The sequence below is a fragment of the Conger conger genome, chromosome 7, assembly GCF_963514075.1.
Source record: "Conger conger chromosome 7, fConCon1.1, whole genome shotgun sequence".
Taxonomy (NCBI): Eukaryota; Metazoa; Chordata; class Actinopteri; order Anguilliformes; family Congridae; genus Conger; species Conger conger.
Genome location: NC_083766.1, coordinates 54333195 through 54477373, shown reverse-complemented (window position 1 = coordinate 54477373; position 144179 = coordinate 54333195). Strand labels below are relative to the sequence as shown.

At 43.4% G+C, this 144179-nt stretch overlaps 3 protein-coding genes across 4 annotated transcripts; 2 read left to right on the top strand and 1 right to left on the bottom strand.

Moving 5' to 3' along the window:
• Positions 1–15039: 15039 nt before the first annotated feature.
• Positions 15040–26075, bottom strand: LOC133133960 (homeobox protein BarH-like 2). Its single transcript, XM_061250283.1, has 4 exons — positions 25891–26075; positions 18609–18909; positions 16517–16601; positions 15040–16257 (listed from the first exon to the last, which is right to left on the bottom strand). Exons 1-4 carry the CDS (start codon positions 26072–26074, stop codon positions 16045–16047), a joined length of 783 nt encoding a protein of 260 aa, XP_061106267.1. The 5' UTR covers position 26075; the 3' UTR covers positions 15040–16044.
• A 4230-nt stretch (positions 26076–30305) lies between these two features.
• On the top strand, positions 30306–36026 carry smfn (small fragment nuclease). Its single transcript, XM_061248659.1, has 7 exons — positions 30306–30648; positions 31685–31768; positions 31954–32031; positions 32297–32408; positions 34135–34243; positions 35164–35217; positions 35544–36026. Exons 1-7 carry the CDS (start codon positions 30340–30342, stop codon positions 35671–35673), a joined length of 876 nt encoding a protein of 291 aa, XP_061104643.1. The 5' UTR covers positions 30306–30339; the 3' UTR covers positions 35674–36026.
• A 48464-nt stretch (positions 36027–84490) lies between these two features.
• LOC133134036 (CXADR-like membrane protein) lies at positions 84491–143938 on the top strand. Of its 2 annotated transcripts, none has more exons than XM_061250400.1 (7): positions 84491–84778; positions 133657–133814; positions 136232–136430; positions 138589–138756; positions 140889–141011; positions 142316–142457; positions 143605–143938. In XM_061250400.1, exons 1-7 carry the CDS (start codon positions 84679–84681, stop codon positions 143936–143938), a joined length of 1224 nt encoding a protein of 407 aa, XP_061106384.1. In that variant the 5' UTR covers positions 84491–84678. The 2 variants fall into 2 exon arrangements, with proteins under 2 accessions (XP_061106384.1, XP_061106385.1); XM_061250401.1 differs by lacking the exon at positions 84491–84778 and adding an exon at positions 90252–90383.
• Positions 143939–144179: the final 241 nt, after the last annotated feature.

Sequence of the window (144179 nt, the reverse complement as noted above, 5' to 3'; positions counted from 1 at the left end):
AACATAATACATATTCATTTATTCATTTATTTATATTAAAACATTTTTGGGTTTGTTTTGGGGTTTTTCTTTTTGGGCGGGGGGGGGGGCGGGTGAGTTTCCTGATGCCTAAAGGGTTAATGTTTAGTTTAGTCATTTTGGCCTGGTCTGGCTGACAGAAGGAGTGATTGACAATGCTGATTAAGCCCATTTCTTCAGAAGATTAACATCTGACTTTGTGGGGCTTTTACAGGTATTTACACATCTCCCACTTCATTCCCTTGGAAAATTCTCAACCCATTAACTCAAATCAATACGGCCATTGTTCCCTCTTAGGTTTTTCAGAACCTGGTGAACTCTTTACTGTATATCAATGACTCCGTTGTCTGCTGACCACGCCTTTGTGCGATTACATACTGCCCAGGTAATGCAGTTATGGCTGTCAGTTGAACTGTTTATTTAAGGTATATTCTGAGTCACTCCACAGGGAGTCATGCGCTGTCAGGTTTTAGTGGAGACAACAGTGAAATGGAATCAGACATAGGGGCGTCAAGACGTGCTTTTAACGTTCTTTGGTTACAATGGACAGGAGTTAGGCATGAAATTTCAGTGGAGCTGTGACTGACTTAATCTGCAGTCACTGACTGTAATTAAGAAAGTGCGTTAGAGAATATATATGCATTTTAACGTGAGAGCATTAGACAACTGATAAAGCCACAACAGAAGCCCAAAGGCATGTAGAGACCACACAGTTTGAGATAGACATGAATTGGCAAGTTGGTTTTGATTCAGCTCTGTGTAACAGTGTTGTCACAGCTGATTAAATATCCAGAGTAACTTCATGATAGATAGTAACTGTATAGAGTGAGTTTATTTTCCTTCTGTGATGTTCTTCTGTGCATGTGTGCGTGTGTGTGTGTGTGTGTGTGTGCAATTGTGCATCTGCAAGCGTGTGTGTGTGTGTGTGTGTGTGTGTATTTATGTTTTATGTTCACATACTAAGTTGAACCCAAAGCACAATGTCTGTTTTGAAATTTTACACTTGTCACTTAATAACTTTGTTGATTTATATCTCATCATGAGGAGACAAGATATAATTTTATTTGAACACAATTGCATTTGAGCCTTTTATCGGATAGCATCATGTTTTTCTACTGGTAAAACGTGCATCAGTATCAGTTTAGAAAAAGCTGATTCTTCATGTTCTTTGCAGATGAGAGGATTATTTGAATTGAGTAGCATGAGTTTCAACGCTTTCAAACTGTATATCCTGTTACCGTAGTGATTGAAAATGGCACTGTTAAAAACGGAATGAATGCAAAAAAAAAAATTGGCTGAGTATTGATTGACGGTTGTATTGCATGCGCAGGTACGGTTGCCTACGGGAGACTGGTTTTACAGTGTGAAGAGATCATCAAAAAGCGATGGACTAGCGTTAGTTGGCACAGTTGCGGTGGTTGTCACCACTTGCAGGTGCTCTTGTAATTAGTTGATGAAATATTTCAGTCAAATGGCCAGGCACCTCCCCCCCCCCCCCCCGAAAGATGGAGCCAAAGCATATATTTGTCCTGTCTCTTAGCAACAGTTTTACAAACTTATCCGTGTCTTTCACTAAGTGGTGGTGTAAACATTGTTTAAAATCGTACTTCGTCAACTGGTATTTAGAACGGATTGTATTCCCATTGGTGAGAGGGTAAATAAATAAATTAATACGATGATGGCTTTTCGTAAGAAAAGGGCTGCAGGTCTGTCCTGTACATTTGATATAATAATGTGCGATGACTTTGACATTTGCTTGTGGAAAGAAATGAAGACTTCTAGCGCGTGAAAGGATAAATGCAGCCAATTAAGTGTAAGACGCCCCTCCTTAGGGATGTAGGACGTGTCCATTCATGTACAAAACAGACAACCGAGTTCTCTCGTTGCATCGCAAACACAACTGACAATCCTTTTTTGTTGCCATTGAAAGGTAGTCAATGAGCGTTGCATGGAAGTGGGTAGCTCATGGACTTTGCTTTGATTGTTGGGGGCATTTTCTTGTTGTGACTTCATTTTTGTAATCCTATGCACAGTCGGTATGGCTAGTTGCCTTAGTACTGCAGATGCAAAATGCATATTAATACCATAATAGCTGAAAGCAAACATATCAGAATCGGTCTGTACTGTAAGATCATGACCTAAAATTATGATGTCATATGTTGATGTAACATACAGTACAAGGTTCAGGCATTCCAGGACCCAGACTACAAGCTGCATAGGCTAGGTGGTGTGGAGGAGTGATTATTTTGATATTATAGACCTTTACTGTATAAATAATCTGCATGCCCACCTCACTAAATGGGTACAAGGAAAGTTGGTCATCTTGGGTTACACCCAGACTTTTTGGAGTACTTTGATCCTGCTCTAGTGTTGCATGCAGACTGTACAGGCGCTCTCCAGTGGAGAGGATTTAGAGAGAATGTAGGCCACCTCAGTCTTAGGCAGGATGAGCTCAAGATGGAGATCTGCATTTTGTCAGTAGCCAAAGTCATAGCTCAGTAAATACACTGTTAACAACACATACAGTAGGCATTTAAGAACTATTCATTTTGTTTTCTCAAATAAACTTAACTGTATGTGGCAGTTAGTTTGGTATTGTGGTAAGCAAACTGTTTTCAAGGTTTCGATCTTGCCCTCTAGCAACAACTTCAGCTGAATTATGTTGGTAAATATTTAGCTGTGTGAATTAATAATAATTAATAAAAAAAACGAATGGAATATTTGTCCCTGTGGTTAAGGACATAAGCTTGATTATTCATAAATATTGTGCTAAAAATAATATATTATATTAGCCTATAAACTGTCTGATTATATTGGCTATTTGATGCTGTTTATCAAATATAAGAAAATATCTGCTAAAATCGAGCCCCGGTTGCTTTAAAGTGGATAATGAAACAGACTTGTTTAGTTTTTTGTTAATGGCGCTGAGTCATAAGTTAAATGAGCCAGTGAGTTGCGGCGGCATTAGTGCGGATCGTGCAGCGAATGTTGAAAAAAAAAAACGTTTGAGAAAACAACAGAGGACCTAGTGGCCGGCTTCCAAGCATCTACTTAAAAAAAAAGAAAAAAGGAAAAAAAAATTCAACCTCGCATTAAAAAAAAACAATCGAAACAAAAGTAAATATCGCCCCTCTTCAGCGCTGGGTTATTAATCTAGCCTCTTTTAGGACATGCCTCTGCAAAAGTATGTTTATTTCCGATATGACCCAGACTGCCATTCTGTTACCACTGAGTATGAGATAATGATGAAGTGGTTTATTTTGGCACTCTGAGCAAAATGGAGGTCACGACTGGACATGCAGAGATATTCAGACTACCAAATAACCAAAAAAAACAGCAGTAAATGAGTAAACAAGGTATTTACATACAGAATATTCCAACCCCTCTACTTCATGGTTTGCCCTCACTGCAAATTTTAGATTTATTTGTTTGTAGATATAGCATCACAAGCTGATGGGACATGAATGTATCATTTTTTGGATCATTAGGCTACAATGACATTCAACATTAATCTGCCTTTGTTGACATTGTCTTGTAAATTGCATGATCTATCAAGGTAACTATGCTTCATTATATTTAATTGGCCTGTATATTGATAGCAGCCTTAGGTCAAATACATATATGAAATACTTCATTGTTAACCAATTATTTTAGTGGTAAAGTACTGGAAGAATGATTCTTGCAGCAAATTGCACACTCCAGTTTTAACTGTCAATAGCCAGCCAATTGGCTCACAATTGTCATTTTCTATATAGCGCGTAGGCCTCACTACTGTATGCTAAAGCTGTCTATTGTATTTGCCTCAAAGAAGCCAAATACAATTAGCTCTAACACACCTGCGGTTGGCTTGTGGTGTCAATTCCTAACAATGGTTGCCCATTGGTATCTAAATGTTTTGTTTATGGTTGACTCATTTCTCAAAGAACCCTTAATCCCAAATACAGAGAGCTTCCGTGTCATTCTAAGGCGAAAAGCACCTGATACACCATGTCACCATTCAGAGAGAACAACCAGTCAAGTGTTAACGACATTTATCATGACTGACATGAACTACCAAATGAATGATGCTCTGTAAACACTGGGAAAATATGTTTGTATAAGTAAATACAAACATGCATAAGTTCAAAGCGAATTATATTTAGCCCAAACCGGGTCCTTGGTGCATACCATTTGGACCAACTACAAACAAACATTTTGATGTTCTTTGGAATAAAGAACAGATGGAGACTAAACTGAAACTATTATGTGTTTATGTGAGGCCTATGAAACGCATTGAAGTGAAGATGCTTGTGTTTGAGAGTTTAGACATCTGTTAAGCTCTGTTTAGCAGGATAAACACTGTTGACAGAAACCCCTAACAATCATGATTTAAATATGATCAAAATGTTCTTCCTGGTTTTGCCTGAGCAATTACAATAAAGTACAAAGCCAGATTGAAACTATATAGGATCCCAGAAAGAAAAAGGAAGCTTTGTTATCATGTCGCTGACTAGCTGTATTGAACATCGATGATTAATTCAAAGAATTTAAAACTACCAGAAAATGTATCAAGTCAAAAGTATGTAAGTGTGAAATGATGGATTAATTAACACACACACACATACACACACACACACACACACACATACACACACTGTTGCTACCACACACTCAAAAGCAAAATGCTGAGATTTAAAATGATTAAGTGTGACTAAGGAGTGCCAGACTGGTAGCCTTATTACATTTTTTAGAGGATCAAGGACTGACATTTGCTGGTATACAATTGAGGTGTGTAATTCAAGAAAGGACTGAGTATGTTCTGAGCTCAAATTGCTGATGACAGTGACAGATATTATTAACAATAAGCTGCACTGAAAGGATATTGCACAAATTCTGTTGTTTTCTGTTAAAAGATTGCAGTCATACACACGGACATAAAACTAAAACACTGTGCTCGTTTTTTCTCCCTTTAGTTCTTCAGGGAGATTTTTTTAGTGGATGCGCACATGTTTAATAAGTTATAATCTTGTCTCAGCCAGTGGAAAAAAGAAATAAGATTTTGCTATGCCTAAGAATTCCCTATTATGGAAATTAATGGTTGTTTTTGCTTGACACTAATTATAGTTATCACCATGCAACTCAACAATGCTCAGTTGTTGCTTGGTAGTGTTGGTGGGCCAGTAGTCCAGTAGTCTTCCCTCTGGTCCGGTTTTCATCATCTGCATGCTGGACCCAACTGGAGAAAGGTAGTGTGTTTGTGCGTGTCTATGCATATGTGTTTGTGTGTGCATGTCCATGCTCGTGTATTTATATGTGTGTGCTTATATGTGTGAGTGTACGTGCTTTTGCATGCATGTTTGTGTGGCCATGTGTATGTATATGCATCTGTTTGTATGTGTGCATGCATGTGTGCACGTGTATAATTGTATTTCGGGGCACACGCATACATGGACATGCTTTTGTGAAGAATGTACCCTGTCTGCCCAGAAGAGGAGGAGCAACAGCTCACCGAAACTGCAGGGAGAGGAAGAGTATCACCCAGCCTCAGACCCAGTATCATTCCCTGCCAATGGAGCTGAAAGTTCATTGTCACCAATTGTCATTTCTCACTGCTCAACTTTATCGTTTGTGTGTGTGTGTGTGTGTGTGTGTGTGTGTGTGTACTTGAAAAGGGATGATTACCAAATGTATGGATACAGTTGTACAATCTTCAGTGCAACATATTTTTTGTATAATTATCAAATTTAATAGTCGCTTTTCTGAAGGATTTATCCTCAAAACTAGACCACGAAAAAACATGGTCCATGTAACCAACTGAAAAATAGGCCCTAAGTGATGCTTCACAGTTACTCTTAAACAAGTATAAAAGCACCCCTGTAATCTTTTGATATTTAATACATGTCCTTACTTTTTGCCTCTCCAAATAAGCTTTTTTATCAGGTAAATTCCAGCAAGGGGAAACGCCCCATAACTGTGCCCAGTTAACGAGGCTTCAAGGCGGAAAAAGAAGAAACATACTTCGATTTCACAGCGAGCGATACTTGGCAATGAGCCCTGTGAGACAGGTTGATATGCTCCCATGACAAGCCCCTGGTCCTTTAGGCTAATAAAGACAAACTTGTCTCTTTCGCCACACTATTTGTTTACCGATAGCCTAGCAACCGTAAGTGGTTCTCCTGGCCTGTCACATATTTGATGTGCCTCTGAAAACTTTGGTTAATCCCTTTGTTTCTCTTAAAGCATCTTTCCTTTCTAAAGATAAAGTTACACCTCTACCTGGACAGTGTCTTGATTGTTACTTTCGGAATCATTGTGCTAGGACTAAATTACCAACAAAAAAAAAGATGCGAAAGACTGATAGTGTCTATTTTATTAAATCTATTAAATCTGCACCTACAGACCTTGCAAATCTTGCACAAAGTGGCGAAGTCAGCAAAGTTAGATGGCACAAGCCCAATAGCCTGAACTACCCTGCTGTAAAATCCAGCTTGACCAGCTTAAAAATTTACATAAACTGCTCTAGTTGGGTATGAGTTGGTCAACCAGCTTGGCCAAGCTGGCCGGAAAGCTGGTCTAGCTAGGTATGGGCTGGTCAAGTTTGGTAGCTTTGTCAACTAGCTACCAGCCATTTAAAATCATGACATGAGCTGTTTTCAGCAGAGAAGTGATCTTCATTCCTGGTCCTGGAGAGCTGTTGGTTTTTCTTTTCGTTGCCTTAAGATTAGCAAACAATTCAGGCTCAAGAAAGCAGGTGAGGTGAGTTTTAACGATGCAACTAACTGTTTTAATTGATCAATTAAGTGCTGAGTAACAACACAATCCAGCAGAACCTGTGGCCTGCCAGGATTACTAATGAAGATCACTGGCCTAGACGATGCTAATGAGTTGCTGGTGTTATTATCTTACTATGACTGGTAGCCTACAGTGGCAGGACACCATTTTAAGACAACAACTGCCTTGATCTTGCAATGATAAACCATTTAACAGAGTATCTGAACAGATTTAATGCAGTCTGAGATATTAAAATAACCTCCAAACAACAACTGAAGTATTGCAATAACCTCCAAACCATAGCTGATGACTCACTGTGATGGCCAGTCTCTTACAGTTCAAGACCTTAATGTAGTAGTACAGAAGTAAATCTTGAACAGAAAGAAAGAGTTTGTGTGTGTGTTAGTGTGTGTGTGTGTGTATGTGAGAGAGAGAGAGAGAGAGAGAGAGAGAGAGAGAGAGGGCATGAGAGAATATGTCCATTACTTGTAGAATTTTATTTCTCTTGTATTTTTGTTTGTTTTTTCGTAACCTTGGACACAATCTATTGGCAGAGACTGTGAGAAGAAACCATTTTTTTCTCACCAGTCACAACACAATGCACAACAAATGTATTGTCTGCAGTCAAACATTCTTTAAGCTCCTTTTATGTTTTTTCTTCCCAATCTAGAATGCCTGAACATGCTCACGGTAAGACGCTCATTGCAACCTCCATGGTCACAAGGCAGAGACACACAAGCTGTCCTCAAAAACCTGTGCCACTTGTTATCAAACTGCATTTGTCAACCCCGTTTGACCAAGCTTAAAAACTGAGCTGGTCAAGCTGGTCAGGCTCTGGTCTAGCTGGGTATAAGCTGATCAACCAGCTAGTGCTTCTGCTATGAGCTGTATCAAAACAACTTGGGTTGGTCAAACCAGGTCAAGATGAGAGCTGGTCTGAATTGGTCAACCAGCTAAACTGTGTCGAGCTGGGAGCTGGTCTGAATAGGTCAACCAGCTACAAGCGGTTTCAAAACCAAGCTTGAGCAGATTTTTTCAGATCTGTCTTATATAGACATGCGTTGGAGGAAGATGCTTGATGCACAGCCGAGTTGGCTAAATTTAAGGTGACCTATTCACCAGCAGGGGTCACGGGTGCTCCCGGAAACCCTTCCACCCCAGGGGTGAAAATTGAGCCTGGCCCTTCAAGGATGCTGGCCGCAGTCAGCAGTTAAGATCTCATACCAGACCCATTGATGTAGCAGAACGGTGCCTTAACAGGATTATCCACCCAGCAGTCCCTACATAAAGCATTTTTGGAGAGATCTGTATGTATTTAGCTTGTGATGGATGGCAGTGACAGCCCAAGTATGTTCCTTGTTTGCATGCATTGTACAGTATTTGCTGTTCCCACCTCTCTGTTTTGGCATCTACTGTAAGCCTTTATGAGAACTAAAAGTGCTGAGTACAGAACAACAGCCAACCACTCTCTGAAGTGTAAGTGTAAATTAATAGAGAGCCACTGTGGTGTTCTGCTGCTGACTCACCAATACAGAAAGGGACAGAAAAATATATATAATAATTCCCTGAATTTCATTTACATCGCTACCTTAATATTTTCAACTAAATATCCAAAACAAACCACCCACCACCAGATACACTTTTTTCGAAATAAAAGGCTTTTATTAATTTAGTTCTAAAAGTGTGTAACATCTCCCCCAGTTCACCACTTCTTTAAATTAATAGTTCCTTAATTACTACTATTTAACCATTTAACACATTACATTATGTTGTTTAGACTTGGCTAACACATTGCATAGCATGAAACAATGGGTCTGATTTAACTGTGAATAAGAAGTCGTGTGGTTTTTAGCAGTGGCCAGTGATGTAGGAGAACAGTGAAAAGGGGGACATTTCCAATGTTGCACACTGATGAAAACCACAGGTAAAAGGTACAAATACAGGGGTATCGACTGACTTTTTAAAATCTATTACTTAGTGAGGTTATACGCTGCCATATTTTGTTTTGAACATTGATCTATCGCTGATATTTATATTTTGACTGCAAATCAGCATGCCTAAAATTGCGAAGATCAAAGTAGAGAGTTATGAGAATATTTTGTCTTTAATCCACATGTACACACATACATATATGTGCACACACTCTCACGCACGTATACATGAACACTCACACGTACGCGCACATACACACGTATACATGAACACTCACACACACACACACACACACATACACACTGCAATCTGTTCGCATTTCCCACACTTGAGTCATATTTGACCATCCTGAAAAAGAAATGCAGCCGATTGACTGGTTAAGTAAAGCCACTCTCTCTGTCTATGTGAAAATGTCCCCACGTCCTTACCACTACAACTGCCCGTGTCATTCAGCCTGCAGACTCATGCCTGCTCATTACCGTCCCATCTCTCTCCTCAGCCCCGCACACAATAGACCTGATCGTATAGCATCGCTAAGGAAACACGATACCACAGCACTGCTTACACAGAGAAAATCATTCAAAATGTTTATAGCAACCAGCGCCACAACACAATGTGAATTTCCCTGGAACAATGAGGAAAATTACTCATGGGATTAGTCTGTGGAATGCCGTCTGTGTTGCGGGAATGTGAATTCAGTCTCGAGTGTTTGCTTGCTTTGCTAGGAAAAAAATAGTATATTCACACTGGACTCGGTGTTCTGCATCATACGTAGTGTATCTCCAAGGCTGTGGGTTGACATACACTCACCTTCAGCTTGTTATGTGATCTGGAAGATAGACTAGCGCTATTAAGAGCTGTAATTTGAGGCTTGTGATTCGCTGACGCATCCCTGACCCCTATGTGATCTCGGTAATGAAAACAGCTACTCCACACAGGCGTAGTGAGAAATGTTTTGACATCTGTCTCCATCACAATAGCTCAGGGAAAAGGCTGAAGTATGCGGCAACAATGACTACATTCAAAACATGCCCATCAAAAAGTGCTGCTTTTTTCCCTCCATATTTTCCCCTGCTGAAGTTAGTATACAGTAGAAAACACACTACTTTTAGCCTACACTAATATCACCTTGTTCATTTCGACATTAGACTGATACTGTGCATCATGTGCATATTCATTTTTATCCCTTTGAAGAGTAGGTTTCTTGTTTTGTTTTGTTCAAGAACTCTTGCTTGCAACTAGTCATATTGTTAGATTAGTATTATGCTGTTCAGTTAAGAGCATTCTAATCACATATTTGTGATCTTATGCCTTCCAGGGGGACCCTAGCTCAGCAGGTGTGAGCAGTCATCTGTTAGTTGGAGAGTTGCTACTTCGATCCCCCACTCTAATTGTGTGATGTAATAGGTGTGTCTCAGTGTCCCTGGGCAAGACACCTAAGCCCTGATTGCTCCGGGGAGCTGGCTGGCATCTTGCATGGCATCATTTTGCCGTTGGTGCATGAGTGTGTATCGGCGAATGAGAAGTGTTAATTTTAAAGCACTTTGTGTAGCCCTAGTTGCTGAAAATAGCAGTTTATAAATTTTCCATTTACATTTTTTACAATTGCTAACAAGCGTTTGCCTATACTTGAGATACTTTTTCTAAACTCCTAACACAGCAACACACCTATTACATCACACAATTAGCCAAATAGTTAATTTTCTGCTCAGCCACATTTTGTTCATTAAATACCATTTAATTACAATTTAAAAATGCAAAACAATTTAGTCTACATACACTAACTCTATCAAAACACAGCAAACCTGATTCAATATCAAATCATTCTAACACGACTTTCAAAATGCTAACAGTTGATGGCATTACAAAAACTGCCTTACTTTTCATTCAGTTCTACCTGCATACAATAGACAATATGAAATCCATTGTTTTTTGTAATTCAGTTTCCTTTTACTGTGAACCACTCTACATTGGTTGAGTGTGGAATGTGTGCATTTTTGGCAACATACTATCTAAAAGTGAATGAGTCATCTTTACTTTATAGAATGTAGTGTCGGAAAAAATAGTGACATAAGTGCTGCAGTAAAAGCTTTATTAGCAACATGAAATTGCTGCCAGTGATCAACAAAAAAGTCCAACATACATGGCCTTTGGTTCCAAATGTATAAAAAAAGAAGGTCAATCACAGTAAAAAAGGCACAGAAGGGAAAAAACACAAAAATGCACAGTCCTTTTCTAATCTATGCGGTCTTCAGCATCTGGCTGCATGTTCTCGTCCTCATCACATCGTATGTCGTCTCTCGCTATGCGCCTTGGACAGAAACGCTTGGCGTGCCTTATCCGCCTCTGGCAGTCTGCAGCCAGCATCCATTGCATCCAGGAGGGACATTTGGTCACGTGGCCGATGATCATACACTTTCCACCTCCTGGCAGAAAGAAAATCCTCAATGGGGCTGAGGAAAGGCGAATAGGGGGAGAGGAAAAGGGAAACCATTCTTGGATGGGCTGCAAATCAGTTTGTGATTGCGTGTGAATGGTGGAATGCTGCATTGTCCCATGCAATCACAAATGTCCTCATGTTTCCTCCCACCTGTTCCCTTTCTGCTTCTGGCACCAGTTGTTGGTGGAGGTCATCTAAAAACAAAAGAAGGCGCTCAGTGTTGTAGGGACCGATCTGCCATTTCTGCAGGACCAAACCAGCAGCATTGTGATATTTGCTCCTCTCTGACCGGGCACATCAACGTTGGTCCTTTTCCCAATGAAGTTTCTTCCCCACCGACGTGTTTTTGCCAGGTTAAACCCTGCCACGTCTACATAAATTATTTCAAGTGGAACTGTGTACAACTGTTTCATTCAAACTCTGCGTCTGGTCAGAGTCCGAGCAATGGTAGTCAGACTGATGCTTTCCACATTGTGAAATACCAGCTTGTCCTCTATAATTCTGAATTTCTCTCAGTTTTATTGCATTGTCAGCAATGACAAATCCTACAGTGGCATGCTCTTGGTTTTCACTGAGGAGCTTTCCTCTTCCACCTCTTCCTTTAAAGGAACAAAAATACAACATGTGTATTTGCATTAGGACTGGTGGCCTACAGTCACTGCGGAACATAGCAGCAGTAATGATAGAAGAAGCCCTTGTGAAATGCATTACTTACCTGAAATTCCCGATAAGCCACGGTTGACCGTCCGAGATTAGGCTGGACTCTTTCACCAGCCTCTTTCAGTGATAGACCATGGTTTATCACATGGTCTATGATGGTGGCTCTTATTTCATCAGTGACAACAGCTCTTACTCTCCTTTGAACAGCACCACGCATTCTTACTCCTCTCCCCCTACCTCTCTTTCTCCCTTGTCCTGGTCCAACTACTCCTCTGCCTGGTCCAGCTACTTTTTTCTCTCTCTGCCCCTCTGTGTTGTTTTGTATCCACATTGAACAAAATCAATCCAAAAAGTCCCCTTTTTACTTTAATGTCCATGTAATTGAAAGAACGTCAGCACCTGGCTCTGTCTCCGATTGAGATGGGAATCATGTGTGGTTGGTCTATTTTAACTTTCACTAAATCAGCAATTTCTCAATGTTTCAATGATCTGTTCATTCAAAAATGCTTATCTGCTGTTTCAATATAGCTTTTGAGCTGCTGTTGTTGCAGAAGTAGAGGCTTTATTCTTTATTTAAGGTTTTGAACATTAGGTTTTCATTTCTGGCATGCTGTGTGCAAGCATTTGTAAATAAGACAAGAAAGATCCATAATTCTGGTATTGGGCAAGCTTGTATGTAAAGAAAATGTAAGCATTTTAGAAATATGTTAATAGACTGCATATTCTGTAAAATGTGTTAATGTTATGGTCCACAACAGACGGATGTTGTGCTAATGTGCTAAAATGTGACTACAGATTAGACAAAAGGATATTAGCGATTGTAAAAAACTGTAAAGGGTTAAAGGTCTTTGGCCCAAGCAGCCCCAGAACTGAACTGAGGTCTCTTGTCTTTGAAAAAGAGATCAATAAATCTACCTTTGGTAAGCATGCAAACAATAATCACTTTCATTCCAGAAAACACACACATTCCAGACAGGTTATTCGGAGGTTATTGTGAATACAGTGTTCTTCAGTTTTGTAACGAAATGAACAGACGCTATCTAGATGTATAAGCCGCTTGGTAGAATGGGTTTTCAATTATTAAGTCACTTGGCAGCATATGAAGCCTACTACCTCCTGCAGCATGCAGCATTTTACTGTCATCTCTCCTGTGAGGTATTTACACACAGCTTTGAGGCTCTTTTGTCAGATGTTGAGCATATCTCAACTAATCATTCTTCTTGAAATAACATAACATAATGGCAAGAACAGGCCATTCAGCCCAGCAATGCTTGTCTTTTCCTAGCATGAAAGTGTACCTGCTGCTTAGTTAGCTAAATAGTATCTTCATCAAGGCTGGTGAAATTAGAAAAACCCACTTAAAGAAGGGGGAGCAGGCTTGGGGGGTTTTTAGAATTCAGATTTCTTTCCCCCCCAATATTTTCTCTGTTAAAATTGGTGCAAAGTAGATACCACATTGGCTGCTGCTTTCACAAACATCACCTCAGTCATGTCAACATTAGGCTGACCCTGGGGACTTTCCAAGGGTCCTGGATGAAAAAATATAAAAGAACATTAAAACGGGGGTCTGGTGTGGTCTGGTGTGGTTGGGCCCAATGTGAGATCTTTTCATGGGCCTCAAAATCCCAGTCAGTGCCCCTGCTTAAACGCTCACTGAGCACTTTATTAGGTAGACCTCTACACCAGCTTATTAATGCTAATATTTGATCAGCCAATCATGTGGCAGCAACTAAAAGTATCCAGACATGGTCAAGAGGTTCAGCTGTTTTTCAGACCAAATGTTAGAGTGGGGAAGAAATGTGATCTAAGTGACTTAGACCGATGAATGACCATTGGTGCAAGACATTGAATATCTCAGAAACTGCTGATTTCCTAGGATTTCACACACAACAGTCTCTAGAGTTTGCAGAGAATGGTACGAAAAACAAAAAACATCCAGTGAGCAGCAGTTCTGCGGGCAAATAGGCATTGTTACTGAGAGGTCAGAGGAGAAGGGCCAGACTGTTCAAAGCTGACAGGAAGGTGACAGTAATGTAAATTAACGCAAATAAAACCACACATTACAACAATGGTATGCAGAAGAGCATCTCTGAACACACAACACTACAAACCTCTTAAGTGGATAGGCTAGAGCAGCAGACCAATAAATAAAATCTAAGTCTAATAAATACCAAATAAAATGCTCACTAACTGTATATACATTTTTTTTTTACCCTGGCTACACACTGACCTAGACCTGTGGGAAGATGGCTGCTTCTCCAGGTGCACTGAAGCCTGTTTCCCCACTGGCTGTTTCTGCAAGCCTGTTAATGGTGTGCCAGCTATGAGGTCATCCGTGGGATGTTTGCCCCGGCCTCGAAACTAGAGTAGGTGTCTGTTATTTAGTGGTGTCTCCTGAACGAAACGCTCTTCAGGCGATAGTTTAACTGTAATGTTTCCTCAATCCTTGTCATGAATTTAGCAATAAAAGGGGGGGGGGGGGTTATACTGTATTTATTAATTTAGTTAATTATTTATATAGTATGCGCTAGAGTCAATCGACATTTCAATCAACATCCAGTTTGGCAAGTACAGGTGTTAAAATTTGACTTGCCACACTGTTAACCAAAATAGTAACACCTGGTTTGTTTATTTAAAAGTCGAGAGGACGTGGCATAATTTGACACAAAGCCAGTGCTGATTCAGTTGACGAACTGATTTACTGGCTTTTACCATGCTTTGTGGTAACTGTATTTTCTCACATTAACAAGAAAAGAAACGTAGGATTTCTGTGTTTTACTGGACTGAGTCGGTAATTGTCATTATTTGTCCGTTTCACTTACTCGTCTGGCTATCTCTTGCTGTCTCAATACGATACTTTCACAAAATACTGCTCCATACTCAGGCAATGCTAGAGACTAATGATCTCACTGGCGTTACCAGTAAGCCAGTCAGCTCTAAATTAAACTCTGAATACTGCCTACCCTCGAAAGAAAGGCAAACAGGCACTCTCAAGATCAGTGTAATAAAATATGCGATTACATAAAGCCAGTAAATATTGTGTATTGCCACAAAAACATTACGTATTATGTAAATATTATCATCAGGCCAATTATTGCACAATTATTACTCAAAACACAGAATGCACACTTGAAATCATTTTAAAATGTTTTAATTCATACTTTTCTTAATAAAATGTAAAATAGTAAAAAATGCATTCTAACTGGTGTGAAATATACATAAAATACATTTAGATTCAACATAATGTAGGTAGTATCTGTTCATTCCCAAGGAAAGTACTGTAACAAGTCCACCCATTTGGCATAAAATATACATCATAAAAATATACAAGTTTACGATCTTTACAAATACAAGTATTACAGGAATATGATTTAAAACTTTTGACAGAGAGGTCTCCGCTTTGTGGTGAAAGCCCAAAGGCAGAAAACATCACTAAAACGTTTCCTAATATCTGACAGCTTATGTGCTTTGCAGGCAAAGACTGTGATTTATTCCACTCTGATACTGTAGAAGCCTGTGGGCTTTCCCCCGTGGAAAGCTCTGTCTGCCTCTGGTATTTAAAAAGAACTCTCCGGAAAAAACATTTCATGTAAAATATTGCTGGATATAATGTACCTCAGTGGTTTGCATATCTCGCAAAATGTTTTGACAACATATTTTATTAATCATATTTAAATATTGTGGCCATACTGTAGTTATGAGACATACAGCTTTTTTCAATATAATTGTATTTACATAACATGAATAATATGTAAGTTAAAAGCAAATGCTTTTAAAGGCAGACAATATGAAAAAAGGCACTTATGAATTGCATTTGAGGAAAAATAACCTTTATGACAGTAGTCTGTACAATAGTCGACTTTTGTACTGACGTTGAGTATGAATGCAAGTGTGTATGTATGTTGTTCTGTGTTTGTATTTGTGTGCGGGCATGTGTACGCAACCGTACTGTGTGTGTGTGTGTGTGTGTGTGTAAATAGATGATTTTGTTTATTAAAGAAAAAAATAACTGAAATAACATTTTACAGTCTCTCTCTCATGTCACATATATTTCCCTGCACAAAGTTAGCACTGTTAAAGACAAGACTCAGTATTTTCACAAGTATCCATGTTCCTGAGGCTCTGAGTGCTAATGTCCCAGTCTTTTAATTCTCCAGATATGTATTTTTCTTTAGCTTTTTCATCTATTTTTAATATAACTGGTGTCTTTAGCTTGCCACAAGCATGCCTACTTGATCTGTGGGTTACAGCTCTGGTGTAGAACTCCCTGGCAGTGGGGGATTGTGGGATTTGGAGTTTTTAGCCTGAGGCATGTCCTCTGATGCAGGTTTGTGTGCAGGCTCCCTCTCCTGCCCGGCCAGCCTCTCCTCTTCCTCGATTTCCTCCATGCTGGGGATGGAGTTCTTCTTCGGCCTGCCCTTCGGTTTAGTGGGAGACTTCTGCCCTCTTTTCAGCACCTGCAGGATCACAAGGATGCAAAGCAAACACTCAGCACCGTTTTGAAAATCAGCCACACAGATATGTTGCAATGGGGGGGGGGGGGCAATGACATATAGTAATTACAGGGCAATGTAAGGCTGTCGAGCCACTTCACCAGACCAACACTGTTCTAAAGCTTTCTTAGTCCAGGAATGCCATTTTACTCATCTGTCAAAATCAATCAAGCAAGTCCCCCTCGTTCTAAAATTCCCGTTTCCCCCCCGTCACTGAAGTCACCATTTTCTTCCACTTCATGCGACGGTTCTGGTACCAGGTCTTCACCTGCAGCTGCGTCAGGTCTAGAGACCTGGCCAAGTCTGATCTGTTGGGAGAAAGACACAACGCTCTCAGAACAGATATAACCATAATGTGTAATTTTTTAAACACACCTCCATGTCTAGTTAAGGCATCACATGTTGCGTTACTTTCATCAACGTCTGTAAAAAGTCTCCCTTTGTAACACATGAATTGTACATTTGTAATAGAAAAATATTATTGGAAGTTGTTTTAAGTGCTCCATTGACTTTACAAAGATATTTGACTAACCATAATAAAACAATAATTGAAAAGAAAAACATGAAAATATGTATGGTTACATGTATGGGACTGTCAAACCATCTTTCAGCTGACATATCTATTGCAGTGTATGTTTACAGTCTGTCACCACGCTCCTTAACCTGCCTGACCACACTACATACCCCAGGAAGCCTCAGCCAAGCACCTGTCACTAATGCAACCACCTACACAAAGCACCCGCTGTCTCCCACTCTGCGCCCGGATGTTCTACACTCTTCCAGAAAACACACACACACATCCGCTGTTAATGAGGCCAACTGTCAGTCTGTCGACTGTCACAAGCGCTAGCCTGTTCCTAGCATAGCAACAGGGGAAATATACCGTAGAGGCGTCTGCAAGAAGTCTTTTTAAAATCTTTGAAAAAGCCACACAACTGAAAAATGCACATCTGAGGTAACCTCCAAAATAACCTTTGACTTCCCCAATGAGGTTCTGGTCTTTAATCACTTTCCTTGAAAAGATTGGAACCTTCTAGAAACCCTCTAGAAATTAGCATATGCTCTACTCCAAAGCATGATATCAGCCACTGTTTCTGATCACACCGCAGTTTAGAAGCATATTGATGTATGTGTATATGAGGTAGATGCTTGATGTGCAGCTTAACAAGCAGACTGCAGACACTGCCTGGCCAGTGGGGGTCGCTAGTGAGCCATCCCTGTGAGTCTAGTGGCAATTGCACCTCTGCCTGAAGGGCAAGCAGTCACAGCTGGCCCTGGTATGGTCAGGATTCAGCAAGCGACCACAAATGGCCATTAGTATAGCCTTAGCAGGAAGAGCCACCCAGAAAATCTCTAAAACAAAGGAAAATTTTCCCTTTCAGCAATCAGGCCTGTCACTAACAGGTGCAAGCTTTCAACACTCAAGAAAAATATGTATCCTTTTAGATGTTTTTATTGCATTTGTAATCGAATCAGCTCAATTATGGAGTAAGACTCAAACATGACACTTGGCTTCTTCGGTCAGATGGCTCTTGGTGGCGATCCAACACAAACTGTGAGCTCACTGGCATGTCTTTCTGCCTCTTCAGGAAGCAGGAGCACTGGCTCTTTCTCCACCACTGTGGGAGGTGTTCAGGCCCTGAGACTTTAACTGCCATTCCCAGGCATCAAGAGGCTCATGGAGAAAGAGCACTGGCTCTTTCTCCACCACGGTGGGAGGTGTTCAGGCCCTGAGACTTTAACTGCCATTCCCAGGCATCAAGAGGCTCATGGAGAAAGAGCACTGGCTCTTTCTCCACCACTGTGGGAGGTGTTCAGGCCCTGAGACTTTAACTGCCATTCCCAGGCATCGAGAGGCTCATGGAGACATGTTCTCTCAAGCTGAACGCCATCTTGAGGAGATCAGATTTGGTTCCCCATGAGGAAAAAACAGAATAGTAGGTATCACTGAAGTATAATCTTTCATACTTGAGAATACTTGAAATAAATTAAAGTATTCATAGTTTACATAATTATGATTCACATATGCTGAATAAACTCTTTTTTTCACATGGGTCTGATCAGCATGTTTAGGCATGTTCTATAATAAGCTTCAACAGCAAGGCCAAAAAAATTCAGGCAAGTAATGGAAAATATGACATGTGCATCAAATGACTGGAAAAAGATAAAACAGTCCATTGTACATGATTCGGAAGAGATGTAGAATGTTAACAATCGGTAAATAACACAAATGCCTGAACAGAGTTGAATGAAATCCCCCATGAACTTTATGAAGCTGTATTTGGCAATGGGGTGGGAAGCCATTTTGGGATTACCTGTCGGGCGTGGAGAGGTATTTCTGTCTCTGGAACTTCTTCTCCAGGGCAAAGAGCTGCTGCTCGGAGAATATGGTGCGAACACGCCGGGCCTTCCTCCGGTGGGCGGAGCCCTGCTCCGTCTCCGATTCGCTGGCGCTGCTGGGTGTCTCGCCCGAGGGGCGCTCGGTGTGGGGGTGTGAGTGGGGCGGGAGGGGCAGGAGAGCGGGGGAAGGGGGGGTGGAGAGGCAGGTCAGTCCAGGGCCGCAGTCATGGTGGGCGATGACCGAGATCCGGGGGTAGGACAACAGAGCGGAGGATTCTGGGAATAAAAACGGCAATGGTTATCGATTGATCCCAACCTGGTCCCATTCCTGTGCATCACACTGGTCAGATGTTAACCAATCAATATGAAGGGCATACACAAGGCTGACCAATCAACTCTGAAAGTGCCAAAGCTGACCTCTGCAATTTACTGGTAGGTAGAATATGAATATATTCACACAAAGATCCTTTTTTTTCACACAAAAAATGCAAATAAATCAAGCAAAATGTAACTCTTTCACGATACACCATGGCGTGCACTCTTCAGTCAGTTTTTCGTCACACTTATGGCTAGAAAACATTCAGAGAATGGAATACATTTGAACGTATTGCATGCACAATAATGTGCCTCAGTCAGAAAGAGCCACACTTTTCCGATTCCAGGTATGAGCAGATGTTAGTGTCGTTTTCACAATACCTTTCTGCACAAAGGCCGCAGTAATTCACTAACAGGAATGCCATTAGGCCATAGCCAAACAGCTAGGCAAACCGTTCAATCAGGAAACACATTCAATGCCTCACGCTTTCACAGGGGAAGATCCACCCTCTTACTTAGGCGTCAACAGAGAATTGATCTACGGTGTGAGGAGGCCATACTGGGCCAATCCTGGTTTTGTGCCTCTGTCTGACAGGACCATCCCTTATCATAGCCTCTATAGGGGGAAACGTCAGTTAAAATGTCCCCAACGTGACAGAATGTCACAGCGGAACAGACAGTCCGGTGACTTTTTTCCTCTTTTCTTTTTTTCCGGCAGACACACGTTCACCCTTGTGGTACTTCAGGAGGCTGTAGATTCTGCAGAGGTAATTGGATGTGTCACGGCTTCAGGGGAAATATGTCTGGCATAAGGGAACTTTCAAAACCGAGTTCACCTGCGAGCGTAAGCACTTTTAAACAAAGTTACTTATCAGGTAAGCTTCAGCTTGTTTCAGTCCTGGAAAAACCTGGAAATCTGTTCCTGTTTCACACTGTACCCTTAATGCCATGGGATGCTTTCTGTAAACAGGACATTCTCTAGAAGGCACAGCTACTATAATGAATACAGGCATGTGAACTGTGATGTGTGTTCACTAAAACAACAACTGTTCTCATTATAGGAATAACTAGAGCAACCCCAAATCAACCATTTTCCTGCTGTATCCAGATATGCCAGCTTAACCAGTTCGAAAATGCAACTGGTCAAAAACTGGTCAAGCTGGGTTGTTTCAAAACCTAGATTGAGCAGTTGTTTTCAGCAGGGTCAACAACTGTATTCAAGTGACATGCATATTTACACACTTTCGTTCCAAGTTTTTCACAGTTTTGGGACAGTTCATTGGGACAAGTCTGACCTGAATGCACTGGTTTTTATATATGTATATATATGCATGGGTGTGATTGGGTAAACATACCAGCTTCTCGCTGCCAAATGAACCGTAGCAACCTTCGATGCAATCGTCTCGTGATCTCACTCAGTTTGTTTGTTTTGATTTGCATCGTGGAACTGACAGATTTCATAAATATCTATGTGTGCCTTTCAGTCTTCACCAAATAGACCAAAGTGAATACGCCCTGAGTCTGTGTGTGCGTGTGTGTTTGTGCTTATGTGTGTGTGTGTGTGTGTGTGTGTGTTCCAGGGGCACTTGTCCAGACATGTGGGGCTCAAACACATCCCATTAGTGGAAGTTTACAGCTCTTGGATGATGTTCAGATTTCCACAGGCATGTGCACACACACACACACACACACACACACACAAACACACACACACGTGTGCACTTACACACACAAACACACACTCATTCACACACATACTCACAGTCCTGCCATCCATAGCTCATTTACTGTTATAGATTTTCTCCTGGGAACCAGCATCTTGTTTTTCCACAAAAAAGAAAAATAATTGATCGCGGAGAGGAGGATGTTAACTTGTCAGTATGTACATCTCCATGTGAAATATGAGTATGTAATAGCAGATGAGTATCTAATTTGGCATTTATCTATATTTTACTCATTAATCTCATGCATCATTTACTATCATAGGGAAATGGAAAAGCTGCATATGTTTTATATGATCTGTATTATATGATATGTATCTCTTTGTGCTCTTGACCTTCAAACACATTTTAAAAACAAAACAAAACAAAACAGCAATCATCCAATAAATAGGCAGTTCCAACCTTTAATTAAATTAAAATATATATCACTCCAGGAACTTGATTAATGTGACAGTACATTCAAAACACAAACACATCCCCCCCCCAAAAAAAATAAAAAAAATAAAAATAAAAATAAAGATGCACTTCTGATGACAACTGTTTAGAACAGCATTTCCTGTATATTTTGCTAGTTTCTGGATGTGATGCTCTGACTTATGGTACAACCTATGCACTTGTAAGTCGCTTTGGATTAAAAGCGTCCGCCAAATGACTAAAATGTAAATGTAAATCAATACCAGCCAATCATGATATAATTATATTGATACATGCTCACAGCAGACTAAATGGCAGTTGCCAAATTAAACAAACCCTTGCACATTCAAAAATGCAAACGTAGGCTGCACCACATGGCTGTACCACAAGACGTCCTTTTGACCAGGTGAACCTTCCTTCTGAGAACTGGTCTTCTGAGAGTCATTCAGCGCTCTCGTGTCTGTCAGGTACAGCGCATTGAATGGGGCTCTTGATGAATGGCTTATTTGTACTGCGCTGAAAGGACATTGCTGCTTTTCAGCAGTTCGTCATACAGTGCATCCGCCCAAGCGGGCACATCATTCAGTGTCGCGTCACCGAGTCGAGAGCAATGCCTCATATTCACCGCTCAATCAGGAGGACCCAAAGTCTGGACACTTCCCAGCATTCCCTGATGAAATGCAGGTCCACAAGTGCTTGTTATCTTATTGGGGATTAGCGACGATGACAGTGAGAACCTCACCTCAGCACCGCCCTTCATTGGTGTTAAGAGCTTGACAGAATCATCCTTTCACCGTGACAAGACGTACATTTTTAATAAGCGGCTTATGCAGTTTATGTGTACGTCCTGAGTCACACATCGACATAAATCATTGAATCAAACTGTTAATCAAACAAACCCGAATGACTGAAGGAACACCTGGCGGATTAACAGAGAGAAGTACTTAATGTGGCTTTAGTGGTTAATGTAATTAGAACGGATCTCTGAATAACTTTAGACCTCACCCTAAACTGGAGCCGACCCAGAACTCACCCACTCTCCTCACTCCTGCATGCAGCAATTAACCATAATCCCAAATCAACTCTCTCTTTCATGGTTTTAAAAGGGTACGCAATGTAATTACATATAATTTTCATCATGCCTGCTTGCAGTTACACATTTATTATTTAACGAAACTCTGGTTAATTATTGCTGACATGAAAAAAAGGAAATTACAGTATTTGTGCTGACTCGAACCTGTGCAAATATATAAAAATATCTGGCAAACCTGCATAAATTTAGCATTTGAGCAATTAAGGCCGTTTAATAGTCATCAAAAATACGTATGCAGACGGACATTCTCAGGGTCCATACGGGCATAGCTGGCTTTGTAGCAGACCCCAAGTCTGACAGCAGTCTTTGTTGTTTTCACCTATAAACGCACCCTGTCGAACATAAATTATTAAATAATTTCACCATTGTCGGTTGCAACGTCCTTGCAAAATTTATTGGAAATGTTGTTGATATAGGGTTTGGCATGCTTTGAGTACGCTCAACTATGAAAGGCAAAAGTCTGCGTATCTGCCTGCTCCCTGTTCTCACCAATTTGTAAGAACCTTTATTGTGCAATGCTTCAAACAAGAAACAATGGGAAATATGAAAAAACCCTGTGGCACAAACCACTGTAAAACATAATTCTTATCACTCTGACAGACGCCTGGGAGGTTTGTCTCTGCGTGACAGATGGGATCAAGTGCAGTATGGCGGCTATGACTCAAATTCCTGCTTTAGCCCAGCTCTGTTTGTCAGCATTGGAGGCCAGTCTTTTTGTTCGGGGCGGATTAGAAGTTAAGATTGTGTAAAAGTGCTCAGATACTCCGGCTTCATTTCCGAAGCCCTTCTGCTGTAGCGGCTCGGAACTGCGAGGTCAGTGGGGAACCGAACCGCACCTGCCCACCTCATACGGCGTTTGGACTTTCATCGCCCTGTCATGTGAGGAAATGCAATGTAAACCAGAGCGGATATTATCTCCGCACACCGTGGATGCAAACACCTCGCTGAAAGACCCCTGCCTCAAAACCAAATGTCATAATCCAGCGTAATATTCCCCATTGTGCAACCAGGGGCCTGTATCATAAAGCCGGATTACTGAGTTTGATGGATAACTGCATGTTTCTGTGAGTAAAAGCATGAAAAGCTTTTTTTTTTCATTCTATATTCCAGGTCTGGGAGGTCCAGTTAACTCAGTAATCCTGCTTCCTGATACAGGCAACCAAGTGTCTGTACAAGTTAAGAATCACCATGAAGATAATAATAATTTGTGATTTAGCTGACACTTTTATCCAAAGCGACATACAGTTGATTCAATGAAGCAGGGGACTAGCCCCCCTGGAACAATGTGGGGTTAAGGACCAACAGCTTTGCAGATTATATTGTGGCTACACTCTAGCATATTACCACTGTATGCATTTATGCATTTATGCTATAATGGATTTCACTTCACATGCCAAGATGATTTAAGCAGTGATAACTGTGATACTGAAGTGTATAAATTTATGAGCTAAACATGATGGAAGACACAGAAGGGAACTGTTTGAAAGTTAAAGGTTAAATAGCTACAGGTGCTTTCCCACTGGAATGTAGCAGTAATTTGCTTTCTTGCATGTCTACATTTTCTTCCTGCAAGGCCTTCATGTCCCAAGTTGACTTCAACTGCCTTCACTCCCTGAAAAAACGATGCATTTCGGCACCGCCATTTAGAATGTCAAACAGTGACATCTGCTGGACACTTTAGGTACATGCCAGGGAGTGAGATTAATGCTTTGACGCCCTCTTACTGCTGGTTTTCCACCCTCCCTTGACATGGACGGCAGGTGTGATGGCTGTCTAGCCAATCAGTAGCACTAATTGTTCAGTTATTTTCCTAGGAGAAAAAAACACAAGGGCTGTTTGGATTCAAGGGCCAGATTTGAGTATCTTTGCCTTAGTGTATTACATTACAGTCATTTATCTGATGATTTTATTGAACGCAATTTACAGTTGATTAGACTAAGCAGGGGGCAATCCCCCTGGAGCAATGTGGGATTAGGGGCCTTGCTCAAGGGAAAAACAGCTGATCTTATTGCCGCAACACTTGGGCTTGAACCAACAGCCTACCGGGTCACAGTCAAGCACCTTAGCCACCATCAGCTTCCCATGTGCAAGCCATGTGTATAAACGAGTGTGGAAAGAAATGACCGAAGTGCAAATCCCAGTGCTAATCCCACCAGGAAATATAAGACACTAATGGTTGCAGGACCTGCTATGCCAGCAGTGTGGTGTAATGTGAGAGGAACTTGTCATTCAAAGATTGCAGGTTTGCCACCCATATAAACGCTGTTGATCTCTTGCACAAGGTACTTATCACAAATGACTTCAGTGAGTATTAATTTGTAAAGAAAAATATCAGCTATGTATGCAAGGCTTCTGCTAAGCATGTAATTGTTATACCAGTTATATTTCCAACGAAACAATAAAGAGTAGACATAATAATCAGTTTTCCACTTCTCCAGGGTGGTAGGTGCACAAGCACCTGCCCTGCTTGCCCAGTTTGCCTCTTTAATTTGATTAATACATTTATATTTGCATTATTATCATCAATGTCATTCATTTTAATTTATTCGTTTTTGGAAATATATTCTGGTCAAAGGTATTCCAGGTTGGTGTGCCCTTTTCTCACTTTGAGCACATGCCACTCAAAACACATGCCACGCACAGCCCTGCTCAGAAGTGCACAATAGTGGGTGGGCAACTGGGATTTTAACTCAGAAGCTGAAGGTCCGACCCTACCTGGGGTATCGCCAGTGTGCCCATGAGAAAAAGCACTTAACCTTAACTGTTTTCCTAAAATATTCGGCTGTATAAATGAACATTAAGCACCACACTGCGGCAGTTTTTTGATTGCATTAGCGATGATTTTTACAATGCTTCACTGGTTTGTGTCCAGTTCAAGATCAACAGCTGTAGACATAGCCCACTGTTTTAGCCTAAAGGTTTTCTTCCCTTTTTTCCACGGCACTGGAAAGTTTTCTAATTAACGTTGGCTTATTCGTGCGTCTGCACGTAGAGATTAATCAAGGAGCCTGCAGATTGTAGCCACGCCAAAAGACCTGTGGCCTCGCCGACGTCCCCTCCAACTGCACAAGCGGGGGCCTGCCCTATTGGACTTTTTTTGTAGTAGACGTTAAGTAACCAAGTGTGTAAAACATTTAAAAGTGCAAGAGCAGCCTGAGTTCCATGCATTAAATAATTATCTACAAGTGAATTTCCAGCCACAAATTGTGGTTGCAAAATGTAAAACGAGTAAATCCCTGTTCTCAACTGCCAAAAAAGTTTTTTAAAAAATATCTTTAAATCGGTAACGGAAATATTTCTAATTTATTTCAAGCGAATGTTACTTTCTTCTAGTGTGCATTTCAATTACTGTCATGATTCAGCGCAGACCCTGTACAAACACAGTAATTTCTGCTTTCATTTATTTTATGTTGTTTAAATGTAAGATCTTCCATCTGGCAAATAGGCAAACTTAGGTAATGGAGCGAGATCCGGGCTACAAAATGAGGTAATTAGGCTACAGAACTGTTCCCCTCACGATTGAACAAACAAACAAATCCCCGCTTAATACAAAATGCAGTCAAAGGCAAGCTACAGCCTGAAATGGATGAGCAGGATAATGCGATTTTAAAACGTGTTGTTGTCTTAAATGCCTCATACAATAGCCTACAATTCAGCCAGCTCATCCAGAGTTATTGCTCAAGGAAACATGGACAGTGTATTATTGCCACTTACCCGAATATGACTGCAGAGGTTTTGGTCTTGGGAGGAAGAGACCCGATGGCCACATTGAAAGTTTTTCAAAGTAATCACAAGTCTCCTTGGACAAAATTTCGTCAATCATAAACGTCTTGTAACGTCGCCTGCCCGATGTCAGCTGCTCGGGTAATACGCATCTTAATTCGGCTGTACAGTGCATGGTCACCCGCTTTATGTGCGCGGCTCTCGCACTCGCCAACTTCAGTGAATCAGAGAGATAAAGCGAACGCGGAAATGTTCATAGAGCTCCTGAATAGGATGTCCCTTTCAATGATTTCTGCCGATCTATGTTTATTTCGTTGTGATTACTCCCATAAAAAGGCTACTGAAGTTTAGCTATCAGCGTAAAAGTATAACCAACAGTAGCTACTGTACTTCACTTAACTGTGTGCACATTCTCACTGTATGTACTATGCATTTTAAAAGATCTCATCACTCTATAGGTTACTTCATCTCAGAACGATCTTCCTGTCAATCAAAGTCTCTCTCTCTCTCTCTCTCTCTCTCTCTCTCTCTCTCTCTCTCTCTCTCAGAATTCAAAGTCACTTAGATCACATTTCTTTCCCCATTCTGACATTTGGTCTGAAAAACAGCTGAACCTCTTGACCACGTCATTATTTGCTGATTAAATATTTTCATGAATAAGCTGGTGTACAAGTCTACTTAATAAAGTCATCGCTGAGTGTATATGATATTCATGATTATTATTATTATTATTATTATTAGTAGTAGTAGTAGTAGTAGTAGTAGTAGTAGTAGTAGTAGTAGTAGTAGTAGTAGTAGCAGCAGCAGCAGCAGTAGTAGTAGTATTGTTGCATGACAAATAAATCTAATAAAGTTTATCCAAAAGGATACCAACAGGCACCATGTGCACACTATAACAGAGATTTTATACTGAACTTGTTTTTTATTCAAAAATGAGAATGTACTTGTGTAAAAAATGTATTCCTGACTCCCACGTTCTCTCCACATTCAGGGGACTTGAAGTGGTCCTGCACCTTAGAGTGTTTTGAGATTAATAAAGTGTGGCTTCCTGCTGCAGCAACATTGAGCGATGTTCCTCTGCAGGGAAACTCATCTGTGGTGAAAAAAGGAAATACTTTCAAACGGTAGAAATACTTACATTTCCATAAGTGAATTAGCAAAGTCAAAGTCAAATAAACCTGCTTTTTGTGTATATTTTCGCATTTTGTGTCAGAATAATGAGGCAATTTCTTTAGCACTTTTCAGGGTTCTCTGCAGAAAAGTAGACGGTGACAGCAGATTCTCACCCCTTGCAACAATTATCTTCTCAACCTCTGACCTCTTCGAAACACACACAATTTATAAATAACACAAGCCAAACCTGAACATATTTTAATAATATGGTGATTTTGTTCCCCCTTATTTTCTTTGCCTTCATAATTTTCCTGCTAATTACTGTAGATCAACGGGAATGCTGCAGTCTGTCCTGATAAAATCTTCAGTTAGGAGTCCAGTACTGCTGGAGAGGATTCTATGCTCTTACATATGTTGTAGAACATGGCGCTATGCGTGAGCGTTGCATATATAAGAGTGCATTTGCAAACAGGTTGCCAATTACAGAAGGAGTTCTGTGGCTATTTTTTTATGTACTTTTTTAAACTTTCCTGTGGATTTTTTTATTTGTATACGCATGCCCCCTTGCATTCTTTCCCTGGAATGGGATGAGTTGGAGAAGAAGGTAAGTTACTGAGTTGAGGGGGAGATTGCATTGACGTGGGGCAGTGATTTTATATTTCATTTTATTTATTTCTTTATTTTTGGAGCAGCAGCAACAGCATTTGCAACAGCTGTTGCCCACCACCGCATTTGTCTGTGCAATGGTCTGTGCTAAAATAGCAGAATGACATGGGCAACATGAAGGACGTGTCACTGCCAGTGCCAGTTGATGTCAGAAAAAGACAGCCCATTTATTTTTTGTATTGCTTATCTATCTATCATAATGCTGCAACCATATATTACTTATGATAGTATTACTGGAAACATGTTTCATTTTGTCAGAATGATCAAGACAAGCAAAAGACTACATCAAGACAGCTACCGACTGAGTTTGTAACTATTGCACTGTTGTATCGTGTATTGTGATGGAGGCACGCACAAACTCAATGTTACTTTACTTGCTTCAAATATGGTCTGGTGTATGGACAGCCTAAATAAGTAATCATGGTATTATATCAAGACCATGATCGGCAGAATTAGCTGTGTTAGTGCTGGCCAAAATCACCCACACCAGCCCTTTTCTGGTAAGTTTGGACATGCCTGATTTAAAGTTTCCTGGGTGACATTCCACAACTTTTACAGACAGCGTGAAGAAATCCAGGCTAAAGGTGATGATACTCACAATGCATCCATGTGGCCTTGTACTTCCGTAACAATGTTTAATTACAGTGGAACTAACCTTTTTAGGTCCAGTATTGTCCACGCTGGGTCTTATAACACCGGTGACCTTGCTCCCACAAAGCAATGACATGTCCTATTGAAAACACAGCTTTCCTCATTAGTTTGGCCAGCTGGGGCCTCTTAACCTATTAGTGTGGACTTCGGCTAGACGACTTGGAGATTGCGCCCTTGTAAACGGTAGAACACTGCCCTCTTCTGGTTACAATTGGAAATGACTCCAGATCCCATTAACTCTGTCTCAGGTCCTACGCAATACTGTCACTGATTCTACCTTTGAGCTCAGCCACAGCTGTCTGCAGAAGCCAATGAGACCTGTGAACTGTCACTACCTGAACCTTAGAAAATAAAATGACAACTACACTGTGCTGAGGCCTTGTTTAATACATTGTCATGAACTTCAATGCAGCTCCAATGAAAGGAACTTGTCTATCAGAATACCCATCACTAATCATTACAGAAAACATGTAAGGAGCAGAGTCCATACTTCTGTGTACTGTCAAAAAGCATTGGCAGCTTTAGCAGTTATTGTATATGGATAGATAACTACTCTACATAGTTGACTGGATTGCGTTAAATGTATTTCAGGCAGTAGGGCTTATGCAGTGATTGATGATGATGATGATGATTTACTTGGCTTGATTTGGAGATAAAGGTAACATCATAATAAAAACAATCTTCATCAGATCAATGTCACGTGTCCTGCTGAACGGCACAAGTCAAGTTCAGCCTCCGAATGGGATTTAAAATATATATATCAGCACCAGAATTGAACTCAGCCCCGGTGTATTGCATAATTAATGATTAGGAAAAATATTTTGATATTGCAAAGCTCATCATGGCTTGTAACTTACGCACTCACTCACTAAACTCACGCACTCACTTACTCATTCACTCACACATTTAGCAGGCTGAAGATTTTCCACAAGGGGGAGCTATTAGCACCCAAGTAACTGAAACGGGTGACACTTTCTGGTGTGTCGGCTTGTCCTCCATGAAAATCACTCTTTATGTTCAGTACTTCAGCTATGTTGTGGAGATGACCGGGGGTGTTACGTAAGAGTGGTGCATTGCATCGATGGCTCTGTGTTTGCATATTTATTTAATCAGTGTATTGCTAATGGATTCTGTATATGTGTATGTAGACGTGTTTTGTCAATCACATTCAGTTCAGGATTCCATATTTGTTTGACAAACCATACCATTTTAATGGAATCAGGCGCAATCGCCCATTCGCTTTCATTTTGTGACTGGAACATAGCCAACTGATCAATATTCCTTACTATTCCCCCATTAGAATTCACCAGTAACTGACATTTATACAGGGTTGCAGTTCTCGAGGGTCTATGCATTTTGCATTTTAACCCCCCAGCATTCAAGCTAAAGTTACGCCCTGCCGGTCTGTAATTTAAACATTACAAGAATATGTAAGTGTGTGTAGGTTTAACCAACCAGTCCTTTTTTTTTGGTGGTGTCACAGGTGAGTGGCAGATGAGGGATGACTCATCAGTGCATCTCTCAGCAGTCTGCCTGCAGAGGAGCACGGTCTCTGATCAATCACCACTCCTTTCCATTTTATATATTAAAAACAGATGCATAATGAGATTTAACACAGACTCAATAGGCCTTACAGATAAAAGCATTACCATAATGGCATGGATATTCTGGAATTAATACAGGAACCACAGAACTGTATAAGAACTGTGACAGGAACAAAGATGTTTTATGACACCCAGTTATTGTTCATAATATATTTCAATGAACAATATGAATGAATGAAAAATGAATGAATGAAAATTAATTATTCTATTATTATTATTATTATTATTATTATTATTATTATTATTATTATTATTATTATTATTATTATATCAAAGGGGCACATCGGGAAGTTTTTTTGTCTATTGTTCGTGAATATTCAAATAAAAAAAGATTATGGTTTCCAGGAGTGGTTTCCATGCTTACGTGTTGAAGCTTTACGACAGTTGTAGTCGGAAGTAGACCACAATGCCGGCGCTCATGAGAACAGCGGCGTGGACGTCCAGAACGAGGTTTGCCGCTGGTCTGACAGTTTTGTTCCCGTTTCTACCCAGAGCAGCGATATTTCCAGGGGCCCGAACACTTCATTTTCAAGTTGATGCACGTCGGTACGCCGCACGTAGCCCGGGAACCGCGAGAGCTGCAATAACGGGCTTATCGCCCCTTCAAACAGGGTTGAATCACTTAACGTTAGGTGCCTCCACATTTCGTTTCTGCAAGAGGATGACAACTTCAACCGACAGCATGGTCCAGAGATTGGTGTGGGTGGATCTGGAGGTATTACACAGTTGTCATTATTGAAATGCTGCTTGCTTAGTTGGATAATTTACTGAAACTAGCTAGCTTTTATTCTTGCTGATAGATTGATAGCATTTAGCATGCTAGCCAACTGTAAAGTTGCCGTTATCTAAACCAATTAAAATATTACCTAAAGGTAAGTTAGCTAGCTAGCTAGTGGTGATGAAGCACTGTAAGCAAGATATTTGTACACGTCATCTACCTAATTTAACTAATTCTGCTTTGGCAGCATGTAGCCATTTGGTAATGTTAGCTTGAGCTAAGTTATGCGAATGCAATTAGTCTAACTAGCTAGCTTGTTAGTTGGCTAGCTATCTCCTGGCTAGTACAAATTGTGCAACGTGTTCGTAGTAACGTTAGAGGTCTTTAAAAAATGTACAATTAGTGATCTTAACTAGCTATAGTGTCACTGACTTCCTAGACTGTGAAACAACTTTATTTATCCTTTTAAATTAACTAGCTATTGTAGCTAGTTGCCAGTGTGGAATTAGTAAGTAAAACCACATGACTAACTATTTTGGTCATTATAAGTTATCGGCTATCTGCGATGGCAGGTGGCTAGCAATTTGGCTATACCGTTAAGTTTTCAACGCCTCATGATGACTCGTTATTTTGTAGGTGCGGTTGGCTAGCTACCCTGTTTTATAGCTCGCTAGAACACGACCTGTGTTTTTGGCTGTTTACTACTACGATTTTGCAGTGGTATGGTGTTTTAAACCCTGTGACATGACTTATTCCTCATAGTGTTTTGCACAGTCAAATGAAGCCACAGTACTGGGGAAAAAATTAAATTAAACTTAAAAATTTTTTAAATTAAACTTAATTTTTTCCCATCTTTTCTAAGGCAGAAAAAACGTAATATTGATAGTATAATCTCCGTTGTTTCTTGAGACGACAGTGGGGTCAAGTGAATTGGCATTTTCATGCCAGAAATGCTGGTGTGGCGGTGACCACGTGATGTTCTGCCTCCTCTGAAAGCTGACTCACTTTACGCTAACATTTTTTTTTGTGGAAGATGACTGGACTGGACATCGAGAAGGACCAGATAATTGAAATGGCCTGCATCATAACGGATTCCAACCTGAACATTTTGGCAGAGGTATGTTAGTTGCTGTGGTCATATAAAAATACAGTGTTCCTGAGCTCATCCTGCTAAGACACTGTCCTAGTGTTAGTATGGAGTGGACTGCACAGGAGGGTTGTCAACTTATAGAAAATTGTGGGCTATATTGTACTAATAATAATTTCACACCTGATTCAACATATCATTTTAATTTTTTTTAGGGTCCAAATCTAATAATAAAACAGCCAGATGAACTTTTGGATGGAATGTCAGACTGGTGTAAGGAACATCATGGAAAGGTAAATATGACTTTAGTAGACCTAGTCGTTCTTTCATTTGTTGTTATTATATATATCATATATACTGTTATTATTTGCACTTAAAGCCATGGTCATCACTATACATTCAGCCGGCCTCATCTGTAACGATCCTGAAGACTTAGCTGTACTATTGAATCAGGTTGGCTCTCAGCACATGCGATTGGCTATGCGTCGGCAGCGATTAGCTGTCCATCAGTAGTGATTGGCTGTCCATGTTTAAGATGATTCTGTTTCCGTGTTCCAGTCGGGGCTGACGCAGGCTGTGCGGAACAGCAAGATCTCCCTGCAGCAGGCCGAGTACGAGTTCTTGGCCTTCATCCGGGACCACACCCCTCCCGGCCACTGCCCCCTAGCAGGTATCCCCTTCTCTCCCACACACCCTCGAAGCCGACTCAGGGGTGCACCAAGGTCCCTGTTTAACAGAGAGGTGACCCGACCCGGTCCTGGAGAGCTGCAGCACCTGCTGGTTTCCATCGTTAAGTTGATTGGTTAACACAGTTAGGTATACAGTTAACCCCCTTTAATTTGTTGTTCATGTATAAATTTAGTTGTAAACTTAGTAAGTAATTTAGATTTTTACAATGAAAACAAGTCATAGTCCCTGCAGATATCTGGTATCCGGGTTTAGTAATTTAGGCCGCAATCGATTTGTACTCTCTATATCCATTTTCATGTCTTCCATGTCATACATCATCACAAACAAGTTCAGTCATGTAGCTTTCTGGATCATATATGACAGCCATCCTAATGTCAGTGTATTATTTTTCTGGATTGGTTTTGGCTTGTCCGTGTGTGAAGGACACACTGTTTCACTCTCAGAAAAATGGAGGCATAGTTGCTTGTGGTTTCCTATGTGGATACTTGGGATGTTTTCACGCTTAGTTTGTTTTAGCCTCTCTAGTACGATTAGACCTATGACTCAGCTTATTTTGTGTGTGTGTGTGTGCGCATACTGTATGTGAACATGTAAAATGAACTCAGACCCCTCTGAAATGAACCAAATTCAGACCACCTCAGGAGGTGGCCACAGTATAGACCGTTTGGTTTGTCTCAAGGTCCGATTAATTTGTGATTTGTGAACACAGTGGCCCCAGTCAACTTTGCATTCTGCTAGTAACTCAAGGCGTGCCATTCATCGATTCCGAACAGCTGCGGTAACTTCTGAGCGTACAAACAAATGGCAGAATGGTGTGGTCAGAAGAAAAAATTGGAATGAAGAAGAATCTGGAATGAGGGCCAGATTAAACGACAGCTGTCCACCCTGCATAATACAGTATACATTTATGCAGTTTCAGGACAAAAAGAAAGTAGCTTCACAATTGTATAAACGACACATAGATCTCTTGTATAGATACCACTCAAAAAAGCAGGACAAGATGAACTCCAGGTGCTGCATGCTGCTCTTGAAGAATACGACTGCAACAGCCTAACATGAAAAATAAGTGCCTGGAGTATTCATTTATTATTTTTAATGGCTATGCATGTACAGAACTGTTTGGATAGGTAAATTTTATACCAGTTATTCAGGTTAGGCACGAAGTGTTACAAAATGATTCTCTTCCATATTGGTCTCCTCCGAGGGTTCTGGTAGTTCACTGCAATGCCATCTTCCCTTTCTCCATTTCTCATCAGCTTCCTCAAAATGTAGCACAACCAAATGATAAACACATGTACAGAGACCATCCTGAAGAAAATGACCCATGAGCCAGTATTACAGCAGTGGAGCTGTTGTGTGAACTGGTGGTCTGAGACCGCTTCAGTGCTTAAGTGGACCAGGGAGAGAGGCCGAGTCCTCTTTCGGGTCCACTTACAATGTGAACACAAACAGAACTCAGAACTCACACAGAGCTGATTCACTTTTTGGTTGACTTCATACAAAGTCAGTTTGGTTTGTTTAGAACTACAATGTATGTGGGGGGGGGGAGCGAATGAACAGCACGCTCCGATAATTCCGCTCCCTGTCTCCCGTTTGTGCACTTTTGCTGCCCAGCTGAAAGTAATTACCCTAATCTCTCTCTCTCTCCCCCTCTCTCTCTCTCTCTCTCTCTCTCTCTCTCTCTCTCATATTCTGCTGGCCCTTAGGAAACTCTGTACACGCTGATAAGAAGTTTCTGGACAAGTACATGCCCCAGTTCATGCGGCACCTCCACTATCGGATCGTGGACGTCAGCACCATCAAGGAGCTGTGCAGGTGAGGGGAACGTGGGGGAATAGGGGGGGGTCCGTTAATATACATCAGATTGCGCACAGGGAGCTCTGCGCTCATTTGCATGTAACGATCACTTCCGCGCTGAAGGAGCTCCTGCCCGAGGCGCCGGCGAGGTCACTCAAAGAAGTTTCCGGAAAAAAAATCTGGAGCGTCGGAATTTTTCTTGTTTCCGATGCGCTCCGTTGGTTGTAACGTGGCCATTAGCAGAGCTGAAGTCCGTGATGTAAAACCAGGCGAGTGAGGACAACCGGGGCTTTGTCCTCCTCACAACCGGACCTAGCGTGTGTAACTGAAATGCTTAATGCTGTTCCATCAGCCAACTTCCTACTTTTAATGGGCCTTGTCCTCAATCTCCCTCTTGTCCCCACACTGCAAAATACAAAAAAGCCAGGGTTAATAAGTATCTTATATTTGTCTTATATTTACACTTATATAACTTTTTTACTAAATGAGACCAAAAAAACTGCCGATGAGCTGAGAGTTTTACTCGTTTCGAAATTTGCCAACGTGCTGAGAATTTCAAAAACTGAATCTTTTCTACTTGAGAAAATTAAGCTCTTCAGTCTTATTACAAGAACAGCATTAACATTTAAGACCTATTTTTGTAGTACACCGTTAATAATACTGTTAGTTATGCCATAGGTTTCATTATTATTATTAATGCTACTACTACTACAGTGCTGTTACTACTATATTACTACGACTACTACACTACTGCTATTACACTATTAATGCTGCTACACTAGTGTGAATTTTTTGCTTACCAATACATGTGTCATGGATTGTTCTGAACATTTTTTCACATCCATTATATTCTTCCCACAGCCTCATGTTGCATGTGGAATGCAATCAGCAATAAAGACAACTCATATTTAACCTTTTGATTTGTTTCATTCTCTTAGGCGCTGGTTTCCTGAGGAATACAAACTTGCCCCACAGAAGAAAGCATCACACAGGCAAGTGTGAGAATCTCTTGGGTTAAACCTGTAAAGTTCTCAATGGTGCTTTAAGCATTTACAAGCTAAAATAAGCATAAAACAAAACCGGTTTTGCTGTTCTGTTACTGTGTGTCTGCGATTAATTATTGTTGTCATTTGAATAAATTCCCCAGTCATTAGCAATTAACATATTTTCCTCCCTTAAATCGTTTGTTTACCTGGGTTAATGATATATTACAAAGTTATGTTACAGTGGTATTAAAACGTTCAAGGCTTACTGGAGTAAAACTGGCATTTGTCCCAGAACGGCTTTTCACGTTTCGGTTCCGTTTTTCTTTCTCTAGAGCGCTGGACGACATTTCCGAGAGCATTAAAGAGCTGCAGTTTTACAGAGCCAACGTCTTCAAGGTGGTGACGGAGGAGAAGACGCGGAAGATCGTGGAGAACGGGGAAGGCCGGATGTGCCCGAGCTGAGCCGAGAGAGGAGAGAGGCGGCGAGGCGACGTTCGAGAGCCAAGACGAAAAAAATGAAAACTTATTTGCACGCGGTTGTCGACTGCAGACGTACTCTGGGACCCTCCGTTGTTTTAGATTCCCGGCTCTGTATGCGGCTGTTAACGCAGTGAAAGCAGAGTGACTTTATTTCGGGTTGCACGTTCGTTTCCTTTGATAGGTTTTCGTTTGAACGGAGAATAAACCGTTAGCAGTGTGGCTGTATTTCAATGGTGCGTCTTGAGGCGGAATGTTTCTTCTTTGGAATCTTCTGCTCAGTGTCTGTTTTTTTTTCTCCCCTTATTGTAAAACAAAAATAATAATCCGTTACTGAATTCTTTGCTTTGTCGTGAAATTTGTAATGTCACATACCAACAGAAAGACGCAATGCAGTTTACTATTGTCTGCATTATCATCTTTTCATTTGCGTTGCTCATAGAAGCCTGTACATCAGTGGTCTTCACTCCTGGTCCTGGAGAGCCGTGTGTGCTGGCTTTTGTTGTTACTCGGCACTTAATTGATAAATTAAACCAGTTAATTGCACAGGTAACACACCTCACTTGGTTTCTTGTGTCTCAATTGGTTGCTGATATTTAGGCGAAAACAAAAAACAGCGCACCCTCCAGCTGTCCAGGGCCAGGAGTGAGGGCCACGCCACTGCTTTACATGAAAAAAATACTTTGAACTGAAGTTTGAACTTCAACTGCCACTCTGAAGTCTTAACACTAGATGGCACTGTAAGTCCTTTAATATTTCCAAAAGGCCACTTCTGTAGTCAGTAGCAGGGCACCAACATTACAGTCCTTGACACAAGCTACAGCATTTTAAATTCTATATTTCCCATGGTAATTGTCTGATATTCCGGGTTTTTCTATTATTTATAAGAATTTAGTTTTGATGGTAATTGGGGGGAAAAAGATGATTCACTTTGGAGGTTTTCATACCGATTGTGGAGAACTTCTGAAAGCTCATTCATTCCTACAGTATTAAATGAACAGCCCTGGGGAAGCAATGCTACAGCCAAAGTTCAAATGGAAATTTGTGGAAAGTGGTAGTTTGTGTTCCTTCTGCTGCGGTTATTACATTGCTTTCTGTAATTTAGCTGACTCATTCTCTGTGATGACTCAGCAGACAGGAGTGCATATACAAGTAAAATAAAGGCAGTCACAAAATCTAACAGTATGGCTGCCATATATTCCTTCCCACAATGCACTCTCCCAAATGGAGTAGTGTTTCTGTCTACAGGCCTTTATGAATGAGAACCTGATGTAACCCCTATTTTGAATGCAGCTAGCAGATAAGACATCTACAGTAAATGCATCTAAGAGCTTAAAACCACTACAAGTGGTATGAATTCCCTGAGACAGCAGAGCTGGTAGGATAACCACAAATCACAATAACCACCTGCTGACTGAATGTGGTCAGTGCAAAATGTAACAGCCAGGGTGTTTCGACAGGTAAAATAAACAAGATAAAATCTTGGCACATTTAACTTGAAGAACAGAGCCTTCCGATGGCTGCAGAAGGCGGTTAGTGTCTAATGCAGTGGTCTCCATCCCTGGTCCTGGAGAGCTGCAGGGTCTGCTGGTATTCGGTGTTACTCCGCACTTCATTTGTCAATCAGAGCTGTTGATTACAGATCATGAGTTAACTCACCTCACCTGGTTATCTGTGATGAGATATGAGAGGCTACTGTGCTTTGTTTAGAGAGCATACAAATATTTCTATATTATCATCTTATTGTCGATCAGTTTATCAGTTCATTGCTATGTAAGTTGCTATGTATACTGTATTGTTCTAGTATCTAGTACATGGTTGTTGGATCTAAGTGATATTTCTATTTTTCCTTTTTTGATGATGCATTCATTAGACTGCGATTGATTGAACTCAGTAAATTGCTTTCAACTTTATTTCGTGGACTATTTTATTGGTGTGTTTTTTCCATGAAGAGTGACAAGTGGTTAGAGTTCCATTACTAGAACCTTCTAGTGCGATGCAAGTAACATCTACACGCGTGGTCGGCTGTCAGGGGAAAATATGTCAGATGTTTCCACTGGCGTGAAAAACTCCCACATGTGTCTTTTGAGTCCCGTGTCCTGGATCCACTCCCTGAAAGATAAAAAAGGGAGAAAAAAAGAGCATTATTTTGATTAAAGCACCAGTGACAAAAATACAGTTGCTCGAGGGCAAGATAAAAGCGGAAGGAGACTTCAAACGGCGGGATGGAATATTAGTCCCAGAAGTAGGGCATGTCACCCCCCACCCCCAACCCCCTCCATGCCCCCCCCACCCACCCCTTGTATCTCAGAGTTGTCCTTCAGGCTCTCTCCTGAGTAATCCTGTTCCCCCCCCCAAAAAAAAATACAGGGAGACACTTTTATCATTTCGGTTTCATGTCCGTATGAATTATTCATCCGATCGCTAATTACTGCTCATAATTCATGAGCGGTGTAGAAACCGTGCGTTATTAAGTGCTCGTGAATATGTGCTGATAGACCGCTCGATGGAAGCTAAGGCCGTCCCCTCTCTGTCCCCCGCAGCCTATGAGGTGACAGTGAGGCTCGGGATTGGGTGGGACCAGCGCTGCCTGGAAGGCTGAATGTTTTTAAGCGCTGATCTTTGCCCGTTCTTCCTCTCCTCTCCTCCTCGGGCGGTTCTTTCGCTCTCCCTCGGCTGTCTGGGGGGCTTGGGTTTAATGGTGGAGATGCACGGCAGGATGTAGCAGCGAACACGCTTCATCCTAGCATGGCTGCATCTTTGACTCATGGTTGTGTGTGTGTGTACTTGTTTTTATATCTTGCTGGGGACGAAGACCTGTGTGTGTGTGTGTGTGTGTGTGTGTGTGTGTGTCAGAGAGTGTTTGTGTCTGCATGTACATGCATACAGTACATGTGTGTGTGTGTGTGTGTACATGTGTTTGTATACGAACACACCTCTCATTCACCCTGTGCTATAGTAGCATGGGGTAAATGACATTGTTACACCTTTGCTGCACAGCTGTAGCCCACCTGCTGCTAAACGTGACATGGTTAAATATGCACTCTATCACCAGAGGACCAGAGAACGGCGCTGCAGGCTCGGGGGGGCTCTCTGACTGATAACGGCTGAGGAGGTGAGAGAGGCGCGGGAGGGGTGGGGGTGTCGGTGGCTTGGGGACCTCAGCCCATTTAGGAAGCACTTTGTTAAACAGCTCGTTGAACCCTGAACCTCCTCCCCCACACGGACTCCCGCAACGCAGCCGGCCTGCCGGAAGGTTCCCCGGTCCCCGCGGGAGCGCGGCGCTCCGGCTCTGATTCATCCCCTCTCACCTCCCCACCCCCGCCGAGGACGAGGACGCGCGGTGAATCGATGGGGGGAGGGGCGGTCGCAGCCCCCTCTCCGGCACTTTCCACAGACGCGCGACGCGCTACGCGACCCTGAGGACTCCAGAACATTTTGTGCTTCGCAAAACAAACAATAATGAAATGAAATTTTAAAAAAAACTTGGCTGCCCTGCTGTAAAGACAAGCTACACCAGTTTGACTAGCTTGCAAATTGAGCTGGACTAGTTGGTCATAAGCTGGTCTATCTGGGTATGAGCTGGTCAACCAGCATGGCGAAGCTGGTCATAAGCTGGTATAGCTGGGTATGAGCTGGTCAAACAGCTTCCAGCTCTTTCAAAACCTAGCTTGAGCAGTTTTATTTTTTCAGTAGGCTGACTATCAAAGGACACCCTGAGTAAGTGTAAATGAACACGCAATTCAATACTCCTGATGCAAATTCTGTTTTCTTTATAACCTTGTAGGGATGAGTGCAGGCAGTTGTTTTGCCCTTGTCTGTGACTTCACTTACAGCACTGGGGCTCAGACAGGACCGGTCAGAGGGGAGATAAACCTGTTTTATAATGTTCACTTCTGCACTACCACACCGGTCTCACAGCGATAGCTGTTCAACTGCTTACTCCCGAGGGTCGGGATCTTTTTATGAAGGGCACACAATGTTTTCTCTCATTCTACTGATAATAATGAATGAAAAAGATGTATAAAAATTCATGGCTATTGCGTATTATTCTGTTTCTAGCGGGAGATAATCTATCGCTGTGCAGATGCATATCTGGGCATAAGAACAGTTTTTGATGCATATAAATATTGCATTTTACTTTTCTCAGTGATCCAATTTAAACCTGGTCCCCAGCAGAGTAGCACTGATTTTAATATGCGATTAGAATGTTCCTAACAGGACGTTATAATGCTGATGGATGGCCTGTAGTGTAGTGGTTAAGGTAAATGACTGGGACACCCAAGGTCGGTGGTTCTAATCCCGGTGTAGCCACAATAAGATCCGCACAGCTGATGGGCCCTTGAGCAAGGCCCTTAACCCTGCATTGCTCCGGGGAGGATTGTCTCCTGCTTAGTCTAATCAACTGTACTGTCACTCTGGATAAGAGTGTCTGCCAAATGCCAATAATGTAATGATGTGACAATCACAACTGGTCAGTGTAATCAATGGAGCTGTAGAACAGCGACTTCAAATTTAGAAAAAACATTCCAAAGCCCAGGTGGGATGAATATTTCCTGTTCTTTCCCATTAACACACACTGTTCCCTCCTGTTTGCTCAACCAGCAGAGTGGTTCCATTTCTGTGTCCCTGAGTATGTCAGCTATCCTTGGAAGAAGGCAGTTATTAATTTATTAATAAAACCAACACTTTTTGTGGCCTCACCTTCATCTGGGTTACATAAAACGGTGGGAAAAGAAAATACCTATAAATTATCGGCTAAAATTTTAATAATCCAATATAAATTGAAGCCACTGATATGCATCCAGATTTCAAGACATCAGTGAGATGATCATCTACCAAAAATAAATAGTTTCCAATGCAGAATTCCGATCTTTAAAAATCATTGAAAAGAGTTTGATGGCATTTTTGGAGAGCGCAGGTAGGACAGCACGCTGCAGCCGAATGAATCAGAGGACAGGATTTGGAGAAGTGAGGTGTCAGGCCATTTTTCATGCTCCACAAATCCTCGCCCCCTTTTACTGACCTCCTGGAGAGATTAAATAAAGTGTGTGCCAACGGCGCCATATGGAAATATTATTTCTAGTGGGAGAGCAGGGATAAAACAAGCTTATGACTGCACATAATAAAGGGACAAACACACACGTACACACACATAGGCCGCGGACACGCGCACGTACGCACGCACACACTCAGACACACACACAAACAAGCACAAACACAGACCCAGGTGAAAACGTGCGCATGCACACACACACAAACTCATACATGCACAGAAACGTACACACATAAGCCACACACGTATGCACACACACACACTCACAAAAACGTGCGCATGCACACACACATACACACGTGCACTCACACACACACACGCACGCAAACAAGCACAAACAGACCAACACAAAAACGTGCGCACGCACGCACAAACTCACACACACACATACACACAAGCGCACACACACACAAGCCGCATACTGTGCATATTCAAATGCCGGGCCGTTATCAATGCAGCTGCATAAATGAAATGTATTGAATGTTGAGTGTAAAACAGTAATAGCATGAGGCAGCAGCCCGTTTGGGACTATAGTGCCGTCTCCATTGTACAGGCGATGTCTGATGAATCTTTTGTGCAGCCCCTGCTGTGTAAATTAATTGCTGTCGGACAGTTTATGGAATAAGTGAATTAGCATTCAGCCAAACACGGGGATGAAGTAACAGCGCTAACCTTCACATTTGCAGCAGGTTCCCCCGAGACCACAGGGTCATATTTCTCTATCTCTGTACGTACAGTATTTCTGTTAACCTATGCAGTTCCTACAGACTACATTTTAATAATAAACAGGGAGCGAGCGAGAACCTTCCCCAGCAATTACTAAAGTTCTGGGCTCAGGTTGACCCACTATATATCTGTACCTTGACAGGGAAGGCTTGGATATATTACTGTCCATGTATGTGATTTATCTCTTCTCCTTTGTTTAAAATGGCCGACGCATCAAAAATCTGAGCTGCTGTTCTAATTCTTTACTCACATTTAATTACTACCCAGTTACTAAGCACGTGTTGAAGTGTAATCTGTAATTGTTTTTCCGCTTTTAATTAGTAGCTAATTACTAAGTACACATTGAAGGTGTAGTCTATTTGAGGTTTTATTGCGCTGATGAGAGGCACGATAAATTCAATGCACACCTTCGTGAAGAAGGGTAGTGTGAATGAGGAGTTGACACTTTTATCGCTCTCCTGCTTTACAGACAGCCATCTTCTTTCACAGCAGTGCAATATCTAAAGAAATCCAGATGAATCACCTTGCAGCTGCCACTGACACACTTTGGGAATCGAACCTAAAACCTTTAAGTTACGCATTAAGGTCAGATAGTGTGAGCAAACCTTTGGGATCCAATGCAACATTACATGTACGAGTAGTTTATTATCTTCATCCCTGCTGGGACATAAGGCTGCATTTCTATTGATAGAGGTTTCTGTAACTATGTGTTTCAACTACGTATGTGTGTTGTTAGCCCACAGCAGTAGGTTTGACTTTCCCGTAGCCAGAGCCTCGTTGGGCTAACACCACGAGGTGAGTCATTTCCAGGCTGGTCATGCGGAGCTGAGAACGGCTTCAGTGCTCTACGGATGGCCAGCGGTCTACTACTACGGCCCAATACCCCAATACCACGAACGCACAAGGATGCCTTACCCCCACCCGACCCCTTACAGGAACAATCACATAGAACCTAAGTGTTTCACTACATAGACATTTTACACTTCACCATAACATTGTATATAAGTGGAACATGCTGTATAAAAAGTGACATTAACGGGCCTTTTTTCAGCATGTGAAGATGATGAGTGAAACTCAATCATTAAACCCCTGCACATAATTCAGCTGAAATGAAAAGACAGAAGTGGCGTTTTCGCACTCCTTGAGGGGGTTCTGATCTCATCCATCCTGGCGGTGCCTTTACCACATCATATCATTTCACTAGCAGCGCTTTATACATTATTTTCAAATCTGTGGGCTTATACATTTTTAATGCTTTTCTCTGCATTCTTCCCAATTTGGAAAGCTTAATCATATTCACCCACCGTGCCCACTGCTGCCACCTCCACTGTCAGCGGAGAGCCCAAATGAGCGTGTGCTGCTCTCTCAAACTGCTGCTCCTTTACACACCGCAGTCCATCGGTGTGAGGCTGGGCCTTAAGCAAGCAGACCGCGCACCCTATTGACTAGCTCGAGTGATTTGTGAGCCAATAGATACAGTGCGAATATCCCCATCCCCAGGAGATACGCCCTGCTGTAAATTCCAGTTATGGCAGCTTGAAAATTGAGCTGGTCAAGCTGGTCATAAGCTGGTCTAGCTGGTTATGAGCCGGTTAATCAGCATGGCCAAGCTGGTAATAAGCTGGTCTAGCAAGGTATGAGCTGGTTAATTAGCATGGCCAAGCTGGTAATAAGCTGGTCTAGCAAGACCTGGTTAATCAGCATGGCCAAGCTGGTAATAAGCTGGTCTAGCTGGGTATGGGCTGTTCAACCAGCTAGTGCTGGTAGCTTTTCTGAGCTGGTAGGTGGTCAACCAGCTGTTTCAAAACCTAGCTTGGGTCTTTTTTTTTTCAGCTGGGACAGCGATCAATTATGACTTGCCCTGTGGGGCTAGCACAGTTCAGATTTGATATTGGGCAGAGGGGCCCATCCACAAACTGCAGCATTAATCAGTACCTTAGGATGAGCCACACAGCCACTCATAAACCAGGGACACCCCCAACACCACCCCCAATGAAAATAAATAGTCCTGACTTTGCAGATGAAGGGGTCGTGAAAGTTTAAGTCTGTGCCTGGTACCCCAAAGGACAGTTTACTTGAGGAATGTGATAGCAGACTCCTCTCCTCCACTCCCTGTAGTGGGGAAGCAGAGACCCCTCCCCTGACTGTGGATGATTCAGTATCAATCACCTGTGACATCACCACTGCATATTCAAAACAACCAATGGATTCAATATGAGATGTGCTCTGTGTTACATCTTAGCCAACCAGCTCAGAATAACTCACAATAAAGCATACAAAAGAATATCTCCCCTTCTATTCTCTCTACTCTTTTTACCATGGGTTTTTTAGCTTCATCGTTGACATTCTCAGATCATTACACTCTCCTTGAAAAGCAGGCATCACCCTTGCAATGAGAACTAAAGTATATCAAAAGTGAACTGCTCATATCTCTCTTGCAAGGCCAAATTATCTCTTCATTCAAGCACTAGCAGTGAAAAACTCAAGAGTCAGACTGAATGGCATAAGTTGTTTCAGCAGAAAACCTTTAACTTTAAGCCCTCGTCTTGTCTAAATGCTTTTGAAGAAGGACCAGCCAGTTATTCAAAAGCAGTTCTCTTTGTATTAGTATGCTGCTAAAATGTAATATCAAACTATGCTACCAAAACCTGGCAGGGCAGCCAACTGCAGACTTGAATGTCTTCAACAGTCTGCCAGACATATCTGTTATCACATTTTGGATTTAAGAACTTTTAGTGACATCTTAATGCTGCATTATGTACAGCATGTCACTTTAAAGCTGGGAATAAATTATAAATATATTAACAAATTGTGTTGTCTAGTTATTCTACATTGTTGGTTTCAACTGATGAAATCAACTGAAAATGAAATGTTGGTGGACTCTCCAAAAATGATAATGAATCGCTAATGTCAATGAATGAACTGATGTCCCATAGCAGTAGAAAGGCTTTGGTACCTTCTCTGAAGTCAATAACTCAGAAGTACTGTCATATAATAGCCAACACTGCTTCACACTTTTAATAATAAAGCCAGCATGTAATAGCAATGGTTCTGGGCCATGTTGGGTCGGGTGTAAAGTACGAGGAGTCATGCACCAGTTTGCAGTTACATCACATATACTTCACTGTGCAGGAAATCCATTATATTTTGAGATGTAACAATTGATTAAACTGTGGACTGAAGAGAGGTTGCAAGAAATAGGAAGCTTTGCCCGATGTGCTTGAAGGCAAATAAAGGTAAATTTCTTCTTATTTCTTAAATCTTTACTACCGCTCTCTCCTTTGCTTAACGGCTGCATCTGGTGCAATATCTCACGTATGACAGACTGCAAGGCAGCGTTTAGTGTGTAATCAGCATTCCTACAAAGACATTATCCGCATTGATCCTCGTATAGCTTCCCACTGGATTTTAAAGTGTGTGCATCCATTTTCATTTTCGGTGAAAGAGCTTTACATTTACGCTAATACCGTTAAATAAAGACCGTATGAAGAAAAGCCCCACTACCAGGCAGGGGAAGATAGAAATTATCATCTTTGAGGAAGCTCTAATCATTGCACAAATAGCTTTGCTGGAATTGACAGAACTGGTCAAATTTTCAGTTGCTTGTACAATTGATTTACGTGTCTGTCTGTATGCAATTACCCAGTGATGTGATGAAAGCAGCTCTATTTCATTTCCCTGGTCTCAAGAACACGGGGAATTGAGAAGTGCAACTAATTAAAGGGATAGGTTGGTATTTACTGGTTATTGAATTAATATATAGCCAATAACTCAGCTCATATTTCCCTATTTAAGGCAGGTTTTATAGAGCAGGGATCAGCAACCCACGGTCCCTAAGGGCTGAGAACTGCTAGTTTTCCACCTTCCCTTGTACCTGGGAGTTAGGTGTGAAGACAGGCTGGCCAATGAGTAGGTAATAACCACTAAAGCAGAGAATATTGCCATTTTCAAATCCAATCTCAAGTCTCACCTTTTCAATATTAGTTATCCTTAGCTCCACTTTTGCCTTGTTTGTAAGTTTGTGTTTACTCTCCATTCTGTACTTTTCCCAAAATATTACAGTATTTTCTTTATTATATTCAAGGAAATATACTTATTTGTATTACCCGCAAGCAACTGTAAAAACACTCACTTCATTAAAACGAACTTCATTATTTTATTAAAGAGTTTCCCAGTGATTTCTTTTCATCCCACGTATCAACAAACACATTAAAATTAAAAAGCGAATGTGCTGTATTACTAATGCATCCATGGGTTATTAGCAAAGCACATTACCGCATTTTAAATGTGCAAACAGAGTTGTTAAACTGCATTTTGGTTTTGAAGAGGAAAACAATAATCACAGATCATTGGTGGCTGGCTAATTAAATGTGAGCTCGCTCTTTGCTTCCATATTCATAGCGTAGCGCTGAAAACATTAAACAGACTGAGTGTCGTCGCGGCCTTCGCCAAGGTCCGCCAAGAGCTTGGATTTGCATAGTCTCAGTCTGTTTTATTCATACCGACAGCATGGTTTCTGCAATACTGAAAATGTGCCAAGGCTATGCTGTGGTTTGTTGCATCTTATTTCAATAGCGGTGGAAAGTAAATATTATATCCATCTACCAATAACTAAGCATGGGACATTGAGAAAGCTGGCCTTGTTCCACAAATGATGTGTGCGCTGTACATTTTAGTCTGTTGCTGCAGTGCCTACACGGTATATGCATAGTCGACGTACTGTATATGCGTCAAAACAGCCATAAAATGCTAAAATGAATAACTGCGCAAAATGTAAATTGTGCCTTTACTGTATTTTATATTGCGTTCATGTTTTTCTTCTTCTTTCCCGAACTCATATTTATATCTGGCAGAGGAAAACTCAATCATATTTATGTTCGGAAAGTTCGCTGCATCAACTACGTTAAGCACATACTCACGTCAGGTACAATTAATTCACAAATGCCAGGATGCGCATGGAATATGTTCATCTTTTTTCCTGTAGGAGCCCTTTTTATGACTTATGGGATACTGCATACGGGTGTCCCTGTGTATTTTATGCGCACCAAATAACCACAGAACATTTGTCAGACATCCGGATGGACTGGGTGCTGTTGAACAGTCAAATGAATTAACAGCCAGCCAGCACATTCTGTTGTTAATATGTTTAAGGCATTTTATTTTACCTGCAAAGCTTTATGAGAGGTAGCAAATATACGGGACTGTAATACGTCAAATGTGGTACTGATTTATCACTGGGATGATGTTCAATGCAGTCTTTGAAAACGCATGAATGTTTTATAAGTAAACATGAATTTGAATTAACGGTTATAATGCTGTGCTTATGCTTATTCGCAATGAAATCAAGGTTCTTAACCACCAAAAGAATACAAACTTTGTTTGGATTGAAAAAAGGACCCATTGCATTTATCCCAAAGTCAAAGACATCTGAATTAGTGAGGAGAAGCCAGGAGTTTTCAACATACTATTTGTACTGTAGATGGTAACATTAAAGAACGTCCACCTTGGACATACCAGCATGCTGAACAGCCAGCTCATTACCTAGCTACACCAAACAGACTTCATACACACTCTTTTTTTGTACTGGTATTGTGTAGTCTCCCTGTTCACAATGTTCAAATGAAGGTCTAGAGCAGGGCATGTTTCGGTAGATCTACCATTTTGTAGGTTTTCATTTCTACCCTCATTTTAGAGCCTGATTCTACGAATTACTGTAGCAGGGCAGCGAGATGACTAGCTGTTGAATGAGGCGTGTCTTGTTAGGGTTGGAGTGAAAACCTCCAGGATGGTAGATCTCCAGGAGCAGGGTTGGACAGCCCAGCTCTAGCTGTTGAATGAGGCGTGTCTTGTTAGGGTTGGAGTGAAAACCTCCAGGATGGTAGATCTCCAGGAGCAGGGTTGGACAGCCCAGCTCTAGCTGTTGAATGAGGCGTGTCTTGTTAGGGTTGGAGTGAAAACCTGCAGGATGGTAGATCTCCAGGAGCAGGGTTGGACAGCCCAGCTCTAGCTGTTGAATGAGGCGTGTCTTGTTAGGTTTGGAGTGAAAACCTGCAGGATGGTAGATCTCCAGGAGCAGGGTTGGACAGCCCAGCTCTGGCTGTTGAATGAGGTGTGTCTTGTTAGGGTTGGAGTGAAAACCTACGGTGACAGTGCCTCTCTAAAAACAGAGGCCTGCTGTTCATTCCAATCACTCTTTCACCTCTTTTTACTTTTCCTTGCTCCTGACCTGGAAGTAGGTCCTTCCATGTGCCTAATTCATATTTTCTTGAGGTTGAAAAAGAAGTGATTGTAAAGAGACCATGATTTAGAGGATATCTATCATCTTGAAAAAAATGACGTACGCCATCATGGAATGGAACCCGTTGGGAAAAGAAATGGCACAGGGAGGATGGGTCGGGAGGGCAGACGAGAAGACATTACCTCATTCTCTCCACTCCTCTAAAGCACACATTGTTTTTTTGCATTTGGTCTCAGGATTTTCATTTGCGAATGAAGGCACCATGGGCAGATCAATGAAAGTGTAGATCTTGTCTGAAACAAAAATCAATTATAATTCATACCAAAGGCTTGATTTGTCAAACGGTGGATTGGGCTTTCGTCAAGATAAGCCCACTGCAAACAGAATTGGATAGAAATGACAGCAAAGAGCTGCTTTATATGCCGGTGTGATTCACTAAAGATGTTGATCTAAAACTGGGCGCGGGGGGGGGGGGGGGGGGGGGGTCGAGTTCAGGAGAAAACAATCACTATTGCTGGATGGCTATGAAAATACGGGAAATTAAATTTGTATACTGTTATATAGTGGATGTTTAAAATCTTGATCATCACATATTTCGCGACAAATGATGTTCTTATTGCTGAACTTGCAGTGCTACGCATATTTAAAATGAAGAAACCCACTTTGAAATATTACTGTTGAGCCAAGGCTGTTCTATTGCCACCTCCCTTTATGATTAATTTACAAATTTATACAGGGCATATTCGTAATATTGGCTTTTTTTGCTGAACTCCAAGTAAATCTATTCTGTTTTTTTAATCACGATCTCTCATGGTAAAAATGTTGATCATGTATTATTTCGATCGTCGGTATATAATTCACAACCCAGACAGTTTTGGGAAAATAAGCCAATTCCGGGATCTGGTGATGACTGTTTGCTTAACAGTTGGCTGCAGTCAACAAAATCACCCTACCATTAGGAAGCTTGCCAGTAACATTGGCAATTATACAATTAATTATGCTATGAAAACATTAGCATTCCTTGGTGCCTATTCTGCCACACTGATTCTCCTCCACCATTATCTCCCCCCCCCCTCTTAGACACTCTATCCACTGTATCTCATCACAACCGAAGCCAAAAATGGCTGTATGTAAATGTTACTTAGATGACCTTTTGGCTGTGCTCTGCTCCATCTGGATGAGCTGCTCTGGACTCTGCAGGGCTCTGGGGTTGATTAAACAGGCCTGGCCCCGGACTCGGGCCAGTGCAGGTGGTAACCTCCAGACAGGTGGAGACTGTGGAGTTCAGGGATGAGCACACCTGAATCCACTCTCCTTAATTTGGGGTTTAGCGAGACGTTCCTCAGTGAGCAGGCCCGTGTAGTGCTTGACTAACCTGTGGCCTAGACCTACTGAGCCATGACTCAGTCTTAGGTACTGGAATGGGCCCATCATTAACTCCACTACCAGAACCTCTCTCCAAACAACGCTGTAATGCAGTGATCTTCATTCCTGGTCCTGGTCTTCTGGTCTTTGTTTTTTCCCTAATATCAGCAACCTATTCAGAGCCAAGAAACCAGGTGAGGTGAGTTTACTGTGTCATCAATTTCTTTCATTGATCAATTACAACTGAGTGTTGAGTTCCAACTAAAGCTAGCTGTAGTGAGGACCCCAGCACGCCCTGCGGCTCTCCAGGACCAGGAGTGAGGACCACAACACACCCCGCGGCTCTCCAGGATTAGGAGTGAGGACCCCAGCACACCCTGCGGCTCTCCAGGACCAGGAGTGAGGACCCCAGCACACCCTGCAGCTCTCCATGACCAGGAGTGAAGAGCACTGCTTTAGTGTTCCAGATTTATTATACAGCAGCTATTGTATAATCCACCTACCCCTCCCTTTTGTTCTTTCTCTCTCCCTACATCCTTACTCGCCCTCAGTCTTCTTATATCTTATCACATGTGTACTCCTTCATGTGTACTCTTGTACATGGAAATCCCTCCTACACTGTACTTGGTATTTTCAAAGGGGATATGAGAACTATGCATTTTACACCCATGAAATATAATTAGGCCTATACTGTATGTGGCTCAGTGATAGTGACTAGTGCAGGTATGTGTCATTTTGCTAAAATGGAAATGGGAATGTACATAAAGATAAAAATGTCTTGATTAAATCCCTTTTTATTTTGTTTGATTCTTAGATAGGCCTTCCATGCAGACTGCACACCACTGCAACCTTCTGTTTAACTGCCCAGCACCATTAAAAAGTTTGTTGAGAGAACAGCTGATCTCCAGGGAACTTCTGTGGGAAACGAGGGCAGGTAGGCTGGGGTGTGAGGGAATTGTAGTTTGAATGCCTAATGAACCAGTCACTGCACCAAACAAGCTTTTCCCAGTTTTTCATACAGCACTTTGTACAGTAATTCTTTACATTTAGACGTTGCAATAGGCCTGTTGTGAATGAAAACGCGGACATTTTTTTTCTGCTTGCACAATATAAAGTGCTTGCAGAAACAAAACGGGAAAAAAATCAAAAACACTGGCTCATCGTTATTGTCGACATTGATGACAAATGATACTATGGTTCAGAGGGCACTTGATCGCAATTGTTTTCTCCCCCACTTGGTTTCTATCACGTTTCTAATTACACATTATACATCATCGCGCGGATGATGTACACCCCTGAATTATGCAGACATTCCAGATGAAATGTTGATTGATCTTCCTGCCGGGAAAGAAACGCTTATGAAAGGACCGTCGAGAAGAATTGGTCTCGATAATGATTGAAAGGGGCGATTTATGAAATCCACTTACGTTATTGAATGAGCGAGGGTATAGTCGGATCCTCTCGTTCTCTTCACATAGCCATGTTATAAATCCCCCTCATCCAATTATGATAAAGTCTGTCTAGATTATGTGCTTTACGAATGAAAACTTTAATCTCAAAAGAAAAAGATTCCCCAACACCACCTCACGATTTTGTGCAGCCTTGCATAATTAACATGCCCGTGCTTCCTGCGGTTCATTTCAGTACTACTGAGCGCAGTACTACTGCTAAAAGTCAGAGAGATGGCAAGTCCTTCCCAACAACCGTTCGGTTGGCAGATTGATAGCCCTGCTGAAAAAGAAAAACAGGTCGAGCTAGGTTTTGACACAGCTGGTAGCTGGTTGACCAGTTCAGACCAGCTCCATGCTCAACATGGTTTTACCAACTCAAGCTGTTTTGAAACAACTTGTAGCTGGTCATTTCAATCTGGTCATACCTGGATTTTATTAGCGCTAGGGAGCTAATACACTGTATTATAAATCGATAATGCTGATTAAGAACGGATCAAGCAACCCAAAGAAGAAACCAATATCACCAATAGTTTAATGACCATGCGTTTTGTTGTTGTGAGTGAATTAAAATGTGTAGTTTCTGTTTAAGAACTTAACAGGTTCCCGGTGATAGGCCTAATGTTTAAACAGTACTTTTTTGTCCCTGTTGTGAGTCAAAGAGGATTATTTTTAACCGCGTAAATGTGGGTTGCCGCAGTTTTGTAGGGACTCGAGGGATGTCAAAGTAACTGGGCGGCTTTTTTTATATGGTGCTGGGTTTAAAACAGGAGATCTCATTTGGGACTGAAGTCTGGTTTTACACCATACTGGAGTTCTGCTCTGTGCAACAGTGAAGAATATTCTCTGAGTACTCATTCAGAAAATATGTGCTGCAGGCTTTCTTCTTCAGGGCTCTCAATACTTTACAGTAGGCATTACATGCTTTGAATTTAATATCTACTGTGTGTACTGTATCTCAGTCCAGCAATGATATTAGTGAAATGTGTTCATCAACACAAAGATGATGATATCATTGTGACCTAATATTGTTATCCTTCAGTTTACATTAGGGGAAATATGTATACTGTATATACATAGGCCCACACACATTTAAAAGGACAATACACCCATATGTCCAGAGCAGAGATGAGCTGATGGTGTGTGTGTGTGTGTGTGTGTGTGTGTGCGTGTGCGTGTGTGTATGCATGGTTCAATATGTCTGTATGAATATATGCATTACAGTATGCATGTATTCATAGATGTAATTATGGTTATATATTCCTGTCCCCGAGAATGATGGGTATATCTATTTTAATGCTTAAAACCTGCCTCTTCCACATCTGTCAGCTTATCCAGTTTTTCCACAACAGCCTGTGACATCTTTACCCATGTACAATATGGCCTCTTATCGTGTCAATTACATCATGAATAAAGAATGCTACATTTTATCCATTGAAATTGCATTATCTTGCTTGCTGGGTAACCTAGCTCATCTCTATTGAGCTGCTCCGTTCAGTTCACCGTCAATGTCCTTGGCGTGAGACGTGTGCAATGTTATTTAGACCAAAACTGCTTCCCTATGAATAATGAGGGATACATTATTGTACATACATATACTGCATACTATTTTTATTAGGGGTTTATGTAGCCATGAAACCCCCATTGAAATCAAAGGCTCTTTTACGAGGGAGACCTGACATGACACACAAAGCTACCTAACAAGACAGTTGACAAAAAATTAACAAACACCGAACACCGCATGATGCTTTGCTTGTTTGTTTCCTGTCTATCATCGTCTTATTCCCCATTTCACAATCATATTTCCATCTGTGTCTCGTTGTCTGTCAATAAAAAGTAAATAAATCTATTCTTGGAGCTAACAAGAAACACCTTGGAGTGTACACGCATTTCATTTCTCAGTTCGACGAATCGTTAAAAAATAAGACGGCAGGGTATTATTTGAAGACCCTGGAGGCTGATGGGGGCAAGAGAGAGCGGGTGGAGGTGGGGGGAGCAGCCGCAACACCTTCCCAGACTCTCCAGCCCCCAGCGGTCTCGTACGAATTCACCCCCGCACCCAATCGCCCCCACAGCCTCCCTCTGCTGTCACATCCAATCAGGGTGACGAAGACAGTCAATGCTAACGCTACGACAGCCCTTCATATTTCATACGGACTCCCCCGGCTTCCTGAGAGCATCTCCCCGTCCCCCGCCCCCCGTCCCCCCCCCTCGCGGTTCTGCGCCGAACAATGGCCTCGGTTTTAAGAGGAAGGGAGGATCGGCGTGTGGGACTGCGGACGGTCGAATTCCTTCAGATCGCCTGCCACCCCGACGATCAAACACGCTGAAGAGGCAAAAAAAACGGTCACGGTAAACTGTGTGCATCGATTTGGAATCGATGGTAGAAGAGAGAAGGACAGGCCTTTTTAACCATTAGGGACCCCCACCCTCCCTTTCACACTTAATGACTTAATTTCAGAAAAGCTCATCTGCACAGCTTCTAATGACATGGACTGGACGTAGGTTCAGGGGATTAGCTTCGGTTGGACATAGGTTCAGGGGATGCACTTTTTTGCATCAGATAATACCTAACAGAACACATTCTGATCAAGAGATTTTTGGTGTTTTTGAATACTTTTCTTCTTCTTTTATTCTGCATGTTATTTACATCTCGCACAATTAAGTGCAACCTCACATATTGTGACATTTGATGATGAACTATTTGTATGTTCAATCTCATCTATATCAGCCGTCCTTCTCGAGCCAATACAAAGACAAAAAGTAACGGAAACAACAAAATCTATTAGTCTCAAAGAAAAACATGAGAGACAAAGAAATTGAAATCTCCGGAGGAACAAAAGAGCATCGGAGACAGTTGGAAACACATTTGGATAGCAGAGAGCTGATGGGATCTGACAATGCAGAGAGGAGAGTGGGGGGGGGAATTCAGTTTTTAGAGAGGGAGAGAGAGTACCTCTGTGTCCCTGGTGTTACACAACGAAGCAAGGCCTGCTCTCCACCTGCAGACAGTGCCCAGGGAGGGGAGGGAAAGGCTAAAAAAACCCCGCCACCATCTCCACAGCCCTCAGTAATGCAGTCTGCCAGACCTGCGTGTTCCTCCTGCCGACCTCATCGCAGTAACAGCGTGGAGGAGACGCGTGGGGTAACGCGCGGGCTAACGCATGAAGCGCGCGGCCAATGAGCTTTGGACATACGGCGGGTGAGGAGGGCGGGCGTTTAATCAACGGGCGTCTTCTAAATCCACGCCTCCGTCGATTCCCCGACATGGGGCAAAGAGGCTTAAGAGGCCGCCCCAGGCTGTTCTCAGGAACAACATCGGGAGATGCCATGGCCATTATCTCATGATACGTATGTCTAATTTGTGCTTGGAATGAATTCAAAAGTTTTAAGGTTTATTCAAATGTAAAAACAGACCAAGGGAAAGTGTTTGTTTGGGATTTAGATTCCATTAAATGAACAGTCCTCACAAATGTATTATTTTAAAAAAGTGCAACTTCAGACAGACTAACTGTAGGACGTGCCCTCAGGTCTTGAAAGGCTTGAGTATGCATGTAAAATTTTGCTTATCAGGGAAACTTCAGATGAATCCTTAGAGACACTCAGGGCAACAATGCAAATAATGCCAGTTAATACAACTGTTTATACACAGACCATGACCCTAATGAAGAGCTAGTGTCGATACACGTCTATCTTTTTGCCTTGTTCTTGCCTATCCTAATAAGGGCTTTTTGCCTGGGTCTGTTTTTCTTCCTTGGTGTTGCGCTTTTTGAGTTAGTTTACTTTTTGGAGGCAGCTTTAGTCAAGAAAAATTGCTTCATGTTCATAAACAGTTTATTGCAACAAATGATGATGGAGGTTAGTTATGAGCAGCTAAACCCTTTCCCTGGGTTTTTACTTTCTTTAGGGAAGGACTGTGGACATGTTCTGAACCGGCCCTGATAAATAAGACATATAATACCTCAATGGGGCTTAAACAAAGCGGACATTAACAGTATTGTTTTTAAGAGTCCTGCATATCCACCCCCCATTCCCCCCTCCCGGCCGTTCCCAGACACTGCATTACTTTCAGTTGTCAGCAGTAATAACGGCGAAACTCGGGGGATTAAACCGGCCTCGTGGCTCTGCGCTGGGATGCTTCTTTTATGTATTCCGTTATTTGTCAGTGTTTATTTTTCACGGAGCGTCTTCCGACTCCGTTCAATTTCCTCCGTTATTTTCGAAATAAGTCAGACGCAGAATTTCGCCCCCCGTGGCGCCTAATGCCGCTTCTCGTTAAGCGGCGATGAAGTCTACAATCCCGCGGATGCTACACGCGCGTACCCTCTGTAATCACGGGTATGAGAGCCACAGGCCACACACGCAGTCTGGGTATTATTCCATTTCCTTATTAATAAAATAAACAAACAATCGGATACAACACGATCAATGTCTATAGTATAAAATAAGCCGGGACGCCTGTTCTAATTTCACGCTAGAGTGGGTTGCATCATCGCGGTGCTTCCGGATAATAAAAATGGCGCTCAGTGTGCATGGTAATTATATCCAATGAGCTGTAACTCAAAGCTGACATTGTTCTCTTCCAGTGAACTCCTGCTTTCTGATCCAAAGCCGTCTGCTTTCTTTCTGCGTGACACACTGACGTTTGTCGAGGCACAGGTTGGGAACGTAGGTGAGTTGGCGATGGGCATGGGAACCCAATATCACTCTTGGCCACATTACACTCTTGCCTACGGTGCTTTCCTTCCCTCAGTGACATCCGGAAGGCAGCTGTATTCCAAGACTACAACTCCCAGACCGCAAATGGCAGGTCGGCCAGTGGGTTTGGCTCCATGGCAAATGGACTGCATTTACATAGCACTTTTATCCAAAGCGCTTTACATTGAATGCCTCTCATTCACCCATTCTTTCACACACACACACACACACACACACAGCTCAGCCAACCACATTATGATATGTACATACTTCTTCAAATGCAGTTTTTCTTTAATGTATTTTTATTAAATCGGGCTGCATCTATGTTAGCTAGTTTGCTAATCTGTCTCTGTTAGTTTTCTGGTTCTTCCAGGCATCACTGAGGGAAGGAAGGTACCTTAGGCGACACTCTTCCAGTGGCCAGCTTACACGTCATGCCGGCCTCCCCCAGGGTCTACTTCCTGTACTGAGATACAAAACAAGCCCCCAGCCTCCAATAGGCAAGGTCACCTGTAAAACAAGTTTTCACATGTCCTGGGTCTTAATGATGTCAGTAAAATGTAATGGAGCCTGCCGATTTTCTGAAACCAGAAACCTCCCCTCCTCGAGGCTGTCTTCACCAAAATGACAGCAATATAAATCTGACGGACAGCTACTTTATCTGAAGAATGATAAGTAGGTCTTATCAAGTCTTTCCAAGTCGGACACAAAAAAAAATGTAATTATCACAATTTGAAAGTGAAAGCTTTCAAAATGGTTCAGACATGAACTGGCTGAAGTGGTTGATTGATTGACAGGTCGGAGTTTGCAGACCTACAAGCGAGAGTGAGCGCAGGCCCTTGTATGAATTGTTCAAGAGCCTGAATGAAACATTGACAGTTTAAATACAAGCAACAAATGCTAATTTACCATTTCTGGGTGTTATGGATGAGTTGTGGATGTGTTTTGGATGTGTTATGGAGTGGTACTGATGCACACGGCCAGCCAACAGAGGGCACAGGGCAACCAGTCAATCACCGGAGCAGTAAACTTAGAGAACGTGCTTTTCGCCTGACTCAGCAGAAGCTACGGACCATTAGGAACGCTGCGGCATTGTTTTAGGGGAGACCGGCGAGTTCCGCCGATAATTCAACGGGGAGACCCGCCCAGACAGGTTGTCCGTTAGTAAGACAAAGGTCAGAATTCCCATACCTTCCCATTCATTAATATTTAATGAGTCATTAATTATGACCTGGGGACGAAGAGCTCTCGAGCTGGTGACTACCAAGATTGGGCTAATTTGGATAATTCTGGAGCCCAGACCAGCTCAGACCGCAAATTCTATGGTATACACGTGGTATAGGCTGAAGTTCCTGCACAACTATTCTTCTGTTCCACTATGTTCACACAGTCTAGTTTGTTGTGCTACCTGGGATTTTATTCTGCTAAAAATCCTCCATCCCCAACTGACTTCAGCACAAAATGTAAAGATTTTTCTTCCGTTGGTCCTGTTAAAACCCCCTAGCTACATTTCTGCCCAAGCCCCATCTGAATTTTGAAAATGTTCCCAAATTATCGACCCAATTTTTGACATCAGACTTACGACTCAGGAGGATTTCCAGAACTCCACTTCACCTTGCTTGCTTTGCTATTCTTTTATTTATTTATTTTTTTGCAAAATAAAGTATGTCTAATGACCTATTTGAAGGAGACAGTTTGAAGCAGAGCTAGGAAGAAGTTAGCAACGGGGTATGTCTGTATAGCATAGCATATTTTTTAATCACATAGTTTGACCAGGGGAAACTATACAATAGAACCGAGATTTCTCTACTGTAATGAGAGCAAAATGGAATGTCAACACATCTTGTGAGTCTGTCTTGCTCCATTGATTTATGATCAAAAATAGGCAGCATACTGAATGTCAAATTAAAGCCCCAGTCATCGTTGCAGAGGGTAACACTATTGCATGTAGTGTAAATACATGAGCATTGTTGCATTCGGAAAATATGCAGACACGGATAGCTGTGTCTTTAAGTGAACGATTGTTATTGTGTGCTGAAGTGAATGGAAGAATCGTGTTCCCTTCGCCAGAGGTTATTGTATTAATCAGAGGCAGCATGAAAGGGAAGCCATCGACTTCCCGGGGCGTTTGTCTGCTTTCTCCGGGAAAATGCGAGGTGATAGAAAGCCTATCAGAAGAAGCCTGCTGGAACTCTGTTTGTGTTCCTGCTGCAATGAGTTTGCGGTACTTTTCACTTGCAGTTTGCGGCTAATCTGCTGATGAGCGGACTCACGATGTCGGACTTTCTCGAGTTTGGCATCGGAATTGTAATTAAGTTCTGGTACACTTCTTATTCTGAGGCTCTCTAGAGTCACTAGCAATGAATCATGATTCTGCAAGTGCTGGAAAACGGACAGAGTGGCCTTCGGAGATCTGTTCAATCCCAGCAGGGTTATTAGCATTAGTCCAAGACCTAATGCATTGGACCCTAGCACATGTTACATTACATTACATTACAAGGCATTTAACAGACGCTCTAATGCAGAGCGACGTACAATGACGTGCAGATTGAACTCAGAAACAAGTGTGAAGAGGACCCACATGTGACCCATACGTAATAACCCAAAAACATAAAAAGACACACTTCGAGAAAAGTGTCCAATAAATTATGTTTGAACTTCGTCTGTTCTAATCGCTCATTCGTCTTTGCAAGAATTTGGAAAACTCAAGGTATAGCAAAATTACAGTTTAATGCATAATGAAATCTGTGCAAATGATAACCGGGAGCTTAAAAGTATTATTAAATTAATATTATTTCAATAATTGATGCTGTAGCCATTCAAGCAGCCAACTATTTATAGTAAGCCTGCAGGCGCCATAGATTTGTAATGACTGTAATTTAATAGTCTTCTCCCAACTGCTTTCTTTTGCCCGTATCCCATATAAAGGTGCAGCGAAGGCTCGGTGCTACCTCCATGAGAGATTTAGCAAATGTAGTCTGACTTGCAAGTACATTACACAAAATATTACACTGCAAGTACATAAAAAATAAACAAATATATCTCCGCACTGTGATGCAAATTCACTTAAAATGCAAGTGAAAAGTAAGCCTATGGGAAGTCTTGCAAGGTAAAAACTGGCTTTGCTCACACGGTTCAGAGAGAATAAAATGCTTCAGTGTTAATTCAGCTTTAACTGAATTTATATGCAGCTAATGGGCGATGCTAGCACTCTGGCAGAGTACAATGTGCACTACCTTACTGGATTTCACATTGAGCGCTGTGGAGATGGGGGAAATTTGAGGTGACCTGACATTACTTTTCCCTCTCATTTGCAGGAAGGGGGGTTGGGGGAGGGAGCTTGCTGAGATGCAAGTCAGCATGACTCATTGGACGGTTTCCCAAAATGCAATGCTCCAGCACCGTAGGTACAGGAGCCTTGGCCAGAGGGCTCAAGCTGAGATTTGAGTGAAATCAGGGCATTCTACCAACTTTTTTCTCTCTTTTTTTCATGCATTTCTCTTCTAGGTTCGCTTAATCTCCCATATCTGGCATTTTTAAGTAAAAGTATAGGAGCATCTCTGTTCAATCCGTGAGCTTTCAATAAACACCCCAGAGTTGTATACTATTGTCTCAGCTTTGTTTGGAAACTGTATATAAGATCTAAGATATCAGAATGCAACTGGGTTTGAGGCTGAGAAAGCGACTTAATCTGCACAAGGCAATAAAAAGGACTGAATTTATGCAAGCGCTGTTTTGCGAGGCCACGTCCATTTCGCAAGGTCAAAATATAATTATTTTTCTTGCATGCTTTGCAACTGCATGCTCGTAAAAAAGCCTTTTAGCTTATCACCCAGAAAGCCGCGCTCGGTTTCATTAGCCTTCGCAGGATTGTGAAAGCGGCGTTAAATATAAACTGTGTCCGGGGTTAAAGAAAGTAAGTGCAAAGGTAGTGATAAATAATAGGTTCCACGGCGGAGGTTTAGGTCTTCCCTCATTGCCCCCGTCTTGTTCAGAGAACAGGACATTTTTCTCATCCCCCTTTCAGTTCTCCCCTCCTCTACACTTTCACCTCTCTCCTTCATTTCTCATCCTTTCATCTCCAGGATTGCATTTCTGTCGGACAGGGGAAAAATATGATATCGTATTGAATACGTATGTATTGTATGGAAATATGGAAATGCGTAACAGTATAAGAATAGCGAGCGAGTAACAAGGAGTAGGGCCACTGTTTTCATTCAGAACAGCATCAATCCTTCTTGGAATGCCGAATGCTGTCATACAAGTTCTGAGCTGTGTGTAGTGGCATATTGGACCATTCTTCAAGAAGGACAGCCTCTGGTTCTTTGAGGGAAGGAAGCAGAATTATACTTTGCGCTCTGTGCTCCAGATAATCCCATAAAGGTTAAATAATGTTTAGATCTGTTCATTGCGGAGGCCATGGAATGCACTTGACGTCATCCTGGTATTCATGATTCAGTATTCACCATTCGGTGTGCATGGAGCGTTTTCATCTTGGAATGGGGACATCATGATGGAACTGTTCATAAGTATATATTAAATCAGAGGTCAAAAGCTTATATGAAACACTTGAATTCTTTAGATGCTGGGGGAAAGTAGGCTACGTATGAAATTAGGAAATATTAAATTTGTTTGAGTAATTTTGTTATGAACTGATGAATGTTTGTTTTAAGTGTAATTAAATTCAGGAATCTGTGTGGTGTCATAAGGGTTAAATTGTTGCTAAGCAATGATGGTGAAGCTTTTTTTTTCTTTTCTTTAAGGCCTCCTTTCTAACTTTCATTTTTAATTCCTCTTCTTGTTATTATTCCCCCTTAAGGAAGACTAATTGGTGAAACACTTTAGCAATCACTTTTGCACGATTTTGTTTCTACTTTTTGAACCAAAATAAATGTGAAAGATAGAAACCCTATTATCTCCAGTCTGCTATATTCGATATCCTATTTCATTTCTCATGTTTTTCTTTTTCCCTTTTGCCGTTTCAATTCCCCTTGTACTCAGTTGAAACGAACGCCAGGAGATGATCACTTGAACAGCTGACACGGGCGAGGGAAGGGGAGAGATCCTCGGTGCCGAAGAGTACTAACAGCCTTGTGCGCTGAGCTGGTTGGGTTTCCGGGACGGACTGATCAATAACACATGTTCTAGCTCGCTGGTCACTGATTGCTCTGCTGGAGCCGCGGAGCGCTTGAGTTCTGGCGCTTGTAGCGAGCTTTTAAACTCCGTTCTTTTTCTGTGAATGAAATGTCAAGATATTTTTAGAGCTTTGCGCACGCTGGCGTTTGCGCAGCGTTGGCGATGAAGCCCAGCGTCACCCTGCCTCCGCGCTAGTAGGCGTGGGTGTAAGACCCCGAGCTTCTTGTTACCTCGCATCAATACTGCATCTCTTCTCCCCGGACTCGCGTTTATTTTTCACAGCATGGTTACACAGAGATAAAATATTACCGTCGTCTAATATTGATGCGATTGATTCAGTCATTCTTAATGTGCTTTCTTTATGTGCCCTTTACAAAATCAACATTGATAGTGCATAGCTTTTTTTGTAATCTTTTCCAAAAGGCCAGCTGTGCAGCTTTGCAAAAACATATAATACCCATGAAAGGTCAACTGGATCTTTGTCAGAAGATGGTAGAACCACCAACGTCTAATTCACATGCTGAAGTTTAAATTAAACAACTAGCAAATCTCTTTGGCCTTTTGAATGACTACCAGTCAGCATTATTTTCATCCTCTATAAGAATAAGACAAAAAGGGTAGGAAGCCTATCAATGTTTAGACCTGGTCAGTATCTTTGTCTGAGGTTAGCATCTACTCTAAATAAATGTGTTTAAATAAAATAATTTTTTCCCAGTAATGATTTTCAGTGATCAGCATGCATCAGTAGAGCAGAACTTGGGTTAGCATGTGCTAATGAATCACGAGTGGCTCTGCTCTGCTAGCGACAACGCTAACGAGAGCGCCATGAAACGTCAGTGGAAACTGGACACGGCACACTGCTTCCAACCATCGCTCCCTCATGTTTTCTCCCCACAGAGAGCCTACTGTGCCACCTTTACTCCTTTCCGTTACTCAGCCCTGGACCCAAACACGACAAAAACATATCTTCCATGAACGATGGGTCAATGTTTTGACATTCCTGATTTGTCATTTCATGTTTTTTTTTTCTTCGTAAGAACAAGAGGCAGTTCTCAAAATAAGTATTCCGGCATTTTGAATACATGCTAATGGCATCATGACATCAAACTAATCTATTTAAGAAAGTAGAACCTTCTCCTTGAAATATATTGTCATTCGTGAGAAATGCATGCAATGAATAATATTTTGTAACATATTGCAGAATATAGCAATAATCTCTCTGTCCCCCATGTACAACAGAGAAGGTAAGAACATGAGTGACATTGCCTTGACCATTAGTATGCCTACATTAAAACCATCCCAGGTAAAATTCTGTTCACGGGCTGACAGCATTATCATGGGTCAAGGATTGTCACACCCTGCAAAGCAATGAAATTAGATATTCTACTGGAAGTCCCATGACTCTCACTGGGAGGGTGAGGTTTTATGATCCCCATAACAGAAGGGGCAATGGTAAGCTGTCAATCACTGGCTCGTTTTAAACCATTTAAAATGCCCTTGCAAAATGCAATGATTGGCTCAGATGTGTGTCGTTGATAGCATATAATGCAATGATTGGCTCAGATGTGTGTCGTTGATAGCATATAATGCAATGATTGGCTCAGATGTGTGTCGTTGATAGCATATGGTAGCGTATCCACCCGTTTTGGTCGCACCATTGCGGGCAGAACGGTGGTGCAATGGTTAATGGAGTTTCCATGTTCTCCCTGTGTTCCCTTGTTGGGTTTACTCTGGGTTCTCCGGTTTCCTCCCACACTCAAAGACATGCATGTCAGGGTAGGTGTGCTCCTGCTGTTGCCCTTGACCAAGGCACTGGCCTCAGAACTTGAGTTGGTCCCTAGGCACTGCTCTGTGGCTGCCCCTAAGTAACTAGTATAGGTCAAATTCAGAGGACAGATTATCCCATGGGGTTCAGTAAAGTAAATTTCTTATAAGTTTGCCCAGCTGAAATCCTGTTAGTTCACACTTGCGCATGACTATGCATTTTGATACTTTAACTTTCTTGTTCTCTCGCTCTATAAATAGCTATGGCTGTGCTTTTCATTTGTTTCTCGCTGACAATAATGTCATTTGCCGCTGGGTATTGTAAGGGCTAATTAAACCAACTACACCTGTGGGATGCAATTTGTGCTTTGACACATTTAGTGGTTCAGGGGGGGCATTTTCAGTCATAATAATAATTTGATTAACGTTCATTCTTTAGATTCGGTCATGTGATCAAGGTGCTAACCTGGTTCATGCTCTTCATGCATTCATAATTGCCGTATGAAGTCGTTGCAGGCTCTCACCAAAGAAAATTGCTCAAGAGGTCCTTCATGCATTGCTTAATTAGGCAGCGTGTAGTTTCATCTCCCAGCAAAGAAAATTAGTCTGCAGATGCAATAAACAAACTGATTTTCAGCCTGCTTATTAGTTACTGTCATAAACAAATTAACCGCAGTCACCTCTGGCTCTCCCCAAATAGAAATCTGTCCCGAAATGACAAACACCCGGGGTCGAAGTCCAGGAAGCCAGACTGGAAGGCTTAGCAGTGTATGATACTGGAACCCAGTTTCCCTCTTAAAGCCATCTACAGTATGAAGCCAACCTTCATACTGTAGTCCTGTTAAACCAGGAAGCACTCATCAATTATGTTATATGCCCTTGCTTGTGTGCACAAAAATGGTTAAAATAGGAATCCTGTGAGTCCGTATAATAACCATATATTAATCTAGTTAACGGGTTCCTTGTTGGGCAAAATTGTTTGGGACACACGTCACACCAATGACAGAGGATTCCGTAAAGAACTAATAAGGGTTCCCCTACGGAATCAAGCCAAAGAACCCTTTCAGAACCCTTTTTTCTAAGTGTCCTTTTTCAGTTCTCCAACAGAAAGGGCCTGCCTGCTTTGCTTAGGTTTTTTTGGGGTTTTTTCACTGTCCACCATCTGGAAAGATCAATAGTAGATGGGGTCAAAGTTCACCTGACCCTGACCCCTCTAATGACTTTCCAAACGGCGTCCTTAAGCCTAGGAATGCTACTGCTCGCAGCGCAGGTGATGCGCGACACACCACTCCGGGATCAGCACATAATGAGTACCGTGAAAAAAATGCAGATTAAATATTTTTCTCCCGCTCCATGTTTTCATGGTGTTGTCACAGTTGATTTATGCAAAAGGATTGCGCCGCGCATGAACAGAATTTTTATTATTGGCCTCTCGGGTTGTTATTGTAACCCGGCTATTAGTTTACATGCCGGTACTTCCTCTCGCGTTCATTTACGGTCTGTGTTCAGACTGACTGAAAGGCACCTGCGTCACGCTTTAATGTGCACTACAAAAGACATTGTGATAGCATCCTTTAATATGCATAAGACTGTGTAATAGCTTCACCATTCAGAGGAATCTTAGCTGCTTAACATCAAATGCCACGAAGCATGAAACGCATCAAGACAGCACACAGTATTGTATTATTCTATAATTATTAGATTTACCAAAGACCCATAGATGTTCATAAAGGATTAATATGATTGTAGTTACAAAGCCATATTAATGTTAATTAATATTGAACTATATATACATAGTAATGCATATTCACATTGCATATAGTGTATAATTGTGTGGATTTTCCTAATGTATAGGTTATAAAATATGAATTGTCCAGGTTTGTGTGTGCGTGTATGTAGGAGTGTGTATGTGTGCGCGTATATGTTCATGCATGTGTGTGTTTGTGTGTATGTGTGTGTGGGTGGGTGTGCATGCATGCATGCGTGTGTATGCATCTAAAGGTGTGTGTGTGTGTGTATGTGCAGGTATGTGTGTGCCTGTGTGTGTGTGTGGGTGGGTGTGCACACATGCATGTGTGTGTATGTGCATGTGTGTGTGTATGTGCAGGTATGTGTGTGGGTGGGTGTGTGTGCATGAATGCGTGTGTGTGTATGTACTGGTATGTGTGTGTGTGAGTGTGTGTGCATGCATGTGTGTGTATGTGGGTGTGTGTGTGCATGTGTGTCCTTCTGTATGGAGCGTGCTCCATAGCCCTGCTGAAGGCCCTACATTTCCTAAATGTGCTCATTATCCTGCTTATTCCTCATCATTCCTCATACGGAAAAAAAGGAACATGTAATTGGATGAATGATGCAGCTGGAGAGATTCTGCCCATTATCAATCATTATTGTTTATTCTTTGCCATTAAAAGGCATTTATTTCACTGTTATTTTTGCCAACTGCTTTCTCCGTCCAAACTGAAAAAAGTCAATAGACCCTTTGTAAAAAATACTGCAGTATATTATCGGAGAACTTTTATGAATATGTAACGATGAATGCATTTCTCTGTATCCATTTGCCCATACATTGTGAAGCATGGTAATATCTTGATATTGTATTTTACTCCAGCATTCTCTGTATATTTCATTAATTTTAGAAAAGGCTTATTACAGACTACATAAAAAATAAAAAATAAAAACATAAGACGGTTTTGCTCCATTTCTGTCTTGTCTTGGAATGAATCAATATTGCATTTCCTCAAGGTCAGAGCATGGACCCATTGCTTCTTTCAGGTTGGGCCTCCTCTTCTCCTGCCACCAGCAGAAATTGGACACAGTGAACTTTCCTCTGGTGTTATCAGAAAGGTTCAGATGCTGCAAAACATTCTGTATCAACAGTTAAAGGATAAATACATGGGAACCTGCAGTACACACAGCGTGCTGTCTGCTGTACTGCCATACTTTCATTTAGATTTGTAACACAACAAGCCAGACTAGCTCCAAGTCATCATTCTATCCTATTTAAATTCTATTACATGTTGTGCAATGTGCTATTATAATATTCTTGTACTACACTTTAAGGAGTTGAAGTGTAATAACTGAAACTGAATTTTAAATAAAGGCAAATGCGCTTTTTGGATTGATATCAGCATGTTATCAAGCGGGTCGGTTTAGATTAAGTGCAACATTCTGAATCAGACTAAAATCCTTTCCCAGTAGGCGAAGGCAGGAACATGGCCTCCGTCCCCTTGAACAGAAAGTAAAGTTTGCAGAATCCCGCAGCGGCGCAATCGTGCTTCATGGTAGCTACATGATGGGAGATTTATTTTTAGAAGTTAAACAACCGGAAGGAAAGGGGGGCCAGATATACCTGGCAAGGGCGGCTGTGGAGTGGATGCAGCACCACCGGAGTGTAAACAGAGCGGGTGGCAGACACGGTGCCAGGGCAAGGTCTCAAAATGGAGGCCGGGCAATCTATCTCTGTGAGCCCAGGGTAGAAAAGGAGGTGGTTTGCGGAACAGAAACTTCCATTTCGCATCCTGCGTCGGGGCAGCGGGGTTGCCCTATCTGCTCCTGGCAGCTAAGTCCAGGGAGATGGGATTCTGGGAGCTTATTAACTGGGTCACTTCTCTTATAGCACCCAGACTACAGCCCAAAAAGAAATCTCAACCCCAGTGAATGATCCCATTTGAGGGGATAAGTTTGTGTGTCTGTCTGTGTGTGCACGCACGTGTGTGTGTGTGTGTGTGTGTCTGCATGTCTGTCTGTGTGTGCCTGTGTGTGTGTCTGTGTCTATGTCTCTACGGATTAATTACGCCAAGTATTCTGAAATGCACTCGACTTCCACGCGCACTACATTCAAACGAAGAGCAGGTACGTTTAAAGAGCTCTGCTGCTAGCGCCCAGCTGCTGTTAGCGCGCTAACAAGAGTAGGAGCACTCGAGACGCACAGCCGCCACTGCTGTGTGTGTTTGTGCCGTCCTTGGGCAGGACAGACTGCGTGAGCCTGGAGCAGACGCAGCAAAGACAGCAGAGGGGCTCATTAAGTGTTGTTTAAACGGAAGCCAGAAGTGATACTGAAAGTTACGCACCACACTTTGGAGGTGAGCGCCGCATATGCCACCCAAAGGATATTTATGCGTTTCATTTCATTTAGGCTAAATTAGGCGCTATTTGGAATGCAAATCTGCCCTGTTTGTTTTGAAGGGGAGAGCTCAAGGAGGGAGGAGAAAGCAATATATCGAGGTTTAAGGAGGGAGAGAAGGAGATGCCATCTGAAATGTTCTGTGTCCGTCAGTCTGGGTGTACTCTGTCCTCCAGTCCTGCTGTTTATTATTAATTTTAATATCAATGATCATATTGTTGTCATTGTTGTTGTTGCTGTTGTGGATGATACTTCTACTACTACTACTACTGCTACAACTACCACCACTACCACTACAACTGCCTCTTTATTCAATATTTTCTATATTTTCTAATAAAATTGTCACGCTTCAATTATATCACTTGAAATGATTTAAAGATAACAAAAGGAAACATTGGAGTGAAGTAATTATACTGGTTAAGGATGACCTTCTACATTACGTTAAGTAAAGCACTCATTTCAAATCATAATTAATCATAATTTGAGGTACAGTGCATTGAAATGATGTTCTCTAAACCTATGAGAATGGTAAATGGTTGGTAAATGGTAAATTGGAATTTAAACAGCGCTGTACAATTGATGCTTCTCATTCACCCATTCATACACACACTCACACACCGACGGCGATTGGCTGCCATGCAAGGCGCCGACCAGCTCGTCAGGAGCATTTCGGGGTTAGGTGTCTTGCTCAGGGCCACTTCGACACAGCCCAGGCGGGGGATCGAACCGGCAACCCTCCGACTGCCAGAGGACTGCTCTTACTGCCTGAGCCATGTCGCGGTAAAGCTACAGACAAACAGAGGACTTGGGATGTTTGGAGGTCATTGGAAGCTCATTTAAATATTTGAGAGCTTTTGTCTCTCTTCAACTCATGCATTTACCGAGGGCATCGTCCAAAAGTGCACTGCTAACATGAGCATAACGCTGGATTCCGAACATTTGTTTCATGTTTTAGGTGAAAATGCGATAAATAAATGATGTGACACTGTTGTATAGCGTGACATATGTGTAAATGGGATCTGGCTCTCTCTCGCCCGTATCCACAGCTGATTGGAGAGAATTAAACAGAGTGGATTTGTTGGAGGGTTATTTTTGAAACAAATTTGGGTCACTACTTTGCAACGGGTTACTGCCGTCTACAGTCGATGTGCGTGATCCATAACGAACTGAGAAAACGTAAGCTTCAATTCGCATTGTGCGGGCCTGTAGCACATGAACATATGCGTGCTTTCCATTTGCATGTAAAATGCATCCCCTCTGAAAGTGACTGACATAATTAACAGTAACAAGATGTCAGTGTGAATGCTTCGCAATTTTTCCAATCTCAGCCAGCCTCAGTCACCTTGGAGCAAAATTCTGTCATCTCACTCGTGTTCCGACAGCGAAAATGGATTCATTTGGATGACTTGAGTTATACTCTTCGCTAGTATGGTTTTCAGATAAAATCCAATAATTAAGTTGTTAGTTCTGTGAAATAGTCTTGCTTCTGCGTCCCAAACAACCACCAAGACCATCTTCTATCACCAAAGGTCAGCCAAATAAAAGGGACATGGCTAACCTGTTAGCACAGACTACAGGAAAAAAGTATAGCTCTTTAATTGAGAGCATAAGGACCTTTATCCAATTTGTTCTACCCCAATGGATGTCTGAGCTAATCTTTCCGCCAGGGGCTGTTAAATCCTATTGACGTCGCCAGTGTTTTTTCTTGAACCTAGGACAACAGGAAATTGTTACAGAATATCCAATTACTGCATGAATTGTGCTGGATTAAAAAGCATGCTATTCGCATCATCGTAAAATGTTCAAGATTGTGAAGGCCCAGCGATCCCTGGCTTAAGAATGAGGTAGAACCCAGTGATTGTAACAAAATACCAGGGAGAATTTTAGTTCTGAACCTCGATTATTTACCCCTGCAGGTCAAATGCAGAGGACTGCAATCCCTAGGTATAAACCACAAGACCTTGGACCAGGATTACCTTGGACTGCTTAGCTGCTCATCGACTGTGAAAAAGGAGCAAGTAGCTCCCTTTCTAATGCAGCTCTCTGGTCTACTGGTTTAAAGCAACACTTTATTGTGGACTGGAACTAGGAACCTACAGGTTGCTCTATGGGCTAGAATTTAAAATCTGTACATGGCAGTGAAGGGGACACTGAAGAAGGGGTTACCTTTTCAAACACTGAGATCCCAGCTTTGTGGTCAGGTGATGTGTGATGCCCTTGTGATAGCATACAGGTGGCCACTCCGTTGGTTATCGTTTTCTTGTAGGGAAGAGTCTGGAATACAGCTGGGGCGTGACATCATCTAGGTTGGTTGCATGGGAGTGATGACTGTGAGGTACCCTGGCTCTCTGTGAAGGACCTACAGTGAAATACTAGGCATGACGTTTCTGTATGCAGATACAGTATGGGGATGAAATGGAGATTAAAAGCAGGCTGGGGGGGAGGTGCCTTCCCCATCCAAGATATCAATAATACCAGGCAGAAACGATGGTTTGGACTTATTGACGAAAAGCTGATTTGTCATCTTGTCCTTGGACAATACATTTTGGAAGGGTCAAATGCATTACCATTAAGATATTATTCGAAGTATATGAGGGTTAATGCCATTTTTAAACATGACACCAAGGTATCATTTTAAACAAATTTCTACTTATGTCTACCACTGCTTACCATTGACATCTCATACAGTATATGCTTCAGATTGGATTGCCATTTCAAAATCACAAATAGACGCATGTGTAATTTATGTAGGCTACTGTATATCACCTCAGTGACGTGGTATGTCATTTGAGTTACAGCCTCACCGTGAGTAATTCTGAATTATGTAGCGTGCCAGCCCCCCAATGAGGGATGCATGCCATTTATCCACCAATCAAATTAGCAGCTATCTCGCAGAGGAAAATCTGCCCCTTTTTATTTTTAGGCTTGGTATAATATATTCAGCCAGCTATATATTAGCATAATTGGTGCATCTTTAAAACAAGGGCACAGCTCATGTGAATCCTGTTTATTCCAGAAAACCGCATGCACCCTTCCTCCGCATGCTTTCCACAGACCTGAAATAATGTGTGTTTACTGAATCAGACAGAGTACAATGGGCAGTTTGGGCGTAAGAGTGAGGAGAAAACACGGACTCATTCGCCAAACTGCCGTCCAATCTGTTCTTTTTTTCAATTATCTTCCTTCATGTTGCTTAAAGCACGTCCTGATTCATGAATTCACAGATTACAAGCCGTGTGTGACAGAGGATACTCCGGCTCCCTCGCCAAATATGTAGATATCCAGGAATTAGTGACAAGCACTTCAGCGGCGAGAAGATCTGCAATTCTAATGGCTTGAGCACTGCTATCCAGGGACATAATGAATTGAAATGCCCCCTGCACAATGAAAACACAAGTCTTTTGGACTGTAGAAAATGCACACATCAGACACTGCTGTATTCTCCTTTCATCAACTCTCCATGGTCCATCTACTTTTGTTGAGGTTTTTCTTTGATCAACATAATATATTAGTCTTAGAAGGTAGTGGACCTTTACACTTTCCCATATGGAAAATAAATGCATTTCAATACATATTAATGTGTATTTCTGGTGCATGTCAAAATGAGCCATTTCACATATTCAGGAAGGTATTTCCTATTTATGTGAAATGTATGATGAATGTATTTTCAGATGTATAAATAGTATTCCAAATGTAGCCTATTTCAAAATGCAGTGCAAATAGCCTACATTTTGAATGTATTTCACAATACATTTTGCATGTATTCATTGCATATATTTGATAAATGAATATATATATATATATATATATATATATATATATATATATATATATATATATATATATATATATATATGATACATTTCAAATATATTGGAAATACATTTCTGAGTATATGAAACTGTCCATTTTTACACATTTTGACATCCATCATAAATGCATATTAAAATGTATTTGAAATGAATTTATTTTCCATATGACCTGTTTTTTCTTCATACAGCCTACTTTTTTCCCTCAAGCTCCAACAAAGAATTCTTACTTAATCAATTTTGAATTTCATGAATTCATCTCCCAGGGCTAATTAGTGCAAGAATGTATTGATATTCAGCAACAGCGCTAAAAAAAGAAAGACGTGCTTGCTTTGTGGGCAGAAAGTATCCGCTGCCTACCTGTAACAGCCCTTTAAACAGTGCTGACTGTTTGTTTACAGTAGCTTGCTAATATGCACTGCAGTTCCATTACCGGAGTGCATCATTGTGTCTTAGGGAAGTCTATAGGGACGCGGGGCGTGAAAGAGGGGGGGCGTTGGCTACTCCAGCTGTTCTGAAGTTTAGCTAATACAGTGAGCTGAATATCTACTATTTTTAGTGAAAACGCTGGAGGGCAAAGATAACCGTCAGCAGTGGAGCTATTTTTAGGGCACGGCCCTCTCCGATGGTATACGCCTGTGTTGCGCTGCTCGTGCCACACGCTGCTACGTTTCCCATCCGTCCCCGTCCTGTCCCTGACGCAATGCTAAATCACGGTGCCACGGCGCCGCTTCTGAACGCACTTTCATTCAGCACAAGCACGCAGCGCAGCGCAAGCGATTTATCAATGCGCAGGTAGGAACGACGCAAGGGGCGTGAGACTGCATGTAATCCAGTACTCTCTCTCTCTCTAGCTCTCTCTCTCTCTCCGCAACTCTCTTCCTCTCCCCTGCACTATGCTATTTTAAGGAATGCCGGTGATTTATTTTATTTTCCGTGATGCAGCAGTCGTAAAGAGCATCGCTGCTCCGCCTTTAAATAGCTCCTTACAAGGGATACGCAAGAAGAAGCCCATCGGTACGGGCAGTGATATGTAGTCCTCGTTGACATTGCAGTGCTAATGCAGAGAGAGACCTATTCTCTGAGAGTGGCAAACCGCAGCACTTCTGAATGGAGAGAACTTTAGACCTCAGGCTGTATCATTCACTAAGGCACAAGCTCTCTCTCTCTCTCTCTCTCTCTCTCTCTCTCTCTCTCTCTCTCTCTCTCTCTCTCTCTCTCTCTCTCTCACTCCTGCAATTCAATATGCCTTTTTGAAATACATGCAGTAAATCTATCTCCCTTTTTTCCTCTCTCTCTCTCTCTCTCAATCAGTACTGCCAAAAGAACAGGTGACCCTTTGAAGATCAGCCTGCTATTTGTGCAATACAAAAACCACTGACACTCTGACAGTCAAATCTCTAGGCATGAAATGCATACATTCTCTATCTCTCTCTCTCTATCTCTTTCCCTCTCTCTATCTCTCTCTTAATTTCTGCCCCTTCTTTACCCCTTTCTCTTTTTTATTTATCTCCTTCACACTCACACTGAAATCTGCGCTCATCAATCAGGCTGTCCTAGAGGACAAGCTGTGCTATTTTTTCAAACGCTATCTATGCCCTTTCAGGCTCTGACGCGCATTACACTGATCTCGGGAGATAAGGTCCGATAAAATCTGGTGATTCCAATGACATTGACTTCAGTTCAACCTCGAAGGGAAACGCCTGCAATCAGAGGTCAGATCTACTGATCTGCAGTGAACAGCGGCTTCGTGCAGCGATTGTCACTCAGCGGAGTGGTCGATTAATTCCGGGTCCTCGGAGATGGCGCTACGATAACAAACATGGCCGCCTAGCATCACAATAGAACATGGTACATAAATGCTGAAATATATTAGCATGAGTATTGGGGGTTGGGGGTAGTATAGAATACTGGTTATGTAACTAAGCTTGTATCTTAAACATGTCAGTTTGATTTCCCATGTGGACAAGGTGTTCCCAGGGGTACCCTGTGAAAATATCAAGCTGACTAGATGTATGTATATAAAAACAAATGTAAGCTGTTCAAATACCTTTGGATAAATGTGCTGTATGCCAAAAGTTTGACTTTTGACTTTTTTCTTTTCCCTAAAATGTGCCCTCACAACCCTACACATTTTCTGTACACAAATTGCAGTAATGAAAGTATGAGAAGCATATTTGGACCATTTATAGTTTTTGAGATACAGAGCTTTGTTTGACACTAGTGAAAATAGACGATAATTGTCCTAGGTTGCCCTTGTTAGGAAGAGGTTAAAGCGACACAGCAATATCACACCTTACATTATGCAATATCTACACCGGTACAGAATCGGAGAAGGCTACATAATGTCATTTCAGTCAGCGTTAAATAACGGACGGGGCCTGTCGCCCGCAGAAAATATGTGACTTGACTTGTCCTTGGGAAGCGGCGTCCCCCTGAGGTAGCGCTGTGCCCTCCTTTGTCCTGTGATTAAAATGGCGAGTCGATACTCTCTGATGGCAGAAAGTGCGCGCGGTGACCTGCTCTTCTCTCCCCTGGCTCCGGCCCCTGTCGAGCCTGGACTGACCTTTTCTTCTCCGGGCCGTGGCGGTGGACCACTGTCGCCGTGCTTTGAAGCTCCTTAGTTTAAGTTGGGGGTTTCTTTTGACACTACGCCGTACGGCTATTCGCCGTGTGTCAGGTGAGCCGGAAATTGGATGGAGGATGACCTCTGTGTGTAAATGTGGTGGATTTATCTGAGAACACAAACTCACTCCTCTCTCACTAAAATCTTTGTTTTGAAATTAATGTAGGGGCGCCAGGTATTGTATTGTATTAGGTAGACCTGTACACCAGCTTGTTAATGCAAATATTTAATCAGCCAATCCGGTGGCAGCAACTAACATCGTCAAGAGGTTCAGCTGTTTTTCAGACCAAATGACAGAATGGGGAAGAAATGTAATCGAAATGACTTTGACCGTGGAATGATTGTTGGTGCCAGACAGGGTTGTTCGAGTATCTCAGAGACTGCTGATCTACTGCTGATTTTCACGCACAACAGTCTCTATAGAGTTTGCAGAGAATGGTGTGAAAAACACTGGTGCTTGAACCACTAACCTTCCAGATCCCAGTCAAGCAACTTAGCTACTAGGCTATAGGCTGCCCTGATTTATTCTAAATTTGGCATACATGATTGATGCATAATTCAGAGAATTATGTTCCAGTAGCCAGCAAAAGGCTTTACATTTTGTTTGCATTAAATGAAGATTCCCATATAAATATGGGCTTTTAGTAGACCTTCTGCCAATGCCCACTGCCCACTAAATCCCCCCCCCCCCCACAGTGCTGGCCAACAGAACTGACACCAGAGCCCACAGTGGACTGTAGCTCATCCCAATCCCGACATACCGCTCCCTGTCAGGCTTTGTGAGACTACAATTGACTGTTGAAGGGGTCAAGCAGTTATTATAATATTCATTACCTGTCTGACTGGAGTACACGCAGGCACTGTTCTGCGGCTCTGTCTCCCGAGACATGGGGGTAATGACACCTTCCTGGCTGGATAATATTATCCTTCAGAATGCCAATAGTGACCTCGGAGGCACAGTTTAGCTAGGGGGAGGGGGAGCGTCAGAAATTAAATCTGAGGAGGTCAAAGGTCACGTCAATTAACTGGTCTCAAGTGGGAAGTGACGGCACAGACTGAAAGGAGACCCCTGAGAAGGGCTGGCTAAAGATGTTCCTCGTTTTACTCTGCGATTTGTCCCAGATATCACTGGGTAATTCTCTCCATTGAAAAACGCTATAGAGCAGGGGTATGCAACCCTAGTCTTTGAGTGCCAGAGATGGTCCTGGTTTTTGTTACGTCCAAACCGATAAGAACATATTTGAATTCCATTTAATAAGTTGTATCTAATCAGGTTTCATGAATACAGGAGACCATGTGCTGGAGGGGAGGTGGGAATGGTGTTTCACCATTGAAAATATTCAGCCTCCGACTTTTAATCATCCGTCAAACTCTCGCTTGTTCTTCCCAGAAATGTCCCTGGCACTCCAGGGCCAGGGCTGCTGGCCCCTGCTATCGAGATTCTGCCCAAACGAAGCCTGCATGGGACGTGAAGGTCAAAACGGAGATGGCGGAAATATGCCTATCTTGCTGAAGAATGGGAAGTGATATGATACCGATATCCATCCAGGACACGGTGCATTTAGTGCTCCCTGCACTTTTTGTCTCTGTGTAACTGAAGCTCCTGACCTGTATCTGCATGATTTTATGCATTGCACTGCTGCCACAGAATTGGCTGATTAGATAATCGCATAAGTAGGTGTAGAGGTGTTCCTAATAAAGTGCTCATGTCATGTCACACAACAAAATGCACCAGTCTTAAACATCTGTGTGTGTGTGTGTGTGTGTGTGAGCGAGAGAGAGAGCGAGAGAGAGAGAGAGAGAGAGCGAGAGAGAGAGAGAGAGAGAGAGAGAGATTTATTCATATTTATTCTATGTTGTGGCATGTAAGTTGTTTACAACGCTGTGGAAGAACTGGATTCTTTCCCCTTGCATGTTGCGCTGAGAAGAGTCGAAGAGTCAAGACGACCACTTTCTAAATTAAAGGATTGATTTATTTTCCCAATGTCTGCTAACATGTTGAGTGCTGCCATTGCCCCGCCGTGATTTACTGCAGCTGCGAGCGAATGCTAAATACCACAGATATCATACTTTTAAGAGCTCCACCATAGAGCGTTTGATGTTTTCTGAAAGCAATCATTTGAATTGCCCGATCGTTAACAGAGCGCAGCGCGCGGTCCAAGAAAAACATTCAGAGGGAACAGTGAGAGGCAGGCCCTTCCCGGTTTTATGGGAGCCTGTGTTCAGACTGCAGACGTTTCAGAGGGGAGAAATGGGGTAATTTATGGGGAGGTAGGGGGGTTATAACCTCCCCGATATTACAAAACAGACCAGTTAGATGAACACACAAACAACATGTAATTCCCATCTTTATTACATGAAATTATTTTTCCCATCATCATTATTTGGGGGGGCAGTATTTTTCTCATCATTATCATCATTATTTGGGGGAAAATAATTAAGCATGACGATGAGAAAAATGATGTACTATAATAAAGATGGGGATTTTATGTCCCTTTAGAATCCACCAGAAATGATCATATTATAGCTGTTCTTTTAAAACCTCCAGGGGGTATGACCCCAGACCCCTATATAAGGTCGCATTTCTCAATGTGCATTTCAACCCCCCGCCTCCAACACACACACTCCTGTATTGAAACTAAAGTTACGCCCTGGTCAGAGACCTTGGAACATCAACATCAGGCCACCCTTTCTTAGTAAAAATATTATGGATAGTCCTGTAAAAACAGGGCTGTTCCAGTGTGCTCACAGTGAGAGTGCGCTGTGGTCCAGGGTTCCACTCCTCCACATTCACAGTCTTCCCTGGGGCTTGTCAAACAAATGATCCATCTCCGCAACAAATGATCCCTCCTCTGTGTTAGCCATGTTTCTGACACAGGCCAACATTATATTAATGGCATTTTGGCAGACGCTCTTATCCAGAGCGACGTACAGTTGATTAGACTAGTCAGGAGACAATCCTCCCCTGGAGCGATGCAGGGTTAAGGGCCTTGCTCAAGGGCCCAACGGCTGTGCGGATCTCATTGCGGCTACACTGGGGATCGACTGTACCTTGACCATTACGCTACAGGCCACCCAGGACAGAGCCAAGGACACAAGATGGTCTGTGGGTGATATGTTCACCTCCTCATTTTAAAGCTGCCATTGTCTACACCATTAGGCTAATCTTCCCAAGCTTTGGTGCATTTCAGTTTTTCATCATGGCATTATCACTTTTTTATCATCATGTTTTTTTTTATCATGTTCATCATCTTTATGACACCGTTTAAAGTGGCGGTTAATCAGGGCTGAGATACGATGTCGCCGTGAGTCAAAATGATCTCACATTCCCTGGTGCTGCAGTCAGGGAAAGGGGAAACGGGGTGATGCTTGATGTAGGCTCCGCTCCCTGCTCCTCTAAAACCACCACAGCTCCAAAAGAGATACAAAACATGAGGAGGTTTAGGCCTCATAACCTACTGTATAATACTGTACCTACCCTCCACCTTTTCTCAATCTCCTCCCCTCATCACCCTCCCCCATTCACCTACACTGGCAGTTCAGCTTCTGCCTACAAATTCAGCACTTCGGAATTGCAATCCTAGCTTTAACCTTTAATGCGCCGTCAGTGAGGAGACGGGGTAAATAGAAGTGCAGTCAGAGATTAATGTATGGAACCAGACAGGCGGTGGTTGACGGGCCAGGCAGTGCATTAAAGGGCAAGTCGATTGTGCACACTGCCTTCTCCGTTCCCACTCGCTTCCATCATGGAACCCTAGGGCGAATGAAACACTGGCTATTTCCGTTTCGTAGAAAACTGATTTCCGTTATTTACCATACGTTTTATCAAAACGGAGTGGGGGAAAGAAAGACCTCAGAACGGTATCATTCCGTCACTGACAATGTGACGCGGTTAATAATATAAATATTTTTGCCTGAAAAGTTAGAAAAGGGACACAGAGCTATTCCAGGGACGGCGCTTAATTCATTTCATAGATTGATTAATGAACACTTGAGGACGAGTGATGGCTCCCCGTGCGCTACTTGATGGAGAGCGCCCGCAGATTTACAGTGCCCTTCCGGGAGCCTGTGCCGCGTGGAACGCACATCTTTCACTCGTCATTCAGGTGGGCGGGGAATGGCACTTCCTTCCCCTGCGAAACGTTCCTGTGCTCTCTGGCTTTCCAGTTCCCTTCTCGCCTAGCCGAGTTCGTAGCTTCAACAGCGGAGAAAAGCACTTGAATCGATGCCAGGGAAAGCCTTCCATTTGCGTGTAAATCCGCCGCTAATCAGCTAATTCATTTCGGTTCAATAAGATATCCGAAATCCCGATTGCATCCCTGAATGTCCTAATGGGTATATAAGTCATGCTTTCCATCTTCTCATTATACGCATTTGCACGAGCGGCAAGAAATTCTGTGAGGGACTCCGAATCCATATCGCTGACTGTTGCGGTATCTCCCCGGGATGTCAGGAGAAGCCGTCCTTGTAGAATTGCAGAAAAAAACACGTGGTATTGACTAGTCCTCCGGGAATGAGACCCAAAAAAGGCTGAGATAAGTATGAGCGCATATAGGCTATGCATCTCAGTGAGAGCAGGTATTGCAGAGCAAGGTTCCATTCCCTCAATTAAACATATGGAAATAGACTACAGTAAAACAATGAAATGACGAAAACAGACCATCACCACCAGCCAAAGGTATAGCCGAGGGTGTAAGGCAGATACACGTCTTTAACATGTCCAGTGTTAGTGATTCAACCATGAGCGTGGGAAATCTACTCCATGCACAGGTAAATTATTTGACATGTTAATCACAGTGGAAACCGATATATTTCATTTCATGTTATTTTATTTTGCCGACGTCCCCTTTGCCATTGATGATGCATTACTGTAGCAATGAAATGGATAAATAGGATGGCACAGATTGCAGCAAAATATAAGTATATTTTAAGATTTAATATTTATTAGGATCCCCATTGGCTGATACAAAACATCAGCTACTCTTCTCTAACTTGCATACAAATGTATTGATAGTGGCACATGATTGACATATGAAACGTGAATGATCTAATTTCATTGAAGATTGTGAATTTGTTTTCATTATTCTTTCAAGTTTACTATTGTGGGGCTAGGCTAACTTAGTTGTTCGCAGTCCACTGCCTTTTCTGGGGCAAAGCTATTTAAAAGGCCCCTGTATACACATAGTTGGCTTCTTTGTTTGACCTAAATAGCATCACTGAACACAAATGACTTTTAATTGAGGGCGCTATAAATAAATCATAGTTTCGGAACAAGCAGAGATGCGTGGTCGTGTTGTTGCCGTTAGTTGGAGGAAACATTGTTTTAGGAAAATAATTAGAGCGCTCTGATGGAATTAGATTATAGACAAAATGAGCGAAACATTAAACACAGGAAATGTATCTTTGCACCTTGTATTCTGCAAACACGATGGAATTCGATCTAGTATCACCGCAAACCTTTTAGAATTAACCTCTGTCTGAGGAGGAGGAATCCCACTGAGGTGTAATATACAATTACATTATGCGGTGTGTACTATAACTGACGGCACCAAGCATTAAAGTATTTTTCTCTTTTGCTGTTTTTATCTGCCTTTCTTTAAAAAATAAGTAGGAATGGTTTCCGAGCATTATGTGTGCACTAGCCTTTTCCGAATTACATTCAGCTGTCATGCAGTATCTGTGGTAAACTGGTTTATTGTGATCAAGGGGGCTGTCATCTCCTCCACTCTTTAATCTGGGGAATGATTACACGTTCCAACTTGCCTCTGCCCTTCATTTCTTACCCCGAAACCATGAATAAACGTGAAGGCGGCACAATATAGCTTTTGCCGGCGCGTTCTTTCTTCAATTTCAAAGGACGGAGGGGGGATAGAATGGAGTGAATTACAGGGAAACATAAGAAGATATGAAGCGCACTTTATCAGACGGCCTGTAGCTTCCCCCGTCATTCAGCCGAGCGAAGAGCCTTAGTCATCTCCTCAGAATAATTACAGATTATTGAATTTCACATTCATAATGCTCGATAAGAATATGGTTTTATTGGCTTATGTGAGTGCTACGGTACAATAAATCTCGAGGTCTGGTTGCGTTCAAGATGGAGTATATTTGGGTGACACTAAAACATTGATTGGGTGGGTGATGCTGCCTTGATTTGCTGACCATAAATCAGGTAGCCTCCCCCTTCTTTCGTTAAATTATAAAAGATCAATGAGCATTACAACACTGCAGGAGTGCCTCAGAATAGACTCTGACATCTTTTACCCATTTGGTTTTGAAAGCATACACAACTATACACACACTATGCATCCCAGAAATTAATGTTGTATTCAAAAATTTATATTAGAACATTGGTGGTATAACATGTTCACATTTCTCATTTCTGCTATTACATAAAATATCTACATTTCTGTCATTACATGAAGCATCTTTAAGGCTAATAGGCCCCGCTCCCTTAAACATTATACTGTCCGCATCTTCTTTGTAGTAGACATTGCGAGCTGGCTGAAACACTGATCATAACACTTGACATTTTGCCCCAGAATACTAGTTTCCTTCAGCAGAAAACTTCTGTTTGCGCGGACACAGTTGGCGAGTTCCAGCAGTAGAATGAATAATTCTCAATTAAAATGTGCATTTTATTAACATGAGCTGTGTTCATGTTTACGAGGAACTCTGGCCTTATATTTTGATAGAGACATCGCTGTTGAGTTTTGTAATGTAAATTTTTTGGGCCATTGATTACCAAAAAACAACACAGTGAACGGCATCTAATTTTTTTTTAGAATCTAGTCACATCTCAGTAAAACTATGTGGGTGGATAAAAAATAACACGGAAAATACCTTAATTTTGTTTTTGGGTGAACTGTTTCTTTAACTACAACCCCTATCGCTTACCACTTCTCAACTCTTCTTTCTCAATGGCATTTATCATGTAGAGCTGAATTTCATGAACCTTCTTCCTTATCTGTATGACTTACAAACAAATACATAGAATAAATAGAATTTTCTTCCCAAGCAAAGTTGTTATTCATTTTCTTGATTGTAAAACTGCCCAAACTGTCTTTATGAAGAAACAACAAAATGAACTCTTGTGTAGTTAGTTTTAAAGTTTAAGGGACAAATGTTGGGTGAATTCAGGTAAATAGTTTAAGGAAATACATTGTCTGTTTCATTTAATAACACATTAAGTATATTTATTGTCATCGAGATATAGGCTATTCATTGTCCGGAGTCTATGTTAGCAGTGTTAGCATAGTGACATTAGAACTGTGCACACTACAATATTTGTTTATTTATCGCAAACATCGCAGTATTCAACAACATCTTCACATTATTCCATACTACGCCTGCCCTGATGATTTTTGGAGGACCAAAACACATTGAGAGGAGAAGCAACTGGTTCAGTAGACCTGAGTACCCACACCAGATGAACTGTTTTAAACCTCAGCCATATGGGAAGCCATCTGTGCTATGTGCTACGCAGGACAAACATACGCAGGTTTGCCTTCCGGTTGCTCGTCTGCCTCGTTAAAGCTACACTGAATAATTAACTGGATTATTTAGTTTATTTAAATTGTTGAGTGATTCAACAATTTATTTTAATTTGGTGAACAGTGTCGTATTTCAGGACCATGGCAAAGAATAGTCACCATATGAGACGGGATGCCTACACATGTATGTAAAATGTATAATGCCCGCCAAAATTAAGTGATAAGATATGTTGCTAAGTAGTGCTTGCCTTAAACTGGTTCCTGGTTTTTAGGTGAAAATTAAAATGAGGATATTCTGTGGCCCACCTGTACCAGGGTTGAGAATCACTTGAGTTAGCCATGGCAACCCCCACAGGACTGTAACTGCAGCACTCCCATAAATGGCCATCCTTTGTGTCCTCATAGAGCACAGATGCATTGTGGGATTGTAGTGCACCTGAGGAACAGTTTGCGGATATACTAAGCTATCCCACATATAGTTGTGTCTTTGGCCTGTCTTCTTTCTTTCACAGTACACACTTCTTTATTGTCCACATAAGGTGGTAACAACTTAACACTCACACACACATATGCATGCACACACACACACACACACACACACAAAGAGAAATATCTAAAACATACAATACATCTTGGATTTGGCCTCAGTGAATGAATACAGAACCCATCCGCTGCCCATCAAAGTCACCCAGAAATACAGCACCCATCCGCTGTTCATCAATGTCACCCAGAAATATAGCACCCATCTGCTGCTCCTCAAAGTCACCCAGAAATACAGCACCCATCCGCTGCTCCTCAATGATACCCAGAAATACAGCACCCATCCGCTGCTCATCAAAGTCACCCAGAAATACAGCACCCATCCGCTGTTCATCAATGTCACCCAGAAATATAGCACCCATCTGCTGCTCCTCAAAGTCACCCAGAAATACAGCACCCAGCCGCTGCTCCTCAATGATACCCAGAAATACAGCACCCATCCGCTGCTCATCAAAGTCACCCAGAAATACAGCACCCATCCGCTGCTCCTCAATGATACCCAGAAATACAGCACCCATATGCTGCTCCTCTTATTTACCCAGAAATACAGCACCCATCCGCTGCTCATCAAAGTCACCAAGAAATACAGCACCCATCTGCTGCTCATCAAAGTCACCCAGGAATATAGTAACCATCTGCTGCTCCTCTTATTTACCCAGAAATACAGCACCCATCTGCTGCTCCTCAATGATACCCAGAGATACAGCACCCATCCGCTGCTCATCAAAGCCACCCCGAAATACAGCACCCATCCGCTGCTCCTCAATGATACCCCGAAATACAGCACCCATCCGCTGCTCCTCAATGATACCCCGAAATACAGCACCCATCCGCTGCTCCTCAATGATACCCAGAAATACAGCACCCATCCGCTGCTCCTCAATGATACCCAGAAATACAGAACCCATCCGCTGCTCCTCAGAGTCACCCAGGTGTACTGTAGGGGGTGTGAAATACGACCTGAGTCTGCTGGAAGGACAGGCACCTGCCTCTGGTTCCCCAGCTGTTCCTCCTCTCCTGAGTCTCACCCTGTTACAAATGCTGCTCTCGACCAACATGGCTGCCCTGCCTGCTCTTTTGAGCAGTTTTTATTACACATTAATTCGCTTTTACTGACACTCATCTGTCTGTCTCTCTATCTGTCTGTGTCTGCCTGTCTGTCTCGCTGTCTCTGTCTGTCTGGCATCTGTCTTTCTGTGCATTTCTGCAGACTCCAGGGGTTGATGCAGTCAACAGATACTTTTCTATTGCGAATCACTGTATAGATCACAAGTGGGCCTCTTCTAGGCGAGACAGACACAGTGGATTTTCTTGGCAGAAGATAGCCAAAATGGTAGAGCACAACCTGTCATATCCTTCGCTACAACCTGTCAAACCATCACCTGTCAGTCGATGACATGCTACTGTAAGAGCATCTAGTTCAAATTCAGTGCAAATGCTCATTGTAAAATCTGATGGCACCCTACTCCTACTCCTGATAATGAAACAGATGAATTGATTAACAGGCTGAGTCAGCTCATTTAAGGACACCTCCAATAAATTTTTTCATTAATAATGTCAAATTTCATATCTGAGATTCAGCTTTGGAATTGTCTGTCTCAACATTGACACACAACGATCTAACTTGCAGACACTCCTGTGTTTGACAGGCCGGGAAGACAAACTTTAATGCAAACAAACTACAGCTAAAATCACACGCCCTGGTTACAGAGAACAGTCGACACCTCAAAAAGGGATACAAGTTTCCCATAGTGCATTGCTCCACGGTGAAACCATCAGCCCTCATTTCATATTGTTTCAAGGTAAGCAATAGACAGGTAAGCACTTCTGAAACAGGAAACAAGAGAAAGATATTCTTAGTGTTTTGCATCCTCTACAGTTTCAGTTCACATCACTTGAGGTTACATTCAAGGCAGGTATTTAAAATCCCGGAGAGTCTGCACACCTTGTTCCAAGGCTAAATTGGCTTCTGATTGAAAGGAAATCACAAAAACCAGCAGAGACTGCATCCCTCCAGGACTGGAGTTTGAGATCCCCTGCTTTAAGCCTAGGAAGCCGGGTAAGGTGAGTTAAACATATAATCACACACTTAATCTGATCATTTTAATACCCGGCAGAACCAAGGTTGAGAACCGTATCAGTGTAGGCTAGAAAACATTAACATTCTGTATTCATCACATACTTATGAAGGGTAACTTACATAGTGGACTTTTATTTCTACATCCAACATTTACATACACTATATTTATAGGCAGGACACCGGGGAACCCCTAACTCTTTGTAAAGCGTGTCAGGGGATCTTTAATGAGCGCAGAGAGCAGGGCCTGGGTTTAACGTCTCATCTGAAAGACGAAGCACAGAAGCACAAGTGAATGTGAAGAGAAACATCACAGAGAGATGATTTCATAACCACTGACCATCAGTGTGGTGTCAAGTTCCATCCATGTGGACTTTTGAGATTACATGCTAGTTTAATATCCAAACTGTTTCAATCTCAACCTATAGGCCAGCGGAGGATGGGCATGCCCCTATAGCCGAGTGCTTCTCGAGATTTATTCCCATTACTACGTTTTTTCTCACCACTGTTTGAGGGTTTTTCTCCTACTAGGGAGACGTTTACCTCCTTCTGGGGAGACATTTATATGCTATTTGGGGGCTGATATTTCCTATTTGTCTTCCCTTCTGTTGCTATGTAAAGCGTCTTTGGGACAGTCTGTTGTGAAAAGCGCAATATACATAAAATTGAATTGACCATAATGCACTGGGTGCTATTATAAAGGGAATGTTCATTCCTCTTAAAGAGGAGTGTGGAGAAAGATAATTTTTCAGATAAATTCCCTGCCACAATTCGATCACCCCTCTGTCATAATAGCTGAGTGATTTCCTCTGAGACAACTGCCTCATGAATGAACAGATTACAAGGGCACCGAACTGGTTCCATTTTTATCTGTACTTCTTGTGGTCAATGAGAACATGCTATTCTCATCCGTCTGGAACCCCTGAAACCAGTATATGAAATGGTACACTAAGTTAGAGATGTTAAGAGAAATACATGGTCTCTTAAGATGTTTATCCATCTTGGATGAATGCAGCCCTATTAAGGATATGAGAACGCGTTGCCAAATTGTTTCTTCAGTACCGTCGTGCATTTTTTCGCAAGTATATTTGACATTATATATTATTAATTATTATTTAGAGTAGAGTGAATATTATATGTTCACTCTACGGTGTGGAAAACATCGCCCCGCATATTATTCGCAGTAGTTAGCCTACTTACAACTAACATGAGATTAAAAAAAACTAAAAAAAAACGGACGGCATCGTACATTATGTAGCCTACCGTCGCGCATCCTAATTTTCCGCCCAGTTCCTTGCCAGTAACATCATGCATTATTAATTTTTACAATTATTAAGCTATCCAAATCCATTAATTATTGCATTTCTGGAAACTTATCGAGATCCAGGCTATCACTCTTGCACAATGTATATTAATTTAAAAAATCATAACGCATTGCTACATAGCCTATATGCTACAGTAAGTGTAGGTAGGCTATTTGCTAGTGCTCGAACCGTCCCGCTTCCGCTGCCCGTCCCACACGAAAACGCTCGTGACTTACGCATGCAGTCTAGTCCTGCAAGTAAATGTGAACACTTCAGACTCTAGAGGTCTCCATCCTTCAGCATCTACCTCTCGCCCACAATTCATTTTGTGCAGCGAGCAGCGAAACAGGAGGCGTACGCACGGAGCCCAAAAGGACCCGGAGACACTCATCTTCAGTGAAATCGAGGCGAACTTTGATTTACCAGGCACTCTGATGGAGACGAAGAACAGAAACCCCTACGTATCTGGATGAATAGCGGGACGTTTAAAGAATGTAAGATGTGCAGCCGAGGGATTCAGTTAAATGTGTAGATCAATTTCAGTTTGTCCGAATATCCCCTGGTCTGTTCCAGCGTGACTGTACACTTCAATGACTTCAGTAAGAAGATATTCTTATCCTCATACCTGTGTGGGATTTTCAGCCGAAATGGGAGTCGTGATGTCTGCTGTACTTCGTTCCTTGTTTCTAGGTAAGTTTCTCTAGCCTGAAAGGCATCGAAAAATAAACTTTGTGTTGCTTAAACATAAAGCAACGCGAATGACCTTTGTAAACGGATGATTATGTTGTCATTTTGTGATATTTAAGCGCAATTTGCGGAAAACTTATTATCAATACAGTAACATACATGTTTAAAACTTGGATGTCACTATTTTATAATTGTTGATAAAGCGTATCTGCTATTACCAAAATAAACGTTAAGTGCAAAGTTCACTTATTTCTAGTAAATAACCACTTTCAATGGATTTGGATTGCACATTGTACACAGGTGTGTCTGTTCACCTTTCTTTCTAGTTATAATTCATTAGCGTAACTATTTTTATGTATTTTTATGTTTTGAAGCGAGAATAGTGAAGACATCTCGTAGACTACTTAACGCAAGGGTGGGGACCGCAGTCATCCACTTCAACGGCTAATGGTCTGATTTGAAAGTGTCAGAGAAGCAGGCTTGCACTTGGGGGTCAGAGAGAAACGCGTGTTGACGCGCACCAGAAAAACGTGTATTTGCCCTCACTCTTCTTTACGTTGGAGATATATCCGGGAGACATGTGTGGCTTTGAACAGAGCAGTTATTTATTTTTTTGAAGGGCCAGCTTTTGGAATCAGTATACGTTTTACATCAAAGTTGCGTATCGTGGGCTACTGCATTGTAATCACTGCACCAAACTTTGCTGAGTGATCAATAACGTCTTCTCAGCGTTTAGACAGCGCCGCTTCCTTCTTCCAAGGCTCGTTTGTTGTGTGGGTCTGGAATTTTGATCTTCTGCAAAGGTCCCGTCAAATAAATTTCATCATTTTGTGCTTTGTTTATAGAAAATCTATTTTCCATATTTTTGCACTAATGTGTAGTATGTTTGTGAAACTAGGCCTAGGTTATGTCAGACAATAAACAGCATTATCTTGGTTCATTGTGTGTTTTCAACTGTTGGGAACTCCACGAGCCCCACTGATGCGGTCGGGGGCGCGCCGGGGCACGCCACATCCAATTGGCACGCCTGTCCAAGGGCTGACGAGAAATGCAATTATTACTTGCAATGCGTTTGTGTGCTAGACAGCCCGTGCAAGACAGGCCAAGCGATGTAAACAACATGTTCATCCTCACTGTGCTATACCAGTGTGCTCCGACGAACAGCCCAGCTGCAAACATACCAGTGCACGGACTCGTGTAGTAGGTGAAGTTAGGGCTGTTTGGATCTTATTGACAAGATAACGTTTGTCGGGTTCTTTTTTCTTCAATGTAAGAACACACTTTCGTATGTGTTCTCCCCTGCAGTAAACGACACAATGTATGCTATAGCAACCCGATGAGACGCAGTTTGGTAACCAAATCGAAAATGAAAATCGAATTAAAATAGCAATTTAAAGCCATCCCCACTACGACAATGAATTCAATGTGGAGTAATACAGTCTCTTCAGTAAGTTAACTACGAATAAGGGGTAGCCTTTAGTGGGTAATTCCTGGATGCCAATGACATACTACCCTACTATATTCCCAATGTTGAGTATCTATATGTAAGGATATCATTTACAGTAGCCCATCCAGATCAGTAGCAGGCTTTTATAAGCGTTGGTGACGTCACAACAAAGCCATTAGGAAAATTCATCTCCGGCTAAGTGGCACCTAAATCCTTCTTATTTTAGATTGAATGATCGATATTAATTAATATGGCTAATTTGCTCTTCATTCATTTTCCGGCTGGTGCATTTCACGACTGCCTTATTTTCACACCTCCGGGGAGAGCTGCGCTCACTCGGTAATCACGTCACGAACGGGCTTTAAAGAACCGCCATCAAAGGCCTTAACTGTCCGCGTATGACACAGTGAAAATGAGAGCACATGCCATAAATGCGGCTTGTGATGAATGACCTTCTCTTCCTTTCTTGAAGAACGGGTGGTTCAGAATGAAAATATTTTAAATTACTGGCCAGGAAGTAATAACCAAAGTATTATTCACTTGTCAGAGAGATAATGGGAAAAATGAAGGGCCCCTTCCAGTTGAAGTCATGATTTTTTTTCAGCCGTCTTTATCGCTCGTTTTATTAACTCATCACTACATGCATCATATAGAACATAGAGCAGAGCTGTTATTTTGACCTCGGCTGTTGTCATTGGTATGTATAATGCATGCAATACCATGAATATAGTCAGCTTTGACATTGCACCTCGGCTCAAATCAGTTTAATTTAATAATATATACACGAACGTAGGGAAATGAATGAGTTAAAAAATAATAATTTCTGTCACATTCTATATTTAGACTGGATTTCTGGGGGGCAGCCAAAGTATCTGTCAAATGTAGAGATGACACAAGCCAGTAGACCCAGAGGTTATGAAATGACATCTCGCCGTGCTCTTGCCTAGGGTCACTGGAGCTTCCTCACACAGACACGCTGATGGCGGCTGTCAGAAGGTCTTGGAAAGCGTGACCACTGCTGTCTGCGATATGGCGCATCCACTATCTCTATAACATTGAGACTCCATTGGCTTTCGCTTAACGCATTTCGCGTTCCCATTCATGCAAATGAGCGCTCGTTATCGCTTCCATTCTAGCGCACGTGCTATGCTTCTGAATCTGATTCTCATTCGGGCTTTGAGCAGTGACGTGACGTTTGTGCACATAAATCTTACTGACAGTTACACAACGTCTCTGTGGCCACAGACACCATACGCACTTATCAGGCAAAATGTTTTATAGCATTGCTGTTGTTGCCTAGAGCAAGTTAGAACGTGAATTGTTTAACTACTGTATACCCAGTCGCATACATGGATACCCTGTGGGGGGAAAAACATGCAGGCTAAGTCTCACTTGGTAATAGCATCTGCTAAACGTCTGTAGTGTAAACATTATGAAAGTCTAATTCCTGTGCGCTGTCACAGTTTATATGGGCAAACTCACTGTCTCTGCATAAAAAATAGCACTCTCTTTAGCCTGTTAAATATTCATCGATAGTTGATGAAGCCCCACTATACAATGTACATGCTGGAGGCTACTGTACCCTAATGGGTGTTTCGGTATTTAGTTTTGAATTCTTTGAGCATTTTTTATTTGTCATGTGCTTTTTGTTATTTACTGTGTTGGCTTCAGCTGTTGGCTGGTCCGTGTTTGGCTGGTCCATTTTTGGCCGACCTATGTTTGGCTGACTCATGTCATGGCTGACCTATGTTGTGGCTTTTGGGTGAGGAAAATGTTCTTTCAGTTCCTGGTGTGAATATGACTCATACAAAAAAACGAAATGAAAGAGTGGACGCACTTCCGCAAAGACAAGCCTGAAACGGGCCGCAATGAAAGCTGCGTGCTGCTGGTCAGAGAAGACTAGCGGAAAGTGCTCAGGGGACAGTGGTCCACTCAGTGGCTCAGGTGGTAAGAGCAGTCGTCTGGCAGTCGGAGGGTTTGCCGGTTCGAATCCCACCCTGGGTGTGTCGAAGTGTTCTGGACACCTAACCCCCAGGCGCTATATAAATGCCAGCCATTTACCATGTGCTATTTGACATTGAACATAGTGAAACAACATCTAGAGACAAGAGGGGATGTTGATATAAGCTTGTCAGCAAAGAGCATTGTGAATAGAAACCGTCAGCTTGCGCCACTGGAACAGTATCAGCATCGATGGGCCTGGGCGGCCCACAGCTACTGACATAGTACCCTGGCTTCCCTTTTTATTTCAGATCAACCAGCACACCCAATTGGGGGTCACGGTGGCACAGTGGCCAGACGGACCCTCTCTGTGCGCAGTTTGCATGTTCTCCCCGTGTTTGAGTGGGTTTCCTCCAGAGACTCCGGTTTCCTCCCACAGTCCTGACATGTAGGCTCCAGCGCTCACTTGCAAAAGAGACGTCAATCTCAATGCAACTAGGCTGGTTACATTTTTTAAAGATTGCGAATCAATTTTTTGGACAAAAAACATATTGACAGTCATTGTATTCACTGCTTGAAATATGGGGGAGTAACCCTCCCCTCTCTGGATGTTCGATCACTATCTTCCCCCTGTGGTCCAAAATCCGACCCCCCCCTCCCCGCCTCCTGCTGCGCTCGTAGAACAATACCCCCCCCTTCATTAAGCGATTGCAATCTCCAGTCTCTAAAACCACGCAAGAAACCCCTTAGTTCTGTGGTTCTGGCCTGCCAAGTTATACACCGGTCCAACTACATGAATATTTCTGGCTACATTGTTGGCTTAGAGAGACGCACCTTAAGAGAGAGACATTGCTTTTATTTTTTATTTTTTAAAATTTATTTATTAAAAAGTGAGAAAAAAAAGCAGTCTGACCCCTGAGCTACCTTTCCACTCCAGAAGATAGCGGTGGCTGCAGACTAACGGAACAATGCTGGAAAGAATGGCACATCACAATCTGGCAAAGGACAAAGGGAAACAGGGTGGTATATATACACAGAAGAAATGAGCTGATATGACGAAACGGTGTGAAAGCGGAGAACAGGTAACTAGACGCAGGTGAAATAAATAACCAGATGACAAGACTACGGAAAGAGAACAGGGACAAGAAACACAAAATACCCCAATTAACACGACAGTGTGACAGAAGAACCTGTGCAGACATTAGGCCTTTTCTCAACACGCTGGGGACCAAGAGCACCAATTAACCCTGATTACCCTGGGAGGGGACGGTCTAGGAGGGTCATTTAGTTGGAAGGATCGAAGACCCAGTCATTCTGGAGACATTGATTTTTCTTTCTTTTTCAGAGAGGACCCTCATATTTCATGAGATTTGTTTGCTGTCAAATTTTGGTTTCAGAAGGTGTGACCCCTGAAGGTTTAAAAAAAATGTACTTTTACATCTGAGCCCTGTAACGGTGGGATATTTTGGCAGAGGTTACTTTTACGCTTAATTACCAATCTCCTGGCCAAGGGAATATCATCTCAACCCAAAACCCTGCATTTCAGCTGTCGGTTTAACTTTCTTAAATCATTTTCCATTTCTGATTACATAACATTCTTGATTCATGTCATGATGGCAAGGCTTATTTGTTACGTAATTGCTTATTAATGTTTTTTCAAACTTATTTTACTGTGATTCAGTAATTTAGTGTTTTGTAGCTTGCATGCGGCGACTCGACTGCTCACACCTGATGTGGATTTGTGCTTTCATGACCTCAAAATCCTAAACCCCCTTCTGAGCCCAGGACGATGAAATTGCTAGCAGACTTTGGTTGTAATTTAATACTTTCTTGAGTAACAAGAACGGACTGCTCTTGCAGGAGGCTGGAACTGCCCGGTTTTCTTCAGCTAAACCTCGGGCAGATGTTTTCAGCCTGCCAGGGTCTGCTAGCTTTCACCATAAGAAAGGGGGCAGAAATCTTTCCTTTCAAAAACATTTGTCATGCACGATGAAGCCCTCCCACCACCTCACCATGTTATAGACCGCCATCCAAAACAGCCATGCGGAACAGAATGCTCTTTATCAATGTCATTATTCCCAAGAAAATTGACTGTTTTACTCTTTTGTTTTCTGAAATGAATACTGATGATTGTCAATGAACCGCGGGCGAAGACATCTTCTCAGCAAAGTTTGCCTTCTACAGTATACGAGCTCCATAACCTTTGGGACACATTCTTGTGTAAGTGCACATTCTCAGCTTTTATTAAAGGGAATTATTGTACATGTTGGTGTAGAAATTACAGTGCTACTTCTACATAGTCCCCCTATTTCAGGGCACTGAAAACCTAAAACGAATGTCCCTGTGGAGACGTCTGTCCCGTCGTAGGGAGTGACAGTGTATGTGGAGGTACAGTGTCAGAAGATATGCAGACATTTCACCGGCTTTCATCACTACGCCTCTCACACAGTATTGCCATAGGAGCATACATCCTTTGATTTATTCTTCTCTGCCTCTGCTTACCGGAGCCTGGAGTAAGGGTGACACACTTGTCAGTCCTAAGCATTGCGTTTCCTTTGATTTTCGTATTCACATGAAGATGAAAAAAATGTGTTGCAACAGCGCCTTTCATACCAAAGCAGCTTGTTATGTTTTGATGTTGCATTCTGTCCTCGTGGTAAGATGGCGCTAGACGGCGTTCACTTGTTGAGCATCACAGATATGCTAATCTCATCCAAGTATAGTGCCGCCTCGATGGAATCGGTTGACTTGGCAGTTCAAAGTTCAAACCTAGGTTTTTGACCCCTATACCAGAGAGCTGCATTGTAAATGTGAAGAGCTGTTCCTTATCTCACAGATGATTTTAGCTGCTCCTGTTCTGCGTAGTTCTCTGTTCAAGAGGTTTAAACTCCTGATAAATTGATTGCTTTTGTCCCATTATGTCCTTATGATTATCACATTTGTTTTGTGATGTTTCCCGGGAAGGATTCACCCCCATCACTGTAAAGAAGTGAGTTCAAAAAAGGAACTATATAAATCCATTATTATTGTTGTTGTCCTCATTATTATTATGATTATTATTATAGCCTGTAGCCTAGTGGCTAAGGTCCATGACTGGGACCTGGAAGGTAGGTTGTTTAAGCCCTGGTGTAGCCACAATAAGATCTATGCAGCTGTTGAGCCTTTAACCCCACATTGCTCAAGGAAGGGTTGTCCCCTGCTTCGTCTAATCAACTGTAAGTTGCTTTGGATGAAAACGGCAGCTAACTAACTGTAATGTAATTGTTGTTGTTGTTGTTGGCTCGGTTCACCAATGCTGAACTGGATGTTTGATAGAGAAGACATTCTCCCGCATGCTGTATTCCGATGCTTGTGTTTCTATTCAGTAGGTCCTAACAGCAGGTTAGCCCATTAGGCTGAGTAAAGTGCATATCTCCTCTGTCTTCCTGGGACCTCTCCCCTACAGTGAGAATAATCAGAAAGCTCTCCAGCTGTTTCCTATTTTTCAGCCCCCGTTGGTCGGGCGCGCAAATAGACTGGAGGATGGATGGGGTTCAAAGGTTGGGTAGCTATTTATCATGGGCTTTTAGAGAATAACCTGGGGTGGGGGGGGCATTTGTAGCAATAGTGGATTAGTAGAAATATAAATCTGTCATTCAACCATTTTGTAATTCCAGCACCTTCATGCTTATTCTATTGCTATCCAAGAACAACAAGCTCCTCCCACCTTATCTGTCAGGTGGTCATTGGCATAAAATCAGCCCAGGTAGAGTTTGTTTAATGCTACTGGAGTACGTGTCCTTTTTTGGGTTTGATTTAAAACCGAGAATTGTTTTGTGCCGTATCTATTAATTTTTAATAACAATATTATAGAGGCACATAATTGCAATTCTGTGAAATACTGATTTGTTTTTCTCAACAGAATTGTAATTGTATACCCCTTCTGCCCCATAATCTTATTATTATGAATGAATGTATATTGCACAGAAAAGTCTTGTTTATGTACAGTGTGTGTGTGTGTGTGTGTGTGTGTGCGCGTGTGCGCATGTGTGTTTGCATGCAGTCGTGCTCTAAACCCAAAGAGCAGATTTTTGATAGAACTATTAGTAACACTATTAGAGTTATAATAAATAATTGAAACAGTTAATGTCAAAGTATATTTGCATAATGAGTCTGATATAGAATTAAAATATGTTTCCGTGGTTCAGTCTTTTCGCTGATGGTGATTATACGTGAGGCACCTGCCGTGCCTGCTTTCATTAACAAGTAATAAAGTAATAAGGTGTTGTTCCATGCAAAGCACTGTTAAAATGTGTGAAGCTAATGAACCACACACGTGCCTGCAGTTAATGCCATGTTGTGGTAGCGAATTTCAAATTTGTGCGTCAGCCAGCCAGTAACAGACACATGGAAGGAACATTTGGCGGGATGTGTACCTGCTTACACAGGAGACTACTGCAAGTCACCTGTGTGGACACTGTGTGTGTGCGTGAGTATGTGTATGAAATACTTTACTGAGCTTATCTGATGTATTGAAACTATGCAAACCCTGCCTTCTGGTCCTCTCGGTCTGCTCAGTTGCTCCAGGCGAGATCAATCGAGCACAGAAAAGTATTTGATTCCAAAACAATTATGTACGTGACCCAGGTCTGGTGTGTGTGTGCGGTGCGTGTTTGTTTGTTTTCTGCCTTTTCCATTTTTGTCCATGCCTGAACAGATGGCTCCCCCACCTTTGTTTTTTCCGAGTCGTTACGCTTAAGTTCTTGATGAAACAGAGCCGTTCCGCTGTATCGCACATGCAGATGTGCGCCGCCGTGTTTTATTGCTTCCGCTGCGTTTCCGAATTCCGGTCAGAGGCAGCGACACAACCTGCCATTGAGACGCCCCGAAGACAGCGGAGAAATCCCGTGTGACTGTTAGAAGCTGCTCCCTTTCCTTCAGGAACAACGGGTGTAAAAGCCCCGGGCCAGTATTCATAGTGTCTCAGGAGAGTACTACTGATCTGGGATCAGCTAAGCCATTGACGTTAATCGATGCAGTCAGCATATGAGCGTGGCAAACCAGATCCCGGACCAGCAGTCCAACTCCGAAGACACTTTATCGACACAAACCCCAATCTTGCATTAGCTTGCCCTTTAGCTTAGCTAATAATGGAAACAGTCAGGATAGAGAGAAATCTCATGCCAGACCAGCGCTCCATTTGGAAGACGCTATGAATACAGTCCCTGATCTAGGATCAGTTTGCCCTTATAGCTAATAATGGGTACTGTTAGGATACGGACATGGGAGGCATGATCCCAGCCCAGCCGTCTACGGTGCTTTATGAATACCGGCTAACACAGGCCCCTGTCCCCGGAACTGCAGCTGCCTTAATGCTATACCTGTCCGGGGTGTAATTTAAAGTCATTTTCAGCTCAACGGAAGCTTCCGGCTTTAATGCCCCCCCCTCATGCGGATACTACCGTCTTCCCTTTACCGCTGTTTACTCTTCCGCTGTCCCTCCTGGATCTATTCCGGGCTGCTTTACCTTGGATCTGATGCACTCTGACAGCCTAACTGCAGTAGCTGGAGAGGATAAAAAGCCAAGGCCTGATTTAGACGCCACTCCTACTGTGTTTTTTTTTGGACATAGAAATACTGCATTTAAATGTGTCAGGTACAGGATCAGAGGAAGAAGCAAAATATTGTTTTTTAAGAAGTGTGGGTAGTGCACTGAAGAGGTCACATTAATACAGTGACTTTTTATTGTTACCAATTTGTTACCAAAAAAAGCCGCCCTGTTTCCACTCGTTTGGAACTTTACCAACAAAGAGTGGCAGTCACAACATTCAGTATTTTAATTGCATCTGAGTCAACCATTTGACCTGGGTGGAAATTCTGGAGCGTCGTATTGAAAGAGGATTTGTTGAAGTAAGTATGAGAGCACCAGCATTGCCAGTGAAGGAAAAAAAAGAAAGAGACAGATACAATAGATAAAAATAACAGTCGAAGAATGATTGCCTTTGGAAAGGTTTCAGGTGTAGCCGCCCCCCACACCTCAGGGACTTTGTGTACCGAGAGACAGGTCTGTTTGTTTATCATCCCGCATTAAAGCAACCGCTCAGCAGCCCCGTTAACAATGGCCTCTGCAATAAAAGAGATGCACGGCATATATGGCAGTGGCCTATTCAGTCCATTACAGCCATTTAATTCAGAAATTACTGATGGAAGATAACGACCCTCTTGGTCGTCAAAATGGCCGCCAACAGTCACGACGTTAGCCTGGGAAACAAATGTTTCCCTTGTCAAGGAGTGGATGTTATTTACTCAATTAGCCTCTTCTGTTGGATACTCTATTGACATTGAGCGGCTCGAAAGAGCACGGTCTCCAGTAGCCCCTTACTAATGAGGTAATTAGACCCATCTTGCCACGGATGGGGACAGCTGTAAGCAGAAGGATAGGCTGCTAGCTCATCACCGGCATCCCCATTGTGCTCCACTGAATGCACATTGGGCTTGTCTGAAGGGCCTTTAGCTTCCCACATAGCCTAGCAAGAGCGCCACTCTTTCAAACCCCTCTTTTATATGCTGTCATACACTCGTTGTGAAATTATTTTAAATCCTTTGTCTTGTATCTCGGCATGCAAGGATCGATATTCATTAAAGTTGATAATTGAGCATCCGGCCATTCACTATTTGTGTAAGTAATTTATGACCGTTTTGCTTTCCCTTTTTTTAAATCTTCAAATCGTGTTTGGCAATTGACTGGATTCTGAAAGGATGAGATTAAGGGGTTTGATTAAGTCTTTAATTGCATTTTTAATCAGCCGTTTGTTTTGTTGCACATAAAAATTGTCCTTTCCCCAGGAGCTTAACTCTTCCATTCTGTTATCATTGCATGTCTTGCACGGGCCTGTAGGGGGCAGTCTTCCCAGTCCAGGCGCAAACCAGCATAATGGCTGAATTATGGGGGCCATGTGTACCAATGGGATGCCAGCTTTTTGTTAAACAGTTATCCCGCGCCTCACTGTGGTTGTTGTAGTTCCCACTGGGAATGGAACTACACAACTGCTGGAGGGATGTCAAACCCCTGGAGTGCTTGACTGTCTTGCAAAAAAAATTCAATCTTTCATTGTTTTTATGGTTTAGGCTCCACACCAGCAATACCACTGCGTTTTGGTAAATGTTTCATTTTAATGTGCACAAGGAAGATAACTGCAGTACTTAGAAATGCTCTAAGACGGATTATTGGGCATAATTGTCTGTCTTTAAACCTGACCCATTCCTCAAATTTGTTTGTAATACATGCCAACAGTACGCTTCACTGTTGAAAAAGCAGAAAAAACATAAAAAAGAAAGAAGTGTTTTCATGTCTTGGGACGTGTTTTATCAAAGACGCACAGGGGAGCTCGCTTTAGATCTGGACTTTAATACAAGCTCTGAATCCAGCTGCAGATGAAGTTGGAATAAGACATAGTCACAAGGGTTGCTTATTATTTCTCCCTGTTGTAAGCAGTACTTTAAATGGCGAATGAATTAAATGCAAGCTGTAAATAATTTGACATTATAACATTTTTGAAATTATTAACTCAAGAGATTCCACCCACTCCACCCCATTGCATAGCAGCTCTGCTTTATACAGAAATGAAACATTCCCTGTGGCTTTTCTGTGTTTGAAAGAGTTGTCCACGATCCCGTGGTGCTGGAGGAGTCATCATACCGATGGTTTCGCTGGCAGATTCTCTCAAAAAGGAAATACAGACAGCGTCTATTTTGATACATTGAGACAGAAAAGCACTTTCAAAGGAAGTGTTTAAAATAAGGGTTGTATCAGCACTTCCTCATTGTCTTATACAACAATGAGGTTTGGTATCCCTGTACAGCTCATCACCGTTGAAACAAACTCATCACTCACTTGCTAGACTAGATATTGAAAGAATAGATTGCCAATGTTTTGACAAATAAACCATGCTAAACTATCTCAAGTGTACTTGACATTGCCACAGTAGCCTTATGCAACTGCAACTGTAACAAAGACTCAGTATCAGAGTTTAGTGGGTTAAGCAAAGTTGTTGGCCAGGTTACCATGTGATTAGAGTGTGAACCTTTGAATACTGACGTAACAATCACATCTGGTAACTGAAAGCCATGGAGTTCAAGTACAAATGAGAATTTCCAAAAAAAGCATTCAGAAAAACCAACAAAGGGTTAGTCAGTGATAAGGGAGGGTGGTCTAAAGGTCAAGGCCTTGTCTGTTCACCCTGGTGACCGGAGGACTGCATCATGGGAGTCGGTGTCCACAGCACAGGCTCATAACTGGAGATCCGTGAATACCGCACAAAGGAATGTGTCTGGCTTTCACAGCAGGCCGAACATATGGGCCTGTACTGCAAACCTCCCTTTCAGAGAGATGTAAATAATGACTGGGTTAATGGTGTCGGTGCCACTCGTCCTCTGTCAGTGTTTTTATATGCTGACAGCGCTTCAGCTGCATGAAATCTGATTACACAAACTGTTGTCCGCGGAAAGCTCCGGACCCATCCGGAGGGGCGAGAGGATTTATCACTGTACACGTTGCCATTTGAACGGAGGAGTTTGACCTGCCTCTTTGGCTTTAAAGTACTTTGTAAAATGAACAATGGGCAACATTGTGTGTGTGTGTGTGTGTGTGTGTGTATGCATGTGTATGTGTCTGTCTGTGTGTGTATTTGTGTGTGTGTCCGTGCATGTGTGTGATTTTGAATTTGCCCAATACATTTTAAGAACTGTGTTCCCTGTAATTTACGACTTGAAATATACATAAATATAGATGGCTTCATTCTTTGAAAATGAGAACATTTAGATCATTAATCTTCTCAGATGTCATAGAATCAGTCATTTCACCATTTAGTGTATTCCAATATTCCAATTATTTCTACAAATGAAACATGAGTCTTTGTTGAGTGGGCACTAGTTAACACCAAAGCAGTTGTTTTAGGCTGGACACTACGAATAATAAATGCATTGTTTGTACTGCTGGTGCCCATTCGGGTGCTGTGAACCTTACGTATGCACTCCGGTATGGAGACCAGCCCACGCAGTCACACACCAGACCACACTTCATCAGCCCTGCGGTTCCTCTGACCAGTTTAGCCTCGCCGGCGGGGGGGATTCCATTACCGCGTCCCCCCGGCTCTCCTGCCTGCCCCCGCCGATAACTCTCCATCGTTTCTCACTCACTCCATCCATCCATCCGTCCGGGCCGGGGTGGGGTGCGGAGGGGGGGGGGGGGGGGGGGGGGGGGGCATTAAAACCACCGCAGAGGGTGATGGATGAATGTACTTCCCAGTGCATCTCGCCGGAGGACGGAGTCCATATTTCTCCCACATATCAGCGGTAGAGTCTATGCAGAGCCCTCTTTCATACCGGCAGTACCTCTGTTGTGCTGTCAACGGGGCCCCGTCTGCTATGACACCAGAGTAAATATGGCCCAGCTGTGGAAGGAGTAGTCGGTTGAGGGGCGACCGTTGGGCAAAAGAGGGAATACGGAAGAGGGAGGGGGTGTGGTAATTGCGCGCCGGTGCTCTGGAGGGGGTAGGGCTATTGCGGTCTCCTTCTTCGACAGTTCTCTCCCTCTGCACGCGAGTCGTGACTCTGGCTCATCCATCATGTCCGCCGGCCTTCCGGCCGTCCGGATGTATCCCCCGGAGGACAGCGAGGCTGAGACGGTGACATTGGGCTCGATTTCGGGAGGAGGCGAAATGGAATCGCAAAGTTTCTGCAGCCGCCAAACAGAGAGAGTCCTGTCACACTGGACAGGACAGGGGGTGGGGACTGGGGGATTGGGGGAGGGTGGGGGTGCTGATCGGACACAGCCTGCTGTCTGCTTTCATCTGCCGCTTTAGAGCCGTCCGTGTGAGGCAACCTGTGAGGTGATTGACCAGGAATAGCACCGCCTCTCTCTCTCTCTCTCTCTCTCTCTCTCCCCCTCTCTCTCTCTCTCCCCCCCTCTCTCTCTCTCTCTCTCCCTCTCTCTCCCTCTCCCTCTCTCTCTCTCTCTCCCCCTCTCTCTCTCTCTCTCTCCCCCTCTCTCCCCCTCTCTCTCTCTCTCTCTCTCTATGTCCCATAAAACATTGTGGTTGTGGTTGACCGGGGCTTGATCAGGCACACTCTTACTGTAAAATTAGATAATTTGATTGTGGTTGCAGTATACCAGGACTTCTGTCGTCATTGTTTAGGATTCAAATTTTTTTGTGTTCGATTGATATGCAATTGAGCCAACCTAGAGGAATGAAAAGACTTGTTAAGTTTTTTTGCAGTTGCTCCTAGGTTGACACATTTAGGAAAACACTAGTCCATCTCAATTATTATGTATATTCTGAAACAAAATTTCCAGTTAGCACAGCTCATTCATTCATTCATTCATTATCCTCACCCGCTTGTCCTGAACAGGGTTGCAGGGGGGCTGGAGCCTATCCCAGCATACATTGGGCGAAAGGCAGGAATACACCCTGGACAGGTCGCCAGTCCATTGCAGGGCACACACACCATTCATTCACACACTCATACCTACGGGCAATTTAGACTCTCCAATCAGCCTATCCTGCATGTCTTTGGACTGTGGGAGGAAACCGGAGTATCCGGAAGAAACCCACCCGAACACGGGGAGAACGTGCAAACTCCGCACAGAGAGGCCCCGACCGACGGGGATTCGAACCCAGGACCTCCTTGCTGTGAGGCGGCAGTGCTGCCCACTGCATCATCCACGCCGCCCGGCACAGCTCAGTGCTCCTAAAATGGGAACACCATAGAGCCCCGTTGCGGTATAGCAGGAAGTGTGCCACGGTTTCTCTCTGTTCTGTAAGCAGAGATAGCTGTGGCCACAGGATAGCAGGACTTCTTCCTTGGAGAATAATTATTGAAGATAAGAAACATATCTCCAGTCTTCTCCTGTCCGTCATTACCCCATAGGCTCACGCTGTCGCTCCACAGTAACAGAAAAAGTGACTCAAATTTCCCAGGCAGTGATACAGAGCGTGACTCACATTTCGGAACAGTGCCACATAGAGGCTCCCAAGCGCAAATGATTAATGGTTTATGGATGAATGGGTAGATGGCATTATTTTTGGCATTGATTAATTTATTTTTGGGGCCTGCTGGGTTTCCTCGTACACTTACTAGGGAAACACTGTTGTCATCGTTGTGGTATTGCAGGACTTTCCTTTAAGACATGATAGAGGTGGCCATGGTATAGCAGGGGTTCTCTGTGTTTTCTCAGACAAGATAGTCATGGTTGCAGTATGGATGTGGTATAGAGAAGATAGCCGTGGTTTTGGTTTTGAGGAGATGGGCATGTTTGTGCTATACAGGAGATAGTCTTGGTTGCACTATATAGGAGATAGTCCTGGTAGTGGTATAGAGGGGATAGTGTGATTGTGGTATAGAGGAGATAGTCATGGCTGTGGTATTGAGGAGGTTGTCCTGTTTGTGACATAGAGGAGATAGTCTTGGTTGTAGTACTGAGGAGATAGTCCTGGTGGTGGTATAGAGCAGATAGTCGTGGTTTTGGTTTTGAGGAGACGGGCATGTTTGTGCTATACAGGAGATAGTCCTGGTTGCAGTATAGAGGAGATAATGTGGTTGTGGTATAGAAGAGATCATTCTGGTTGCAGGAGGTTGTATTGCTGTGGTACAGATGAGATACTTGTGTACATAGGAGATAGTCACAGCTGGCATTGCCTTTGAAGGTTGCTCTGTCCCACAGATGTGAGTGTGACTCAGCAGTGGCAGCCTGATCAGGCAGGTAATGGATGAGTCCAACACTGCAGAGTCTCTGCTTCTTCTGTCCTGTCAGTGTAAAGGGATAGCGTGTGTGTGTGAGAGAGAGAGGGAGAGAGACTGCAATAGGACATATCTCTTCCTGCTGAACAAGCACTTGATATTGATAGGGGTCAAGGCCAGGGGGCACAGCCTCTTATGAAGATGGAGAGACAGAGGGAGGGAGAGAGATGGGGGGGTGCATGTATGTGTATATACATTTGTGTGTGTGCACGTGTCTGTGTGTGTCTGTGTGTGTGTGTGTATGTATGTGTGTGTGTGCTTGGGTATGATTCCTCCCCTCTCCACTCCTTCTCCACCACTCCACTCCTCCCCTCCTCTCCTCCTCCTCCTCCACTCCTCCCCTCCTCTCCTCCTCCTCCTCCTCCACTCCTCCCCTCCCCTCTCCGCAGTGCTGGCAGGCTCCTCTCCTCTCCGGGCCCCACCTGCTCTGGGACTGCTGCACCGGCGTCACGCGAGGGGAACCTCTCCACCTCTCCACCTCTCCACCTCCCTCCCCCTCCCTCCCCCTCTCTCCCCCTCTCTCCCCCCCTCTCCCCCCTTCCCTGGGCCAGCTGGCCCTGCAGCATCCATCCATCCCACCCCCGTTATCGTGTAAGGTCAGTCCACACCTCTTTTAACACGGGACCCGTAACGAGTACACCCGAGCCCGCTAGTCCCGTCATCCGTCTCCCGCAGTTTTTACGGAGGAGGAGAAGGAGAGGTGGGGGGGGGGGGGGTGACGAATGACGGATCGGATCCCGCAGCCGCTCTTGGCCCCCCGATCATCTCTGCGTCTCCGCGCCTCTTTACGCACTGTAACCCCCCCGCCCCCCGGCGTAAGCCGCCGTCGATACGCCTCAATCCGCAGAATTAGCCACGCTCCCCGCGGACGCTAAATAACAACAGACATAATCACAGTCACACGGGACGTACTGTAATTCGCATATATATCCCCCCAGCCTGCAGAGTCAGCATTTTGAAAATATCTATATATTTTCTCTCTCTCTCTCTTATTTTGACGGACGGTCTCGCGTGTGACGGAGCGATCCTTTAAGCGCTCTGAAAACGCATTGGGGAATTACTTAGCGCGCGGCCGATGCGATCTGGACACGCGTCACGACCGGCGATGAAATCCAGCGCCGCTGAGGAACGTGGGTTCTGATTATTGCGTTATGGCCTCCGTGTGCTATTTCATGCGCGGTTCTCATTGTCGCCCCATTGTCAATTTTTTATGACATTGTCTATTTTAATTATATTGCTTTTTCGGAGCTCTTTGACAAACCAATCTCCCTGTGGTAATGAATACAGTATTTATCTTTCTGTACACCCCGGTATAAAATACTTCCTATTCACCTCAGTCCTAAAACTCCTTTTCCTGGAAGACAAGGCTCACGCTACCTTTGGCAGGACTTGCCTATTCCAGTCACTGCACGCTGTGCGTAGGTCCGTTTGATAAACATTTCTAAAGACCGCAGATTTCTTCATATTGCACCCCTCCCAGTCTCCCACTAAGAGATCAATAGAGTAGGTCACTGTAATAATAATTGGCTTTACTGAGGAGCAGCTGTTTTGGATAAATCAGGTCTGACACACTGTAATTTAATGCATGGGAATCTTCCAACCACAGCTTTTCTTTCTGCATAGGTCAAAGCCTTTATTTTTTTCTGGTCTCCACAGAACAGACGAGCAGAGGAGAGGGTGAGGCAATGGATGAGCGCAATATCACTGGAGATGGCTGCGTTCCAGGCAGAGGGAGCGAATTGAGGTTATTTGCTGACCAATCAGAGTGCTGCCACATGATCTTTAAGAATGCCTAGAGGAAGGGAAAACGGGTGTTTCCTTTTTTCTTTTTTTTGTGGGAGAAACCAATTGCTTGTAAAGCATGATGGGAAATATGAACACTCAAGTGCAGCAGAACGCAGCGTTCTCTTTTGTTGTTGATGATGATGATGATGATGATGAAGTGTCGCGGTCAACACTGCTTGTCACAACTGAGATTGCGATAATCCATAGACATTATTATTGATGAAATGATTTTACTCAGTATATTTTGACTTTTATATATCGTGGAAATCCTCTGATTGCTTCTTTTCTTGTTAAATATTGACGAAATGTATGACCGATTGAAAGCCAGTCTTCAGATTAGAGGCTTAGATGTAGATACAAGAAGACAGTGGCGCCAATGAGCTGTTGAGACAGAACATTGTATCTGTGATAACAGCCTTGTGTCTTAGATGAGTAAAGTGGCCACTGATTTCCACAAGGTAAATGTGTGTGTCAGGCTTTTCTCGCTAATCCATATTGATTGCTTCATTGATTATTGATGTAAATTTCTTGTTGAAAGAAATTTATGGAGAGGGCTTCCTGCTATAATTATTGTGAGGAGCATCTATAGCAAATCATTTGTTGTGTGTAAAAGTAGTAAATTCTTAATTTAGATGAAACTTTTTCAGTTCTGATAACAAGCTTTTTTTTTACAAAATGCAGTTGTTAATTGTGTCAACTGTACAATTTATGACATCTTAAGCAGACGTCAGTGTTTCAGTAAATAAGCATTTCATGAAAGGTTGCTGAATCTCCCTCTAATATATTTCAGCATAGCAGGCATTGAATCTGTTTTTTGTCAGGTTTTTCTTTGTATATTTATATTTCTAAAGATGAAGTTTTTTGAAAACCCTGGCTGCTTTGTGTGCCATTGGCTGACGCATATCCTAATATAGGCAGTGTGTCCTATTCAACACACTCTCGAAGCACAATGTGGTTAATATCCCATCCTATTCCCACATAAAGCCAAACGCAGTCAAGGCGGCATCAGAAATTGGATTGAAACTCATTTTTTTGCGGGCCATAATTTCATGTATTGAAAACCAGGACAAAAGCCGCTGTTCCATCTATTAATGCACTGAACCGTGACTAAATCTGGTTGTTCATTGTATAGCTGAGATAGGAGGTAACAGGACTATTTTTTTACCAGACCAGGATGGCCAGTCAATTAAATACCTACGCAGGTTCACTACGCCTTTTAGAATGAGTAAAAAAAACAAAAAACGATTCTCTTGCTTCCGTTGTTTATGTATTGTCACCCTTCTCTATGGAGAAGAGCAGTAATCTCTTTAAAGCTGAGAATAAACTACTCATCCCTACCTCTAGAAATCCTCTCATGCTTAGAATACCAAGGTAATTATGACAACTGAGCAGACATTGCCGCACAGTAACTTGTTTCTGAAATCACATTTGCCTTGTATTCAAGGCACAGAACAGGATTAATCTGCTTTTACAAATGGATGATTGAAGTTGGTGCTGGGCAAAGAAGGCTCCGTTCTTCAGACCATGTATTTTCCTGTTTCTATACGTCAGTATGTGAGCTAACCACTGAAGGTAAATCTGGATATGCGGTCAGCTAAGGTCCGCGAATGTGTGTACTGTGTAGAGACGAAGGACGCTATCATGCTATCGTGCTAGCACGCGGGGGGTATGCCCTACTGCAGCAGACACGAAACGCTGGCCCAGCATGCACTTGGGCAGGCTGCGGGGCACCTCACCTGCCGTAGCGGGCAGCTCTCTTAAAGCGGATTACGCACTGCGACGCCGTTCCGTCCATTTAATTAGCCCACAGCTCTGTGTGGGAATTACCAGCAGCCGAGGGCCTTGCGGCAGATGTTCCAGACCCTCCCTACGCTGGGGAGAGGCCCGCAGGTGTGCCTGTGTTTTCAGCTGATGAAGCAGACGCCATTTTGTGGGGGTCTGCGACGCTCCACGAGTCCCCTTCCTCTCACTTCGTATATCCTTCCTCCTCCCCCCCACCTCCCTCCCTCCTGCCACACAGATGTCTGAACTTGTTAAGCCTCTCCTGCTAGGTATCACTCCATCCGTCATAATAACCGGTGCCCGCGCACAATTAAAAGCATCTGGCAACCCTCCACTAGCTATTAAGTGAAGCTCATAAGTGGCTGGTGGCTGGGTACAGTACCGTTCACCTGATTACTGTTGAGCTAGCGCCTCTTTGCTGTCTGTTTCCGCTCTCTGTCCTCCCTTTTAAGCATCTTCAGGGCTAGCTGCAGTCTGAGCCTACCTGAATTATAGTTTTGCCTCACGTTTTTTTGGTCCAGGAGACACTCCAAACAATGATTTCTGTCCTGACGCGCCCATTACACCGCGAGCATCTCGACGGAAAAGCGCCGTTTGGTTTATCCGCTAACGGCTCCCCAGATCGTCGGTGCTGGGAGTAGCTCCGCCAGCCGTGCAGTATTATGACAGGGCTAAAATACTTTGCGATGATTAACTGTAATTGGTGGGGGAAAAGTATAGCTATTTTAAACTGCAGAAAAGGGGGCCTGGATGGCGAAAAATGATTGTTGCGACGAGGTCGGTTGGGCAATTTCCCTCCTGCTTCTCTCAGCACTTGCGCTATGGGAGCCCATGCTATGGGATAATCTGTTTGAGGTTGTTGTTTGCTGCTAACAGGGCACACAATATTATCTTAATGGTCGTTTAAAAAGCCCACAAGGAAAAAACAGTGCTTTTACTGTAGAAGCAATGAACAGTCAGTAGTAGTGTGCTTTATTAATGAAGTCTTATATTTTTCTAATAAATAATGTATTTCCCCAAAAAACAGATTCCACAATTATTGGCACCTCTGGTTTAATAATTTGTGCAAACATCCCTGGCAAATATGATAACCGTGAGTCTTTTCCTATTATTGTGAAGGAGACGGCCAGAGATGGCCATTGCAGAAAATGGGTGTTGTCACTTAACCATTTCTGTGTGGATTTAATGTTATATCCTGGATAATCTGCCTACAGTCGTATGAAGAAATTTGGGCACCCCTGGTCAAAAGCTTTTTACAATTAATATCTATGTGAACAGAAGCGAACCTGACCTCTAAATGGTACAAAGTTCAAGGTTCAAAAGAATAAAAGTCTTTCAATTCTCGCTTTTGGAATTTCTCCCCATTCTTCCTGGTAGAATTCCTACCCACCAAACACGTTGATGGTCTGTTTAGCCAAAATGTTTCATTTTGGTCTCATCTGAGCACTCTCTTCCAGTCATAATTCCAATGAGGTTTGACAGATGCTTGGTTTTGTTTATTGTGCTCAGTTAGGGCTGTCTTTTGGCCAGCCTTCCAGAGAGTTTGTTGGTATTGAGGTGCCGTTTTATGGTTCTTTTTGAGTCTTGGTGACCCCAAGATGCAAGCAATCTCTTTTGTACCAATTACTTGTGATGGCCAATCACTATCTGTCTCTTCTGAATTGACAATTATTTGGCTTATCCCATGCTAATGGATGACAAAAGGATTTAGCATTGTTGTTACCTAATTTTCTTTTTTTTTTTAATGTGTGGTCAGCCTATTTTTAATACCTGTTGCTTTTATGTTAATGTATTTGCTGTGGATAAAATGTATGGGTGTACCTTTTTTGCATTGCTAGCATTTGGGCTTTGTTTTACTGCCATTTAGCAGACACAGCTATCCAGAGCAAATTAGAATTCAAACAGAACTGTAAAATCGAAGTCCAGTAAATCCACAGAGGGGTGAAGCATAATCTCAAGAGAGACAGTATGTGCAAGAGGTGCAGTCTGTATTGGAAAGTTGTCAATACCCTCTTCTTATTAAGTTACACAAACATGAACAAAACCACACTGAGTACTAAACTACATTAAATGAACAATAACAGAGAACCCCAGGCTCTGAAAACAAACATTGTAGCTAGCGCAAAATGCTAAACAATGATGCGATTGCTTACTTACAGATGTGGGAGTAGTTCTGGCTGGTCGCTCAAATTCTCTAAATGCCGTCGACCGGAGGGGTTGAATTTGAACCAAAGTGTTATTACCAGTCCACTTACCGCTTGCTGTGTTTTTACACCCGCGTCCTCAAAGTACCCAGACCGTTTCCAGATCTGCGTCTTTTCATCCACGACAGTCAAGAGCGTTTGACAGCTGCCTGGCCACTGCCAACGTAGGGCCCTTTGATGTGGGCACGGATTAAAATCGGAAGTGGCGTCTCGTCTACAGAAAGGACAAACCAAGCGTGGCGTTTTAACGCCTCTCATTTCTTTGTTAGAATTAGTTGGTATAGATTTTCCATGCGAGCAGGAATGCTTTTTTTGGGGTCTCTCTGGGGAAATCGTGAGAATAGCATGGCAGATATCGCGACAGACTTTGAAGCCGTGCTTCAGAATTTTTCCATTTTTTCCACAGTCTGGGTTCATTTAGCATTTCTTTGGCTCTGAACTCTAGCTGACTCTGTCATTCACTTAAAAACGAGATTGCGAAACTGCATTAATCCAACCTAATAAATGATGCAGGGATTGCTGTCCCTTAAGGTTTCCCTTACCTTTGTCAGCACTCTTGTTGGACAGCAAATGTTGCCCTGTATGGATTATAATTAAGTCTCGAATATGCCGTTGTGAAATATTTCCATAAAGAACACACAGTGTCATACAGTGGATATAGCACATCTGCTCATTGTAATTCATTGTGTTTGCCGTATAAGCCATCAGGTATTGCTTCCTCGCTCCTAAAAATAAACATGCATAAAAATGTTTATTAAAAAAAAACATATCCTTGTATTGTATTTCCAATGTCAGCCTGTTATTGACTTTGCAGGTAATTTTAAACCCATCTACTTATAGGGCCAGAGGATGAAGATAAACATAGTTACCAATAAAATGGCGCTCTCTGCTTTGTGTTTTGCGATGGAACATGATTTTCCCACTCACAACCTCCTCGCAGACAGAATTAATTTGATGTTAATAGTCTTGGTGACCTTGCTACATTTTCAAATCCCTGTTTCTCTCATATTCTCCCTTGTTTTCTTTGTAATCATACATAATCTTACAGGTGGATTAAACCAGCATCGACTGCTACTCTTAATTAGATGACTTCTCAGTTTTTTTTTCTCTTCTGCTGCTTTCTGGCATTGAAAGATTTAATATTTAACTCTGCTAATATGATTCTTTTTTCAGCCTATATAATTATTCATAAAATAATGCTGGCCTACACGGTTCAGTGAGTGTTCCTCTCCTGGCAGAGTTTCTGTCCTGTCCCTTCAAATTACCTCCAGCACTCCACTGTTGGCATAGGCACAATGAGCGCTTCGGAGCTAATGTCGCTCCGCTATTACTCCAGAATTGAGCCATCTGCAGCTTTTGGGCTAAGACATTCACGGCGAGAAAGTGCCTTTCAACATTAAACGGGTCTTATGGATGCAAAACTCCCATTAAGTTAATAATTAATTTTCTATTTATTTTCTCCATAAATAAAAATTAAATTCGTACTGTAATAAAAAGAGAGAGAGGAAGAGAGACAGAGAGAGAGAGAGAGAGTGACTGAGTGTGTGAGGGGAGGGGGGTAGCGAAAGCGTAAGACATTTTTCAGTTGGTTGCAGCTTTGAGTTTTCTTTCTTCTTTTGGGAGCGGAGCGAGCGAGCGAGCTGCTCTCTGTGGGAACAAAGAAGCCTCCAGAAGCGACGGGAGATAAGGGCTCCTCGTTGGCAATGGAGAGGCCCCAGCGCAATCTGGTGGTCGCTCCCCGGCCCCTGCGTGCGGTCGCAGAGACCCCACGCTCCCCCCTTGAGTGGCGTGGGCCAACGCGTCTGTTCGCCTGTTTGCTTCCAGTGATCACATGGTGCCGGGCTGGGCCCCACTGTAAAAAAAAGAGCACAGGTGACACTTCCTGCGTGACCCCCCCCCCCCCCCCCCCCCCATTCACCCCTACAAACATACGTACACACCTACACGCACACGCGCGCAAAGCAAGCACACACACTCAGCACCTCGACCGCATCCTGTGGAGAACTGGGCAGAAGCCTGTTTTTCATGGTTTGTGTAAATTGAGTCAAATTCACTTCCTGAAGAATGATGGGTGTGATTGTTCAATATTCAGCTAATACTCTCATACTTTATAATGGGTATCAATTATGGGTATAATCTTACCTGTCTACCATTGTTGTTCTTTGTACTGATTGTTGTACCATACAAATGCACTACTATTTACGTTTTCTTTCAGAAGAAAGAAATATTCAAGCAAAAACAAAAAAAAGATTTTTGCTGCAACTTGATGTTCAGCTTGCTGAAAACGGAATCTCCCACAATGAATTACTTTCTCTTCTAATTATTTTGTTTTTGATGTGCAAAAAACCTCCCCAACACAACAAAAAACATTATAAATAGATGTGTACACAGAGCACAGATCAGGATAAAAATAAAAAAAATCTGCAAAACGAACTCAAAAACAGCAGCCTGCGATACAATTTTGCAAGTGTTCCTTGCTTCAGGAACTTGCTGATACAATATCTATAAAAAGTTGAATGGTGTGTCCAATGATATTTTTCACTCGTACTGCATATCATGATAGAAAAAAATCTTTTTTTTTTTGTAAAACTGAAATTTTGGGTAATTCTGGCAGACATTTACCCTCTGGTTTCCTGCTTAATTAACTTGTTTCAATGTTATGTTTCATGTCATTTGAAATTTCCTAGGGGGACAGCTGGATAGTGGAATAGGGATAATTTTATTTCCTGAGGTTCTTTGTTTCATGTCCTTGGATGAACTTACATTTTAAGTACAAAATATACTGCGGAAAGGTGTACAGCATTTACACTCTCCTGGACTTGCCTTCAGCTCAAAAGTGTTGAGGCTAATTTGCTAATCTAGGCAGAAACTGGGACTAGTCTTTCGGAAATGCAGTGAAATTTGGTCTGTGGGTATAATATAAAGGGCTCTAATAGGCTCTCTGTTTACTGTGCTGCGTTCTCTGGCTTCACTTCCCAAGCACGGAGGAATTCACAGCCTCGGAAAGAACACCAGCCTTCACAGTAATTGCAGGATGATGAGGTTTGCATTTGATTTGAAACACATCGCACAAACTGCTGATTGGAACTGCTGATCACTTCATGATGGGAACTGGAGATCACTTCATGATGGGAACTTTGTGATCGGAATTGCAGATCCCTTTGTGATCGGAACTGCAGATCGCTTTACGATCGGGACTGCAGATCGCCTTACGATTGGAACTGCAGATCACGTCACGAGCAGAACCGCAGACCACTTCATCAGCTATCGGCTTAGCATTCCATGGTTAGCGGGCAAAGCTATATCTGAACATCTCCCAATTAATTTTAACTGCTCAAGGAAGTGAGAGCAGATAGCATCTCGGGTTCCTGTTCTCAGGATTATGGCTGTACGCTGTATTGAACGCCCCCCCTCTCGTATTGGCAGGCCTGGTGGGATACTGGTAGGCCGGTTGCCCTAGGCGAGGAGAAGCGCAGGCGGGCTCCTTTAATGAGGAGCCAGGCTGGAGTATCCGCTAACCGCGGCGCAGAGGAGACCAGATGTTGTTTGAGCCGTAGCGTGGCTCCGCTCCCGCGTGTCAAACCCCTGGCACAGCTTGAACCGGTTTCCGCCTGGCGCGTGTTGCTTGTCCAGCCCTGGCTCTTCCAGGAAAGCAGGTGTTTCAGGGGCTGACTGCAGTGCCAAACCCCCGCTCTCTGAAGCCCACGGCCTCCTCTGTCTCATCGAGAGGACTTGCGAGATAAACAAGCAAATTCCAGAGGGCCGGGCTAGCGCCTTGCTTTAACAGTAATTAGTTTCAGCCGACTGTAATGCATTTTTATTATTGTTATTCTGACCATAGCTGCATCTGGATGACCAATTCAGTATTTATAGCTTCAAAGTACTGACTCAAATTTGTGTTTGCTTCCTGTATGTTCAGTTTAATTGCACTTTACCATATTGAAGAATCCAAGGCAAATGAATATTAATTCAACCAGTGATGAATAGGGCAGTCAATTCTTGATAGGATTTCACTTTTTTAAATGACATCACAAGTATTGCTCTGGCAGCAAGACAGGAATTTTGGGAAGTCCTTAGAGACCAGAAGCAGTTGCATTTTCTCCTTTCCAGCCCTCCCGTGGCTACCTCAGGCCCCGTGGGTGCTGGGGTATGGCAGCTGGATCGATTCCCACATTAATCTCAACTTTGCCACTCAGAGTTACCTGTCAGTGCTAGTGGGAGTGCCGGGAGCTGTGAGCGTGTGCTGGAGCTGAAGGCTAGTCTTTATGTCCTGACTCCCCCACTGTTCCTGCGTGTCTCATGAACGACCGCGGCTAGCAAGTCAGGGCGTTATCATCCATCTCCCACTGTTATTAAAGCACAGGTGGACTCTCCATGTTTAAAACGTACACAGCCAATCTAAAATCAATACAAGTGGAGCGTGAAACCTGCAAACAAGAATGGGCAATACAATCAAATGTGGTGTGCAAGGAAAGCTTACATTAAACATGTCAGGAACGTGGTGACAATGAGTCTGCCAGAGCACACGCCTAAAGCCAGGACATACTATATTACAAATAAAACATATTAAGTGTGACGGTTAACGTATTAGGACGTTACCGTCCATCTCCTAGCCTGATTAAAGCACAGGTGGACACGTATTTACCACCATAAAACTGTGCAATGGGGGTTTCTGTCATCTAGGTGTTACAAAATGGCGGTGCTCCTCTGTGTGGGTGGGTGCTAAGAGGAGGGCATGTAGGTGGAGTCGACCCGCACTATCGCCATGACAGCATGACTCACAGCTGTGAGCCCCTGCCTCCGCTGGCGCCAGCTCGAAGGGCCGGTCCGCGATCAGGGCCCCTCCACGAGACGAAGGGTCAACCCTCGCTCAGAGCTTTGTCTGCCCCTCGAGAAATGACTCCCAGTTTATCGGTGACGCAGAAATACTGGAAAAGGCCAATATCCTTCATCAGTGACTGAGACAGTGAGAGAGAAAAGTAGAATTGAATTGGACAGAGTATGTGGCAGGTTCAAGATGGTTCTCAGAACATTCAGAATTTAGGCATACGAAAGCCTCCTTAGGCCAGACAGTTTGTGTTTGTCCCCTGTAGGGAACAGAAGTCTCTGTCCTTAATCTCAGGAACTATGCTGAAACCAACATTACAAAGGACATAACATATGAGTAACATAAATAATACATATGTTTATATGTTTCACTTCAACCTGTTTTTGTCATCCAAGACGTGTACTACTTTTTTCTGATGAGACTCAGGAGGATACACTGTATAGTATACAGTATATGCGCTATCAGTGACTCAGACCAGGGTCAAATACATAATTGTTTTACATTCAAATACTTGTCTATGCTCGATTGCTCTCGCCTGGTGTAATTGAGGCAACAAACAGGACCAGAAGGTGGGGTTTCTGAAAGTATTTCATTGGTTCCAATACACCAGACAAGCTCAGTGAAGATTTGAATAAACCAAAGGAACGTAATTGACCCAGGTCTGCAGTGAAAGGGCCTCTTTCCCACTCTTTCCGCCTAGCAACAGTGGCTAGCTTTCTGAACGTACGGCGAGGCCTGGCACAGGGGAAGAGCCGGGTCCTGGCAGCGTCTCAGTCCCCGCGGCGACGTAGCCGTCCACAGAACTACCCGCCAGGCCGCATCCTGAGAGCGCTAAGCTCTGTCGCTCCCTCCAGCCAGGGAGAGCTCCCTCACTCCACCCTCCTGGGCCTTGAGTCTCACTGAAGGACACCATCTCAGGACTGCTTCTGGAGAAATTGATGGAGGCTGTGTGACCTCTACATCCCAGTGTGTCTCACCAGCCTCTGGCTCCTCTCAGTAAAAAACCCATGTTCTGTATGCGGCGGAGTAACGAAACAATCCTCATTATTGATCGCCTCCTCTTTCTACCCCACCTTTTCCTGATTTCCACAGCACGGGTACTGCATTAAAAGTACGGCGGTGTGTTAATAAATAGCCTGGACTGCCCCCGCGGCGTAAATCAAACGTGAGGAAGCGAAAACGCTCCGCGCAATTTATGGGGGACCACGGGATGAATCAGACCAGCGAAGTGGACAGAATTGCTGAGGTCTGGAAACCTTGAGATCCATGGCTCAATAACTCAGGGAAAAAGATGTTGGGGGGGGGGAGGGAGGGGGCAGCTCAGGAGCTGTAGATCCTGCGATGAGAACGATCCAGGGCCCGCTCGACACCGCTGCCGGTCGTACAGTAAATGGAACATCAGCTCCGATTGGCTCTTAGAAACGGCTGACGGAAGAGAACCGAGCCGCTATTGGCTGGTCCTGGCCGGAGGGGGACCTTGGCGTGTTGGGCTCAGCAGCTCTTTGACAGAGGCCAGATGGTGTTGTGTCACTTTTGGGGGAAGGTGGGGGTGGGGGTTGGGAGGCTACGGGACCACAACCGGCAGCAGTGCTGACAAACGAGACCGACACCTGCCGGAGATGGCAACCCTGTCATTACGCGCTTCACAGCAAATTAACTCGGAATGAAAGGGAGGCCACATGCGCTGGGTTTTTTTTTTCTCCCCTGCTACTCTGAAATACCGGAAAAAAAACCCATCTCGTTGCAATTCTGCCATTTAGCCTCATTAATTTAAGCCCGTGCCGTCCATGACAAACACGCGCAGTCAGTCAGAAATCAATACAAACGGAGTGTGAAATCTGCAAACGGCAATTACAGAGAATGGGCAATACAATCAAATCTAATGTGTAGGGAAAACGTACATTATTAAACATGTCAGGAACCCGGTCACTGAGAGTCTGATAGAGCACGTGCCTAAAGGCAGGTCGTATTGTATTGTATAAATAAGATATATATTAAGTGGGGGGGGGGGTTGGAGATCCCATCAGTGGTAAAGGGATAGGCAAAACCAGGGAGGGGACTGGGACAGGGGGGTGGAATACTGACAATAGTCCCAGGGGATCGCGCGGATCAATTTTCAGAGGTGGAACATACTATTATCCCTTTATAATAAATCATATCCTCTGCAGATTTATGACTGGGCTCTGCCTGCGCTCTTTTTCATCATGGAGGTATCTGCGCGGGGAGAGTTTATGACAGCCGGGCGGGGGAACGCGGCCGGAGTAACGCCCGAGGAGCCAGGAACGCCGCTGACGCTACGAAGCTCGTCAGGCAGTATCGGGTATCGGTTCTGCAGTCCTGCCTTTTCTGCAAACTTTTTTATCTCTACGCAGCGCTGCCCAACTCGGCCTTCTCGCGCGTCCCTCGAACAGTAAAGCGCTCGTTTGATCCCAGCGGTTAGCTTCACCTTCACGGGTACGGCTCGCCCACGCGCCGCTAACCGCTAACCCGCACAACGGCGTCGTGAATCACCGCTCCCCCCGCCGTTATACGAGCGTAATCTCTCCGCCGGTCGCCCTCCCCGTCGCCGGCAGCTTTTATCGTCTCGATCCCGCGCTCCGCCGTTCGCTGTGAAGTGGGCGTTTGAGAGCGATCGCGAAATGCGCGCGGAGAGGAACGCCGCCCTGCACTTAAACCCTTCACTGTAACGCGTAGCTGCGGTTCTCGGATCCCGCCCGCCCGCCTGCCGCGCGGGTTTTCGGTAAAAGCACCGCTTTCAGACGGCATGAAAGGCCCTCGCCCCTGGAGTGCCTGGCAGCGGATGCTTCTCAAATACAGCTGCGCTGAAAGGAATAGGAGTATCAAGCACAGGATACATTATTATGCCATCTGTTACTTTTACTGGGGAGCTTTACTAGTTGAAACGTGGATGTTAAAACACTGTTAAGTCCTGAATAAGTGGCTTGCGCTGAATTGATCGGCGCGTTGAGTTTTAAGCAGTTTCCGTGTTAGCGGGAATTCTGAGAGACTGGATTTGATTCACTCTGAATGATTCACTCTGTCTCAGAGTAAATGGGCTTAGTAGATAAAGCAGGAATATTTAAACCAATAAGTCCTGAGATTCTTACTCGTGTCAAGCAGGCTTTTCTTTTTCAAGATGGCGCTGTGTCAACACAGCTTCACTTCAGAAAAAAATACCCTCTCAAAATTCCAGGTCAGCAGAGTGTGTTGCTGGAAATTAAAGCATTGGCTGGCATTCAATCTTAACTATTCCACTGGCCAGCAGAGGATTGGCTCTCCCTCTCTAGCTGGGTTCTTCACAAGATTTCTTATCGACAGCAATTGAGTGTTTTTATTCCCACTGGGGGCTCGTCCGGGATGTGAATCTGGGAGAGCACTGGAGGCTGGGGATGTAATAATAGTCAACCCCACATTGCACAGTATAATGTGAGAGATATAAACATGCCACTAACCACTAACACAGCTCACCTGAACACAGTCCACCGGGCTGTGCCCCCTACACCCTTACTGTTGCTATCGAATCCTTTGGAAGCTGTAACACTTTGGACTCTTGAGCCCGGCTCTCCTTATTAAAACTTAAGCTTCGCCTGTGTAATGCTAAAGGGGTGAGGAAAGTATTTTCTACATCATGATTCAGACTCACCAGTCACACCCTGAAATGAGGCTCTCCCTCTAGTGAAAACAAAGGTCTCCACCAGTGCTGGAATGTGGGTTATTTTGTGAGGGCAGATGTTCGGCACAGTCCTACTGACTGTGTCACAGTATTTGAGTGAAGAAAGGACAAAATAATAATAATAATAATAATAATAATAATAATAATATTCCCCACAAAAAAATTGGAACCCATTGTGTCTTCAGATTCAAGATGAAATGATAATGTGATGTTTACAGATAATTAAGAACGAGAAAACAGCAATTAAAAATGTCATTACAATAACAGGAGAATTAACACAACACAATGCATGCACTTGAACCCAAAGGAATGCAATTGGAAAACCCATTAAGAAACAGCACCAGAAATATGTAAGAGTACAGGATGGTTAAGCAATAACTGGAAATCACGGGGAATTCTCAGTGAGAATAGACCCATTAAAAAAGTGGCAAAACAATAAAATCTACCATAACAAGGGAAATACATTGGAAAGACTTTTCAGAGAGTAGTCTAGAGCAGGTTTGAAGAGGAACAGTATTTCACAAAGATCAGTCCACCTGAAATAAGCTATACTTAAATTTGCTATAATTGCACTCATTTCAATGTGGAATTTTTTCCCTCTTTAATACATTTTGAATTAAGTATTTCTCTGAGCCACAGGCTGGCCCTGCATACACAAATTGGGCAAAGCGTGGGTGGAAACATTTGAGGTGATTTTCAGCCCGGCTCAGTTTCACCTGCGTGCTTTGGGAAGTCACAATTAATCAGAGAGAGAGATGTCCAAAGTATCCCTCGAGTGGCCAGCACCTAATTTGTTAAGCTAGCGCATAAGCGAGGAGCCAGAACCTATTTTTGTACAGAATCTCTTCCGTGTCCTTTATGCACCCAATTTGCCAACAGAATGGAATGGACTGAGATATTTCTGGCTGTGTTTGAGCCGTAGGTTTCCTTTGTTTCCTTTTTTTTCCATGCGGAAAATGGAAAAATAGCCACGGCAGCATTAGCCAGCGGAGTGGAATAAGTGTTTTTACAGCTCAGAGGCTCGGCATGTGTTGAGGGACCACCCGGTTGTACCATTGATCAAGGTGCATCGCATGAGTAAATATTTGTCCGAGAGAAAGGGTAATATGTGAAAGGAACACAAGCAGTGCACGCCGGGTGAGGGGCGTGTGCTAGGCAGTTAGTCGATTCTAACTTGTGCTTTTAGCATATTTGAAGCAGCGTATGATAATATTACATGTTGGCGGGGGTGTTTTCAGCATCTTGCGTCACCAAACAGGTCCTGTATAGAATCCCACAAAGAGAGTCAAATATAGTCCGATGGGAATTCTAAGAGGGAGGTTTCCTTTTCATTTAAGTTAGGCTAATAGTTTCCCTGTGCACATGTTTCCCAGGTGCGTTAAAAACAGGCTGGTAAGGTCTTGTTGACCATAGCTCCCACAGCTACTGGAGGTTTAATGTGACAGCCCTCAGCCTGGAACCAAAAGCTGGGTGTAGACTCGATGTTCAGCCAGGTTGTTGCTCCGTTTCTGTGCCCTACTTGACACAGACATGACTCACCACTCGGTACGCAGACGGGTACTGTAGGAACGAGGTGGTTCACGGACCGTTTGCGGTCCAGCAGAGTGTGGCCCAGCTGAGATATCTTACAGCTTAAATTAATATAGTTCATATGTTATTCTTCTGAACGTGTCAGTGCTTTTCCTTGTTTACGTGTGTCTGAGTGTAAAAATAACACCTGAGTTTGAAGATCAGTTGATTACCATCGCCTACTGTATGCTTTTACATTGTTGGTGGTCTTTAGTTACATTCTAGGTCCGGGGATATGATCCTCAAGCCTTCACTGGGACTTGAGTACTTCTAGAGTGTTATGTATGCGTTCCCCTACTAGGGTTGCCAAATGCACAGTTTACAGATTATTTGTACAGGTCCCGTTGGTGGTTTATTTGTGCAGGTTACAACCCCATCCACGGTCCACAATCCAACCGATCTTTGCCAATGTGTACGTGTGTGTATGGTGTCCGGTCTCTGGCAACCCTGTCCCTAACCGCAACCCTGCTGTACAGGACCCGACTGTTATAATGATGCAGCTCTGGAATCATCTTCACACAGTGGCAACATTGACTTGTTTTCTCTGTGAAGCCCAGTGAGTCAAAAGTCTGAGAAGCTTTTTTTATCGCTGCCGCTCGCGGTCAAACAAATCTGCCATTTCGACCGTCCAATTAAAACTCTGACATTCAGAGTTGACATCTGTTTTCATGTATTTTTTCTGGAAAAACGCAGTGACATTACACTGCAGAATTACCCAGAGCCATGACAGTGCTCCAAGTGCCCAAGAGGACTTTCCAATCCGCCATCTTTGACCCAGCACTGCTAGTCCTGAGCTGCTATTGCGGCATCCGACAACATTTTGAAATCAGGCAGAATATGCAGAAGCAGAAATCTCTTACTACCAGGAGGTCCTCTGTTGTATGGAAATATAATGTTTAAGGTGAGACTAAAAGATTCTAAGAAAGACTTCCAGAGGGGACAAATTCAAAGAAAAGGAGATAAAAAAGAACTCTGATGAAGATGTCAGGTGATGTTCAAACGTTAGTTTCCTGTTCGATGGATTAAAGCCTGAAGAACTAGTCTGTTCTCTGCCTTTTTAAGTGCGCTCCAACTCTTTTCCTTTGAAATAGCCCATTCTGGAAGTCTTTCTTAAAATCTTTTTGTCTCCGTATTTTTCCACAGTTGTTCAGCACCCCTTCTTTTCTAATGGTTTGCTGTAACGCACAGGCAGATGTGTTCTCATTATGTTAAAGGTGTTTAGAGGTCACCTTAGCACTAGCTACTCTACAAGGTCCAACTGAACTCCATTGGGAATTCATCTGATGCAAACTAGAACAGGACCTCTGACTCTCTCCCGTATCTTGAAGGTGATACTACATGCCTGTTTAATGGCTGTTTAAATTCCCCGGGTGGTGAGAGAGATTGTAGGAAGGTGACATTGTCCAGTCGTCCGGTCCATGGTTTGAATGAAAAGTTAACTGCTGTGTGTGTATGTGTGACAGAGAGAATCCCCAGTCTCAGCACTTAACGTCAACATGCTCAACGTCTCATTAAAACCCGGTTGATGCGCAGAAGAAAAGCTCATGTTCAGGGGTTTAGCTGTTGTTTGGAGCCCAGGCAGGGATGCAGTGGCCAGGAGCCCCGGCCTGCTAGAGATGGGCCCCCCAGGGCCCCCCAGCCCTGGGTTTGAGTCTGCTGAGTCCCCCAGCTGCACTGTGCGATTAGCATGTGTGCTAAACCTGCGGATGATTGGATCATTTCATGCTATTAAATTGTGAAGACATGTCGTTATTCCCCTGCATTAGCCACCCTTGGGTAGCACTTGGATTTCTCTTCTTGACTGAACCACGCTGTTATGCTGATTGGACCAATGAAATGAGGTTTCAGGGGGTCCTCCCCGCTGGCCCAGTGCCTCTGCAGCAGGTCACCTACAGTACAGTACTGTAGATGCAGACGCAGAATTTGAATTGGCTGCACTCTGACGGACTTGGGGGGAGAGTTAATATCTTGGCTTGGCTCTGTTTTTGCATGTGTTCCAGTGGTCTCTGAAAAGATAGTCATTGATTTAAGTATTCTTTAGAGTACCGGGAACTAAAAAATGCTGTTGTTTACTTCACTTTTGTGTGTGCGTGTGTGTGTGTGTGTGTGTGTGTGTGTGTGGGTGTGTGTGTGTGTATGTTGGTGTGTGTGTGTTTGGGGGTGTCTACGTGTATGTGCTGTATATTGGCTGTGTTTGCATATGTGTGTAGGAACACGTGTGCTGAGATTGCAGTTTGTATCCCACCCGTTCTGATATGTGTCAGTTGACTGAGAATTTCACATGCGGTCAGCAGGATGGAACATTTGGCCGAAAGCTGGCCTGCCTCCTCCCGCAGCGGGAGGTCCCGGGGCAGCCGGGAGTTTGGGGGGGAGGGGGGGGTCAGGGAACATCTGCAGTCGAGGCGCACCACACTCACAGCTCCTCGTCGAACTCCTCACCTCCCTCCCAAACCGAGGACGACTCACACACCTCTATCCCACTGAGTGAACGTACACTCTCGCAGAAACAGTCTCTCTCTCACAGAACATTACCCAGTGCCATTGACCTCCGCTGAAGACATGCGACGCATTAAGCTGACGTGAAGCGTTTGCCGCACTAACGGCCGCACGTTTGTGGGATAGAGCGGGGCGGTAAAGAGTATAATCACTGCCTAAGTGCACTGATGCCCCGCTGCCGAATCTCACATCAACACGTCACGCGTCCCGACCTCCGCTTCCGAATCCATTTCGACACGGAGCTGATGTACGGGCGCGTTTATTTCCGATCGAACGCTCTCCCCGCCGTTTAAAACGTGCTGTTTCCTTACAGCCCGGACTAAACCCTGAACTAAACCTGACAAAAAAGATGAAGAAAGAAGAAGATGGAAGAAGACAAAGGACGGATAAAAAGGAATGTTCTTCGGAATATGCAGAACATTCTCTGCACCGTGTAAAGCTTTTGCAGGAAGAAGCTTTTTTTCCCCATCTGTATCCCCAAAAGTGCCAAATGCCTGCTACATTAATCTTAGCACAAAGCCCCTGCCTCAGCAAAACCAGGCTCTAACCGCGTTGGGCAAGGCCCAGTTCTCTTTCTTACAAATGTGAGAAAATATCCCGTTCTGCTTTCTGTGGCTCTGTGAGCAGCTCCCTCTTTGGTAAAGTTAAGTGCGGAGAAGACAAAGCACTTAGCATGTCCATCCTTAAATACGTTTTTATATTCTGTTGGCAAAAGATAATGAATGTATTTACTGTACCACTCTGGAAATAAAGGGGTTGTACTGTCCGTTGTGCTAACGCTTTGAGTGCTTGACCGAGGTTCTGTTGTCAAGTCAAAATGAAGGAATGGCTAGTCTGCAATATACATATTACAAGAGCGAGAGAGAGTGCGAGACAGAGTGAAACAGAGGGAGCATATTAATATTCTGCTCTAAGAGTCAGACGTCATCCCTTTCTAAAAACTAAAGCAATTTATCCTACAAGTGTTCTCACATTTAATTTAATTGTTGTTGGCTGTCACTGCTGGTTTTTTTTCCTGTGCATTTAAATTATATTAATTCTTGTTTGGATTCAGCACGGAGTCGAAGATTCTAAGGTTCTAAAGATATGAGCAAAACTCTTGACAGACACTCCAGAGACTTGCAAGTGCATTAGGAAAAGACCTGCAGCCCTGTTTGTCTTGGTGGAGATATTTATAAATGTATTCATTTTGTTTATGTTTGCTCTCTCTCTCTCTGGCTTTCCGAACATCACTTATGCCCTTTCATCTGTAATGCAGAAGAAACTTCTGGAACATTCTAGAGATCTCTGTCTCGGTCAGATTCGAGTGTTTTTTTTTTTTTTGCCCTTTTATCTTATTTTGACAACTTTAATCTTCTGAAATGTTACATCTCCACCACAGTCGAGCATGGTTCCCCACCCTGCTCTCCACCGCCCTGCCTCAAAACCCTATCCGCAGCACACCAGGGACCTGTCTTTGAAGTACAGTACACACAGAAAACCAATATTTTCGACTTCCCTCCTTCTCTCCGCTTTACAGTACCAATGTACACCCGCTTTAGAAAAGGCGATTACAAAAAAGGCGGTAAGCCTATGTGGAAATACCTGTAACACTTGGGAAAAAATCTCGACATCGCCACCTTCTTGTTTAATACGAATCAGCCGTGTGCATTCACTGGTGTGACATTTTCTCAGGAGGTGAGAGCAGTCGCCTGCCTGAGCGGGACACCTAACCCCCAAATGCTCCTGACGAGCTGGTCGGTGCCTTGCATTGCAGCCAGTCACCATTGGCGTGTGAGTGTGTGTATGAATGGATGAATAAGAAGCACTTCGTACAGGGCTTCGGATAAAGGTGCTCTATAAATGGCATCCATTTAGCATTTAGTAAGGCCGCGCGTATTCACATAGTGGCGCTACGCGGCACGTCTCTCCTGCATAATCCGTTCCAGCACTCTAAGAGCCGCGGGGAGCTCACGACCGCGCCTCGCGGTACCGCTCAGGAGATTCATGAGCAACGGGTAACGAGGGAGACTCACACAACCCTGTCAGCCTGCAGGTCTTAGCCCGGGCGAGCTTCAAACCGCTCAATCCTAAATGTCAATGAATACTCTTGGCAAATAGCGGCCCTTGAAATCTGGCTTTAATCACGGAGTTAAAGCGCTGACATGCTCTGTGTCGGTCTGACTGCTTTCGTATGTAGGAGAGCGGTGGGGATTGTTCTGACAGCCCTGCACTGGCCGCTGGAGCCAGAAGATGTGTGTAGTATTTTTATATGTTTTGCGCAGGGCTGCGTGACGTCCGCTGGTAGGACACTAATGAAACGCTGGCAGGCGCTGATGCGGTTGTTTTGGACTGCAGTCACTTGTTGCCGATTCTTTTTCATGCCTGTGGCCCGCAAGCTGTAATAGTCTTATGACTCTTAAAAGAGTAATTGCGGAAAGCAATATGAACTACCAGGGGTGTAGCTACATAACAGATACCACTGTCTGTATCTGTTCAACCAACAAAATGTTTGTATTCAGCATGGGGTATGTGTGTGTGTGTCGGGGTTTGTTGCCAAAGAACAGATTTGCATTAATAATAAATGTTATGTATTGTGCACAACCACTTACTGTTTCATTTGCCAAACACTGCTTACTTTTTCTGCTAATCTCATCTGTTTAATATCATACAAATATAATTGGTCAACTTAAGGAATAAAAAGAATGTCTGTACCCAACACATTATTCAAATGCACTCTTTCTGACACACCCCGCTGGTCTTCGATGTGCCTTCAACCAGAAAACATAAAAATAGCTGGGAAACCCGAAGGCAATCAGTCTCACTTTATTTTTTAGCCAACAAAGTTGTTCAAACTTTAATACAAAAGAGGAGGTAAAGAGGATTTATGTACCAGATGAGGACCTTTGACGTACATTTAAAACTTTGTCATTGAACACTTTTTTGGGAACATTCAGTACTTTTTCAGCAGTCTACTCCTTATCCTCAGCACCTGTGAGATTTTAGACGTTTTGAATGTGCCCACACTACCTTTTCTTTAAAGGTTACTGTGAACAAACGAGTGAAAAATTCCATTCCACAGGGTTACATATCCAGAACTGTGATCTCATTATCGCCAGCCACAGTGCTGCTTCTGCGTTTATGCAAATACGGTTATTAAACCGCGACCGAGTATACAAAAGACCGAGCTATCATTCATGTGTTTCGCGCTGCCCAATTCACACACAAAATATGTCATTACTCAAGTTCATCTCTTTGGAACACTGTCCCCGGTGGCGGGAAGTGGGATTGACAGGAGTAAATTTCCCTTGACTCCTCTGGCAGGAATAACACCTGCCGGCGGCTGCCATTAATACCGCCTCCCGTCACAAGGGAAATTAATAATGCCGGCCCGGAATATGATAGAAAGTGAAATTTCTATGCGGTAATACGCGGAATTACCGTTTAAGAGGCTTGAGTAGTGGAGTCCGGGGTGGCAGGAGGGCCAGCTGTAGCGATTGTGGTGCCTACTTCAGTTCTGGTGCCGAGCGTGTGGGTGTTGTGTGTGTGGGTGGTGCTGTCTCTCACCGAGGCCTGCTGGGCTATAATGCCTGGTCGGGCCTCCTACTCCTCCAGGACTGTTCTGAAAGGCCATCAGTCACATTTACCTCTCGGGCTCCTGGGAATCCTCCATCTGTTACAGTGTGAATGGTGGGGACTTCTTGGTAATGTAGTCTTATTCAAGACCACATTCTCAATCTTAATGGCTTGGTGGTTAATGCTAAGTGAATTAAACCATTTAAAATGCTAGCTCTTGGTGAAAGCATGGAAGTAATTAAAGGCGTGAGTAAAAATCACAGCCACAGTCTTATGACTATTGGTAGCTGGGGTAAAATATGAAGCTAAGGCTAAGAGAATGGATTGGAAAGTTATCCCAAAGTATTCACCAGGATGTATTCAGCTATTGGGATGTACTATAGTTTATGCGGTAGTGTATGAGTTGAATGACTTTAATTAGCTTAACCCTTTAGACCAGTGATATTGAGATCTAGTACGGCTGGTTTTCATTCTTCCCCTCTAATCAGGACTGATTTAAATCCCTGGCCAACCAGCGGTGTTAATCAATCACTGATCAGGGAGAGAAAAAACAAACAGTAGTACTATTTGCCTCAAGGGCCACATTTGAGTGTCCCTGCTTCAGACACCGGTAATATTTTTGCGGATTGCTATTGCTAATATCTTTTTTAAAGGTAGAGTGCGGAACAGTATGCTCTGGTGTCATACTTATCTTTTTATTCAGACAGTTATAAAGCAGAGAGGGCAGCTGATGGAGAAGGGATCACAGCTCAGAAGGTGGCACGGCGGGGATCAAACACCTACCCACTCTGAGGGAATCGAGCTGCCAATCTTTTTCTCTCTTTTAAAAAATCTTTCCACCAATCCTCAAAACAACATCCCTCTTTTATATAATTGCCAATTTTGGTTAGTAATATGTCTCATTGAAAATTGCCCAACTGCACGATTGTTCTAAAATTATTTACCTGCATCTGAAGAGTTAAAGCATTTGAAATTAATTTTTGACCTGGTTTGCTCTGTGTAAACAGACTCGCAGAGTTACCAGAGAAATCCCGTAATAGCCCAGGGTTAAGAGATAAATAAACAAATAAAATACAAGGCAAACACGATAGTCTGAGCTGTTAATGATCCACTGAGCCTGCCTGTGAAATCCCCAGCTGCCTGTTCCTCTGTGAGATGCTACTGCCTGTGTAGCATTGAAGCTCTCCCATGTGGCAGGGGATCTGACACAGCTATGCAGACAGACACTGGGGCACAGCAGACCTGTCGTCTGGAGAACCACTCCATTTGGCATGCAGCTCTAACAAATGAGTGTGGGTCTGTTATTGTGGATTTTCAATAATAAGAGCAACAATGACAACAGCAGCAGCAGCAGAAACAATAACAATAACAATAGCAATAGCAACAGCAATGACAACAGCAACAACAGAAACTACAACAGCAGCAATAATATTATTTCTTTATTTATTAACCATTATTTATATACAAGGTAAGGTGACTGAGCATAGTAGGCCAGCCTAGCCTAAATAACAGTAACAGCAACAGCAGCAGCAATAAAAGCAACAGCAGCAACAAGAGCAACAATAACAAGAGCAACAGTGACAACAGCATCAGTAGGAACAACAACAGCAACAATAACAACAGCAGCAACAGCAACAACAACAGCAACAACAATAAACATTAATGAAATGAAACAAGTGGCCCAAAGAGCTTCACGGTGACAATGCAAAAGAGATAATGCTGTTTAAATGGTATCATTAGCATTCAAACAAAATCAAATATGTGCATACAAATAATAATGACATGAGAGTGTGTGTTAAGCTATTCCACCATACCATCTCATTACAGGCATCATAACAAATATTTTGTGCTCATGGAGTCGAACGATGTACGCTCTATAGGAACTGGCAGTGATTGGGGGAGCGAGAGTTCCTGCCTGCTTTCAATTAAGTCATGAAACGGCTGACATGGGAGCTGTCTAGTCGTTTACTCATCTCAGTCATTCCGGGCGCGCTCGCTCAGAGTAAACCCCGGCTTTTGCTGTTCTCTCGGACACATAACGCCGTTAAATTGGGTATTGGCGGTGACACGCGTCAAGCTCAATCCGGTGCGATTGAATCAAGTCTACGCGGGCTCGAAACCCAAAAGCTGACCCAAAGCGCTTTTTCTCCTCTAATTTGAGTATCCAGAGCAGGTTCTGCGCGGTTACTGTGTCCAAACCACAGCATTTTCACCGCTGCTTACTGTCATGTTTTCATCGTTTTGATTGTTTTTGGCTGAAAAAAAAAAAAACACTCGGAGTGTTTTTGCAATTAATTAGTTGTGTTTTACATACCTACATTCTTTCATATTTTTATGGCTGTCACCCCTTTTGAAAATGAGCATCAGAGGCGCATTTAAAACCCTTCAGGCTATTAAATTACTTTTAATAAAAAGCCACAGAATTCTCCTTAGGACGGAGGCAGCATTTTATGCCTCTATTGGTCACACGCTCTTAAAAAACGTTTATCCCCCAGATCCTGAGAGACAAAGATGCATGTGGCCCCCTCTCCACAGACCTAGTCAGCTGGATTTTACACTTAATGGGCATAAAAATTGCAGATTGCAGCAAAATAGGCTTGGCAGCGCAAAAGCTTATTAAGTATTGATCCAAAGAGGTCAATGTTAAAATCCCGCTCGGCAAACGTGTACAGAGTCTGGTATCAGCCAGCGGAGGAGAAGAAAAAAGAGGACTCGTGCCCCTTCTCTTTCAAACACCGGAGGAGCCAATAGGCATTCGCTCCTAATGTGTCGCTGAAAATCCTCTGACATGCTGTACTCTGTTTGCTCAACTACTCTGAGCAAACTTGACATACAAGGGTTTGTACTTTGGAAGAGAGTGTTTCACCAATGTTTTATTGAGGGAAACTAATAAGAGGACTGTTTTAAAAGGTACAGTGGTGAGGAACACACTCATTCTGTTGAACATAATCTCACGGAGGTTATGTTCCCCTCTGAATAGCTTGAGAGCTAAATTGCTTGCAGTCCTGAAAACGGATGAACAGTTTTAAGAAAAATTCTCACGGACAGAGAGTATTTTTTTTAGAATCAATCTTGTGTCAGTCAACTGAGGCCAGCCAATCAGGTTAATCATCCAAAGACTTTTAATCCACTCAAAGGCAATACTCCCCATCTCACATGCCTTTCTGCCCACCACATCTTCCATGAAAACATACCGAAGCCACCGTGCTGTGGAGAGTGGCCTTGTCTCCATGGCAATTGGGGAAATTAAATGCAGGTGTGTCGTTATGTTGCTAACCAATCCGCACGAGGCTCTGGGGTCTTGTTGAGGTCATGGTTTAGTCGTTGCTCCAAGGCCACCCTCAATGACCAGGTCTGTTATTGCTCCACAGTCCAAGCACTAGACACCAGGGAAAGGCAGACTTAATGGGACTGTTTTTGAGAATATGCCCCTCTCTTTCCCCTAGAAAATATTTTTACTATAAACAAGCACACCAACTAAATCTGTAGTGCACCTCATGGAGAAGAACAACGTTTTGTTTTTCCATAAAAAAACAAAAACGTAGTTTAGTTTTGTATTGTTTGGCTATGCTTACCCCGTTATGTGGCTGTGTAACCGTGCGTCTTGTCGTCGGAATGCAGCACAATCACCCTGCCTGGACACACGGGGATAATCGGCCTTCACCCTTCATTCTTCCCCTTCACACAAAATGGAGGCAATTAGGGCAGCCCTGACCAGAGCCCCATCTGCAGCCACATGGGTACTGTTCTGACAACAGGTCCCTGTCTTTTCCCAAGGAAATATTATTTTAATAAACGAAAGCACTTCTGTAAAACCTGCGGTGGTACGCCTCATAGCTTAGGCAAAACAAATAAAAAATACTGAAATATTCTGAACCCCATTTGTTAAGGGAACCGTGACCTGAACATAGTGAATTCTATAGAGGTATAGCAGCCTATACAGAGTTACTGTATAGAGCTAGTGCACTGATTAATACCTCTAACAGACAGTCAGGCACTGACTGCGAGTGTCTCTCTCTGCATTTCAATCTCCACCTCCCCTACTGTAACACCAGGGCTCCCTGATAAATATTTCCTTTTCATATGAGTTGGCATCTGCCAAAGAAAAAAACAGCCCAAAGCCACGAGTGCAAGTGAGCTCTACCTAACCAGCAGGACTGCACACATATTCCTGGGTAAGACAATCATTTGGAGAATTGTGATAAAAGAGATATATTAAAAAGACTCTATGAATGTATTGTAATCTGGACACTTCAGCTTTAAAATTTCTTAATACCAAAATGTAGTTATTTGCTTCCTGTCTATTGATTGATTCTGCTGCAATTACGCAGGCAACCCTAGACGAGTATTGAACAAAACAGTATTGTAATAGATACATATCTTTAAAAAAATAATTCTAATGATTTCCAGTATTGACCTGCATCTGATGGTCCTTACCATCAGTCCTGTCCAGATGCACACACACCATATGCACACAAACACACACACACACACACACACACACAGCGCACATGCACACTCACACATACACACTGCATGCACACACACACACACACACACAGCGCACATGCACACTCACACATACACACTGCATGCACACACACACACGTACACAGCACACATGCACACTCACACATACACACTGCATGCATACTCACACATACACACACACAAGCACGCACACACACACACACAAGCACACGCACACACACACACACACATAAGCGCACAGACACTCACACAAGCGCACACACACACACACACACACGCCTCTAGTTAAGGATGAGCGAGCTGTCCGGGCAGTGTGTGTGAGAGTGGCTGAGAGTTGTGTCTTTAGAAGCGCTTGGAGGACCAGTCCTGAGGGGCCAGGTCAGTGGGGACCACAGCAGCCTTTGGAGAAGATGTGTAGCTGCTCTCTCCCCCTCTCATTAACCAGTGCTGTCAGTGGCTGGAGGGGACAGCCCAGTGCCTGATTGGCTACCCTGATGCAAGTGCGTCCTGGGATGTGGGTGGGAGAGGGAGGTGGGGGGATGTTCTGAACTTTTGGCTACCACACACTCCAGTTCAGTCCCACTCCACACGCTGTACAGCAGGAGCCAGGTTGATAGAGCAGATGATGCAGTAGTAGTCTGGGAAGAGAGTGGGGATGGGGTGGTGTGGCGTTGGGTTCGGTGTGGTGGGGTTGGGTTAAGCAGGGCTCCTTTTGGCAGTCCCAGAACTCTGCATCTCTAGCACTTCCACTGGAAAAAGGTTTGTCTTAACAAGTGTCTTAGTCATATAAAGAAAATTAACTCTCAAGTTAAGAATAATTGCGATGTTTTCAGTTTCTTTATGCCCGACAATTGAAGTTCCTTCCCCATTGACAAACCATGAAATGAGTCAAACTGTCTCTCCTCGTTGGCAATCTTCTTGCCTTATTTAGCAAAAAAGTAACAGTAACTTTAAGTCAAAATATAGGACTAAAATACTAACATCTTTTTGCAGTGTGAGTCCCTTTCCCACTCTGCTGTATTTCGGGCTGAGGAAAGAGCTCCAGAGCAGCTGCAGTCGCAGAGAGTGGCCCTCCTGTGGAGACACACACTGCTGCTGCATGGCTTTCATCCACACCACAGCAGCCCACCTGCCACTCCATTTGGGTCTGGGGCACTGCCTCAAAGACACATTACAGTCACTGTGCTATTGACATTATTCACTTGTGAGTCCTGAATAAAGCATAGTCTAAGTTTGCAGCTCAGCGCAGTTCTGAAGTCTTAAAATTAAATTACAGTAGATTTACTGTAAATCCCCGAAATGCTGGGTTTGTTCAGCATAGTGGCTTGTGGCATGTGTTCCGGGTAGCATTGCCAAGGTCGTGATTACACTCTGAAAGCCAGGCATGATGTCATTTAAACACTCCTTTTCAACAAACTGCTCTAGACTGTCTTGGTTATCCAAATCTAGGATTAAACTTAAATGTTGAACTAAGCATTCTTCTCTTTTTAAAAAGACATATTCAGCACCACTCCCAGAAATCTTTCAAACGTCTTTATACTGTAATTATGAAAGGACATATTGGTTGGAGGTGTATCTCACAGGTTAAAATGTCTGTCTGTTATTTGTTATCTGTTCGGACTTCATATTTTTTTGTATGGAAGATTTGGATGGAAAGAACAACGTCTGTCCATCCTGGGGGGGTGGTAGTTGGGGTAAACTGACAGCATAAATGCAACATGCAATCATTTCCAAATCAATAATACTACATCTAATAGTGAGTATCCCAGCAATCATACAGATAAAATTGCTCAACTTTGCGAGGGGAAAAAACTTGCATATTTAAAAAATTGCATATTTCTGAATAGGTTATTCACATTCGGATTCACCTCTTGTACTACTGGTAAAATTATTAAGTATTATACAGAAACACAACATAATTGAGAGAATAGGACCTCTAGTACAACTGGTAAAATGATAAAGTATTATACAGGAACACCATAATTGAGAGAATAGGACCTCTAGTACAACTGGTAAAATGATAAAGTATTATACAGGAACACCATAATTGAGAGAATAGGACCTCTAGTACAACTGGTAAAATGATGAAGTATTATACAGGAACACACCACAATGGAAAGAATGGAACCCAAGAGCACAAGTAGCATATTCAATTGGCCCAACGCTCCATGCAGGTACAGTACAACATGAACAGATGCAGAATTTAGATGCAGTAAGCGTTTTTTCGGCAGTAATGTTATAATTACTTTATGGGATGAGAAGCCTATGGTGGAATTGAAAGTTCTCATCATAAAACCAGTTTAGCAATCAAGCAACATTTCACCTTGGATTAAATCAGTCCGTTGACATGAATCTCTCTCTCTCTCTGTCTCTCTCTCTGTCTCTCTCGCTCTCTCTCTCTCTCTCTCTCTATCTCTCTCTCTCATGGTGACTCATACCCATCTGACATTTTAGGGAAAGGAATTTTTTATAGATGCTGTAATGATGTCATCTCTTATAAGAAAGTATCCTGTTCCCAATCGTGGAATTTCCGAAGGAAAGTATGATAGATCTTCCTTAAATATATCTATGGAGAGTCTCCAGAAATCTAAAATACTCTTTGCACACAAAACCTGCCTAGTGTCGTTGAAAACATACACTTATCCTGAAGCAGTATCGAAAAAAGCACAGAAGAAGAACAATAAGAAGGTTTTCTGTCTCCTCAGGGAATGAGTCTCTGATATTTCGTAGTCTAAGGTGGAGGAATCCTTACCGCGGAAGGCTGGATGTCTAGCTAGCAACTTCAGTGGATTTTGGGTGGGACTGGTTCTGTCAAATTACAGCCTCAAGCCTCCTGCCAAATTGCATAGGCTTTCCCTTCACCTGAAGGGAAATATTCATAACTTCAACAACACAACACAACCAAAATACACAAATGAATGAGTGTACTGACGGGGCTCACAGTTTGCCAAGCCAATTAAAAAGATTTACTACTTCGGAAGTAGTAATTAAAAAGCATCCACCGATGCAAATCGGCTCTCTTGGATAACAGGGTTGCGTTTGTACTGTCAGCTCTTGCCTCCATCTTGAGTCCTCGGAGAAGCATAGGATCTTCAGTCCCGTCAGGCCACTGATACAATGGAGGCTGGGTTTGGAAACATGGTCCGAGTGCGTCTGCCTTTCCTCACTAGGTGCAAATCGATGCAGTCAAAAACGGTAAAATACAAAGCCAAAGGGAAAAGGTCATACAGTAACCAAGTAAGTTTGGTGACAGTGAATTTTCAGGCAACTTATTTTTTTTAGTGTAGACCGGGGTCTTTGAATAATTCAGCGTTCTTCCTTAATTTGCCATGTTTGCGCTCTGAAAACAAGCCCAGTCTGCTGGAGGCTGGCGGTTTATGTATGTTGTTTCTCCACAAATGGAAATCCGAAAAACTCGGCGAGCTCAGTAGCAAAGTAAATATTTATCACCGTACCTCAGGCCATCTTGAGTAATACCGCCTCTCTTATTTTTTATTGTTTGCTTGATGACCCTAGCAAGCAGGGTACAGTATAAAGCTCAATACTGTGCCAACAACTGCGTCTGGGCTTTTTGTACACAGAGCAGCAGGGCCTTCCTTTACCGCCGGGCCCAACACCTTGCTGTCTGTTGCTTAGCTGTGCTATGAAAGCATAATGCGTGCCATATTTCATTCTGAGACCTTTCTAAGACCAGCGCTGAGCGTGATTGATTTACCCTGTCTGTAATAAATAGACTGCATACGGTATTGCAGCACACACACACACATACACACACACACACACACAGTCATTTGCATAGCGCATCAGCTTGCATGGCACATACGTGCAATGCGCTCTTTGTGAAATATGGATGAGTGGCACCCGAATGCAAATCCCGTCCTGACCAATGTAGCCGACTGTCACATGGCTTACTGTCTGCGGGCCTGCTGTCTGTAGGATCACGGGACGGCGGTCTACTTCTGCGTCCATAAACGGCGCCGCTTGCGTTGACATTTCGATGATAACGGGGATAATGATAATTTCTCAGCTGCTGAGAGTTTCAGATCCGGAGTTTTTCCTCGCTGTTTGCGGAGCCTCGGAGCTGGCTCTCTCTCTGGGACGCGTGGTGTGACTTTGGGGCGTCTTGAAGGGCAAGTGGCCTTCGCCTCCTACCGGCTGTGCTATAATAAGATTGCAGAAGTCTGCTGGGAGCAGAATTTACTGGAGCACAACTCCCCCTAGGGCATTTTCATAGAAACTGGTGGCAGCACTCGCTTAAATGAGCGCCGTCTCCCAGCCAAGCTGTTTCGGTTCGCCCGTGTTAATTACTCTGCGTTTCCCCCTCCTTCGAAACGCTCCCGGCAGGGCCAAAAACCACAGTCTGCTGTCAATGGCGATCCAGGCGGGCAGGACGGAGAGGAATGCCGGAGCTTTCTGGAGCCGTTGGGTCATTAACATAGCTTCTTTATCGTGATTGTGACGTTCTGCAGTTCCCAGGCTCAAGTGGACTCCTTAACTCCGAATTTGAACAGCGCTCCAGACTCGCCGGCATTCGAGACAAGATGCAGCCTGGAAGGTCTTAAAGCTCCCCCAAATTTCCCAGCTTAAAGTCTTTTCTGGAAGCGGTGTTCCTACCTTTAATTTCTGAGATGAAATGTGTTAACCTCTCAGCCTGAATCTGTGAAAGCGAGACTCGAGCTGGAGTGGTTTGTAATCTCCTCTGTGTAAACCCAGTGTTAGTTTGAAAAGGAGATTTGCACTGGGAAGTCAATCGGAAGGACTCCGGGTGATCAAAGCCGACCATGAAAAGGTCAATATGGACTTGGATGTGAGTATAGCCCGAAGTCACGCATCGCGCTTGTGTTAATGCAGCTCTGTCGTTGAGGGGGGATTCTCACCCCAGGCACACAAGAACGAATTCGCAGTCAACACGTCCAAGCGATTTGTTCTGAAAAGAGCAAATTTATTCCTTCAGATTGTATTTTCAGCAGATATTAAAAATCAAGTCCTTTTTTTCACTGCGGTCATTTTAACTTATAAATTGTCATGAGCTTTATGGAGTGAGTTGGCCTACTTTCCTCAATTGTTGTGTGCTGTCCATCTAATACAAATCCATATTATCCCATCCTAAGAATCAGCCATCTGAGGGTTTCTCCCATAATGGCATGAAGTAGGACCCCATAATCTGTTTAACCACTTTTACAACTTAAAGACATTATTCAGTTTAGTGAATTCTTCATAATGAAATTGATCTTAAAGTATGTATTCCAAAAAAATGAATTGAATTGTAATTTTCAGACCAAAGTTTTTTTTCCGTCCACTTCCTGGAAAATTGTACCAGTATGTCCGTTCCCCTCCGATCAATATCCTTTCACACTGGGGCACACATCCCCATTTGACGTCACCACCTCATTTGACGTAGATCAAATCGACTCCCCACCTTTCATATCCCCCAAAATCCCCCGAAAGATCTGTATACGTCATATCGCTGAAGCTAGTGCTGCTCTAACGTCCGTTCCGGCTCGTCTTTAAGCACGGCGGCAGTGGCAGGCTGACCCCAAGGCCTTCGTTTCGGCCTCCTGAGAAACACGGGTTTGGTGCGGTGTTCCCCTTCGCGCTGACAGGGCTACGCTATCAGGCCACGGGCGGCGACGGTTCGCACTGCGTATTCCGCTTCCCAGTCCGCTTCTCCGGCCCGGCGTGCCAACACCGGCTCCGTCTCCGAAACTAATCAGGGATGGCAGCTACAGCCGGGCGGGCCTCCCGAGTTCGGAGCACTTAACACTCCGGGCACCTCCGCAAGATCCCAGGCAGTATCGGCAAGCGTAAAGACAAATGACTCTACACTGCCGCATTAATAGGTAATGAACAGGAGTATCTCTCGGGTGCGTGTGGCGGGGAGGGGGGTTCTGGTTCGGACGGGATACGTTAGGGCTGCAGCTATATTTTTTGCTGAGCTGTGAGTTCTGTCGGACAATTGCTTCCTACCTCTGAAAATGAAGGGCAAGTTTTAACTCCTGCGTTGCCGCGTTCGTACCAGAGCTCTTTTTCCTCAGGCGATATCCTGAGGTTGTCGGCAGAGTGTTAAAAGCGCAACACGGTCACGACAATGTGGATTCACGTCCTTGATGGATACAGGTCACTGATGAATTTGGACGCTATCTGAAATTGAGGAGCAGCAGTGTGACAGTGATTAGGGAAGCGTATTTGCAACTCCAAAGTTGTAAGCGCATTGTTCACTTGCGCATACATAACTAGCCGTATAAGTGGATTGTACGTAAAAAGGAATGAAATCCGCGTGCGTCACTCTGGGTACGTCACTCTGGATAAGAGCCTCTGTTAAATGCCTAAACTGCAAAATGGGGAGGGGGTCAATTTGTGCTAATAAGCAGCTTCCAGTGACCCAAGAACAGGGACAGAGAAAGAGTGATTAAATCCCCCCCGGGTGCCAGCTGGCTAGCTCTTTTAGCACTGCAGAGCCTTCTTTTTTTTAATCCCACATCTGAAGTTTTGCCAAGTGACGGCGGGTACCTGAAAGAGCGCTAGTAGGAGTTTGCGGTTCAGTTCAGGGACGCAGAGAGAGAGAGACAGGGTCTCCTGCAAGCGTACGGACGGACGCCGCGTTTCCAGGGTTACCTAGGCTGTGCTGCAAAATGCCGCTTAAAATTAAATAAGATATACTGGTATGCCTATTCAGCACACAACCGCCCCCTGCTCAGATACCAGATGTGATTCTGCTGGGAGATCTCGCTGCTATTTAGTCACCCAGCCTATTTCTAATTTCAATGAGCATAAACTGACAAACAGAGAAGGGAGGAGTGTTGTGTATATTCTAGCCTTACAACCATCTGCTCTGCTGCCAAAAAGTCAATTATACTCATTTATATCACATACACATTTGCGCAAACACATACAGTGCAGTCTGTAAGTATTTGGACAGTGGTACAATTTCTGTTGTTTTGGCTCTGTACTCCAGCACATTGGATTTGAAATGAAGCCATTAATATGATCGTAATTTACCTTATTTACCCTATTACCAAAGGCCTATTTACATCCATATTGGGCAATCCATGTAGGAATTACATCCCTTTTTATATGTAGTCCCTCCATTTTAGGGGACCAGAAGTAACTTGCAGAGTTTTCTGCAACAAAGCCCAGTGAGACCTACAGAATTTACCATAGCTTTTTTGTTTGTTAATCACATCTTGCTTCTTCTGATGTATACTTACACCTCCCTCAAATATTCGACGAGCCCATGGAGCCATGCCGCATCGCCCCCCACTCGTGAGCTCAGCCACCCAGGCATCGTGATACCAGCTCCCTAAACATCCTGGTTCTGGTTCCTCCCTGCAGTTCTGCTGGGCCAGATGAGCGTGGGCGCCCAGACGGAGATGAAGAAGGTCGTCGGGGACAACGCCACGTTGCCGTGCCACCACCAGTTCTGGCAGGCGGAGGACACAAACCTGGACATCGAGTGGCTGCTGCAGAAGCCCAACTCCAAGCAGAGAGTGGTGAGAGAACATCCCAGAGAGAATATAACATAACATAACATAATATACTGACGAACAAGCCATTCAGCCCAACAATGTTAGTTTATCTATCTAGTTTGCCTAAAATCTAGATAGCATCTAGCACTGGTCTTGAAAACAGTTTCTGCCTCCATAAGATTGTATATTTGTAATATAATTTGGTACTATATTCCATTCCTATAAGGCATCTTCCAAACCACTGCTTTCATCAAATGCTAGGAATGTAAGCAAGTAATTTGCTTGCACTGGGTAGCTTGCATTCTGCGGTTGTTCTTCCTTGTTTGGCCAACCACATTGATAAACACTTTTTTGAGAGAGGAGTTTCACAGCTGTAGCTAATAAAAGCACCTCCGGAAAGATGTCTGTGATTACAGTGTTTTATAGCAAGCTATCAAAGGCTTAACCAATAGATTAAGTTAAGAGGTTGACTAAATCCATGTGTTACTTTGGCAACTTCTCTGGTGCTAGCTAGCACATTTACTGTGAGGACCTTTGTCTGCTTGTTGTTAGCCGGCCCGGCTACATGGTCCCCATCCACATTTAACACTCTACAACTCATATTCAAGAGATTTTGGTTTTCTTATGATGGTCCTGGAAATCTTACTTTATTAATCCATACCACCAGGGGCAGTATTCAATTTGTTCACCTCCCCAGTTTTCTGTTATGGTAACAGAAAAATGCCATTTTGTCCACAGCAAATCAAAATGTTAAATCTGCCTGAACAAAGTGATAATATGATGGGGATGGGATATTTTGGATAAAATAATTGAGTCCTTTACTAACTGATTACTGTACTTCTGAAATGATTAGATTTACACATTTTTATTTCCCTATTTCTAGCTCTAGCTATATTGGTCTCGTTTGAAACAAACAAGTGACATTTGGCATCAAATGAAGAGCTATTATGTAATGTATCCATTGGTTTATTTGGATTTGGCTTTTATTTAACATGGTTCTTGTCACTAACCATCCATGCCAAAAAACGTCAAAACGTATTCATCCAGTCTCATTCTTTCTATTTTTCTAAATGTTCTTGCTGTCTTTAAGGTATAAAACGGCTTCTGAAAATTGGCTTTGTCATCCATGAAGAGCCCCAATGGGTGGGTTGTTTGTTGTTGTTACACTGAGCAGTTTCACGCTCATAACAAGGTCCCAGACTTCACTTCCAACATCTTAATCACTCCATCGCTCTGTTCTGCCATACCTCCGTTTGGCCAGAAAACAAACAGCTTTTCCCACGCCGTGTTTTCCTGTGTAATGTCGAGGCTTTGCTGTAAGTCTTGACCCCGTCACATAAAAAGGACAACGTCACCTTCTCGTTGAAAGTCAATCTTCAAACCCAGTTTTAACATAGCAAGAAGGAAGGAAATGGAAGTGGAATGGGAGCATCAATTTTAATATTTAAGCAGGAGATTACACCGACGGCTCCATTAATTAAAATCAAACATTTGAAAAATTGATAGGGAACCCAGTAGTGCACGTGGCGGAATGAATAAATGATTATTTTGTCTGGAAAGAATTTGTATTCAACATAGCCGAGCATCTGCGGAGGTGGTGGGAATGTGTGGAGACCACCATAGTGGTCCTCTAGGATACCTCTGGGCCATCTAACAAATGCAAATATGGCGGGTAGAGCTTCTCCCAAACTTAGAAAAAGTGACAGAGGATGAGAGGGAGTTCTGATGCGTACACAGGCACGAACACACAATAGCACGAACATACACCAGACCTGGGTCAATTATGTCAATTATGTTATTGGATTCAAATACATTTGCTTCGATTGGCTTGTTTGGTGTATTAAAACCTATTAAGAACACTCTCAAAAAGTGCAAACCCTGGCTTCTGTTCCTCTCAGTTGGCTCAGTTGTGCCAGGCAAGATCAATTGATCACAGAAAAGTACTTGAACCCAAAACAGGTGCATAATTGACCCAGGTCTGACACGCCCTCACTTCCACAAACATACACAACTATATCCCCGGTAGTCTCCATGCCCCCTCTTCATGGACATGTAAACACACTAGGGTCCCCTGTTAGATAGGTAGACAAGTGTACTTACACACACACACACACACACACACATATCTATGTCGCCTATGGTTTCTATACCCCCTCTTTGTGGACGGGTAATCACACTGTGGTCCCCTGTTGGATAGGTAGACAAGTGCACTTCCATATACACACTCTCACACACACACACACACACACACACACACACACACGCAGCACCTGAGCCTCAGGCCAGCACAAGGCTAACGTAGCACGACAGTAGCATTTAGCTGCGCCCACCGCAGCTCTCCCTCCTGCGCGTTCATGACAGGAGACGGCAGGGGAGCGCAGCGCTGCCTCCGGGCCTGCAGGGGGAGACATAACACCACACCGCTCTTCTCCCCCCCCCAGGTCTTCACCTACTTCGGGGCCAGGGTGTACGACCCCAGCGGGTACGACCCCGGCCGGCTGGCCTTCGCGGGAGACTACATGAAAGGGGACGCCTCGCTGCTCATCAACGACCTCATGCTGACGGACTCCGGGGAGTACAGCTGCAAGGTGAAGACCCGGGGGAAGTACCAGTGGGCCTCCGTCAACCTCATAGTCCTGGGTGAGTCTGAGACCGGCAGCTCCGCTCCGCTCCGTACGGAAAGGGGCTGTAGAACTGGGTTATTTATTATTATTCCTTTATTTAAACAGGTGGTCTCGGTGAGATCAAGATATCTTTTTCAAGAGAGACCGGTTACAAGAAAACTGTTTTAAAAAAAGAATTGGCAAAGATACATCTCAAACAAAGTCAAAGTTATGATCACACCTATAATTGTGGGATTAACCCTGTGTGAGCTATGTGTCTTGTCTGTGTGTACTGGTACTTGAAAGCAATTGAGTTCTAGTACACTGACATAGAATTTTTTTTTTTTTAAATTTAAAATTCCTCTTCAAAGTGTTAATGGCACAATCCATTCACCATAAATCACCTATTTTAAAATTCTTAGATTTTGTTGCTAGGTGCTTGTACTTAACATGCTTCCTGTATGTATTTTATCACAGTTATTTATATGTCACCATGTTAAAAATTGCATGGTGAAGTGACAGAGGCTTACAGTATGTCACAAAATGGTGGACAAAAATAACGTTGAAGGAACATGTGCCGAATTTACAGGTAAAATATTTCAGCTCTGAAACATAGTACATATTTTATAACATGTCTATAAAATATGTACTACAGTATTTTGTATGTGTATGTGTGTGTGTGTGTGTGTGTTGGTGAGCGTGTAGGTGTTCTAAATGATTTAACTGAAGTACTTGGGACATCCACTTTCTCCATCATAGTTGTGAGAATTCCATTATTCCCCTGCTGTTGCAGTCAGGGCATCGGAGGGAAAGATGCCATAGATTTCCTTTTCCCTTGAGGCCAAACGGCTATAACTTGACAAAGCCACCAAACATTTTATCTCAGGTGGGTTTTTTTTCCTTCTCTTTCACAGAGAAGTACAAAACATTCCCCACGTGCACTGAGAAGCCGGTCAGTAAATTGTTGAGCGCTAACAGCCGTCAGGCAGGAAATGTAGGAGCATTTAGAGAATTTGAATATGACGCACGTTTACCACAGCAGCCGTTTAAAAAGGACGCAGGCGAGTTAGCGCAGTCGTCAGTTGGATGTTTGAACCCCACCTTTGTTATTCCTTCTCGCCGTCGTTCTCTTTCCCGCATGAAGACATTTTAGCAGACGCACGCATATATTTGTGCAAATTGCCCATAGCTTTGCAATGACACGTTGGGTTCTCAAAGACGAACATTAGCATTTGTCTTGTTCAACACAAACATAATGACCTGGCAGTGGAGCCGAAGGCTGCTGTGTGGAGCCCTGTAAGTGCTTCTGACAGAGCTACAAGATGTAAGAGTTCCCTGCCTCCCTCAGTCCAGTAATTGTTCTTTTACTGAACGTTAGGGCAGACTTTCTACCCTTCAGCAAAAATGAGAGAAGCAGATGTTCAATAGGTGTGTGTGTGTGTGTGTGTGTGTGTGTGTCTGTGTGTTTATGGATGTGTGTGTGTGTGTGTGTGTGTGTGTGTGTGTGTGTGTGTGTGTCGAACAGGTGCCTGTGACTGCAGGAGTGTGTGTGCTGACTACACATCAGACGGGTGGGGCGTGAGGAGAACAATGTAGTCTAAGTTTAGACTACTAAGGGACTACAGAGCAACAAAAACTGCCACTTTCACATTGACACTATCACAGATGTGTTGATGATTGTGCGTCGTGTTTATTAGATAAATGTTATAGATCAGTGATTCTGAATCCTGGTCTGGGAGAGCCACGGGGTCTGCTGCTTCTTGTTTGGCCTTAAGATCAGTAACTGATTCAGACCCAAGAAACCAGAGGACCTGCGTTAGCTGTGTAATCAACTGCTTTACTGCTCGATTCCTGTGCTCATCAAGAGTAACAACAAAATCAGCAGGCTCTGTGTCTCTCCAGGACCAGATGGAGATGAATAGATTAGTATTTACTCACTCCTTGTCCAGGAGAGCCGCAGTGTGTGCTGCTTTTTGTTTTCACCTTAATAGCAGCATCCAATTCAGACCCAAGAAACCAGGTGAGGTGAGTTAAATGTGTAATTAACTCCTTTAATTGATCAATTAAATGCAGAGTAACAACAAAAGCCAGCACACCCTGCGGCTCTCCAGGACCAGGAGTGAGGACCACTGGTACACAGTAGAGATGGATGGATGAATGTATAGATGGATAAACAAACACGTATGTTTCTCCAGTCAAGCCCTCCAAGCCCCGGTGCTGGATGGAGGGTCGTCTCCTGGAGGGCAGTGACGTGAAGCTGAGCTGCCGGTCCGCTGATGGGTCCGATCCCATCCAGTACAAGTGGGAGCGGGTTCTGGACAAGGGTCGCCTCATGGGCAGACTGCCGCCCCTGGCACTCATCGGTGAGAAGCTTCCCTGCGCCTTCGTCTCCCTTCATCATCCTCCCATCAACACTATGGCCACAACAAGCGGGTTTACATGCGGATCAAGTGCATTGCAATTCCCGTTATCCCTGCTGAAAAGAATAGCTCAAGCATGGTTTTGAAACAGCTGGTAGTTGGTTGACTCCAGCTTGTCATGGTTTAGCTGGTTGACCAATTCCGATCAGCTCCCTGCTTGACATGGTTGACAGCTCAAACTATGTTTTGGAATAGCTGGAAGCCGGTCGACCAGCTTATACCCAGCTAGAACAGTTTATGATCAGCTCGATTTTCAAGCAGGACCAGCTAGCATAGCTGGATTTTACAGCAGGGATTGATCAATTCCCTGAACTGAATGAACTGAATTTTAATCTAACTCTGCAACTCCACAATCTGCACACTTATGACACATCGTGAAATGCATCATCAATGCCCACAGTTCAGTTACATATAAAAAATAGCACTCAAACTGCACCCATCAACTAGCCCTTTCTCCCGCTGAATACAGCCACACTTACCCTTGAAGTGCCCTGCGTAATGGTGACATTTCAAACGCAATGAAATACCTTTTACTCATTTCTTTTCATTTTAAGTCAAAGGTCAGTCTTGATCGATAACGATTGCTGGAGTGCGCACTCGGATAAAGAGCGAAGGGATCTACTGTGTCTACACATTTCAGTAAACGTGTGGTAGTCTGATACATTTCATGAAAGGTACTGTATCAGATGCATTTAGCAAAGGAGTCTGGGATTATTTTATAATTCAGGTAGAGGCTCTGCTAGGATAAAGGGTTTGGTTCATGCTAAATGTACAGTGTAGTACAAATACAATGGAAGCACTAGTACTGCAGTAATGTCTGTTCTCAAAAACAAAACACGCGAAATATTCCATTCATACAAGGTTCATACTGTCATTTTGTTCAGCCAGTCATGTCATTTTATTTTGCGGTGTATTGCCACTCTGTCATGTTCCGTATTATCAGTATTAAACATCGTCCCACTTGAATTTAGCATCCGGAGTGAACAGCCGCGGCTAACGCTAAAGAATTAACAGCCTCTGAGAAACAACACTTGCCCGGGCCCCGTTTCACTGGGCGATAAATCAAGCCAGCGCCGCGTGTCGTTAATCTCGTTTATCTAAGCGCTGTAGGAAAACATGTAATATATAATAACAGGTGCCTGGCAGCAGTGAAGAGAAGATGACGCTGTGTGCCATACTGTACTCTTTCGATGTTAACACTGTTAGCACGTGTAGGACGGGAGCTAGCCTGTCTCGTATTAGTCAGCTCGGATGGTCTGTGTATCAGAGGCTGTGGAGAACACTTGTCACTTCATCTCCTCGGCAGAAAGGGCGTGATGCGCGACACATCACACGTCTTACACTGGCTGCTGACAGCATGGTCAGGTTAATCATCTTGAGGACTTACCTGCCAGCAGCTAACTCTCTAAGCTGCTAGACCTTGTCTAGTTCATCGTGTCTAGCTTGGCGTGTTAAACATGGAGACCTGGCCCGCAGGTGGCGGATGTTACTGACTGAGGTGTAACGGCACTAGGGTTGCCAGATTTAGCTTATCACAAGCAAGATGGGGGGCCTCAACAAATAATTTTAAAAACAGAAATTCCTGTTTAAAATCTGGCAACCCTAGTGTAACCGCCAGCATTGTAGCATTAGCGGTTAGCCAACTGGGTTAATGACGCAGGTCCGATTCTCAGGTGGGGAACGTCCATTGCTCCCTTGAGTAAGGCACTTATCCTGTAATACTTCAGTAAATGACCAGCTGCAGAAATGAAAAGCAAGCTGTGAAAGTTTCTCTTGGATAATAGGATATGCTTCATGCCTAAGTATACTTTTTACTTTGTTGCTAGTTGTTGCTGACACAAGTTTTGACCTTTTCATTTTGGCAATACAGATGAGTTTTCCTGAAAATCTGACACATATTGTGTTTGAAATGACTTAACTGAACAGATTTTTTTGTTGTTGTTGTTTACCAGATTTGAAGAACCAATACAAATGAGCTTTCCCGTATTGTAATGTCAAATTGTTTTGTTGTTGTTTACAGATAAGCTTTCCCAAAAATAGTATATTGTGATGTCTCTTTCTTTGCTGTATGCCAGATTTGAAGAACCCTGAGATCGTCACCCTCAGGAACCTGACTCACGATAGCGCGGGCGTCTACAAGTGCACGGCGAGCAACGACGTGGGCGAGGAGAGCTGCATCATCGAGGTCACCATGCACTGTGAGCGTCCGACCCCTGAACCCGCGCTGTGCCCGCCGTGGCACTGACCCCGCAGCGAGGCTGCACGCACACGCACGCCTGACCTGGGTCCATTACATCACTGTTCAATAGATCTCACCTGGTGCAGTTGAGCCAAGCAAGAGGAGCAGAAGGCCAGGGTTTGCACTTTTTGGGAGTATTTGATTGGTTCCAATACACCAGACAAGCTCATTAAAGTGAAGAAATTAATCAGAAACAATTACGTAATTGACCCAGGTCTGACTCACACACACACACACACACACACACACACAAACTGCATCAGCGCATTGATGTGTGTGTGGCAGTAGTATGACCGGGAAGGCACTGACCCTCCATTTTCATAGCAGCCCAGCACAACTTCACACACACACACACACACATAAACACGCACACAACACACACACACACACACACACACACACACATAAACACGCACACACACATACTGCACCAACACATTTACATTTGCAAGGCATTACTGCGATCGCAATGGTACGGACCACTCCATTTTCAAAACCCCACAGCGCAGCTACACACACACACACACACACACACACACACACTGCACCAACGCATTTACCGCTGTTTTTACCCGTGCACCACATGCTCCAGTAATTCCGACATAATGCATTCTCATCCCTTTATTTAAGGTTTAAACCATGGAGGGGACTCTCTGCAGATCCCGTAATCTTGCTGACGATTCGCTGACTAGGGCGCACTTCAATTTGGGCAATGATTGATTTGACGGGAGCATTCGCCTCACTTTCCGTGTGGTTTTTTTGAGGGGAAATGGCAGTGCGTGCACGCAGCACAATTTGCAGGTCCCCATTTTATTTCGTTTCTCGGTTCAGCGCTGGCCCTCCGTTGGCCCTCAGCAGTCAGCTGTGAAATCGGATTGGAATACCGTATATCACATTCGAAACAAAATGGGTAAATAAAGAAGAAATAAAAAAAGCAAATGAAGAGTGAATAAGCGGAGGGGCCGCGGCGGGAATGGAAGCCGGCGCGCAAACCGCGCGGTGATTTACGGCGTGCCTCCGGGCTTTTCCCATGATGCCGAGAGGAACGGCTGACGTTGGTCATAGGGGCAGAAGTGGATTTACGCCACGGCGTATGAAGGACAGAAACAGAACATGCGTGCCCATGCGTGATCTTTGTGCGCTTGTATGTATATGCGCATGTGTTGGATGAGTGTGTGTGTGTGTGTGTCTGTGAATATCTATTTGTGTACATTTCTATTTGCATGTGTGCGTGTGTTAATGTGTTCACGCCCTTCCGCGCAGATGTCCGTGGAGTGGGCGTGGTGGCGGGTGCCGTGGTGGGCGTGTCCTTCGGGGTCCTCCTCATCATCCTCATCGTGTGGCTCGTCCTTCGCAAGAAGGAGAAGAAGAAGTACGAGGAAGAGGAGACGCCCAATGAGATCAGGTCAGCTTTCCACTCTCTGCATCTGCCCAATCAATCTGCCCCCAGCAGATATCCTTTCAACCAATCAGCACCCACAACCAACAGACTCTGCCTACCACAGCTCCCAGCATGCATCACTCCCAGTGTGCTGTATTATTAATCATAGATGCTGATGATTGTTACTTGTTAAATCTAACTATTTGTTTTATTTAGTTACTTAATTTCTGCATTATTTTTGTTATTTTTCTGCAGCATATGCATATTTGAGAGTGTCAGAATGAATAATGTAGCTTTGGAGGATGATTGAGTATCAATTATGCAGATTTTCGGTTGGGAGTGTTGTGGTTAGGAGGAGTACAGAAGAAAATAGTGATATTTTCCCCTTGTTTATAGGAGCTTCACAGAAATATATAGTGTACTCGCTGAGGCTTAACGTTCCCCTTTTCGATGTTGATGGAAGGCAACCGTGTGTTGTGTTAAATAACAGTAACAGATGATGTTGCGGTGGATTATGACATCAGTCCCGTTTCCCGGCACGCAAACCGTGGGAGGAACTGAGGACAGCTGTGCGCCTCCATTTTAACTCATGCCTTGAGGGAGAGTAGGATCTTTGCAGTATCCCCGTTATCAATGCACGCTTATTTTAATCACACGAGAGATAACAGAGCACGGGGCGGACGTGTGGGTCATCCTCACTGAGACGCTGTTCCAGTGTGCGACGCTACCCCCGGGTCTGGTTCCCCAATACAATCACGAGAGGGAGAGCGTGCTTGTCACACGCGTTCTCCTGAAATATGGAGCGGGTTGCAGCTGGCTTACACACTGAGTCTATCTTAACTTGGGTGACCGGATTCCCTTGAGGACCGTGTATACAGTGCAGTGAGAACCTGTAATAATGGCAAGTAGAATCAGAAAATATGATACGACTAAAACACGTAAAATCTGTATTCATAAATGTATCAAATCACTGTAGTGTGGTTCAAACTATGCTGGCCTGGACTACCAGTCACTGTTATCCTCGTTTTTACAGTGTTTACTGATTATTCATCTGTGTTAGTGTATAAATGGATTGCTGCGCACAATATTTACAAATGTTTTCATCCTGCCGATGGAGCGTCTCGGGCAGGAATCTGAACGCTGCTCTCTGTCTCTCCCCCTCCCCCCTCAGAGAGGACGCGGAGGCCCCCAAGGCCAAGCTGGTGAAGCCCAACTCCCTCTCCTCCTCCCGGTCCGGGAGCTCCCGCTCGGGAACCTCCTCCACGCAGTCCATGGTGCACACCAGCGCCCCCCGCGGGCCCCGGCCCCGCCCGCCCGCCCCGGCCGCGCTCAAGGAGAACGGGCAGCCCCCCGGCTTCCCCCAGACCCCCCCGGCCTACACGCAGGTGGCCCCCAAGACCCCCGAGCCCGCAGGAACCCCAAAACTCAGCCCCGGGAACCTGACCAGGATGGGGGCCACGCCCGTCATGATCCCAGCCCAGACCAAGGCCTTCCAGACTGTGTAGGGACCCCCCCCCCCTCCCCCCCGGAATGACCCTCAACAGAGGGGGGCTGGTTAAAAAATATCAAAAAGAATAAAATCACCGTGTTCCTGTCCTGATTGAAACAGCCTCTTTACAAAAAAATAAGAAAAAATACTAAAATAAAAAAGCAAAACTGCAACTGCAAAGCAAGCGAATAATAACGGATATGACTAAAGGAATCAATAGCAAAACAAAAACGTTGAATGAATGCTTATTAAAATGG

Bases quoted from the DNA above. Each gene is read 5' to 3' on its own strand.
- LOC133133960 (XM_061250283.1), bottom strand. From the start codon at position 26,074: ATGCACTGTACAGCCGAATTAAGATGCGTATTACCCGAGCAGCTGACA. The intron at 16,602-18,608 runs GTAATCCCAAAA...TTCTCCCAACAG, and splicing joins TACCTCTCCACGCCCGACAG to ATCAGACTTGGCCAGGTCTC. The intron at 16,258-16,516 runs GTGACTTCAGTG...GTGATCCTGCAG, and splicing joins GCATGAAGTGGAAGAAAATG to GTGCTGAAAAGAGGGCAGAA.
- LOC133134036 (XM_061250400.1), top strand. From the start codon at position 84,679: ATGACTTCAGTAAGAAGATATTCTTATCCTCATACCTGTGTGGGATTT. The intron at 136,431-138,588 runs GTGAGTCTGAGA...ATGTTTCTCCAG, and splicing joins CGTCAACCTCATAGTCCTGG to TCAAGCCCTCCAAGCCCCGG. The intron at 142,458-143,604 runs GTCAGCTTTCCA...CTCCCCCCTCAG, and splicing joins GAGACGCCCAATGAGATCAG to AGAGGACGCGGAGGCCCCCA.
- smfn (XM_061248659.1), top strand. From the start codon at position 30,340: ATGCCGGCGCTCATGAGAACAGCGGCGTGGACGTCCAGAACGAGGTTT. The intron at 32,032-32,296 runs GTAAATATGACT...TCCGTGTTCCAG, and splicing joins GTAAGGAACATCATGGAAAG to TCGGGGCTGACGCAGGCTGT. The intron at 35,218-35,543 runs GCAAGTGTGAGA...TTCTTTCTCTAG, and splicing joins CAGAAGAAAGCATCACACAG to AGCGCTGGACGACATTTCCG.